General features: G+C 43.9%; 1 pseudogene; it reads left to right on the top strand.

The window, feature by feature from the left end:
• The first annotated feature begins 139,081 nt into the window (after nt 1–139,081).
• LOC144374659 (transcription factor GATA-6 pseudogene) lies at nt 139,082–139,935 on the top strand (annotated as a pseudogene).
• Nucleotides 139,936–144,179: the final 4,244 nt, after the last annotated feature.

Below are 144,179 nucleotides of genomic sequence, written 5' to 3'. Positions count from 1 at the left end.
GACCCTCTGGAGGGTGACGATAACTGTATGGTGGGTGTGGGAGAAGAAGTAGCACAGAGTCGGGAGAACCCTGAGCTCAGACCAATTGGGGGTGGGGGTCTCTTCACCCTGGAGCCTTCCTTGACCAACCGCCTTGGCCCAAGTCCTTCCTGCGTCATGTGTTCCAGCCACACGTCACAAAGGCTAAACTCCAGTTCAGCCTTTGGTCGAAGGAGGAGCTGGCTTCTCAGCCAAGCTGCTTTGTGCTGACCAGCGTTGGACTAGTGTGGACTTCTGCCTAGTGACGAGCCAAAGGTGCCCTCAGCGGGCAGTCTTTTGACCAAGTGCGGTTGCAGGCCACGCTACAGGGCTCTCTTGGGCCGTCAGACTCCCCTCCGCCTTGCCTGTGAGGCTCCCTCTCCTCACAGGGACCACCCCGCTGCACCTGTCTCTCCACTCAGCCTTGCCAGCAGGAGTTTCTTCCAGGATCCCCGACCTCAGGGGCCTCCTGCTGCTGGCAGGGACAGAGGCCCGCTCCTCTCTTGGGGGATCCTGCTGCCCGTGTCCTGGGGGTCCTTCTGCAAAAAAAAAACCAGTGCTATCCTGGAAGAACTTGCGGATGTTCTGACCCTAAATAGCAGTAAGGATGCGCCCTCCTGGGCGCAGACCACTCCTCCTGCCTTCAGTTCCTCAGCTCATCCACCAAGCTGAGGGGCCCATGAGAGCTGCTCGATGCCCTGCTGGTGCATCTAAGGATGCTGAGCTCAGGGCCCAGGAACAGCTCGAAGAAGGCAAGATCCACCAGGAGGAGGAGGAGGAGGAGGAGAAGGAGGAGGAGAAGGAGGAGGAGGGGGAAAAGGAGAAGGAGGGGAAGGAGGAGGAGGAGGAGGAAAAGGAGAAGGAGGGGAAGGAGGAGGAGGAGGAAAAGGAGGAGAAGGAGGAGGAGGAGGAGGAGGAGGAGCAGGAGCAGGAGGAGCAGGAGGAGCAGGAGGAGCACGAGCTCGACACTCAGGGAGACCTCAGTGCCCTGGAGCCCAGTTCTTGGCCCACAGAGAGAAACAGTATTCCAGAGAGGGCCCAGGTGTCTCCCAAGAACTTGACATATGGGAGCCCTGTCACCTGCAGCTCCCACCGCCCTGCTCAAGGAGTGCTTGTCCTGCTTAAAGCTGAGGGCTTCTTAACACTGGACAAGTGGGCCCAGGAGCTTGTAGGTGAACTGGATCTGCCCACCTCTCCAGCCTCCCAAGCATCCATCCAGGGAGAGCAGGGCCTAAAGCCGACCTGTGTTCTATCCCAGACTTGGCCCTCACTAACTGCTGCTTCCAGGAGGCCAAATAAAAGAAAAAAAGCTCATGCCAGTGGCCCTGCCATCACTGATTGCCTGGCATCAGGATGGGCTGCCCCCACCTGCAAAGCGGCCACTTTTATGTTCAAAAGGCACCCTGAGGAGGGTTCAGAGTGCCAGAAGTAACAACGTGGAGCCTGAGGCAGAGGTCTCACAGGGCAGAAGAGAGGATCTGGAGGACTGCACCACCACTGTCCATTCATCCTCCCCACCTGCAGGCCCTGCCTGGAATGCAGGCGCCCTCCCCCTACCCACTGACCCCTTTCCCACAGCAACCATCCTTGCCAGCAGGCAGTTGGAATTCCAGCCTGCTGGGCCCCTGAACCTACCCATCCCTCCACCTTCCCCCTCATGTAATAAAGATGAGGGGGAAATCCCAACTTCCATTCCTCTGCCTCCTCCCACTAAACCTCCTTCTCCCTTCAGCCCCAGTCCCCAAGTTGGAGTTACCCCTAATGTGTTTCACCCAACCACACAACTGTCAAGACCTGTGATACCTCCCAATTTCCACCTCCCCATACCTCATACCCAGGTCCCTTTCCCCTCCAATCCTACCTCTTCCAGAACTGAATCCCCAACCCCCATGTGTATTGATTCTCCTCCTTTCTTCTTTTTATCCTCCTCCTCCTCCTCTCCCTCCTTACCCTCTCCCTATTCCCTCTCCTCCTCCTCCTCCCCCTCCTCCCCCTCCTCCTCTTTCTCCTCCTCCTCCCCCTCCCCCTCCTCCTCCCCCTCCTCCTCCTTTTTTCCTCCTCCTCCTCCCCCTCCTCCTCCTTTTTTCCTCCTCCTCTTTATCCTCCTCCTCCTCCCCCTCCTTCTCCTTTTTTCCTCCTCCTCCTCCCACTCCTTCTCTTCCTCCTCCTCCTCCTCCTCCTCCTCCTCCTCCTTTTTATCCTCCTCCCCCTCCTTGTCCTCCTTTTTATCCTCCTCCTCCTCAATTTCTTCCTCCTCCCTCTCGCCCTCTTCCCCCTTCCCCTTCTCCCCTTCCTCCTCCGCCCCCTCCCCTTCTTCTCCTTTTTCTGCTACTCTTACTACTTCTCCTCCTCCCCCTCTTTCTCCTATTCCTTCTCCTCCCCCTCCCACTCTCCCTTTTCAACATCTTCTTTTTTCTTCTCATCCTCTCCCTCCTTCCCCTCCTCCTCCTCCTCCTCCTCCTCCTTTTCCTCCTCCTCTTTTCTCATCCTGGCCCTCTTCCTCCTCCTCCTCCTCCTCCTCCATCTCCTTTTCCTCCTCCTCTTCCTCTTCCTCCTCCTAATGTTCCCTTTCCTTTGGCTGGTCCTCCTCCTGCCCCTCTTCCTCCTTCTCCTCATTCCTTCCTAAGATACACTCCTGTCCCTTCCACCCACAACCCCAATACCCAGGGCCAACACTCCGCCCCTCCAACCCTCATTGCCATGTCATCTTCTCTCCTTTCCCAGAATCCCGCTGTGCTGCCTGAAGACACGGCCATGGACACTACCCCCCCTTCCATGGTGGTCATTTTCAAATCTTCTGTGTCCAGTGACAACTCTGGCCCACACCGCAGTGTCCATGGCCGTAGGCAGCACAGGCAGCCAGCAAAGGGACCAGTCCTCCCAGGCCCCCCAACCCTTCAGTTCTCCCAACCCAACCTCAATTTTTCCCATTCCTTTGTCCCACCATCCACCCCTCAGCCTACATCTGGTAACCCTCCTGGACAGCAAAGAGCCTCTCTTCCCAATGCACCCATGGTTACCATGCTGCCAGTGAAGGTCCACTTACCGGCCTCCACCCTGACACAGAGGGCCTCTGCACCACCAACCTCCCAGGCTGCCAATGAAGAGCCCATGGATACGACTCCTTTTTCGAAGGCTGTCATGTTCTAGTCACCTCCTGCCTGCCAAGTTCTTAGACTGATTCAATTTGGTAAGCATGGCAGACACGTCGACAGCTATTTCTATTTTTGTAGGCCTGGTGCCACATATTTGGGATTTGATTTCTGCTTGCTATTTCTTCCCAATGTTACTTTTGAGGTAAAATGTGCTTTGCAAATGTTGGCTTTTGACATAATAGCTGAAGGCATAATTACCAATGCAGCAGCACATGTGTGTATACACACACACACACACACACACACACAGAAATGCCACAGTCTTTGCCTCTAAGTTTCAGAAGTAGGCAAACTTGAAAATTTTCTAAAACCATAAAGGAGACTAAAGAGATGTGGTAAGTGTATGAACTGTGGGAGCCTGGACTTCAATCAAGCATGGAGGATGACAACAGGACAACTAAGAAATTGGGCTATAGACTGGAGTAAAGTATTGTGTCAAAGTTAGTTTCCTGAATGTAGGAATTTTCCAGGGTTATGGGAGAGAATGTGCTGTCCTGGAGAATTCACAGCAGAGTAAAGCATTAAGTGTACAGGGGTATGAGACACACATACTCTTCTCAAACTGTTGGGAAAAGTGTAATTAGGGAAAGAGGCAAGATAAAGTACATGTGGAAAAATGTGAAAAGTCTGTGACTCCTCCTAGAAATTCCAAATAACTCTCATGGAGAGACAGGAAATAAAGTTCGTCCAGGAAGTTTCAGGGGTCTTCCCTCCCCCACTAGGAAGAAAAGTTTGGCATTCATTTTCAAATACAGTGACTTCAATAATTCACATGTATAGATGAATCTTCCAACTATTATAATATAGACCTGTCTCCCTCATTAATGATATATTAAAATCTTTAAAAGCTGTTGCTCAACAAGATTGGTTCAATAAGATTGGTTATATCAATTAGGAAAGGCCTTATAAAAATTCTCTTAACAGTCTTCTGGAATTCTTAAGTTTGAAAATCCTGCAGAATGAAAAGAAAACATCTAAAATGACTATAAAGCATAAATCACAGTGGATTGGAACTGATGAAGAATGAGTGCATGTTGTGTTTACATAGAAAGCAGAATTGGGCTTTGCAGGAGGAAACGTGACCAGGCCAGAAACAGGGCAGCAATGAAGTTATGTAAGTTGTCAACAGTTTGATAGCACCATGATTTTGACCATGAAACTCTTCCATGATGTGTGTCCTCATGAGAACCCTGAGGTGCCGGTTTCCATGACTCTGTACACTATGCTTTGCTTTGCTTCACATTCTCTATATTGAAGAACCTGGAGTAGAGCAGCTTTCTATTTCTCAAAAACATTACATTTATCTCTCATCTCATCCCCCTAATATTTCAGGTTGCTTAAAAGATAACAAAATACTATTTGATAACATATGTTAGAGGAGGAGAAAATGCAAAACTAGAGGTAGAAACATAAACAAGGAGTAGAAAGAGGCCACTCTGTAAATGCTTGCCATAATGCCATTGACCTTGTTCTGAATAAACTTGGGGTCAATTGAAGGTATTTTTTGTTTGATTACTTTTCAGGTTTTATTTTATTTTTATTCTAATTTTTATACATGACAGCAGAATGCATTACAGCTCATATCACACATATATAGAGAGCACATTTTTTCATATCTCTGGTTGTATACAAAGTATATCCACACCATTCGTGTCTTCATACATGTACTTAGGGTAATGATATCCATCTCGTTATGCCATCTTTTTTACTCTTAGGCTCCCTCTCTTCCCCTCCCACCCCTCTGCCCAATCTTGAGTTCATCTAATCCTCCCATGCTCCCCCTCCAAATCCCACTATGAATCAGCCTCCTTATATCAGAGAATATATTTTGCATTTGGTTTTGGGGGGATTTTCTAACTTCACTTACCATTATATTCTCCAACTCCACCCATTCACCTGAAAATGCCATGATTTTGTTCTCTTTTGTTGTTGAGTAGTATTCCATTGTGTACAAATACCATATTTTCTTTACCCATTCATCTCCTGACAGGCATGTGAGTTTGTTCCATAGTTTAGCTATTGTGAATTCTGCTGCTAGAAACAGCAGAATTCACAATATCTGATGTGGCTCTGTCCCTATAGTATGATGCTTTTAAGTCCTTTGGGCATAGACCAAGGAGTGGGAGAGCTGGATCAAATGGTGATTTCATTCCCATTTTCCCAAGGATTCTCCATATTGCTTTCCATATTGGCTACACCAATTGGGAGTCCCATGAACAATGTAGGAATGTGCCTTTTTCCCACATCCTTGCCAACACCTATTGTTTGTATTCTTAATAGCTGCCATTCTGACTAGAGTGAGTATAAATCTTACATTTCTCTAATTGGTCAAGATGTAGAACTTTTTAAAATACATGTGTTGATTGATTGTATATCATCTTCTTAGAGGTGTCTCCTCAGTTCCTTAGCCCATTTGTTGATTGGGCTATTTGGTTTTTTGGTGTTTCATTTTTTGGGTTCTCTATATACTGTAGAGTTTAGGAGTCTATCTGATGTGTGACTGGTAAAAATTTGATCCCAAGATGTAGGCTCTCTATTCACCTTGCTGATTTTTTTTTCTTTTGTTGAGAAGATTTTTAGCTCAATAGATCCCTTTTATATGATTTTAATTGTTCCACTATAAGTTTCTTATGAGGGAAGCTGGTGCTTAATCCAACATGATGGAGATTTTTGCCTACTTTTTCTTCTAGTAGATGCAGTCTCTGTTTAATTTTGATCCACTTTGCATTGAGTTTTCTGCATGGTGAGAGATAAGGGTTCAATGTCATTTTGTGGCATATGGATTTCCAATTTTCACAGCACCATTTGTCAAAGAGGCTATCTTGTCTGCAATGTATGTTTTTGGTGCCTTTGTCTCATATAAAATAACTGTAATTATGTAGGTTACTCCCTGTCTCCTCTATTCTGTACCATTGGTCTATGAGGTGATTTTGATGCCAATACCATGCTGTTTGGGTCACTATTGCTCTGTAGTATAGTTCAAGGTCCTCAGCCTGCCTTCTCTCATTCATGCTCCCTGAGGGCAGAATATGTAGGTCACTGTAGTGCAGTCCCAGTAGAGATCAGAGCTGTGAGGGGGTGTCAGTGATGTAGCATGCAGCAGGGACAACAGACACCATGCAATAGGGCCCATGGAGCATGTCCCTGTACTGGTCCATAGTAGAAATAACCCATATGAGTGCCAGGTCAGAACTTTGTCTTTTCCATTTATCTTAGTTGGCAAACACAGGGGTGCTGAACTCTCTTTGCTTTTGGATATAGAGTGACACAAGATTCCAGCAAAAAGCAAAAACTTGTGAAAGGACACATTTTATTCAAAATCTTTCCATTAGTCTGGCCTCCTATAGTTTCACTCAAGGGACCATTCTTATTGCTCTCAGCATGATTTCAATGGACTTTTTGCATCACAGGACAAATCGTATTTGAACAGGACACTATAAAGTGTTACAGTTTTCAATATGAGGTGTCCCACACAAGCTCCTGTGTGAGACAATGCAAGAAATATTTGAGGTGAAAGGATAGAGTTACAGGAGCTTTAATGCATGCATAGGATTAAATGAGAGACCAGTATAAGCTGGTAGGTATTGGCTAGAAGTAGTAGTTCCATGTGAACATGCCTAGGGTTTCCATTTTGTGCCTGGTGAATTGCCACCTCTGTGCTTCCAAGTGGCCATTCCTGAGCTGCTTTCTTAAACAACACTCTTCTGACAGGATGTTTGGCCTCATATTGTGCCCAGAGTTAGGAACACAGCTGACTATGAATTACCTTTGAATCCAAGAAAGATAAATTTTTCCTCCTCTAATTATTCTAGTCATCTCTTTCATACAGATAAAAAAAAGCCACCTAGAATAGAAATAGGTGTCAACAGGTGAGTTGTTTGCAGTGACTTGCCTAAATATTTGGTTCAGAAACTTGTGGGGACTTTGGTAATTGGGATAGATACTTTGAATAGTTTAGAGATGTAAGCTGGAAAAGCTCTGAACATTGTTAGTGAACTTATCATATGATTCTGGTGGAAGCTCTAAACAACAATGCTGATAGGATTGTTGGTAGGAAACACTGTGCTCATGAGTTTGCACAGGAGGAGGATTCTGCTGGAAAAGGGAGTAGAAGACATTTATGTTACATTCTGGCAAAGATGTTGTCTACTTTATGCTTATGTCCTATCACATTCCTGTGGTTAAATTTAGAGGTGATATACTCATTACTCTGATGGAAGAAATGTCAAGGAAGCACAGAATTCAAGCAATGATATGGATGTCTCTAGCAGCTTTTATTCATGGAGAAAGTGGAGCACAAGGAAGAGTGTAAGCTTTCATTTTGGTCAGAAAAGGGGGAGTAATTCTGGGCCTCAGGAATTGTGGTTGTTAATGCATTACAGTCACCAAAGAGATTCTAAAAAATTACACAGACACAGTAGAGAAGTAGCTTAAGGTCATTTCAGGAATTGGCCAGATTCACAAATCATGTTCACAAGTTATGAATATACAAATTCCACTGAGAAGAGAAACTACTAGGAAGTTTGTTCTCCATGCTCACTCAGCCACACAAAACTTGCCCCTTCCATGGTCCTCAGAGGCTTGGCTACTGCTTGAGATGGGGACAGACACTGGCTTCAAGCATGTGGTGCTGGTTCTGAAGGAATGCAGAATCCTGGAGTTAGATGGTCATAAAGGCTTCCATAGGATTGCAAAAGTCGGCCTGGAAGGTCAAAGTGTAACAAAGTGAGAATTCATGTAAGTAGGCCCTGAGAGGATCATGTGTGTAGTTGTAGAAGGAAGTTGAAGCTTCAGTAGTGACGCCGGGGACTAAGAGATGCTGGCAATGTGGACTATATGTCAGGAGATTTCTGGCTAAGGATACAGTTAGCCTATGTGAGAGGACATGGGTCAGGGCTGCCCAAGTCCTTTGGAGCCCACTGTCCACAACATGTGCCCAGATGCTGAGCATGGAGAAAGAGGACTTGTTAGCCCAACCACATTTAGGTTTTGATCATAGCCAGCTTTACTTTCTGTGTGCCTATTTCTCCCTTTGAAATGGAAATACCTACTCTGTGCCACTGTACCTTAGTTATACATGAGTTGATTTTGATTCCTACAAGGTCTGAAAACCAAAAGTCTAATTTGAGTCCCAGAAGAGACTCTGAACTTGCAGTTTGGGGCAATGCTAAAACTATTTAGATTTGGGCATCTACTGGAAATATACTGCACACATTTTCCAGGGTGAGATGTTAATAGCTTTGGGGGATCATGGGTGGCATGTAAAATTTTGGAGTTCAGTGTACCTCAAAAGCTGAAGTGAGTCAATGTGGGAATAATCAGAGGTGAAATTATCACATTATGAGTTTGGTGCCATAATCCATGAATGAATCTATTGGGTGGATTCATAATTTGGAAGAAGTGTTGCATTGGTTGGTAAATGGAGAATGTGCGTGTCTGGAAGAAGGAGGTCACTGCGGGCATGTCCTTGGAGATTATATTTTGTCACTTGGTCCTCCTTTCTTTCTGCTTCATAGAAGCCATGAGTTTAGAGGCTTCTTGCAAACTACCCTTCTTCCATGATAGTTTTTCTCACATCATGACCAGAGCAATGGAGCTGGCTTCCCATAAGCTGAGACCTCTGAAACTCAAACTTTCTTCATCAACATGGGTCAGAGCAGAGCAGACAGCCTAAAATAGACAAGGAGATCTCTGAGAAATGTTGCCCTTGGCAACAGCAAGAATACACCTATCTACAACCATGCAGCAAACTCAATGCAAACTCAATGCAAAGTGGATCACAGCCAGTGCAATATGGCAAGGAAAACAAGTGACAAGGCCCAAAGGAGCTTAAAAAGAGAATACAAAATTTTTGTTTCAGATGATATAATTTATGGGTTTAGAAATCCAAGAGTCCAAATAGTCAGAATTAGTAAATAAATATTGCAAGAATAATATAAAACAAATAATAAAATTCAATATGTCTTGGCGTATCAGAAACAAAAAATGCATGACAAAAATACTAAATTGATGTATTTTCTGATAGCATCAAATAAACAAATACCTAGAAATTAATGTAATGAAAGATGTATATGACCTTTATGATAATGCAACACAAAGCACAGGTGGTAAAATGTTAACTGTTATGGTGAGATAAAATTTTTATAGGCACATAGAAACTTTTATGGAAATTTCAACATTCCCACGTTTTATTTTCTTTCACGAACACATTAAATTAGAAATAGAAAAACCCAAACCAAAGTGGGTCCTTCACAGACAGTTTGAAAATAATTATGATTTTTTTAGAAGAGTCCTACTTACAAAAGGAAACATCCATATTTGTTAATATAAAAATGACAGTCCTCCTTTAATTAATAAATAGATTGAATGTAATTTAAGTTAAAATTCCAAGAGCATATTTGAGTGTGTAGAAATTGAGACCTGAGTCTGAAGGTCATGTGGAAATGCAGATCCCAGGGAAGAGCCTAGGCAGGGGGAAGCCACAGTGGCCTCCCTGCACCACGGAGGCACAGCTCTTTATCAAAGGCTGTACAGGACATGGCTGCCAGTTTGGACAGATGCAGTAGGACCACAACTGAGGTTCTCCAGACAAGCCCACACCTGTGCAACCACCTGACTACAGCAAAAGACACACTGCACATGCAGAGTGGGAGCAAATGGCATGGTCTAGTAGCAGCCCTAAGTGGCTCCTGTGGTGCGTCCCTCCACATGCAAATGGCAGCCAAAGAGGGACGTTACCATTAATATCCCAGGTTAGCAATGCACTGGTACCCAGAACCTAGAAGGACATCTTCATGGGGCTCTGAGTAACTAAAACCTTATACTTGGTGCTAAAATCGTGAAGCATGAAGGATAGAGAAGAGCTGGGTCTGACCACTTCCCGGCTAAGAGCATCCATTCCCAAGAAGACGCATTCATGTGGTGGAAGACACACACACAGTGAGGCAGGAAAGAGTGGAATCCACATGGCACATGTGCCCAGGTCCTAGGTGGAGTGTGTGTGAGTCAGTCAGAGGTGCAGGTGGCTCAGAACGTCCTCGACCTGGGACCCTTCATGAAAGCCAACATCCAAATGGTCGAAAACACACACGGGGGTCTGCTGCACTCCGTTGGTCATCAGAGGGATGAAATGACGCCATCATTCAAAGCCAGTGCACGTCCACCAGGAGGTCCAAATGTGGACGATGGGCAGGAGCAGGCCTTGACCTAGCCGCGGAGTGGATGAGGCTCATGTGCTGCTGGTGAGCATGCACTGGGAACAGCCTGTTTGGGAGAATCTTTGCTGAAGTTCTCCACAGCTCAACAAGCCCATATCTTACACAAGAAATTTCATTCCTCCTTTGGCACCTCAAAGACGTGCACACGTAGATTCTTCAAAAGATACATCAAAAGCTTGTACCGGCATTATTCACTATGTTCGAGCTAGAAGTATCCCAGATGTCCATGAATAATGGAAAGGAAACATCACGCTCCGTGTATTGCACAATGGAGTGCTCGGAGCAGGAGAGCCCTCGCCTACGATGCCCAAAGCACCTCAGCTGCTCGTGCTGGATGAAACCTCAGGGCACAAAGGACAGAGAGGCAGAACTCCCATGGAGTGGGCAGAAGTGGGCTTCCCCAGGAGGCAGGGACCCGCATCGTCCTGACCTCAGTGCTGACTCCTGCAGGAGGGCATCCAGCTGGTGGAGGGTCACGCAGCAGTGCATCTAGGTTCCAATCCCCCTTCTGTGTGGGTGCCAGACTTCAAAAGTTCATGGACAAGTTAACCCCTCTTTATGTCAGAAAGCATTTCCTAAATTCAGAAGATAACTGGGCATCTTTACCAAACAAGAATGTTTATTAAACAACAACAAAAAACTAGAAATACCCAGAAAAAATGAATCTAAGGTGGAGCAGCTTAGAAACAGTCCCTTGAAGTAGGGAAAAAAATGAGATATAAAAGCTGCCAACACTTCTGTTCAGTTTTATATTGAAAATACCAACCAGCACAAAAATGATAGAAGGGTTTAGCAACAAAATTCAAGAAATCTGAGTTGAAAAATTTAATAATCAAGCATTGATATTTGTTTATTAATGGTCATTCACGTGCCCCACTCATATAAGATGTTAGCAATAGGGAAAGCTATGTTAAAATCACAATTTTTCTATAAATTTTAAAACTGCTGGGGCTAGGGATGTGGCTCAAGTGGTAGCGCGCTCGCCTGGAATGCATGCAGCCCGGGTTCAATCCTCAGCACCACATACAAACAAAGATGTTGTGCCTGCCGATACTCTATCTATCTCTCTACCTTTCTCTCTTTAAAAAAACACTGCTTTCAAATAAAGGCTTATTTTTAAAAATGCCATCTGGTGGATAAGAAGATCTACCAGCATAAAGCTGTCAATCATTCCTAGTGTGATATGATCTTTAGATTCAAATCACTTTCCCCAAATACCTAAAAAGGATATTAATAGAACTTTAAGATGATGCTAAGATTCATACAGAAAAGTAAAGGTATAGGAAATCCAGGATGATTCTGAATGAGATGGACGAGGAAAGGAAACAGATTTGTTTTCCTCCACTTTTACAGAAAGTCCTAATATTCTGGTAAGGAGTCACGGGGGTGAGGGGGAGGGAACATAAGATATGGATCCCAGAAGCAAACTCATATAAATGAAGCTTCAGATTATGATAGGAGGAGCACCTTAATAAATAGGAGAAAATGGGGCTGTTGGTAAGCAGAATGGAAAATAAAATGAACCCCTACCTCACTCCATAGACAAAACCAGCTCCCAATGTATTTATTTAATGATGGCAAAAACAAAACTGCCAATCTTCTCATAGAAAAAAATAACTGAGTTTCTTTTGGAATTCAGAATAGGGAAAGATTTATTCAATGCACTAATAAAAACTAGAAATAAATAGATTAGTGTATTTAATTAGTTTTTATTTAAATGTTGTATACAGGCAAACGCATACAGGGCCAGAAGATGTAGAAGAGACCTCAGCCTTGTTAGTAAATGGGTCCCTTTCTACACACATTTGATTGACAAGTTTGCTAAATAACAACTGGAGGATGGGAGTGCCCAGGGTGCTCTCTTTGTTTCAGGTGGGAGATAAAATTGTGGATCCCCCATGAGAGCAGCTAGCATTAGCTTTTGGAGGTGACTATTCAGACGCTCCCTGGCCCTCAGGTCTGTGTGCACATTCCAGGAGGGGCTCACAGGCCTACAGCAGCCGTGGTTTCCAGGGGTGTCATGTGAGTCCCCAGCTTGCCCTGTGAAGCCCAGGACGCTCTTCCTCTACCTCAGTTCTTCAGATTGCCCTGCAGGGTCTCAGCCTTGGAGACCTCTGGGGGTCCAGGCGTGCTCCTGTTCGCGATCCAAATACAGCACTTCTGTTCTGCTGGGCTGACATTCCAGGGTCCTGGTCCAAGTGACAAAATGCAGGTTGAGCTACTTGTACCTGCAGCGCAGGACATAGGGCCCTGAGCAGGCCCTAAGGTCACACACAGGCAAGGTCTTCCTGACTGGGTGGGCTCCTCCTGGCCACCGTGTGGCTAAAGGTTTTCACACAACTCGGGACACAAAGGACACGGGTAAAATGAGAGCAGGCAATGGCAGGGTCCCCATTGACAAGGGACCAAAACAAGGACACAAAAGAACTGGAGATGCCAGGCCCTGGTAGGAGGCCCAGTTCTTGAAAATCACCTCGGAATGTGGAAGGGGTGCAGGATGGTCTGAGAGGGAGGAGCAGTGGAGTAGAATCCAGAAGCACCATGTATCTCCCCACGTTGATCATCCTCCTTCAGGGAGGCTTTTGATCAATGGAAACATTTGCACAGCAATGAACGCGGGAGTTAATCCTGGAACCAATGAAGACTGGTGCTCCTGAGGACTGCATTTTATAGAAGTCGGTGCCTCGTGATGTTAGTCTCACCGTGGGCAGCGTTCTTTGTAAAGTAGGATCCTCATGTCCATTTTCCTCCCAACAATTCGTAAGACGCAGCGTGTACTTGATTTCTATACCTTTAAGCATTTGTGTTTCAGTTGAGGGGCATCTATATTTATCAGTTTCATTAGAAATATATGATTGAGTTGCATGTTTTTTTTTATCAGATTGTTGACCCTTCAAACTGAACGTCTGCCATTGGGCCTTCCTTAAAGTAAGCAGGTTGACCCTCCATGTCGGCAGGGTCTGTCCAGGATGCCTACCATCTAAGCCGGGACCCTTACCACCTGGGCACATGGGACAGGACAGGGGAGGGAGACCAGACCTTTGGGCAGGGAGGGTCTCCTGGAGGCTGAGGCTGCAGCTGGGAAGAGCTCAGCTTAGGTGACTGGGGGAGGTGGGAGGAGGGGCTCGTCCTGCTCCTCAGCCCCTTGGACTTCTCCTAGTGGCATGCCAGCTGCCCCACGGAGCCAGGCGCCTATGACCCAAGGCTCCCCCGGAGCCTGTGCACCAAGCTCCATGAGCGAGGCCCTCTCCACAGCTGTCTTGAGCCAGCTCCTGCCAACAGAGCCACAGGGGGGCTCTGGGGGCCTCGGTGCCCCGTCAGCAGTGGACCTGGCCATCGGCAGAGGCCTGGCTTACAAGGGAGTTGTTTTCCCAACAGCCTCACCAACCTGAACCAGCAGCCAGGAGAGCTCCTGAAGGGCAGTCGGGGCCTTGCACCAGCCTGAGGCAGGGGCGAGGTCTGGGCCTCCTCGGAGGCTGCATCTGAGCTTCAGCAGGGCTGATGGACGGCTGAGGGGACCTGGGAATCCATTTCCCTGCTGTGCTCATAAGGCTTGATAAGACTGTGCCCGGAACAGGGAGCCACCTGCCCCTTGCCCCCAGCTCTGCTGGCACCAAGGGAGGAAGCAGCTGCGGGTGGGCGCTCATGGCTCCCTGGCTGCCTTCTGGGAGAGGGCTCTGACTGGAGGCCAGACTTCCTTCCCTGGACAGCAGTGGCCACCTGTAAAGTCAACGGCCTGAATTTTCAACCAAGCATCTTCCATCTGTCCCAGCACGCTGGCACGTCCAAGTCGGTCAGCTTTCAGAGTAAATGTGTGTCTGCCAGGACGGCTCCTCGTCATGCTGGCAGGAATAAACTGAGGATGCTTGTCCAACATGCTTTGAAGTCTGGGGTCTGCACAAAACCTTCCCTCAGGTCATCCTCCCCCAGGCCACTGGTGGAAGGTGGCTCCTGGCCAGTGTCTGGCGGTGTCCTTGGCAGTCTCCCTTTCAGGCAGGGGTACTCTGGAACTGTCATGGCAGCTGACAGAGCTGCCTGGGAGGGCAGCCTGCTCCAGCTTGGGCCGCCTCTCGCCTCGCTGTGTTCACCTGGAACCCGTGCTGTGTTCAGGAACGGCAAGGGAAGGCCGAGGTTGGACCTTGTTCAAGCCCACTGTAGAGACAGGACTTACCATTTCCCATGCGGGCCCAGGCCTGCCAGAGCCAGCAGCTGCTCCACAGTACGATGGACGGCCTGCTCCCGTGACCCTGCGCCCACTGGCTGCACCCAGGAAAGCCCAGGAGTCGCCGGCTACCTACGTGTACTCTGCCTCCACCCTCCCAGAGGAGACCCTTGGTGGCAAAGCTGTGGCCAGGCCTGGCATCAGGGGAGGGGCCTCACAGCTGCTCCCAGGTCCCCTCACCTCTGCTGAGCTGGCAGTTCTGGGAGCCACCAAGGACAGGGTGGGGACACAGGCGGGGCCTCATGCCTGCCCCAGGAGCCAGCTGCTCTCACACTGGTGTGAGGACCCTCTCTCAGGGTGGCTTCACACCACTGGGGGTGAGCATAGCTTCATCAGGGAAGTCCTGCCTGCAGAGAGGGTGACAGTCTCGGTCACAACGGGGTGTTTCAGGGTCAGGCTCCAGGCCCTCCTGGCCCCTGGGACCCCTCTTGGTCATCTCATCCTCAGGAGCCACTCCTACAGGTGACACCTGAGGATGGGGACCACCCATCTGTTCAGGCACAAAGCCCAGGAGGAGGGAGGCCCTCAGTGTGCAGCAGATGGACAGACAAGCAGCCCCAGTGTTTCAGCCAGTTTGTCACCACTGTCACCACCCAGCCTGGAGCTGGTGGCAGGATGGCCTCAGGCTGCCAGGATGCAGGCACGCCCCTGGCCTCTGCGGAGCTGCCCGACATGCCTGTTCACCTAGCTGCTTTTCCTGAAAGAATGTTCGTCCCACACTCTCCCGTGTCTGCGGAGGCTCATCTGTCACAGCATCAGATTGTGGGACACCGCTGGATACTTTGTAGACAAGGCCCTCTCTGGACACTCGGCCTCCTTTCCCAGGCGCTGGCCCTGGGCACAACTTGGGCTCTATCCATGGGGAGCTTGACACTGTCCTCCCCTGGGCAGCTTGGCATAGCTGGCATCATGCCTCTGTCCCCACTCAGAGCTTGTCAGGTGACCAAGGGTGGACAGACATTGCTCACTTGGACTCCGGCCAGCACAGCGGGCCTGGTTTCCTCTGTGACTTTCCTGATGGTGCAGGATGGTCCTCCTGGGGCTCCCATGGCTGGAGAAGGACAGGCAGCGTGGAGGCTGTGCTTGGCTATGTGCACAGTGGAAGGGCCTGCAAAGCTCTGCCCCTGGAGCCCGCAGGTCTTTGTGACCCAACCACATGGCCCCTGGCTCAGCTCCAGATGCTGGGGATGGGCTGGTGGCAGCAAACCTCACCTAATGGCCCCGCATCTCCTGGGCTTCGTTTAACCTCCAACCTGCTAGGCAGGGCTTTCAGGCCGGCACCGGGGACCTTACCCTGCTCTCAACAAGGCTCTCTTGGGGCAGAGACAGGTGCAGAGAGACCCCTCACCCCAAATCACACTGAGGGTTGTGCTCAGCAAGCTTTCCCAGCCGCCCCCCTGCAGGAGAGGAGTGGGCTGTCCTTAGAAAGCGCTCCGTCCAGGCATGGTGATGCCTGCCTGCAGTCCCAGTGTTTCAGCCAGTTTGTCACCACTGTGAACAAAAGGCCTGACAAGAACGATTTCAAGAAGAAAAGGTTTATTTGGATCTCAGGGATTCAGAGGTCCCAGCCCACCACTGCCTACCCCATTGTCTGGACCCTAGGTGAGGCCCAGCATCATGTGGAAGAGCATGGCTAAGGAAGGCTGCTCAGGACCCGGCAATGGGAAAGCAGAGAGAGACTAAGGTCAGCTCAGAAAATAAGACCCTAAGCCGCTGCCCATGACCAGCTCCTCCAGGCCACCCTGCCACGCCACCACCCAGTTAATCCCCAGCAGCGAGCAAAGCACTGATTGGTGAAGGCTCTCGTAGTAGCCAGTCCCTTCACCTCTGAGCCTGTGTGCCCTGCCCCACACAAGAACTTTGGGTCACCTCACATCTCCACCTTAACACCCACTTACTCAGGAAGCTGAGGCGGGAGGATCCTTCCAGCTAGGAGTTCAAGGCCAGCCTGGGCAACACAGCAAGACCCCATTTAGAAGGTGCTCCAGCCAAGGGTCAGCTTGGGCAGCAAGGCCTTTCCCTGCACACGGAGCCTCCTGAGTGAACACTGCAAGTTCAGAGGAGCAGACGCAGGACCAAAGACCCTGCTCCTTTGGATTTGCCCAGCATCTTCCTGGTTACTTGGTTATGAAAGGCCTTTACTCCCGGGCCCACCCAGACCATCATGCACTTAATCCTCTGAGCCCCTGTTACCCATTTTCCTTTGTTTATAGGCAAAAGAATCTTGGTTTTTTCTTCAGGGGAAATAATGTATCTAACAAAGAATGCACCCTTACAGGTAGGGGTGGTGAGCAACATAATTCTGTCCAACAAGATGTCCATATATTTCTTCTGAGCTCTTGAATGATTTGATTTCCTGATATTAATGCCAATGTTTCTTCTGTCATGCTGTTGGGCAAATGGGTGTGAACCCTGTAGCAACAGCAGCCATTTGTGGGCAAGGAAGGAAAGACCCAGAAAGCTAAAGACCTTGACTTTGGGCCATTGCACCAGTTAGCAAGTTGGATTTCTCCTTAAATAATATTAAATCAACCTCTATATTGTTTAAGACATCATTTTATGAGAGCCTGTTATTGACAACAGAGAGCAATTCCTAACTAGTTTCCACACAACACATCCCTGAGACCATCTAATGTGAGCCTCTCCTGTCTGCATCTGACTAGAGAAGTGAGCATATTCTCCATTTCACAAATGAAGCAGTCATGGTCAGGAGGGTTGTCAGCACGTCCCAGGGTCACACTGTTCATAAGCGGCAAAGCCGGGACTAAGCCGATCTCATCTGGCTGTGCATGCTGTGACTGGGACCTGAAGGGAGGAATTTGGAAATGCAGAAGAAAAACAGATTAGTGTTAATAGGTGGAAAACAAGCTGCTTAGAGCTCTGCTTGTTCTGGCCTGTGTTTGGCTGGCTGGTGGCGGGCACTGTCCATGCTGGAGTCGGGAGGGAGCCCCGTGGCTGCTAACAACACCATCCTGATTCCCTGGGAAGCCGCTCTGGCAGGTGCTCTCGTGGCCTGGCACCATCTGGAGGAAGCGGACATTGATGTGCAGGGCAGGGAAGGGCAGCTGGCTAGGGGAGCAGCCATGGCAGAGGAGGAAGAGCCCAGGCCTGTCAGGGGCGGTGCAGCGAGGGTCCTGGCCCCCAGGGCTCTGAGTGACCTGTTACTTGACACTCTGCATCTGTTCAGCTGCCTCGTCTCTGCCAGGGCTGGTGGACACGGCTTCTGGGAGTGCCCCGTCCCTGACCAGAGGATGAGAACGGGATGGTTCTGCCTGCATGTGGTGCCAGGTGCCTGGCCCACTGTCCCGCTGCTTCAGGGGTCCTGGTGTGTGGCAGATGGATGGGTTGGTGGCCAAGGCAGGATGAGGATGATGGCTTGGTCCCTGCTCTGTGACCATCCTGTGGCCTTGCTGTGAGTTCCACAGGTGATGCCTGTGCTCACTGGCCAGCTCTGGGTGTGGAAGGGAGTGATGGTCCTGTTTCCAACAGAGACAAAAGGGGGGGAGGTGCATGTGACACTGGGCCCAGGGCTCCAGGCCCCCTGCAGTGGTCACAACCCAAGTGGACAGGAGAGAAGGTCAGGGAGGGCCAGGGAGGGCCAGGGAGGGAGGAGACGGGCTGGGGGCTGGGTGAGGGTGAGGGGCAGGGGAGGGACAGAGAGGTGAGGGCAGGGGAGGAGATGGGACAGGAGGAGGCTGGACCAGGAGCTGGGTCAGTGGGGGAGAAGGGTGGGGAGAGGAAAAGGCAGGGACGAGTGGCCCAGTGTGGAGGAACCACAGGCCTGGGAGCCACACACGGCCTCTCTGCTTGCTGGCGTCACAGGCCCCATGGGTAATGAAGAGGCTGTGGACACCATTGAGAGGGACAGGCCTGCTCAGAGCTTGGCACATAGACCAGGTGCTGCAACCCCGGGCACCAGGGCCGTGGTCGGCCATCAGGAAGGCTGAAGCTCTGTGGGGGTGCCTCCTTCAGGCACCTCCACCCCAAACAGCAACTGCCCCACCTGGCCCTGGGGTCTGCAGGGTGGTGGGCTTTCCTCAGAGGGGAGGGGCCCCCTCCAGGCCAAATTCAGCCCCAGCTGACACCCAGCCATGTGGCTTCCCAACTCCTCCCACCCCAGGTCTGACATCAGGGCTGAGCATTTGGTCCAACTTCCTCCCTTCCTCTTCGGACAACAGTAGGGCTTACCTGTACCAGGGCTTACCTGTGCTGGGGCTTACCTCTGCCAGAGCTTACCTGTGCCACAGCTTACCTGTACCAGGACTTACCTGTGCCATGGCTTACCTGTGTCAGGGCTTACCTGAACCAGGGCTTACCTGTGTCAGGGCTTACCTGAACCAGGGCTTACCTGTTTGGCTTGAGCACAATTTGAGTCTGACGGCCTCCCAATGTGGCCTGAGGTACTTTCGGAGGGACGCATGGGTTTGACCCCACCCTTCTCTGTTTCCCTGTGACTTTCCACAGCTGGGTCAGCAGGAGACGCAGCTCCTCCATCTCCCACAGGGGGAAAGTGAAGCCTCTGGTCTCAGCAGAACTGACTTGGGATGTGGTCTGGGGAGGGTGTGGGGACCAAGCTCTTGTCAGGCTGTGGGGACGCAGCCCTGCAGTGCCCAAGGCCCTGTCAGACATGGCCTCTCTTGGGGCCAGGTGTCCATCACAGTCACAGACTGTGCTGTGGAATTCATCCTGAGGGTCCTCAAATCTCTGCCTTCCAGATCCATCTCATGTGGGCCCTCAATGCTGGCCTGCACGCTCTGCCCCCGGGTCTGCAGAGTTGACCCCTCCCAGTCCCTGTTCGGAGCTGGGGACCCTACAACTCCACCCAGCACTCTGCAGTCCCGAGTGCTCATCACTGGGCCCAGTCCACAGCCTGGCCATGCTGGATCCCTCCACCTGTGCAGATGCCCCAGCTGGCCCTGGGGTGGGCTGGGCTGAGTGGACCACCTGCTCGGGGCTCCTCAGTGGACGTCTGCCCGCTGTCACTTGACAGTAGTGCAGGCTGCACGAGCGGCTGATTTGCAGGCAGTTCTAAGGTGAGGCGCGCTTTACCTTATTTGGTTCTTTCTATTTGGGGCTTGCTCGGCTCAGGTGCTGCCAGGCGTGGGCTGCCCTGACGGGGGCTGTGGGGCCTGAACCTCGCAGAACCTTCCTCGCCCCTCCCACGCCCCCAGTCAGCCTGTGTGCCCTCCCTCAGCAGCCTCCTCCTCGCCCCAAGTTCCCCTGGAATCCTGAAGCCCTGGAGGCCCCGGGTCCCCACCTTTAGACACATACAAGTCCCCAGAGGTTTTGGAATCGCTAAGTGGATAAACAAGATGAGGTCTCCCTCTTTGTCATTAGAAAACTGGGCCCAAGCCAGGCAACAGAATGAGATGGTGTCACCCATTCACAGACCCAGGACCCAGCTCAAATGACTCCACAAAATCCACCTCCTGTCCAGGGCAGCCTCAGCCTCAGAGCTACCAGAGGGGGACTAAGTCAGTAGTAACAACTCCCCTGCCAAACTTGGAGCTGTAATTAAAGTGCCCAAAGATAGGCTGGCACCTGTTCAGAAAGTCTCCCGTGGACGTGTCTGTGACCACGTTAGCCTAACGCCCTGTGCCAGCAGGGTTTCCTGTCCATTACTGTGATCACCCCACTGTGGGCCAGGGGCCCCTGACCAGCCCCAACCTCAGGCTCTTTAGAATCCCAATCAATACCCAGGGGAGGACAAACACCCCAGCAAGCAGCCCGAGAGAGGCACACGCCCCCTCCCAGCCAGCCAGGGGCACCCACCCCCTCCCAGCCAGCCAGGGCCACCAGGGGCAGCAGCAGGGTGGCAGCCCTGTAGGGGAGGTGCAGCCAAGTGCCGTGCATCTGTTAGGCCTGGCCTCTACCCTGTGGGCAAGGCTGAGCTGAGCAGGTCACCTAGTGAGGCAGGACCCAGGGAGGTGGGACTAGGCAGTGTGTTCTCTACAGGAAGCGAGTGTTGAGCTATCAGGACCGAACCCTATGCCAGGGCCCCATCTGCCCTGGGCAGAGGCCCAAGGAGCCCCAGGTCTGACCCGCATTGCAGCACTTTTGTGCTGGGAGGGTTAGGGTTAGGGTTAGGGTTGGTCCAAAGCACCCAGCCCTGTGACGACCTCAGAAATGTGACATGAGTGCGGAAAACCCCCTTCCTGCCACACACCTGAGGATGGCACTGGGCAGGGGTGCAGCCTGGAGAGTTGCTGGCCACCGTCAGCAATTGCTCCACTAATCTGGACCCTAGAAGTGCCCTCTCCTGATCACTGCTCAGCCTTAAATCAGAGTCCTGCCTGTGGGAGTCCGGAAGGTTGTGAGCTTGTCCTAATTTTGAATACAGATGCCTTGAACTTGGATGTGGGAAGGACAACATATGCTTCTGGGGCTCCTGAGGGACTAAAGTTACTGTGACCTCCCTGTCCCTTTCAGGTGGCCCCCAGAGCCGCCTCCTGGGCTGTCTCCTGACAATCAGGCTGCTCATGCTCAAGGGATCTTTCCAGAACACCTGCAGAGGGTGTGACCCAGTGCTCCCAGGGTGACTGCTGCCGCTGACTGCACCTTCGCTCCTGAAGGAGGTTTGTGAGCACCTCCTTGGCTGTCCCAGTGACACCACAGCAGAGGTGTCACTTTTCTCTATCAGAGAGGCAAGCTAACCTCGAAAGCACGGGAGACCTGGATCAGAGGGCGTGAAGCTTCTGTTAAGCACATGAGTAAGTTCTGGGCTCCAACGCATGGGTGAGGACTGCAGTTCACCTTCATCCTGCACCCCAAAGGTGCCAAGGGAGTAGGTCCTTGGGTGTTCTCATAAACAAGGGAAAAGACCCAGAGTGAGGTGGATATGCTAATTAGCTTGATGGTGCAGTTCACTCTGCGACATATACATGCACCCCAACACCCCGTGTGCAGCCTAAGTGTATATAATTTTTGTCAATCATAACTCCATAAAGCTGGGGGAGGAGGGTGGGATCAGGTAATGCATGCAAAGTGCTGATCACCCACCTGACACATCCTTGGTGACAATCAAGAAGTTGTCATCATCAAGATCACTGGCTTCGTCATGTCATCTCCATGACTGGGGCTCGGGGGGCCCTGGGTGCCTGAACTTCCAAAGGAAGACCCTCACACACAAGCTGAGCACCTGAGGCCATCAGGTGGGATGGCACAGGGCTTCAGGTCCCCGGCAGGTGCCGGGGTGTCCCTGAGGGTCCGGGACATCCCCTCCAGCTCTGTGGGGCTGTGCTGAGGCTGTGGGTCGCATCTGTGCCTGACGTCTCCATCCTGGGGAACTCACCTCACCTTTGCTGAGAACTAGGTTTATTTTTATCTGTTATTCTCCTGACTCATGAAATTGCACCCTTCAGGATGCCAGAACAAAATGTTTTGTTTTTACAAAAAATTAGCAAAAGTGCTGAAAGTGGGTGAAAGATGTTAAGCTTTTATCTCCTAAAATATGAATTTAAATACTTTCACTTTATGATCCAGAGAAAGAATTAAATAAAAAATAATCACAGAAAAACATCAAACTCTCACTCCTTCAAAGTTCAATTTAAAAAGAATCACTAAGTCACCGAGCACCATCTCGACCTGCAGGGTACTCCTGCCTCTGGCCAGCAGCGGCTAGGCCAACAGTCCCCTGGCTGTGGCTGCTTCTAAGGACTGACAGGCCCTGGGCTTGCGGCAGCAGGAGTGGCTGTGTCCCTAGTTCAGACGCTGACACTGGGCTATGTCCAGTGAGGACCTGTTGGCTGATGGTTGCTCCAGCTGCAGCAGGAAGAGCCACAGGGGGATCATGCCCCTCACCAGCATCTGTGGGGAGACAAGAGCCAGCACACCCAGGGACACAAGGAAGCCGACTCGTGGGAGTCCACTCAGGTAGGGGCTCCTGGCAGCCGGAGCCTCCACCTGGACACAGGCCCTGAGGGCCCAAAGCCACCGCTGGGGCCCAGCACCTGGGTTCCTTTCCAGCCTCATGGCCAGTGCTTCAGAGGGGCCAGGCCACTGCACTGGGTTCTATTCCTAGGGTCACAGGAGTTACAGGGGTACAATAGTACAGAGGGGGAGAGCCTGGGCCCCTTCAGGACAGAGGTGACAGTGAAGGGGTTGGTCAGGGCAGCTGCATCCAGGCTCCCCTCCTTCCCAGGAACCCTGCTCCAGTGGTCAGGAGGAGGGGGGACAGCTGTGGTGGGAGGGGTGGCCTGTCACAGAGAACACAGAGCCACCTGCACATGGTGGCAACAGACCACAGTCCATTTTGCTGAGGAGGAGGCTGAGGTGGGCCCAGCCTCCTGTAGTTCATGTTGGGGAGGTCCAGTGCTCCCCTGAGCACGGACAGCAGAAAGGCCAGTGGGAGGGTCCTGGGAGGTCAGGACTGAAGGAAGCCCTGGGACCTTCTGTCCACACCACCCTCCGCTGGACAGAGAACCTCAGATCCAGGGGCCGAGCTAGCTTGTCCAGGGACAGAGGAGGACAGGTAGCGAGCTGTGTGGCCATCAAGCCCTGGAGAAGGCAGGTCTTTCGTCTTCCTAGTTGGCCAGGACATGAGTCCCCCTGCTCAAGGACTGAGGAAAGAAAAGTGACATGGCAGCTCAGAGTCACAGAAAATGAGTGACCACATAGGTGCCTCTCTGGCCCTCCCATGTCCCCTCTTCTGCAACTGCCAGGAGCGTGCAGGGTGGCTCCCCCCACGGGTCGTCCCCTCTCTTCACAAGGTTTCAAAATGGCCCTCCCCTAAGTCCATCTGCCTGGAGAACCTGCCATCTGCAGTCCTGGGAAGGGAGCCGGGGACCCTTCTTGGGTAAAAGGGAAACCTTCTGTCTCCCATAACTGCCCCTCGCCACCCCGGAGTGACCCCTCGTCTTTGCTACTGTCCTGGGAGCCACTTCTGACTTTACTGCCAAATAGACCAGCCTTGGTCCCTGAATCCTTCAGACACCACCATCTCCAGCCTCGTGCTCCCTGGGAGACCAGCTGTCCTGAGAGTCCCCTGATTCCCACCACAGTGGCAGGAATCCTGGCCCCTCCCAGGCCTGAGAGGCTGGACTCCTCCCCCATTTTATAGGTGCTGCCCCTGGGCAGAGAGGAGGGTGTTTAGAAGGCACAGAGGGAGGGTGCAGGGGAGGGTTGGCTGTGCAGGAGGGCAGTAGGCAGTGGTCGGCAGCCACCCAGGGCCAGGGGGTGGGGGCATTGTAAGCTGAGGGGTTCAGGGGGGATTCAGTAGGTGCCTGACCTGGGCTGCCCTGGCCTGGTGGCAGACACCAGCTGGACCGGCTTCTGAGCTCTGAGTATGAGGGAGGACACTGCACGTTGGGGAAGAGGGCTTGAAGGCCCCGGGCACACCACCTGAGTCTCCCAGACAGACCGGCTCAGCAAGGAGAGGGAAGAGTGGGGCCACTGGACACGTGGCTTAGACCCAGACAGTGATGGAGTGTGACAGGCCGTGGGAACCTTGTACCCTCTCCACCCCACCTGCTTATTGGGATGAGGCCCTGGAATGGGACACTGGGGACTCAGCTCCTTTCTCGATGCCCGTGGTCTCTCCTAACTGGGAACAGACGCGTGCAGGAGGGGCCAGGCTGAGGCCACCACATACCCTTGCTCTATGGGCTCCGAGCCACTCAGGCAGGAGCTGTAAGATGGCAGGCCAGACCAGGGCTCCCTGGACACCTGGGAGGAGCCAGAGTTTCCCTGTGACTTTTACCTCATCAGTACCAGGCAGTGCCAGCCAGGGATGCTGGAATCTGACAGTTCAAGTGGCTACTGGTCACGCAACCAGGGCACAGCAGAGCCAGAATGCAGAATCGGGCCATCTGAGCCCCAGGTGGGACACTGAGCAGTCTACTTGGGAAGGTGCCACATGAATTTATGAATTTCCGAGATTAACAGCATTAATTAGAAGCCCTGCATTATTCAGAGTGGATGTTGCTGCTGGGCTCCGAGTTTCAAAGACACTGAGTCAGATGAACCCTCTGCATTCTTCTTCTCTCGCAGGACACCCAAAGCCCCTATCTCAGACTGAAGGTGGCATGTCCTCCCAGGGAGCATGTCATTCAGAAGCCACCTCCCCACCAAGGTCACAGAAGGACAGGGGTAGAAAGCCAGCCTAAAATGCCTCCCACCCCCAGAAAGGCTGGAGGGGAGGGCGCATGAGCTGGCACCAGAGCAGAGCTTCAGGCAGCATCCATGGGCTCTACCTGAGGCCTAGGTGGCCCTACTGCCATTGCTCCTGGTCACTGGGCTGCAATGAAAGGCTCTCAGGCCGTTGCAAGCTTGAAAAGCCAACCCCCGCCTCCCTACACCACTTCCTAGATTTTATGAATGGAAGTCAATGTAGGAAAGCCCACGTGTCCAGGAGAGAGGGAGCCGCAGGTGCGTTAGGGGTTCTGGTGGGGGGATCAAGTGGGGCTGGAGTGAAGACCTCTTCCATTGCAGACACACAGACGTGTGCTTCAGCCACAGCGAGTCCCCTCGCAGCACGCAGTGCAGTGGCCCTGCTGGACGTGGACAGACCAGGCCCCAGCAGCCACCCCTAGCCCTGGTCTTTGCATCTGTGAACTTGAGTTTCTGTGTCCTGACAGGAGTTGCCATGAGGGACAGTGTGTCCTCCAAGAGGGCACAGGCAAGCAGCTGGACTGTGTCCCCTGGCCAGGCCAGGATGCCCTTCAGTCACAGGAACTTCCCTACTGGGTGTTTAGGTTTCTCCCCAAGGATGCTGGTGTCACTGGGGCTGATGGTGGTGCAGGGCTGGCCTGAGCACCCTGTGCTGTGACCACCACGGGGCATGCTCAGGCACCCTGATGACAGGGGCAAAGGGCTCCTCCCCAGGAGAAGGGCACAGGACTCGGGCTGGAGTCACACAGTCTGCCTACAACTGCCAGCCTGGGTTGTCCTCACTTGGATGTGAGAGTCACCAGGTCCAAGTGGGGACATGAACGGATTATGTGGCCCCTTCCCTGTCACAGCTCAAGATGTTGCTGCTCTCTACAGAACTCAGAATGAGTGGTGGGCCCTCGGATGCCACCATCTGTGGCTAAGGTTACAGTAGACAACAGAGGAAGAAGGGAGGGCTGTGAGCTATGTCAGCAGGACGGGGCTGCAGAGTCAGAACAGGAAAGTCCTGGGAGGGTGGCATCCGTCCCCAGGGGCCACCGGGTGCCCAGGGTGCTGCAGACTTTCATCTGTGTCCTTTCATGTCCTTTGCAGGAGCCCTGGCCCCCCATGTTGAGCTCCTAGGAGATAGGCTTCTGGAGGAGATGGGGGTTAGCCGAGGCCATGGGGGTGGGGCCCATGTGACCAGATCAGCCTTCCTAGGAAGACTCCAGCAGCTCGCTCCCTTCCCTTCCTGTGGGACACAGCAGAAAGGTACCCTCTGAAAGCCAGGACGGGGCCTTGCTGGGGCCACCCTGCTGGCCTGACCCTAGACTTCAGCCTCCAGAGCATGAGACAGGAGGCCCCAAGGCAGTGGCCAGTTTCATGGATGTGAGTATTGACAGCTTTCTGGAAAGGGACCTGCAAGCCAATCAGGAAGGGTGAAGGAAGAGGGCCCTGGAGGCAGAGCTGTGGACCAAGGCCCCTCAGGGGCAGTGTGGGCATCCCGGAGGCCACCCATGCTAAGAGGCCAGCTCTCCTGGGGGCTCCGGGGGCACCAGCTGGGTCTGGATGTTCACTAGCAGGTGCCCAGGTGCAGGGCTGGGGGGCTTGGGGGAGGAGTGGTGGGGTATGCAAGCCATGGCCACGGGGAGGGAGGGGCGTGCTACAGGAGGCAGCAGGGAGAAACCACGGAGGTAACAGGGAGAGGTCATGGAGCCAGCCAGGCTGGCTGCAGTGAAGTTTGTGGCCAGAGAGGACTTCAGTTCCACCATCACCCCTGGACTCCCTGAGGAGACCAGAGGGACCAGGCACATCCCTGAGCACAGAGAGGCCTCTCCAGAGCCCCAGCCTGGAATGTGCACTCGGTGCCTGGTGCCTGCCTCAGGAGCTGGTGTCTCCAGACAGGAGGAGGGCTCCGGATTCTTCACTCTGCAGAAGGAATCTTCCATGAAACACCTGGACGCAGGACACAGCCATGACAATTTCTGGGCCACCATCCATGTACTCTGATGAGGATCCCAGCCCCTGTGTGCAGGAGAAATGATTTGGACCTTACTTTTCCACCCCAGATGGGGGCTTACTTGGAAAAGGGTAGATTGTGATATAGAATGTGACTTGGGGTTCTGGAGGGACTGGCTACCTAGTCCCCTGAGTTACAGGGACAGTCGAATGTCACTCCCTCCCCGTCTCCTTTCCCAACTTGCTTCGCTCTGGGAGCAGGGGACAGTGACTGGAGCCACTGTGGTCTTAATCATCGCTGCCACATTAATCAACTTGCCTGAGTGAAGTGGGCTGGCAGACCATGCCTTAGTCAGGAGCAGGTGCATCTGTCCTAATGGGGCACAGCAGCCACCGCAGAGGCCAGGGCTGGGGAACTTCATTAATGAGAGCAGAACAACCCAACTCTGAACTTGAAAATCACCACAGAACCTGGGCTTCAAATACCTACCAGATACGTCCCCCACCCGCCATTCTACTGTAAGGGAATGGAACATGCTTCCAAAGTTGTTTCTATACATTTAAAATCCTCCTGGAATGCGAGTTCCTTTTCTCTGCAATTTACAAAAAAAGTCAATTTCTCAATTATGTGTGGTCACTGAGAGGACCACCCAGGATGTCTTCATGAGAACTCCTAATGCGGGTGACAGGCCAAATTGGCCAAGGGTACATTTTTTGAAGCCAGAAAAAGGGTTTGACACAGGGACTTGGGAACATAGTTCTTCAGTCCATAGCAACCCAGACAGGCAGAGGGAAAAGGTGGGCAGGGAGGCTTCCCAGAGGACCCAGCTTCATGGGGCAACAGCCTCCTATAAGTTCTGGGTGGCAGGGAGAGGTCGTGACGGAGGACACTGGACCGCAGTAGCACATGTGTGCATGTGGATGTGGAGTGTGCATGTGTGGGCATGCGTGTGCTTGTGTGTGCTCAGGCACAGGTAGGGAGGGGCGCTCAGCTGGGGACAAACCCTACAAGCTGAAGTTGGGGTTGGAAAGAGGAGGCGAGAATAGAAGTGCCACCAACAGGCCAGACAGAGGAGCTGGGGGTTGGCCTTGAAGGTGGCAGTCCTTGCTGCAGGTGATCTTAGGAGACTGTAGTGGGATGTGGAGGTGTGCAGGCAGGAAGCCAGGAGGGCGGTCCCTGGGTGCGCTGGAGAGCAGACTGGGGCTGGGTGAGGGCTGGGGTCATGCGCACAGAGTCTTCGAGGGCTGCACCTCTGCAGCCATCTGTGGTCGGGTCCTCCAGGGAAGGGGCTGGTATCCCTCACCTTCCAAAGCCCTGTGCCTGGGCCACCACCTGCTCTTGACCTGACGCAGCTCCCTGGTGTCCCTTCATTCTTAACACCTGTGTGGTGATTAATTAAGAGCATTGTAGATGTCTGAGCTCTGGAACTAAATATTCCTTGCTATTTTGTGAGGACAGCGCTTTGCTGAGGGTCACTGGCCAGCCCAGGATGTCTCTGTCCTGTGGTTCCCCTCCCTCCTGGAACAGGTACCTATATCTGGGGCGGGGGGTACAGCTTTCTCAGGAGGTAAGTCCTTCCAGGTGTGACCCTCTGATCTGAAGGATGCGCCACAGTTGAAGTCACCGTGTGTGTCTCTTTGAAGACAGAACCACTTTCCTCTGGTTTCCATTCTCGCCATGTTCACACGCTGCTGCTGTGAGACATTTTCTCCTAAGTAATCTGGATGCGTTTACAATCTTCTCTTCCCTTGAATTTTAGGGCTCTTCCCTGAGGCACCTTGATACTTGTTTTTATTTATCTTGATTGGGATTCATGGCCTCGGTGTCTGGTAACTCCTGGGGGTCCTGAGCTCCACCATCCTGCCTGTGTTCTGTCTCCACTCTCCCTCCTCCCCTCCTCCACGCTCTCCTAGAAGTCACCACAGCGACTCTTCATGTCACTCCCCTGCTCCTCTGAATCTTCTCTTCCTATTTCCCATGTCTGAGTCACACTGCGTACTGTGGACCATTAACTGGGACCTCTCGTCCACTCTTGCTGGCCCCAATCCTCATTGACAACTTCCGCTCAAGGCACCTGTTGACAGCGAGGTCTGGTGGGTGAGCGGCTCCACCCTGGGTGCTGAGGGAGGGCCCCCTGTCTTCTGCTGGAGTCACCTCCTTCCTGCACTACACAGGCAGTGGCTTCCGCAGACGGGAACACGGGCCATGTCCCTTCACAGGCAGGGTCTGGGCCTGGGCTGCTTCTATCTGCTGGTTGTTTGCTGGCTCCTCTCCCCCTTGCTGTGTTTTATTTGACTTCACTACTTCCAGGATTCCTTGGGTTTCTTAGAACTTATGGAGGTCACAGGGGGCGGCTGGGGAGGACTGAGTCCCCGGGGGATGTGTGTTTGCCCACAGTGTGCCTGGCGGTGACCCCGACTTGGAGAGGGGCTTCCCATTCTCCATGGCTCCTGCCATTTTATTCCCAGGACCTGGGAGGACAACTTCCTGGTTCCCTGAGGTTGGAGGTGGGTGGGATTTTCTCTCCTAGTTCACTGTTCCCTGAGGTGTAATGACAGGAGAGTTACAGGAGAGTTTGGAATAAACAAAGGACAGGAGAGTTTGAAGTAAACATGTTTTGATGAAGAAAGGTGCCTAAGCTAGAAAAATGTGTGAAATAGATAAGGATATAAGGTAAACATATTTTGATGTATTTTAGCACAAACAAAAGGTGAGAGTTTAGATAAGCAAGATGTAAACAAGAGGTGATGCAATATAGACACGATCTGTTAGGATAAGAAATAGAAATTATGAAATAAACATGTTTTTGGTTTGAAGTGTTGTAAACAACTATAGTATTTAAAGGCCAGGAAGGCTGAGCTCTTTGGCCAGTTCAGACCCCTATGTTGGTGGGTCAACATTGAGCGAACTGCGTCCCGCCAGCCTCTGTTCCTGTGCCTCGTGTGATGTGATGCCCCTGGAGTGAATAAACCGAGCATTCGAAAAGGCATCTCGTGTGCGGCGGCTTCTTTCTTCAAGAAACGGATCGTCGGCCAGGAGAGGTTACCTGGGGCAGGGTCGACCGTGAATTCAGGACCACCCGGGAGCGGTCGAGGGACCTCGCCGCAGTCCCTTACTCGTGTCAGGTACCAATTTCACAAGGGTTCAAGTGACAGGTCACCTAAAGCCCTTATGGTCCAGTCTCTAGAGCTCCTGGAACATAGCACACCTTGGACACCAGAGGGTCCTTCACCTCTGCTCACTGGCTTTGTGCTGTGAGGCTCTCCTGTCCTCTTCTTAAGGCTTCATGGGACTCTGGGAAGGCGGACGTGAAGTCCAGCCCCACCTGTTGGCATGCAGGAGGCTTCCAGTGGAGTTACCCACCACTATCCAAGCCGGAAGTCCCTCTTGGCATCACTCACTCCTTTGCTGGGATCCTCTCACATGCTTCTGAAGTGCAGAGACCACAGCTTTCCCAGCCCAGAGCCTCCTGCGCCCAGCTGGGCCCCCTCGGGGGCCTGATTTCAGAGTATAAGCCTGTCCTCTTCCTTTGCTCGTAGCTGCTCTGCAGGCGGAACATAGCTAAAGAGGTTCTCCTCTGTCGTGCTGAGAGCCTGAGACTCCGGCAATCTAAGTGACTGCTGTGATCACACAGCTCCTAGGCGGCTTGGGGACACCTTGACTTTCTTCCTGAGACCCGGGCTTCCGCACGCTACACTTTGGTGCACAGAGCTTCGTCTGTGTGCAGGCAACAGGGCGTATTTATGTCCCCACCTGAGCTGGTGCATAATAAATTGCAGGGTTTACAGCCCGATCTGCTCATTCCTCACTGCTTTTAACACAGAGAGCCTATGGCATTCTCCTTTGGAGGAAAAGTTCTTGGAAACTTCCTGAAAAGTTTCTGCAAGGATAAAATTTGACAAGCAGGTGCAGGGGTTTAAAATGGACCATCATCTCCAACGACTTTGACCAGAGGGCTGGCAACTGCACTCCTCATCTCCTCAGGTCTCTGCTCAATTTCACCTCCTCAGTCAGACCTTCCCTGATGGTCCTGTTTAAAGCCGCAATCCAGCTTTGACCTTGGAGCGGGCAGCACTGTGCCTCAGCTTTATTTTTATCTGTAATTTTACCAGCCTCTGACATGCTGTATATTTTGCATACCAATGTCAATGTCATACCACTGGAGGATGTGGCTGGGTGCTGGGGACTGTATGCATGAAGCTGAGGCTGATGCCTGGAACAGAGGGACCCTGTTTTAATAAATGAGTGGGGAGGACAAGTGTGGCCTGTTCTTCTCAATATTCCAACTGGGACTCACAGCCACCTTTTGAGGCAAGGAGATGTCAGTGGCGGGCACACTCGGCCGGCCAGCAGCTGACCCAGGGGCTCCACACTGCTGTAGTTTACCTCTCTGACCCTCAGCCTCGGGGGGATGACACTCATGACCTCTGTGGTTCTTGCAGGCTGCTTGTCCAGTCCTCAGTCAGAGGCCATTGAGGACCTGTAATGTCCCCCCCGGCCCCCGTGGGCAGGTGTGGTACCCAGCTGCTGGTGCTTTGGGGGCAGTGGAGGCTTAGGACCTCATTAGGGAAGCAGAGCCTGGGGGTGTGCCCTGGAAGGGGACATTTTTCCCAGCCCCTTTCCCTTCTCTTTGGCTTGCTGGCCACCATTAGGGGAGCAGCTCTGCTCCAACACACCCTCCCTGCCACGGCTGTCTGCCGCGCCACAGCCCAGAAGCAATGGGCACAGCCCACCATGACCAGAACCTCTGAAATCTGAAATCCAAGCCCAGGTAAACCTTTCCCCCTAAGTATTTTCTCTCTGGTCTTTTTCTTACAGCGATGGACAGCTGATCAACACAGATGCCCAGGGGACTCTGGGAGTTACAGCATCAGACTTCGTGGGCAAAATGGTGGCCAGCTGAAAAGGCAGCAGGCACTGCCCCTGGGTGTGCCTGCCGAGGCAGTGTGGGGTCAGGTGGGGTCAAGGGACACTGTCCCATCCAGGAGGGATCCGTGTTTGGTTCTTCCCCTTCGTTGCTGTGGCTGTGGGTGATGAACGGAGCCCTGCCTGACCTAAATTTTCCAACCAGTAATCCGTCAGGCAGTTCTGAGACCTGAGACACTGAGTGATTTGGGGACTTCTTGCCTCATGACACATTTTTATCAACTGGTGGACAGATTTCCTCCATTTTCCTCCTGTGTGTGCACATGATGATTCTCTGTCCCTATCACTCTCTCCCAGCCATGATTTACAGCCACAGTGTCATCCTTTGTCCTTCCTTCTCACTGACACGTGTACAGAAGCACATGCACATGGCAGTTCATGAAGCCCTTCATAAAGATTCCAGACTTTCTCTACCACCCCTTGATAAGGGTGAAAATGACCACAGCACCCGTTAAGGGCTGCCTAGTGCCAGGGTAGCACAACAACCAGGGTCCATTCATCACCTGGGCTTTCACAAAACATTAATTGTTCAATATTATTCTCATACCTGCTCAAATGATGAGAAAATCCAGCTCATCACAACGTTATGGGAGAACAAACCCCTCTTCAGTGTTCAGAGGCTCCATCCCGTACACCCCAAATAACCTCCAGGTACTAAGGACAGCCAGGCACAGAATGGCTCAGGACAGCTCTTGGTGGCCCAAGAGCCTGAGCAGAGGAATACAGAATGTACAAGGCAAAAGCGCTTTTCAGGCTTGTGTTCGTTCCGGCCAGTACAATAGAAGAAACACTTTTGCAAGATTTGGTTCTAAGGGTGCTATGGGAATTTGAAACTGTCAAAATAATAAGCCAAAATATATCAGTATTCATTATTTGTTCTCACCCTACAAAATCCACATGTTCCACTCTACAGGTTTTCTCAAACACAAGTCATTTGAAATTCCCAGCCAGAGAAAGAGCCAAAAAAGGAAAGGTCTAAAAATGAGCTGCAAACCACGGACACACATCTCCATACACAAATGTGCATGCAGGCACACACACGCAGGCACATGTAGGGTTGGGATTGGGTCTGAGGCCATTGGTTTGTGAGCAAGTGACCCATGAAGGGGGAGGACCACTGCCAGGTGAATCCGGCATCTGTTGCAAGGGCATCATGATGGAGATTTTGCAGTACATCCAGCTGGGCCTCCCGTCCTCAATATTCAGATCTCATTCTCAAGTTTGAGGCACTGTCTGGAAATGTTCGTCTCCCTGTTGGTTTCAAGGATTCGTTCCTGCTGGGAGTTTCTGTCATGTAGCTAAGTCCTGGAACCTCCTGTTCTCTCTGGAATATTGAGAATGTCTGTATTGTATTTCTGGGTGGCAGGACCTGCTAAATCAAGTGGGAGGTGTCTATGGAGCTCTCCAGGGTGCTGACGTGCCTGCCACAGTGGGAGACCAGAGAGTTCCAAAAAATGTCACACCAAGTCTAGCCCTTGTCATCTCTTCCTATTAACCCAGTGTTCTAAGACAGAGCAGTTCTGACAGAGGCAAGATTTATCAAGCCCTGTATATTAAGTCCTCGATATTTTCTTGGTCAATGTTATAAGCCTCTGGCCCAGCCTTATCTCTCCAACATTCAGTAAGTTCATCCTTCTCTGGTTTGATTTTGGGAAGTTGCTGACTTCCGTAACTCTCTGTGAGGCATATTTCATTCTGGCATCTTAGATCTCGACTAGCACAGTGCCTGGCTTCTCCGTGTACTCAAAACACCCTGGAACTGGAGTCCCACTCATGAGATTTCCGGGGTGGTGGTCCAGGTGCAGGGACTATCACAGAGCTGTGCAGAGAAGATGCTGTTATTTCCCAGGGAAGATGCCCACTATCAGCCACCAAAGTCCTTCAACACCACTGCTTGCCTCTCTGCTTCCTGGGAGCACCTTGGTGGGCCAGTGGGGACCAGTGTGATGTCCACACCTCAGTGCTGGGGCTTCAGATGGCTCCCTGGCTCCCTGGCAACCTCCTCTGTCAGTCTTCCTGCCCAGCAGTCCTTAGAGAGGGACTTACATGCACTGGTTTAAGTGGGTTGAGGGAAAGCCCTGCTCCCACTATTTTCTGAATATTTGAAAAGAAAATCAAGAGGCTTTTTGAGTCAGCTTTTGCATTGCTGTAACCAAAAGCCCTGAGGAGCAATTTTAGAGGAGAAAAGTTGTCTCACAGTTTCAGAGGTCTCAGTTCGTGGTTGGCCAACTTCATTGCTGCAGGTCCAAGGTGAGGTAGAACACCAGGCAGAAGATTGTGGAGGAGGAAAGCAGCTCAGGACTTGGCACCCAGGAAGCAGAGAGAGAGCTCTGTCACCAATGACAAACTGTAATCCCTAAAGGCAGGCCCTCAGAAACCTACTTCCTCCAGCCACACCCCACTGACACCCAGAGAATCACATCAGGGGACTGATGCAATAATTAGGTTAAGACACTCATAACCAGGGAAGGCTTGTCTCTTCCTCCAGTTTGCACATGTGGGCTTCTGGGGACACCACATATTTAACCATGGCAGAGCATACGTTAGTGTTTTCTCCAGCTGAGTCTGAGGAACCAGTGAGGATTCCCAGCCCAGGAGAGCCAGCTGAGCCAAGGAGCTGGGCTGTGTGTGAATCCAGACCAGCCATCCCCTCCCTAAGTACACGATCGTTGGAATGCCAGGAGGATGCTGTCATTTGTTAGTTTGTCTCAGGGAAAATGTTTCCTGTTCCCCAAAGTCTCTCATTCCTTGTGGCATGGCCTCGGGTATTAAAGTGAGATGCACTGCCCCTTCCCTATCCTTCCTGAGGAGCCATTTTATAGAGAATCCCAGTCATTATGCATCTGGGGGACACAGGACAGCTGGGGGACACAGTGTCTGCCGGGGGCAAAGACCAAGGGTACCTGGAGGTCCCTGGGGCAGAAGCTTCTCCTGAGGCTGACCCTTGACCCTAGTTTGATGGCTCCGCAGTGGCAGCTCTGCAGGCCAGGTTTGTGAATGGGAAGGTAGCCTGAGGGTCACACCAGGGAGAAAGGCACCAAGTGGCAGAAGAGAGTGGCTCTGTGCTCACCGTGCACACACTGCACCCGTTCCCCTGGCTCCGGACACCTGCAGAAACAGCACCGATGCTGCGCTTCATGGTCTGCATCAGGGTGGACTGTAAGGCTGCGTGGCCCGTGTGAGCCCTCACATGCTGGTACACTTGCATACCATGTTGCCCTCAGGCACACACACGCACACACTCGCTGAGCAGAGACTGTGGGTCAGATGATCTGTGCTGTTTAGGATCCATTTTACAATGCTATGGAATTCTGCCTGAGGTCTGTTTGCTGTGCTGCTGAGGGGTCCCTGGGGCTGTTGGAGAATGAGCTCACTGGAGGAAACAGAGACAGAGCAAGAGGCAGGAGGAGAGGGCAGTGGGGGCAGGGAGGGCATGGTTCCATCACCTCTGCACTCAGGCCCTCTGCCAGAGCCCTGAAGCTGTGCCCCTTCTCGTCTCCAGGGGACTGTTTGTTCAAATGACTAAAGACTAAATGGCATCAGGTTGGCTCACGTAGGGCTGAGCAGGGAATGAGCTGGGGTCAGTGGGAGAGAAGTTCCTGAGGGATCGAGTGTCCCCACCCCCTGTTTACCCTGTGCCATGATTTTCTGTCCTCTCCATGATCCTGGAGTATTTGAAAAATGGGATGGACTCAGCAATGCAGCCCACGTGGTTACACAAGGGGCATGTTGTGAGGGACAGGTCAGCTTGGCAGGGGTGTGGGTCACGGTCACGGTTGCATAGCTGCAGGCATTGCATCAGAGGACACAGTGCTTGTTAGGATCACACAGACAAGTAAAGAAAGCCCCCAGGCAAACATCCCTGAAACTGGGTCTCCTGGGAGATGTGTGGGTCTCCAGCCATGGGGTCATGCTGGCGCTGCTGTGGTGGACAGCCAGTTGCTCTGCTCTGCTCTGAAATCCACTCTGGCATAGGATTCATATGCAGTTTGATCTAAGTGAGAGGGGACATTTATTACTAACTTGTAAAATGGAAAGTGAGAACCAACACGCCTTTGAAGCCTCTTCCACACTTAAGATCAGGTGACGCCTCCACAACCCCTCCACTCTGTGCTCTGCTCTTGGGTTTATTCCTTCTCACTGCCACTACTGGAGAGTAACAAGTGTGGCCTTCAGCTCCTCTAGTCTACCCATCTCCAGCCTATCTATCCATCTGTTCATCCATCCATTGGGCCATCCATCAATCCAGCCAGTGTACCTTCCCTGCCTCCAGGTACCACCTATTCTTACCTTTGTCCTTACTCCCACCCACCCATCCATTCATCCATCCATCCAAACATACATACCTCCACCCACCCACCCACTCATCCATCCATCCATCCATTCATCAACCCATCTACTCATCCACTCACCCACACACTCATCCATCCATCCACTCAACCACCCATACCTCCACCCACCCACCCTACACCCATCCATCCAGCCATACTTCCACCCACCAACACACTCATCCATCTACTCATCCATTTGTCCACCCATCTACTCATTCACCTACCCATTCATCTATCCAACCATCCATCCATCCATTCATCTACTCATCCATCAATTGATCCATCCATCCATCTCTTCAGGCAGCTGCTGACCCCTCCCTGCCTCCACCCACTCACCTATTCTTCCCTCCCTCCATACTCCCACCCACACACTCATTCATCCATTAATCAATCTGTCCATCTACCCACCCATTCATCCACCCACAGATCAATCCATCTGTCCTCATCCACTCATCCATCAGGACCCATTCCCTCATCCATCCATTCTCCATCTACCCACTCATCCATCTTCTACCCACCCTCCGTCCACCCTCTGTCCACCCCTCTGTCCACCTCTCAAGTCACCCATGAATGCTTCTCCCACCTGTCCCTACTCTTCCTTCTTTTATTTATCAGAATCCAGGCACACTTCCACCCTGCCTGGGAATGTGCAGGGGTGAAATGGGAAGCATGTGTCCCTGGCTCTCTCCTCTACAAGTAGTTTATTCTGTGGCCAGCGCTTCAAGTTGGGCCTGATGCATGGCTGCTCCTGAGCCAAGTCTCATGAGGTTTGGGCACAGGCCTAGGGCCCTAGTCAAGGCCTACAGCAGTGTCAACACAGGTGATCAGATCAGCTATGTGGCCTGAGGCCGCCACAAACAGCCTCCATATCCTAGAGGAGGTCAGTGTGTGTCCCAGAAGCCCACGGCAGGCCTTTGTGAGGCTGTGGGCAGTGGCAGCGCTGGGCTCTCTGGAGGCACTCACATGTGCTCAGCCCCCTGGAGAGGCCGAGGGCCTGCACTGCCCGCCCCGTGTGCCTGTAGGAACCCCAGCATTCTACTCTGTCCTCTTCATTAGGAGTCCTCCTGTTCAGCGAGGCCTCTTTCCTCACCACAGCAACCTTCAGTTAATCTCACCTTAATTACTGCAGCACTAAATCAATACTCAGTGATTGAGTCAATCATCTAATCTTCCTGGGCTTTAGGGGTCGTTTAGAGTTGATCCCCGGCCTCTACAGTGAAAAGATGGCACTCGGCTTCCCGCTAAGTGGCTATAATAACCGTCTGGTGGTCCCCTAGAGATGGCTCACCCAAGATCAGTCTCCATTAGCTTGTGTGATGTCTTTTTTTTCTCTATTCTCTGTCCCTCAAACCCTAGCCCAGCTTCTGGCCAAGAGTGGGGGCTCAGGGGGTTGGTTCCATTAGTTTGTGCTCTTGGCCTTGATCCCAGTGTCTGCCACAGCCAGCCACGCCGCTGCCTGGACATGTTTCTCCTGCGCCCTTGGGCTTTGCCCTGTGACTTGAGCAAGCCTTACCTGTCTCCACACTGAGTCCCTCAAAGCACAAGCAGGTCTTGGTGCTCTTCAAAACAGAGCTGAGGACAATCTCTGCCTTCACATCTTCTCTCCCCAAGCCCTCAAAAGCCACTGATCCCAACCCACCAGAAATCGCCCCTTGTACATAGATAACATTTCTTCTCCAAATGTTCTCAAAGTTTAATCTCTGTCTGCAGATAGAGTTCCTGTATTAAATGACAAAATCAAAAATACGACCTTTCAGAATGTGGCAGCAGGTCGTAAATCAGTGCACGGGGGAAATGTGGGTGGGGTCAGGGCCAGGATGCCTGTGTGGCCTGGCCAGAGGGTCAGGGAAGGGAGCTACACAGGAAGTGGGGCAGGAGGGTCAGGTCCCTGGGCTGTGAGGGGCAGGCCACTCAGTTGCCCACCTCCAGATCTCAGATCAAGGACTGGAAATGCCTACAATGGCCCTGTTGTACAGCCTTCTCCTCGATGCACATGTGGGTCCTAAAGCCCACGCATGAGTAAACCACCGGGCACAGTCGGCAACACCCCTGGGTGCAACACACAGACATCTACTATGAGCCAGGGGTTGGCCAGGGGCTGGGCCACCTCTTACACTCTGACCAGTGAAATCCCACAAGATGGGCAAAGCCAACCTCTGGACACAGCAGAGGGCCTGGGGGACATTGTGTGGGGCCCAGACAGGCCTGGACTTGCAGAGCCCAGGGTGCTGGCCTCAGCGGTGGACATTGGACCCTGGAGTCTCGCGTGATGCAGCACGAGCCCTCTACTCCCCTGTGTGACCAAGCAGGTGTGTGCTGAGGCTGCCTTGTCTGTAGGTTCCCGGCTTCTCTCAGTGAGTCTGTTTATTGTTTCCTTCGGAAGCAATGCTGTCATTTTAAATTAAATTGCTGCCGCTGTGGTTTCGTCACCGTGTGCCTTAATTCACGGGAATCCAATTGCGCTCTCCCGGGAGGCTGTTTAATGTCGTGTCAGAGCGCTCTCCCAGGAGGCTGTTTAATGTCGTGTCAGAGCTGAATAAATAATCAGAGACACATCAGGTTCCCACGTCCACCGCTTCAGGGAGGCCACTGTCCAGCCTGCCTGCTCCCTGACTCCTCGGCCTGCTGTGCCCAGGGGAGCCAGGCCCTGAGGCTGGTCTTCTCCCTTGTGCTTCGATGGCTGTGGAAGCCCCTTGCTGCTGTTGGCCTGCGCTGTCCCTGATTTAGACTTGGAGAGTCTCCACAGTTACAGCAGGTGGGGTTTGGTGGTCCTAAAGGATGCTGAACCTAAAGCCAGAAGAGCCAGGCTGCCTGCCTGCCCGGAGAACACTGGGGCAAGGGTCCCCAGAGCCTGGGCTGAGGTGGCCAAAACAGGGAGAGCTCCTGGCTCTTTTGGGGGGGTGGGGTGCAACCATGGGCCATAGGAGGCTATGGGGGACAGGGACCCCGCCTCCTAACTCTAGGTATGCAGCAAAACAAGGATAAGGGACAGCCAGGAAACACCTCCGTGGGGATATCCCTGTAGCAAATGTGGGCTGGGGTGACAGGAAGGTCCTGACTCAGGAAACAGGAGCAAAAGTTCCAAGTCTGCTCCACTGAGGCCAAGGTTAGCAAACTATTTCTGATTTTTAATAATGGGGATTAAAAGTAACCCAGAGATAGAATCACTCTCGCAGCTGTGCACAGTTGCCCAGCATATCGGCCTCAGGTTCCTGCTGCATACTCCACGATTTCCCCAGATGTTAATCCTTTGCTGGGTCGGGTGTGATCGCTGCCCCAAGCAGGAGCAATGACCCTGAGAAAACACCCAGATGTGTGTACTGCTTTAGCTCCCAGGGACAAGTTCCTAACCCAGGACCCTGCATGAGCGTCAGCAGCAGGGGGCAGTGTGAGAGCTCAGAATGGCAAGCAAAACATTGGGAAAAGAAGAAGCCAGTAGTGACCACTGAGGCCTCCTCTGGATGTGCCTGCAGGACACACGCTTAAAGTCTACACAGCTTCTGGGTTTCATGCCCCTCTTTTCCCATCCCAAGATAAGCAATTACACAACATCAAAACATAGTTTTTTCAATTACTTTAAAAAAGAAAAACAACTTTAGGCAGCATCAGGGTTTGGGCCTTGAATGACCTGAAGACCCTCATTTTGAAGGCTTGGTCCCCACCTGAGGTGCTATCAGGATGTGCTGGAGCCTTTGGGATGTGGGGTCTTGTAGGAGGAAGTGGGTCCTGCAGGAGTGTCACTGAGGGGGTGCGGTGACACCAGCCCCTTCTCCTCTTTGCTTCCTGGTGGCACGCCCCCTCCCACCCTGAAGTCCTGTCCCACCACAGGCTGAAAGCAATGGGTGGTGACACAGGACTGAGACAACTGAGGCCAAGAGCCAAAATAAAGCCTTCCTCCTGTAAGTGGATTATCTGGGTGGGCAGCAGAATGCATGCGACTGTCAACAGGAGGCCTTTGACAAGCCTGGTCCTGAGAGCCATGCAGAGCTGCCCTCCCAGCTCTGTGGCTATTTATAACTTTGTGCTCCATTGCCCAGAAGCAGGAGAAACACAAGGAGCCATGTGGTGCGCGATGGGTGAGGCGCAGTGCAGAGACACCTCCCGGGACAAACAGGGTGCCAGGTCCAATCCCCAACAGAAAGACAGCAGGTGCCTGGCTGGAGCCCCAGCACAGGCACCCCGGGAGCCACAAGTGCGGAGGTGAGGCTGGGCCCAAACAGGTCAGCACTTCAGTTGCTCAGCAGCATCCTGTGAAAACCCGAAAAATGCTGACACCCGGTCCCACCTGGGAGGCTCTGGGCTGAGGGACCTTGGAGGTGGCCTGAGCAGCAGGATGTTTAAATTTCCCTAAATAACTCCAAGCAGCAGGAGAACCTGCAAACCACTGGGCCAAAACCCAGGAGCAGATTAGGTGATGGAAGGCTTAGTCCCTCTTTGGGGTCTCAGTTCCCTCCTGGAGAACAAGTGACCGGGAGTGAGGAGTAGCCACATTTCTTTCCAGCCTGAGTCTCTGTGGTCCTCAACTGCTATAGCTTATGTAACTTGTGATTTTTGCTCGGTGTTATTTCTTAAACTGGGGAAGAAAATAACTACAGAGCAAAATAGGCAGAGCTGAGCTCTCTGGTTTCCAGGCCGTGCCGTCCGGGGGCATGCCAGAGGCCAGCCGACTGCCAGCAGCAGGCCGAGCCGCTGGAGTAGCAGCGCCCGCCCGCAGGCTGCGGAGACGCGTTGAGGTATTAAGTGGGCCTGGAGCATCTCCCATGGTAATGTCCTCTGGCGTGTTTCTGTATGAATTGCCGGTGCTTCTGATTGTGACATCCACTTCTTCACTGCTCGGCGTCCGCGGCAGCTTTCCCAGCCCATTATCCATCATCATTCCATCCAGAGAGAGCACGAGCAGCCTTTAGAGAAGATGGGAGCCGCCCAGGAAGATAGGAGTGCTCTCTCCTGTGAAGAGCTTCAGAGACGAAAGTCCAACAAAACACACAGGCCTGGGAGGGGGCAGCTCCTCCTGCTTTCCCCCTGCATGGCCACTGAGGACCGGGGTCCATCTGCCTCCTCCACCTCCCGAAGCTCACAGCCCGGCCTCTGCTGGTTGTTCATAAGTCCCCGGGGTCGCTGCAGTGGCCTCCTGAGGGGTGTGCCTGACCCAGCCTCTTCCCTGGGGCTCTTTGATTGGAGGTCAGCAAGGAAATCAATCTAATCCTGACCTCTCCTCCGCAGTGGATCCCCCAGAACCTCAGCACCACCTCTGAAATACAGACCTACTCTGAGGTCCTGGGGCCTCCCGGGGGCCCATGAGCACTGTGAGCAGGCCACAGAACAGCCCACTGCTTCTCCTGGGATGGAAGTGGCCCGACCCAACCCCTGCCACCAGGTGAGTGGCCAGTCCCAAAGTCAATGCTCCAGGGTTCTTATGAGGGGAAGAGGAGACAGGAATCAGAGAAGATGGGAATGTGGCCATGGACAAAAGTCTTGGAGGGAGGAGGACCATGGGCCATGGAGCATAGGTGACCCCAGAGTGAGATCGGCCAGGACACCTCCCAGCACCTTCAGGAAGAGCTGCCTGCCCACATCTTGCCCCGGTGAGGCCTGGTTTGCCCATTTCACCTCAAGAACTCTGAAGACAATGAACTTGGGTGGTTTCAAGCCATGAAATCTGTAGTCACTTGCTACAGCAGCCACAGGCCACTGACTGACTTGGTGCTTCAACCTGTACCTGGGCCCAGGAGGACCTGGGAGTGGCCCTCAAAGAAGAGAGGCCCAGGCTCTGCTCTGCAATGCTGGGGTTCTGAGCTGTGGCACTCCTAGGTTTACGCAGCTGCCCTCTGGCCTGCTGTGGCCACTCTGACCTGCAGCTTCTCACGTCCAAGTGGCAGAGCAGTGGGCATGGTCCTGCCACTTGCCAAAGTGCCTTGTCCTATCCTGACTCCACTCAAAATCGACCCCTCCACAGAGGTCTGAGCCCAGTGCCCAAAGGTGCACGATCTGCCCACAAAACCTCCTCCCCATCAGAGCCTCTTAGTGTCTGGAGTGACCAGAGGCAGTGGCATGGCCGTTTCCTTGGAGGGAATGTTTAATACATCATGAGCCACGACTCTCCGGGAAGTGCTACACTGTGGTTTCCTGCAACTCCAGGAAGTGCCATTCTTAGCTGTACCCTACTCAGTCCTAGGAGACAGGGGAGGGATGATTCTCAGCTTACTGCACAGTTTAGTCCAGTCCTGTCCTGGCCCAGAGGGCACGGGGCATCGTCCAGCGAAGGGGACAGATATAGTTAGGAAAAGAGGGAGCAGAAGGCCCTCCAGGTGAGGACCAGCCAGACAAAGCTCAAAACCCTCTGACCTGGGTCTGGCCCAGGTGACACAGCCCTGGGCTGGGGGCAGGGAGAAGAGGCCTCTGTGCTTTAAACTTTCAAAGGAGGTGAGGATGCGATTGAAGGTGGGTTTAGCTACCCCGGTGTTTGTCCCAGTTTCTGGCTCAGCAAATGCTCCCCCCACCTCGTTTTTCATTTTACACAAGTAAACATCTTTTAATTGAAGCTCCTGGGCATTTAACATTATTTATAACTCCACGCAGATTAAGAGCCTCATGGAACTCTGGTCACATCTCATAACCAGTGATTCCCGGACTGCTCCCTAATTATTTGGGAGATGTTGTGTAGCATCAGTAATTATAGAGTTGATTTGATTTGAAAACGAGCAATCGGAGTTGCCATTTCAAAGGGAGCCGCACAGACAACGTGCATTTGGACATCAAAGTCTCTTGGGAGCAGAGTCACCAGCTTCTACCTTCTCCTTCATCTCCAAGAGGCTCTGTGCCGAGCTCCACCAGCCCTTGCCTCATTCCCGGGTCTAGAGTAGTCATTGTTTAGTGGGGTGGAGTGTCCTTTATGAAAAATGCTCAGGGCCAGGAGTGTGGTGGGTCTGAGGTGTTTTCAGATTTTGGAACCTGTGTATATGCACAGCAAGGTGCTGGAGGACGAGGCCCCCGAGACTGACCACACGCAGGTGCACCTGGTGCACGCAGCCTGGTGGCCATTTTACACACATTGATAATTTGGGGTAGGATACGAGATTTCATGGTCTGGAATTCTTCACGAGTGACATCACATTCATGTTCAGAAAGCTCCAGATCTGGCCGTCTGGATCAGGATGCCCACAGCTGTGGCCCTGCCCAGCTCTCCTGTGTCTCCTGCGAGGCCCTGTCTTCCACCAGCCATGGCCCCCTCTTTTGGAACTTTGATGGAATGGAAGCCCCCAGCTTTTATGACAAGAACCTCACACAGGTGCCCAAATCCCTGTCCTTTTGGGCTCCTCCAGAGCCATCCACTCAGTGGCCACAGGTGGGCTCCAGGGAGGCAGACAGACAAGTGTGGAATGCTCCAACCAGCCCTGGACTTCTGGAGACATCGACCTACTTATCCCAATGTGTCTCTGCCTCTCGTTTGCAGAGTCCATGGGCCACCAGGACCACTGCTGGGCAGTGGCTCTAGTGGGCATGGCGAATGGCCGCCTTGGGTATGTGGAGTCAGGAAGGCCTGGCCTTCCCCACAGGCCTCTGGTTTCTGCCTCATGTTCTCTGTCCTGCCTGCAGATGCCCATCTACACTGTAAATTCACCCACCAGGGGGAAATGCCGCCAAGCTCCTGCCCTGGCCCAGGGGACCCCACTGTGGCCCTCTGCCAGCTCTCTGCCTGCCTTGCCCTGGAGTCGCTCTTCACCTGCACCTTCACACTTCAGCACCTTGGAGAGCTGCCCAGCCAGAAGCCTGTGGGCTCAGCCTTGGACCCTTTCACACAGGCCGCTGGTGTTGGCCTCAACCTTGGCCCATGACAAGCCTGGGGACACATCCGGAGAAACAGGCCTTCTGCAGGATGCAGAGGGTCACAGCCATACTCCTGATGTGGCTGACCAGCGCAGGGTGCTCAGGTCGTGCACTGGTGCAGAGCCTCAGAAGACACGTGCCAGGAAGCCCATGGAATCTGGGGGAAGCCACCTTCCCAGACTCAACACAGAGAGCAGGTGCCCTGAAGGAAGAGTGCTTCCCCTCCGCCCATCAATCAGAGACTCTCTTCTGTGACCACAGCTGCTGTGAGGGTGGAGAGTCCAGCCAAGGCCTGGGAGGTCACCTGCCAGCCATACCCAGGAGAGCAGCCAGTGCCCAGAATGGCTGGGAGGGTATGCCCTGTACAGCTCCTGTTGGGCCCTGCCCAGCTCTAAGCCAGGGCGGGGCACCCACTGTGCTGCTACTGTGCAGGGTAGCGCTCTCTGCCCTCCACCCACCTGTCTCCCCCAGGTCTACCTGCCCCCTCTGCTGTGCCCGGATGGACCCCTGGACACCATGCAGGGAGGAGCAGAGGGCCCACTCACAGCCTCCTGTGGGAGCCAGTAGGGCAGAAGCCGACTGTCCACTGAGCCTTGCTGACAGCAGGGTGTGTGCAGTGCCGCCAGCTCCAACTGCCATCACTGACTCATCCCTGGGGACACCTGGTGGGACGCAGTTTCTCTCTCACCATCTCTGCAGGGGAGTCAGCACACTTGGCTCCCATGCAGGGGCAGGTTGTGGTGGGGGACCCCCTGTGTGCGTCCCATAGAAGCTGCAATGGGTACATGTGTGTCTGTGTGTCTTTATGTATGTGTGTCTTCATGTGTTTCTGTGCATAGTGTGTCTGTGTGTGCATCTATGTGTGCATGTCTGTGTGTCTTTATGTCTATGTGTATCTGTGTGTGTCTGTGTGTGTGCATGTTTATGTGGAGAGAGCCGTGGCTCTGGGCTGCCCCTGAGGCATCCTCGCTGTGGCCACTGGCGTCCATGGGTCCCAGCTTCTCTTCTGAGTGGGGGCTGGGAGCAGCTCAGGGGCAGAGGACTTGCCTGGGAAGTGCAAGGCCCCGGGTGCCACCCTCAGTACCACAAATAAGTAAATGAATGGAAGGGAGAGAACTGCAGCCTCCCGTGGAGTAGGGGACACCTCCTCACCCCCAGGAGGAGGCCTGCATCTCCGACCCCAGCCCAGACGAGGACAGGGGAGCAAAGCAAAACACTAAATGCCCAGGAGGAGACCCTCAATGGGCAGGAAGTCACGGTGCAGCCCACACACCCAGCACCCATGGGAGTGTGTGCACCCCAATACAGCAGGCTGACGAGGGGGCCAAAGGCTTGGGGGGCTGAAACATCAGTCAGCTGATTGCATGAGGTCACCAGTTTAATGAGGAAAATCAGTTGATTACATCTCCTGAAGGAGAAGAGCACCCAAAATGACTGTGTGAAACTCCCAGTGAGAGAACCACACACAGTGTCACACTCACTTTCATAATCTCACTCACACTTTCACACTCACACTCACATTCACACACACTCACACTCTCTCACAACACACTCTCACACTCACACACACATACACAAACACACTCACACACACTCACACTCACTTTCACACTCATACTCTCACACACGCACACACACACACACACACACACACAGGTCAGAGAATCTGTCCCTAAAGCTGTTCCACCAGGACACTGGCCTCCTAAAGCAGTGGATGGGAAGGAAATGGCCTCATCCACCACAGCATGGTTTGTGGTCTTCTGCCCCTGTTGATTGTCTGTGCTGGGGGGCTTGTGACTTCCCAGGAAGTGGTGTATTCACCTGATTGTCACCGCTGTGTGAGGGCATTTGCAGGTCTGCCCATGGGTTGTTTTCACGTTGGTGAGGTCTGTAGCATTGGCCCCTGTTTCAGTCCTGATCATCCCTTCTTTCTTTTTTTTTGTTTTGTATACATTTTTCCTATTTTTGTGTTTTCAACTTTATTAATTTCTGCCCATCTATTATTTCTCTCCTTTTCCTCAGTCTGGATTTGAAGGCGGAAGTTAGAGATTGGCTTATATCTTTATTCTCTTCGAGGTAAGATGTTAATGCTGTTAATTTTACTCTAAGAACGGCTTTAGCTGCTTCCCACAAATTGTCATAGGCTACATTCTAATTTCTCAGTAATCTCTCTTGAGTCTTGCTTTGTGACCCTTGATCCATCCAATGGTATATGGTTTACTTGTCAATCCTTTGGTGAATTTCTTCTTGATTTACTGTTATTTTTTTTCTGATCTAACTCCATTATGCACATACGTGGTGAGATTTCGGCCCTTTGACCTCTGACGGAGGATATGGCTTCTTTGGCACCATGTGCCCTTGGAAAGTGTGTGCATCCCAGTTCTGGTAGTGGTGTTGCTCTCAAGACAAGGGACCCCATGGCTGATGAGTTTTCCATCCCCGAGAAACCTGCTCTCTGTCTACCTCTTCTGTCCACTCCTGGGAGGGGTATTAAAGCCTTTGTCCAAAGTGCACAGGGGCTTGTTTCTCATTCCGACTGTGTGGTCTTTGCCTCAGCTTCTCTAAGTGCTGTTGCTGGGTGCATTCACGTCTAGGATGCTGGGTCTTCCTGGTGAGTCGGAATTCCGTTGTCATGTTCTTTGTCTCTAGTGATTCTCTCTGTTGTGGTCTGATTTATCTGATGTTAGATTAACACACAGTGCAGAGATGAAGCCTCCCTTCTCACTACTCCAAGTCATAGGCGTCTTATCATTGCATCTACATCCATTGAAAGCCCATCAGGCAATGGGATAATTTTGCTTTCAATTGTCAAGAATAATTTAGAGAATTCAATGGAACAGTAGTCTATTGCATTTTTTCGATTATTTACCATTCCCAGTGATCCTTCCTCCTTCCTGATTTTCTCCATGATTCCTGCAGGCATTATTTCCCTTCTGTCAGAATTACTTCCTTTGTGAACAGTTTCAGAGCAGACCTGAGAGTGGATTCTCAGCTTTCCTTCATTTGAGCAGAGCAAAACTTCACCTTTTTCTTGAAGGGATTTTCTCTGTATTTAAATTTTGTGTGATCGTTTCTTCTTTCATCAGTTTTAAAATGTCATTTCACTTCTCGCTGGCATCTGCAGGGTACAATGAGAAGTCTGCACTTAATAAAATTGTGTCGCTACAAGTAACACAGGCAATTTTTCTTGATACCATGAAGACTCTTTCTTGTCTCTACACCTTAGCAGTTTCATTTTGATGTGTTAGGTTGCATATTTCATTTTTTAAAATCTTCTTCCTCTATGTTGTTCATGTTGGATAATTTGTATTATTTTTCTGTCAATCCCAGTCTGCCATTAAGCCTATTTAGTCACTATTTAACTTTGATTGTTATATTTTTAACAAAGTTAGTACCTGGTTCTGCTTTATAGCTTCCAGTTCTTTCCGGAGGTTCCCCCCTCCCCGTTTGTTTTAGAATGTTTGCCTTTCCTTGTTGGAGCATATTTACAGGAGCTGCTCCTCCATCTTTGTTAGAGGTTCATCTGCTTCATGCAGTGTTGCCCTTGGTGGTCATTCCTCTGCAGATTGGGATTCCTTGGGTCTTTGCATATTTGGATTCTATCCTGGGTGTTTTCCATATTTCTTTATGATATGGGGGAGTCTTGCTGAAATCCTACAAAGTGTTGATGTGTTTGTTTCACTAAGCCAGTGGACTTCAGGCCTGCATTTCCAACAAGACTTGGTTGTGGCTGGAGAATTAGGACATGTGTTAAACCTCGTAGAGCCATTTGATTCATCATGCTTTCTGTACCTAGGGGCAAGTCTGTGTCTGGAAGGCAGGCAGGCTACTGTGTAGATAAGTTCTCAATGTCGCAGAGACTGTCTGGGATGAGGTGCACTTGCATACATCCCAGGCATGAGTCCGGGGCTCCAGTGCAGCCTCCCTCTCCACAAGCACCTTGGAGCTTTTCCGTTCCCTCTGGCTCCTTGGCCAGCTGCCCTTCTACAAACACTTTGCAACTGCAGCTGTGTATGGAGCCAAGCTGGAGGAGGGCGTGGGCAGAAGCAGAGTGAAGGGGCTTCCCCACACTGGTGAGATCCCAGACCCTCGTGTGAGGGTCTCCCTCCTGTGGCTGTGGCTGCTATGGGCTCCCTCTGAGGCTGCTGAACTATTGTCAGGGATTGTTCAGGGGATGGAATATGGAAGATCAGAGAAAAAGGAAAAGTAAAGTGGGCTATTCTGCACTCCCTCTGAGCTGTCATAAGTATCTTGTCTGTTAGCCAAAGCTGGAGAGTTCTGGAGCCTTCTGTGCCTGTCTCAGGTGGCCACTCTTGGGTTTCACACTGCACCAAATTCTGGCTGAGGAGTCCAGAGGACACCTCAGTGTCAATAGGTGTTTCTCTGGATTCTGACCATCCCTCCCTGATTGTCCACTTCTACAGGTGTCCTACTCAGGACATTTAATTCCTTCCATGGGACACAGAGTGTGCTCACTCTGATCCATCTGAAACTAGGACTGCCACGCTTGGCTTCTACTTGTCTTGTTGCTCTGTGGAGCTGTGGAATGGTACACACACACACACACACACACACACACACACACACACGTGCACTACCATCAAAGCTGCAGCTTCAGTCAAGCCTGGCAGAGAGACTAACATCTGTGAGCAGCATTGAGAGGAATCAAGAACCCACTCCTCCCTGGGGTGGCTCATGGGACTTCCACAAACTGCATCCTCATACTGCCAGAGTTAGACTGCAGCTCCGTGTGCCTGACCTCACGTCTCCAGCTGAATCCAGATGGGAACACACCCAGTGGAGGGGGGTGCCCTAGCGAGCTCTCCTGCTGCACCCTAGATCAGAGCTAGCCAGGACTCACCTCCTCTCACTGACTCACCTCGCCAAATCCTGAGAGCAAGAGGGGAGTGTCAGACTCCTGCATGCCTGCTTTTGAAGTGCCACCTTTCTGAGGATCAGGGGACCCGGGGCCAGGAGGTGCCCCCACACTTGGGGCTTAAAGGAGCAGGATGGTCAGTGCTGCTCATGTCCAACCCCCAGGGGCTCAGAGCCCGCATTCCTGCCCAAGCTCGGCTCCAACCTCAGTGCAGCATCATTCAGGACCCGCTGGGTGAAGCTGGGCATTTAAGAATCAGTTCCCAGCATGCTGAGGTTCTGATGCCAGCGTCTCCTCCCAGGTCAGTGCCCACCACACCCCACAGGTGTTTTCCCACACAGGTGTGATTGGCTCAACACCTGCACCCGGCCCAGGAGGGTGGAGTTCACAAAGGGAGGGACCCACGCTCTATATTGTTGTGGTTTCTAGAAAAGCAGAGGGAAGGTGAATGGGGCCTGAGGATTGGCTTCATTGGCTCATTAGTCAAGTGTTCCCTGGACACCTGGTGTCCCCAGCACACAGGACTTTCACTGGTCCTGACATCCACGTTGACCCTCTCTCCTCCACACTGAGCACAACCTTCATCTCTCCATCTCACGCTTTGCCTGGGAGCCCTCTGCCTGGACGTGTGTGGCCACAGCTCACCCCTGGAGCCGTCTGCATCTCCCACGAATGCTCTCCTTGGTGAGATGCGGCTCCTGCAGGGCTTCACTATGGCGCCAAGAAATGTCCTCTCCGCCTGGAATTTCCACAGGGGGCCTCGGACTCTCCTCACCTCACCTCAGGAACCCATGATGGTGCCTGCCCTGTGGATGGGTGTCACCACCTAGGGACGGGCTCATCCACAGACCCTGGTCAGCTCCAGTTTATAGGACACACTTGTGTTGGAGATTTAGATGCTTATTCTTTGGACTCTGCATGCCTTTCCTTAACTGTAACATTAATCTCCTGCTCATTTGTGGATGGCGTTCCAGATTGACATATCTGTTGTATATTTCAAGAATTTACTGGGGGAGGAAAAAGTCAAATAGATTCTCCATTTCTTTTATGACCAACGTCCAAAGCCATAGTCATCACGGTAGAAGGGTCAATGAAATAAAAAATAGAAAAACTAAGCCTGAAAACCTGTTGACAACAGTTGTAAGATGAGATGGAGACAAATCCTCCAGGACTATCAGCCCCCTGGGAAGACCTGGTGATCAGAGTAGGCTGCTCTGGTAACAGCAGAGCTCTGGGTACCAGTGGCTTGGGGAGATAAAGAGATCTGCTAAATCACAGTCTTGAACTCACGTAGCTTCCACAGGGAGCTCCTCAGGGCTCCTGGGTGATGGCCACTCCACCATGTTTAGTACAAGAATCACCTGTAGCCAGGTAGGGAAAGTGGTGGTGTGTTGACTTGGAAGGGCTCTCTGGGCCAGAACTGTCCCTCTGACCACAACTCAGTCAGGTGGCCACTCTAATTTCACAGGCATCTGGACATGCAGTGCCACTGTGTGCCCAGGAGGAGGAACAAATGGAGTTTGGTGGACATCACTGCCCTAGTTTGACTTTGTGGTCACCAGAGATCCACTTATCCCTCTTATTATGTACAAACTCCCACCCTCCTACTGGGTACGACAAACCAGGTCCTCTGAAGTGACTGCACCATCTCACACCCCAGGTGTCCTAGCAAAGGCTCAGCCCTCTCCTCCAGGTCAAAATATGGCTCCTCTTGGTCCAGGATCTGGAAAGCAAGAAGACATGTACCAGCCTCTCCCTTTCTGTGCACTACATGTGCCCAGCATAACACAAAGGCTGGGTGAGGGAATCTGCACACAGCGGGCCCCATCCATGGCAATGACCGAGGAGGGTGCCAGCTCCTCCCACGCTGGGAAGTGGCTCCAGGGTGCTCCCTGGGAAAAGAGGCCCCGTGTGCACTGAGCTCCATGGCTCTGCTCACCTTCTGGGGGGTTCCCATTGCCCACCCGGACCCATGACCACATCTACCCTGGGCACAGGAAGCACTGCCCCCTAGGGGTCACTTAGTTTTCCTGTCCATTTCCCACAGGTACAGGACCAGGTGTTCCATTGATTCTTTGCTGATATATCAAGAAATGCCCTTTGTTTCCATGTGCGAGGCTTGTCTAGAAATAGAACTTGCTAGACTTAGCGGGAGCAAAGCAGATCATTTCCATGAGCCAGTGACCATATTGAATGTGTTTTCCTTAGACGTCACTTATAAATCTCCATTAGCCCTTACTTTCTCTGCCCCCATTCCTCTCTCTCTGTCATTTAATGGCCGCTTCTTGAGGTTAAGGGAGCAGGGGTAAGAGAGTTTGGTAAATAGACAGCATCCTTAATCTCTTCTTTGCTGCCTGGTTAAATTCCGTCATTTAATTGAGAAGTCTTAATGGGATTTGAAGCTCAATGCCTTTTCAATCTTGTTTCCTGCTGCTTGGCCTCCATGAACACTTCCCCAACCCAAATTTTTGGATTCTCTCTATTCTGTTTAATTTTATTTGCTGACTATTTAATTATTGCCTGTGCTCATCTCTTTCCTATAAATCCTTGCAATAAGTGACAGGAGCGGTCGCTACCTCCCAGCCTTGGCCCATCCCCACCAGGCAGAGCTCTCTTGGGCTTTGCCCAACCTGACTGCTCCTCCTGGGTCTTTGCTCTTTAGCATGAGCCCGTTTCCTGCACTCACAACTGAATGCCATGCCCTGGGCACAGACTTGAGATTTCTGATGCTTGCCCCCCGTCTCAATACATGTAACAATCGGGGCATTCTAGGAAGAGAGAAGAAGTGGACCCACAATTTTTAATTACTTGCAAAAGCAAGACAGCGATTTCCTTCTCAGCTAGCACGTATCTACTTGTGGCCACAGTATCAAGTCACCTCTAACCCAGTTCTGGCCCAGAGTGTCCTCCCAATGCAGGCAGGAGGCCATGGCACTCTTCTTTCATCCTCTGGCTTCCCAGGGTGCTCTGTGCTTGATAAGGGAGGAGAAGACCAAGAAGGGGCATGTCGGGTTTTTCATGGGTCAGGGCAAGCACCATGTGTTCAGTGGGATGTGGTCAGGTGTCACACTGGGACATGGGGTCAGGCTGAGTGCTCAGGAAAAAGCAGACTGGACTTTCTTGAACAACTGTCAGCTGTGCCACAGCAGGTCCTTTCAAACATTATACCAAAGCTATTCCTCGTGGGTGTGTGTGCAGTGGGATGGGAGCCCCAGGTACAGGGCTGGGGTGTTCAGGAGCTCTAGAAAACTCCAGACAGAAGGTGAAACTGGTGCTTCTACAGGAGGAGTGAGGAGGAGGCTGTGGGCACAGAAAGGATTCCAAGCAGACAGAAGCATGAGTGTAGAGGTAGAGGTCACAAGAACATGGAAAGGAGCAGATGTCTAAGTGAGTTGGAACTTCTGGGGCCACAGTTATGTAGATGGAGAGAATGAACAGAGAGGGATGGCCCTGGGGAGAGGGCAGGTGGTCCGTGGGAGCATGGGGATGAAAAGATGATGATGAGGTTGATGCTGGGGAAGAAGGTGATTGGTTGGTGCTGGGGAAGACAGTAGGGAATAGATGCAGGAGGAGGGCAAGGGATGGTTCCTGGGGAAGATGGTAAAGAGAGCTCTGGGGAAGATCTGGGATGGGTCTTGGGGAAGATGGTGCTGGGTGGTCCTGGGGAAGATGGTGGCTGGGTGGTCCTGGGGAAGATGGTGGCTGGGTGGTCCTGGGGAAGATGGTGGCTGGGTGGTCCTGGGGAAGATGATAGGGAACGGATGAAAGAGGAGGGCAAGGGATGATTCCTGGGGAATATGGTAAAGAGAGATCTGGGGAATATCTGGGATGGGTCTTGGGGAAGATGATGGCTGGGTGATTCTGGGGAAGATGGTGGCTGGGTGATCCTGGGGAAGATGGTGCTGGGTGGTTCTGGGAAGATGATGGCTGGGTGGTCCTGGAGAAGACAGTGGTTGGGTGGTCCTGGGGAAGATGGTGGCTGGGTGGTCCTGGGGAAGATGGTGGCTGGGTGGTCCTAGGAAGATGGTGGCTGGGTGGTCCTGGGGAAGACAGTGGTTGGGTGGTCCTGGTGAAGATGGTGGTTGGGTGGTCCTGGGGAAGACAGTGCTTGGGTGGTCCTGGGGAAGATGGTGGCTGAGTGGTCCTGGGGAAGATGATAGGGAATGGATACAGGAGGAGGGCAAGGGATGGTTCTTGGGGAAGATGGTAAAGAGAGATATGGGGAAGCTGGGAGGGGTCTTGGAAAGGTAGTGAGGTAAACCCTTGAGGAAGATGGTGGTACAATAGTCCCAGGGAACAGGGGGTGGGATAGTCTTGGGGTAGAAGGTTTGGGGGTTGTCCTCGGGAATATGATAGGAAAAATGGACTTGTGAAAGATTGTTGGGTGGTTCTGGGGAAGATGATGATAGAGACAAGCCTGGAGAAGATGGCTGAGTGGTCCTGGGGAAGATGGCTGGGTGGTCCTGGGGAAGATGGTGGCTGGGTGGTCCTGGAGAAGATGGCTGGGTGGTCGTGGGGAAGATGGTGGCTGGGTGGTCCTGGGGAAGATAGTGTCTGGGTGGTCCTGGGGAAGATGGTGGCTAGGTGGTCCTGGGGAAGACGGTGACTGGGTGGTCCTGGGGAAAATGGTGGTTGGGTGGTCCTGGGGAAGATGGTGGTGAGGTGGTGCTGGGAGGATGGTAATGGGGTTGATACTGGGGAAGATGGTGGTTGGGTTGGTTTGGGGGACAATGTGGGGATGGGCCTGGGAAACTATTCAGGGGCTCCTAAATAGCTAAATAGATTCTCTTTGGGACAGTGCTCAGTCGTGTCCTCCACCTGAGAAACACATGGACACAGTTCCAGTGCACTCCTCTCCAAGACCTAGTCACTACCTGAGGCAGGGCAGCTAGACCAGGGGGGTGGGGGTAAGGACCTGTGAGAGTCTGGGCTGAGCCTCTTCCTCGGCCAAGCTGTTCCCTGACGAAGACGGTGCACGGCCCTGCTGAAGGCTCATTCTTGTGTAGGTGGATGTTCTCTGGTCTCTGCTCTCTCTGAATGATTGGATCCTGCCCGTGAAGGCAGACATAGGTACTCCTGGCTTAGGGTGGGGTCACATCCCCAAAATGCATTGTACATGGGAGACATTGTGAGTTGGAAACCCACTGAATACCCCTGACGTGCTGAGCACCCTTGCAGGTCAACACAGTTCACTATGGAACATTGCACTTCCCTGTGGTCACCTGGCTGCCTGGGAGCTGTGGTCACTGCTACAGCACAGTCTCATGTGCATTTCACTAATCGAGACTCAGAGTAACGCCCCCTAAATGTGTGCCGCTTTCAAACACAGTGAAGTGAATCACTGGTAAGTCAGGGACCATTTGAGCTGTCAGCAAAGACATCCTCAGTGAACAGGGATGAATAAAAATGGACTTCTAAATGCACGACTTTGAAAAACAAAAGCAGGATTTACTAAACTGAGCCTCTAGCTGTCAGTGGAACACAGATGGTAGAAGGGGCACTTGATACACATAAGGTGCCCCGTGCTTCCTGCCCGAGCCCACAGCTCCCTTTGAGCCACCTGCCTTTCTGGGCTGGGGCTGACCTTAGGTGCCCACCCAGACTGGCTGTTGGCCCCTCCTGGGCCACCTCAGGGTCCAGGGTCGGGGCATTAAACCATTAGCACTCACCAGAGTGGGTCCAGAGTGCTCTTCAAGTGTCCTGTTCTGTCACCAACTGTGAGATCCTGGGAGGAAAAGAAGCCAGCCCATGCCAAGGTCTCCCATCCCACTGTTGTCCCCAGACCTGCCTCCCAGGGTGCCCTGAAGAGGTGGCATGACCCCCAAACCCAACAGAAACCCCTGTCTCAGAGGCACCCAGGGGAGCCTCATCTACCTAAACATATGGGAGGAAACTATTTAAAAGAAACATTAGGAGACACAAAGGAAAACAAGACCTTCTAGAAATAAGAGCTGTGTCACAGGCAGCTGGCTCTGCAGGTGCTGGCTGGTCTCAGGGGGTCAAGCACCGTGGACAAAGAAAGGAAATGCCACATGGGGTGGACGTTTTCAAGAACTAAACAGAAACACACAGCTGCACCTGTGTAAAAAAAGTAGCAAAAGAATCTGCAAACCAAGACAGGAGGGAGGGATGGGGACAGCCTCAGGGCTCCTGGGAGGACAGGAAGAGGCCGTGTCCAGGGAGGGGCAAGCCCAGAAATCTCCCAGCCACAGTCAGGAAAACAGCTGAGACAGCAGCACAACACTGACAGCAGTGTTCGGGTAAGAGGCCTGTTCCCACAGGAAGGCCCGAGACAGAAGTTCCCACCAGCGCTTCTGGGAAAGAGAAAATTCTCTCTCCCAGAGAAATGAATCTAAATAAATACAAATGGAGACTCCAGCGCCAGAAAACAGGGAATGAGCACTAAGACTATTAAATACCAAGCTAAATTTAAGTAACCAGGGAGGCTGTGGGCTGGTGGGACTCCAGGCAGAGGAAGAGCCATCGGTACAAAGGACACAGTGACAGCAGCAGGAAAGCGTGGCAGACCAAGGTGGCACTGCTGTCCCCTGGTCGCAGCACAGTGGTTAGTCCTGGAGTGACGTTGATCTCTGTCAGGATGCAGGAAGGTTGCTCCCAACCAGGAGCATCATGGCTACGCAAGGAGGGGACATGCTCTCAACCAAGGGACCCGAAACAACTGGGGACCCCCAAGAACAAAATTGAACCCCAAATCCACCCCACAAACACTAGCTGCAAATGGATCAAGATCTAAGTGGAGAACCCGGAACACTAACATTCTTGGAAGAGAACAGAATCGTCTTTGTGACCTTGACTCAGGCAGTGCCTTCTCATGTATCCCTGACACGTGCAGAACAGCAAAAAAAGGAAAATCAGATAAAGTGGCCTCAATAAGAATTAAAAACTTGTGTTTCAACGATGTCATCTATAAAGTGAAAGGACCCAGAGAATGGGGGCAAATGACCTGCAAGTTGTCTCTGTAGTGAGAGGCTTGTGTTCCGTATGTGGCAAGAACCCTTACGGCTTCCTTATAAAAAGACGAATCCCACTATTTAAACCTTAAAGGATGGAGCAGACGCTCTCTGAGGAAGAGGTGCAGGCAGCCAGTGAACCAGGAGAGAGTCCTGGACGTCGGAGGGCTCCAGAGAAACCCACTCAGGGCACAGCTGGAGAGCCGATGCCTCAGGATGGCTCAGGGTGGCCCGCGCTGAAGAGCATGGAGAGAAGAAGCTGCAGGTCTTGCAGGAGGGACATCCTCAGTTACCGCGAGGATGGTCTGAGTGCTCCACAGTGTGAAGCAGAACCACCATGCCGACCTGCACTGTCCTCCAAGAAGGAGGAGCCTGTCTGCAGGAGCACGCTCAGGGCCCTGAGGACACAGTGGAAAAGACCCACAAGGGCCCCAGCGGTGAGCGGATGGGTGAAGTGTGACCTCTGCAGGGTGAAAGGCTATTGGCCGTAAAGGGAGGACATTGGCTCAAGTTCTGTGCACAAGCCACCTGCGGACTCAAGCCATAGCCAAACACATTACGCATGAAAATTGTTGTCAGGAAGGCCCACGTGTTGGGAAGATCCCACCCCACGAGGTGTCCAGATGGAGGAGACCAGGCTGGGTGGGGAGGGCAGAGCTCCCAGCTCAGGTCACTTCAGAACTGACGTTCTCAAGGACGGTAACCCTGCTCTGGGTTGTGTGTTTCAGAGGAGTGGTTTGCGCTGTGGCCGTTCTACCTCTTGGAGTCATCACAGAGCGCAGAGTAGGTCAGCAAGAGCAAGGTTGTTTCTGCGCAGTCTTAAACAAAGTCCTCCCAGGAGAAAACTCACCTGAAACTCCTGGGTTTTGCCAGCACAGCTGCCCTCCACCCATGGTGTCTGACACATGGTGCCCGTCACCTCCGGCCTGGCCTTGCCGACGTCTGCTGCTCACATGGGTTACTTTCTTCCCACGAGTGTGAAGCACACGTTACTGACCAACCACAGGGAGGAACTGAGACAATGGGTCAAGCTGCTGGCCCAGGGCCACATGGCTGCTGGGTGAGCCCTCAGTGCCATAGTGCCCCCCACTGTGCCCTTCCTGCCGGTTCCTGCACCTCTTGCCCCATCAGGTCATGTGTAGCTCTCATACTGAAACCAGATGGCCATGGCCCTCTCTGTCCCACAAGCCTGGGGACCTGGTTCACATATGTTCCTATCAGTCGGCCAAGGTGCCTCCAATCTGTGCAGCCAAGAGTCAGGGGAACGTCCAAATGGTGATTGTGTTTCCTCCTGGGGTCTGAGAACTGCAGAGCCCTTACCTTTCCATCAGCTCTGAGTCTCGTGACCCTCGTAATAGTCCTGTGTCATTTTGACAAGTAAGAATATTATTGTTCTTTTAAAATGGAGTGACGAATGGAAAGATAGCCACATAAATAGATAAGTGGATGATGGATGTTTCATAATGGTCAACAGAGATGAGAGACATAGAGATAGACATGCATAGGTATCGACACAGGTGCGGTAGAGGCTGAGATAAGTGGAGATGATACAGGAAATGAGACAGAGATGGTGCAGGTGAGAGAGATGCATGGCAGGTAGAGAGACGGCAGAACTGATAGGCTGGTGGATGGAAGTGACTGATGATGGCCAATAAAGACAGATGGAAGAAAGAAGTGACCGGGATGATAGAGAGACAGCTACGATTGTAGAAATAGGTGATAGAGGAATGATAGATGCACAAGACAGAATGAGAGAGGTGATAGAGGGATAGGTAATAAAAGTACAGAGGGATAATGGAAGTGGCAGGTAGTCGATGACAGATTGATAAATGATACACAGGTAGAGGACAGAGGTGACAAATGTTATAGACAGATAAAGACTCATGATAGAGAGGAATGATAGATATGGATAGATCATAGACTGACAGATAAGGGTTAGACATGATGGATCCATTGATAGATTGATTGATCCATCGGACAGGAGTGTAGCCAGCCAGGTTGGAGACTGGGCTCCATTGCAATCCCAGACCTCCTGCCCAGGGCCTGGCCTGAGAGCCAGATGCTGACAGAGGTGTCTGGGGTGCTCCCGTCCAGCAGGCCTCCTGGAGGTCCCTTGGCAGCCACTGGTGCAGTGGACCAAGCTGGGGACAGGAATCCAGGGCCTGGGAGTCAGTTTGAAGCCCTCTGCTGCCTGCTCTGACCAGGACTCTTCCCATGGTGTGGCTTCCTAGCCATAGGGAGCCCAGTGCATGAGGAGCGGGTGGCTGTCCACACAGTGTCTCTCCTGCCTCAGCCAGGAGGGAGTGTGGGAGCGGCAGGACTGCAGGCCGCACAGTGTCCACCTGCCAGTACAGGGTTGGGTTCCTCATGCTTGGGTTCCACTGCCCTTGGAGCCCTGCCCCATGGCTCCTCATCCTGCATGACTTCATGGGTTTCCTCTGTCCCGTTGTCTCTCCCGAAATGGGTCCGGAGGCCCCTCTTGCAGTTGTGCAGATTCAGTTCCATTTGCTCCCTTCCTCGCACCCTCCCTGCAGCCTCCCCGCGGGTCCTTCCACTTGTCCTTTCATCCATCCCTTATCCATTTTTCTGTCCCTCCGAGGTGCCTTGTGGCCCTGCTGTGACTGACGCTGGCACAGAAAGCACCCACTCCCACCACTGTGGGAGCCCAGGACGCTGGAGCTGGGAGGCCTTAGAGCAGCTGCAGGACCGGCCACAGGCCCTTGGTGCACACAGCCACCAGGGATGCAGTGATGTCCCAGGAGTCTCACGAGAGGGAGGGCTGGAGTCGCAAGACCCTGGGGATTCTGCACAGTGCAATAACCCACCAGCAGGTAAGGGCAGGTGAAACTGGAGGCTGGCGAGGGAGGCCAGGGCACGTCTCAGGGCCCTGGTATTGCACCAAAGAGCTTCAACATGCCTAGGGTGAGATCCTGCCCAGAGGACCCAGGAAATCAGACCTCCAACCTTCTAGGGGGGACACCAGGGCAGAGAGAGCAGGCAGGGGCAGAACTCCTAGTGACAAAGACCCTGGGACTGGAGAGCAGAGAGACCAGAGCAGGCAAACAGGAGGCAGAGCGTGCAGGAGGGTGGGACTGGGCAGCGGGAGGAGAGCGTCCTTCAGAGTTGTCGGCACTTCTCCTTCAGGGACCCCATGGACAGGGACACTGCCAAGTGGGAACAGGATGACGGGGCGCGGACAGTCTCAGAGGCAGGGTGGGGATGGAGCAGCACAAGCGAGGACCCATCCATGTCAACACAGGACAAATGCCAACAGGAGGGGTCCCCCCCAACAGGAGTGCAGAGGGGGAGTCCTGGCGTCAGCCAGAGGAGGGGCATCCACAAAAGGGGCTGTGGAGGCTCAGGGCCTCTGGCGAAGGCTGCCATGGATGGGAGACAGGGAAGGCAGCTGGAGCCGAGGGCGATCCCCGTTGGAAGTGCAGGGTGGTGGCCGTCACCAGGCCCAGGGGTGCACCCCGAGATCCCAGAGCCTTGGGAGGCCCAGGCAGGAGCATCCAAGCTCAGAACCAGACTGGCAACTTAGAGAGACCTGTCTCAATAAGTACAAAAGGGCTGCGTGTAGCTCAGGGGTAGAACACCATGGGTTCAATCCCCAGCACCCCCACAATAAAAAAGAAAGAAAGAAAAGAAAAAGAGGAAAGAAAGAAAGAAGGCCCGGGGATGGTTTGTCCAAGTCAGGTTTAAGAGAAACATTGTTGGACTTTAACTCTTCTCACAAACACCAAGCAAGCAGAGTCCAGCAACAAACCTGAGGACCGCCATCCCCACCTCCTAAATCTGTCGTTTAAAATAAAAAGAATCCTCGCTGTGTGCCTGCGCAGCAGCCTCACATCCTGCATCCTACGGGTCTGCAGGATGACCTACCAGAAAGTGCATTTCCCTGGTAACTGGCGCCTGCGGACACCCCGGGGGCGGTGGCAGGCCAGTGCGCAAGGCAGTGGTGCTCCATCACCGCTGCCTGCCGTTCTGACTCCTTGCCACATTTCACCCCTCTGCTGACATGTTATGGCAGAAATAGCCATATTCCTGAGAAAGCACCATGTTCCGCCATAAAGGCAGATAAATAGGAGATTAAATTAAAAGTGGAGCACCCGGTTTGTCTTTGTGGCTAATTTATGAGCCCAGTCCCCTGGACCTTCTAAACATGCAGGCGGTAAAGGATGCCTCTGTCCCCAGAAGTGCCCATTAGAGTCAGACTCCCCCGCTCAGTCCTGGCGCTGCCCCTGCTGTGGACACTGTGACTTATCACCCGACTGCAGCACAGCCTGGCAGGCACTGCACCATGTAACTCATGTAACTTCAGTGAGGACTTCCTCCCAGGTCCAAGTTCAGCCTCTTCTCAGATTAAGTGGCTGTAAAAAGGAGACACTTAGTGACTTGGGAACTCCACTGCTATGGCTTTCCAGGGCCCCTCAATCACCAGCCATCTCAGGACTCCGCACGCTCCCTGAGGATGCTTGTGCTCCTGGGCCCTGCCTCCAAGGTCAAGGGCTCTGACTCCCCCTGAAAGAAGCATTCAGCTCACAGTGGCCAGTCCTGACTCATCCTTCTATCCCAGACAGCAGGCCTCTGGGAGTGTTCTGGGAGCTGCTCCACTTGCTTGGAGGCACAGGTCAGCTTCCTGCCTGAGGCTCCTGCAAATAACGAGGATGGAGGATCTAACTGCTCCTCCCTGACCAGCAGTGTACCTGCCCCTCTCTCCCTCCTCATGTGAGAGCGCCCCTCTGGGTCTTAGGATGCAGAGACCCCCTGCTCACACTTGCCATGAGAGAAGGGCTAGCAGGAGAGGGGTGCCTCTTGTTTTAACTCCAGTCCACATGTGACATATACACAGGAGCATGCGGGAGCTACCCCTCCTGGCTCTTGCTCACAGTCCACTTGGGGACTCATCGTTGGCAGGGCCTTTCCAGGCACCCAGGCAGTGCTCGCTGCCCTGACTCTGGCCCTGTGTCTCCTGACTCAGGCTTCGGAGAGCATGTCATCTGATGTGCCCTGGGCCAGCCTGGCTTTGCCTGGTCATTTGTGGAGACGCGGGTTGGTTTCTTTGCTTGGCCACGGGCTGCTGCCTCTCATGTCCTGTGGGGTTCACATCATGGTGTTCTGATTCCACTGTCAGTGGGAGAGGTCGAAATTTGAGAGGTTCACAGGCCCTTATGTCCATGCCAAGTGCTGCCTGGAAGCATGTGTGACTCATGGTGGCATGGCCATGCGTCTCTGGACGGGGATGCACCATCCTTGGGAGCCGCCACTCAGCTCAAGTGGACACTGCTAAAAAGTATTCAACGCTATCCTGAGCTTGGCAAAGGCTCTGGGCTCCAGACTGTTCTGTGGCTGCCTCCCCCAGCCACCGCCTCCCCATGGGCAAAAGACTTGGGGTGCAGATTCCCAAGATCCGGAGCTGGGTAGTGAGCATCCCTCCCCACTGTCCCTGTCTGTGGGCATTAAGCAGTTAAGAGAGGTCATGTGCTCTAGAGGAGGGGTCATGTGCCCTAGTGGAGGCAAGAGAAGCCCAAGGTCAGGACGCGGAGGCCACACAAAGCTACTCGGGTTCCCACACCACCACGAGGGTGATCATGAAAGTCCTGGAGCCCAGTCCCCCAAGCCCCGTGATCACAGTGGATCCAGCACAGGTGACAATCTGTCCCCAGTCTGTGGGCTGCTGGCCTTGGCGTGTCCTGCTCCACACTCTCATGTCTACCTACCCCGGGACCTGGCCCTTGGTGGCTGCCTGTCAGGAAGAGGCAGGGGAGCTGCGGGCAGTTCCCACAGATGCGTCCTCATGACCAGGATCACAGCTACAAGGACCAAGGCCAAAGCCATTCATCTGAGTGAGCCCAGAATGTGGGGGTCAGTCCCACCCACTGCAGGAAGAAGTGGCAAACCCATGAGGAGGACATACATACAGGGTGAGGACAGAATGGGGGTCCATTTGCCCACCTGCCAGGAGTCTCTAGCTATTTAGGGGTTGCTATAGCATCTAGTCTTGTCACCTGTGTCAAGGGGACTGCTCACTCTGGGGTATGCCCAGCTTGGGTGGAGGTCTGAGCCCAGGGGTCTGCTCCTTCAAGGCCAGGGTCCTCCCCCAGTACAACAAAGCACAAAGTAGTAACAGTCCCCCTGGGGAAAGAGATTAGCACTGGGCTGAACAGAGGAGGGGGCAGGAGGAACAGTTGTCTGCAGAGGCCCCTCTGCCAGGGCAAAGGCAGCCTGAAATCAATTCCCTTCCCTCATTTGCATTTCTAAGGTGTATTTCATCCCCACACTTCAAAGTTCCAGGCTCACCATCTCTCCTGTGAGGTTCAAATGGAAAATGTCATATCACAGTTCTCCATCACGTCTAATTAGGGGAGCTGAATGTGAGGCTTGCCTGGCCTGAAAGCAAACAGGCCCCTCTCCTCCTGCCTGCTCCTGGGGGCACGGAGCGGGCTGCCTTCCTGCAGATTCAAAGGAGCAGAAGGCTCAGTGAGCTGGTGATTGGCATCGAGTCCACACACACTGCCAGCTGTCAGGGCTTCCGGACAGCAGCGTGGGGCTGTTCACGCTGTGCCACTTGTTGAGACAGAAGAAGGGGCCACGTGCGCCTGGACATCCATCCTGGAGCCTCGTGGACATGTATGTGGCCTTCCATCGACTCTAGGGCAGATCCCAGTTGAACACCCCGGGAAAGGAGAGAAAGGGGAGGTGGCATTTATTGAGCCCTGCCCCTGCTTCAATTGGTGATTGTGGCCTTTGCTTAAAAACGAGTGTCCCGCAGGCCTGGCTTCATCAATCCCCTCACGTAGAGGACTCCAGCAAGACCTGAGAATTGAGTCAAATGGCCAGGAGTGCTGAGCCTGCTCCCAGCCTGGGCTCCCACAGGTGTCTCCTTCTTATCTGGGGACAGTGGTGGCCCAATGGTAGAACTGTTCTGAGGACAACAACATCATCATCTTAGTCCATTGGACTTGCTTTACCATCCAGGACTGTCCTGTGAACAGCAGAGTGTGTTTCTCACAGTGATGAAGCTCTGGGGCGGGAAGTCTTACTGGGGTGCCAGGATGGCTGGACACTGGGAGAGCCCTCTTCCAGAACACAGAGTCTCCTTCTCGTTGACTCTCTGAAGACCGTTTGATAAGGACATTACTCCCATTAGAAGGAATCCACACTGTGATCCCCTTCCAGCGGCCCCCTCCCCTAGCAGTCACTTGGGTCCGGGCCCACATCTGACTTTTGGTGGAAGCAGCTCTCCACTCCTCTTACCATCTACCCAGAGAGAGCACTTGGGCCTTGAAGGAACCCACCTTGGGGATGAGGTCCTCAGTATATGCTCTGCCCACCACATCCCCACAAAAGGCCCTGGAAGGTCTCTGGCCACTGACACTGAGTGAATCCTGGACATGTGGCTTTCACAGTGTGTGCCCTAAGGATGAGAGAGTCTGAGGGCTGGAGTCCAGACCTGGAGATCTGGGGGCCAGGAGAGCACCCTGTGAAAATGGCATTCTCGCCTCTCCTGAGCCAAATCATCCTGCACCAGCATTTGGTGACTCCTCTTCCACCCACTGAAATGTGTGTGAGGGCATCAGAGAAGGGAAGGTCAGGGACTCAGACACACTGAGGATAAGCAAGTGGCCACACTCTTGCTAGATCTGGGAGGAATCCCATCAACCACAGCAACTGGAGACAAGATTATGCTTAGGCAAATGACTCATGGCTTTTGCATGCCTTACCCTGGAAAAAGAGTGACATCAACTGTATGGCCAGGAAGGACCAATGTCCTCCCTCTCCTAGATTCCTTTCTTAGATCTGACTTGTGTTCTGATATAGGGAAGACACCTTGGGACTGGCCCTTTCACTTAGGCTGTGCTTTCTGAGGTGGGCAGGAGGGCAGATCCTGTTCCCATTTCCCTCAATCCTGACATTTCCTGAGAACACCATGGAGGGATAGGGATCTCAGCAAATCATTCTGCAAGAGGCCTCCACAATGAGGCAGAAGTCTAAAAATAGACTATGGAAAGCAGAGCTGGACTGGAGGCTACAGGTTTTCATGTATCATAAGAGTTTGATCTAACAGAGAAAAAGACACTGGATAGTGAAAAACTCCATATTCACACATCCATCTATCCACTTATTCATCATTCATCCATTCACCCACCCATCCTCCATCTATTCATCCATCCTCCATCCACCCATCATCCACCCATCATATACCCACCCATTCATCTCTCCATCTGTCATCCACCCATAATCCATTCATCATACATTCACCATCCATCCATCATCCACCCATCATCAACCCATCATCTTTTCATCATCCATCCATCATCCACCCATCATCCACCATCATCCACCCATCATCCACCTATCATCCACCCATCTTTCCTTCTCTTCATCCATTCATTTTTGGCAGTTGGGTGACAACAGAGCAAACAACTGAATTTCCAATGTGGAGATAGAGGAAATAAAGAAACAAGTACAACATAAAGGATGTTAAATGAAACACACAGACACAGACATACACACACACACACACACACACACACACACACACACACACACACACACCCTGCTAGAGAGTAAAATAAATGAAATGGAGTTAGAGAGTGCCAGGGATAGGGTCATGGTGGTTTTTAATAGAGGCAATAATGGCGTAGGTCCATGGAGGGGCTGAGGGACTGCACAAGATTTGAGGAGATAGCCAGTGGCCAATACCGGAAAGGAAAGAAAGCAAAGCTTAGGAAAGCAAGGAGGGCAGTGACCGCTCCTGAGCTTTGAGCAGGGTGGGGTCCTGTTCCTCAGTTAAAGAGATAGTGTCAGAGCAGGCTGGAAGAGGAAGGATGACTAGGATTTTGGACTTAAGTGTCCAGTACTATCTAGAGGTCACACTCCTGCTACAGTGGTCACTATGTGCTTTCCTAGTCATGGAACACACAACAAGCCCTTAACACACTTGTTTTTAAGCATCCATCATCCATCCATCCATTCATCTATCCATCTATCCTTCTATCCACCCATGCATCCAACCATGAACCCATTCACCCATCCATACATACATCCAACCATCCTTCTATCCATCCATGCATCCATACATACATACATCTGTCCAACAACCTATCCATCCATACATCTTTCCATCCATCCATCCATCCATCCATCCATCCATCCATCCATCCATCCATCCATTCATTTATCCATCCATCCATCCATTCATTTATCCATCCATCCATCCATCTATCCACCTATCCTTTTATCCACTCATGCATCCAACCACAAACCCATCCACCCATCCATACATACATCCACCTATCCTTCTATCCATCCATCCATCCATCCATCCATCCATACATACATACTAATACATATATCTATCCAACAACCTATACATACATACATATATACATACATCTATCCAACCAACCTATCCATCCATCCATCCATCCATTTTTTTATCCATTCATCCACACATCTATCCTTCTATCCATCCATCCATCCATCCATCCATTCTTTTATCCATTCATCCATCCATCTATCCTTCTATCCATCCATCCATCCATTTATCCTTCTATCCATCCATCCATATATCCTTCCATCCATACATCTATCCATCCATCCATCCATCTATCCATCCAATCCATCCATTTATCATTCTATCCATCTATCCATCCATCCATCCTTCCATCCATCCATCCATCCATCCATCCATCCATCCATCCATCCATCCATCCTATCCTTTATTGTTCCACCGGGGAACAATGATGGATACCTAAAAACAAAAGAGGTGGGGATTTCTGCAAGGAGAATGGCTAAGAATTTACTTTTGAAAGTGATTCAGTGAAAGAAAATAATGAAAAAAATAGGCAATATTTTCATGGAAAAAATACTCATGAGAAAAGAACACAGAAAGAGGGGAAGGGAGTGGCAGGGGCCTGGGTTCTTCCAGGGGTTCCCATCTGCTCTGTGCCTTTTGCCCTCTGAGGTCCAGTGACAAGTATGAGAAGGGGCAGTGCTGGCTTTGGCATTTTGAACCAAGAGTAGCAAGAGCCATTCACCACGAGTTTGCTCCCCACAGGAGTGCTGCAGACCTGGAGGAGAGTGGGAAGGAGCCAGGGTTGGTGCACAGCCCTGTCCCTGGGAACCCTGAAAAGAAGTGAGAGCAGAAGATCCTGCCAGGTGTGAGGGAGACATGGACGCCAATGCCCAGGAGTCCGGGGATCCAAGCTGTGGCTCTCACACCGTGCTCTGAGCAGGAGGAGGTGGTTTCCAACCTGGGGTTTGCCAAGTTAAAATATGAGAAAAAAACTGAGGAAAACTAAAAGGATTAAGATCATTACAAACAACATCCAAAATGGTAAGCAAAAAGGAGGAAAATAAAGACAAGTTGGTTAAACCAACGTGAGGAAAAAGAAAACAAACAACAACATGGCCCACAAGAATGGAAAGGGGGACGTGAACCCTGGATTCCACACCCTAGACACCTGCAAAGGGATGGGGCCTTCTGGTGGACACAGTTGGTCTCCACCTCGAGTAAAACACAAGGGAGTCCCCCCCCCAAAGCAGGTGTGCCCTTTGTGCTGTCCAGGAGTACTGGGGGACCTGGGATGTGGCCACTCAGGCAGCAGGGGGAGAGTGCATCTCCACCAGGACAAAACCAAACTGAAAGTTCAGGTTCTGCAGCACGAACCACCCACACCGCACAGAGCAGCCTCTGGCACAGACACCACTGTGAGCCAAGAGGGTGGTTTAGCACAATGGCACTGCTGGCCCTGGAGGACAGAGCAGCAGCACTGAGCAATACCCCCTAGTGCTGGGCCCCCTAATGCTAGGTACCCTTGAGGTAGACACAGCAGATCCAAATGGCACCTCAAGACGCCATGAACCTATCATGGCCAACTGCCCCATGCCACCAGGTGACTCACAGAGCTGACGGAAGGCCCAGTACACACACTCCGCCGCTTTAAACAGCTCTGCTGGACTCAGCCACACCGGCTAGTTCACCATGGCTATGGAAGCCCTCAAGGGGCACTGGAGAGCAGAATCTTCCTAACAGGTCACACAGCCTGCAAAGTAAATCACCAGGGATGTCATTGACTCCTTGCAGAAGAAGCTCACAGCCTCTGATGCAGAAGACCCCGAGCATTGTGAGCCTGCTGTACCAGGAGGCATGGGCAGGACCTCCCTTGTGGCTTGGGAGAGTGCCCTGAGCACAAGCGACACCTGCAAACTTGACCACCTTAAAAGTCCCCCAAAAGTCTCAGGAGTACTAAAAAAATCAATAAAGTACAGATCATGTTCTCTGACTGCAACTCGATAAAAATTCATTTCCAAATCATTTGTGGGCAAATGGAGATATGCGAATGGGAAAGAGAAAACATTTGAAACTAAAAATGTAGGGCTGGGGATGTGGCTCAAGCGGTAGCGCACTTGCCTGGCATGCATGCAGCCCGGGTTCGATCCTCAGCATCACATACCAACAAAGATGTTGTGTCTGCCGAGAACTAAAAAATAAATATTAAAAAATTCTCTCTCTCTCTCTCTCTCTCTCTCTCTCTCTCTCTCTCTCTCTCTCTCTCTCTCTCTCTCTCCTCTCTAAAAAAATGTAATGAAAATGCTACTTATCAAAGTGCATGTGATGCTGTTAAAGTAGCACTTGAGAGAAAATTGATACCTTCAGAGTGACAGTTTCTGAGAAGGGGAAAAATGGTAAAATTAATGACTGAGATGTCCTCCTCGAAAAATTAGGAAAAGAACAAGATAAAGCCAAGGAAAGGAGAGGGAGAAACCATTTTCATAAATAAGTGGACGTGAGTAGAAAATGAGTGGCGGAGTGACGGAAGGCCTGGGCAGGTCTGCCAGTCCAGCGCCTCTTCATCTGGGCCTTCTTCCTCCCAGGCTGTGGGACGGGACCTTCCTGTCTCCTGACCAGGACCGGGTCTCACTGAACTCCAGCTGGGTCTGTGTGCTCTACACATCCTGCTGTTACGGGTCGAATTTGTCTCCCAGAAAGGACCATGGAGTCCTAACTTGGAGCCCTGTGAAGGTGGCCTCATCTGAGCCTCTAGCAGGGGAGGTCAAGCTGAAAGGAGGCCATTGCCTGGCTCCTGCTTTCATGGATGCTGTCCCCACAGAAGTGAAACTGGATACAGGCATGCACAGAGTGCAGTGGTCATGCAAAGACCAGGCTCAGGATCTGACCCCACAGGATATATGATAGCTTCAGCCTCAAGAAGCTGGAGCAGGTCTGGCAATATCCTTCCCATGGTTTCAGGGAGTGGGCCTTCTTCCCCCAGCCCCACTCCCAGCCCCAGAGCAATGAGATGGTGCCATTGTTACCGCTGTTGACCGGTGACGAGTCCTTGCTTCCCCAATGTTGAAGAATAACACAAGAGTGCACGCCGAGGCAAGGTCAGAGTAGAAATTAGAAGTTTATTAAAGGACAGCAGAAAAGACTTCTCCCAGAGAAAGAAGGGGACCCAAGAGATGGAATCCATGGAAGTGCGGTTGTTTCCCCTTTTTATAGTTTTGGTGATGGAATGTAAGGGGGAAAAGTTGGGACACAGGTGGGCCAAACAAGTAATCTGGGCAGGAAAGACTTCATTATCACTTCTTTGGGATGGGCTATCTTCAAATCTGTTGGGGCTCTTATGGGGTGGACTTTGGCCTAGGGCCTTTCCGGGACTTCATTAACATTCCATGAGTTGTCCTGTGTTTCCCCGGAATCATTCTCGGCATGGCCTCCATTTTAGATTTCACTCGATATTAGACCCGATTTACCTAACTACACTGACTACCTAATTTTAAATCTGGCTTCATTCCCCCCTCTAATTTTGGGAACTCCTTACTACTGTAAGGAAGAGGGGCGAAAATCTTTATGGCTTCTTCAGGCTGAAAAGGGACAATGTGGGGCAAGCAATTTGGAGTCCCCCTTTAAAAATAGGGTCTATCGAGTGGTCCATGATAGAAGTCTGATTGAGAAGTAATAGACTGGAAGGCCATTTGAGTGATGGGTGGTCTATAGGAGAAACAAGAATTCATTAGTACTGGAACCAGATTGATGCAGCAATAAATGTCACAGCACAGGAATATGCAAATGAGTATGATGACAAAGACAGAGACTAACAATGTTTTCCACCAGGAAGTACCAGAGAACCAGGAGCTAAGATATTGTTTCCATGACAAAATTGCTGAGGACATGGCTTCTATCTGAGCATGTAAATGTTTAAGGATATTTGTCACATTACCAGAATTGTCAGGAATGTAAACACAACATTTAACTTTTAGGGTTACATATGTCCTTTTCCTTAAGATAGAGTTTAATAATTTAATGTCATCTGATTTTGCAAAATTCTTTTATTAGTATGACCTCTGTGTCTAATAGAGAGATCTTTAATTCCGTTACTTAGGGCTTGATAACCATACTAGCAAACACGAAGCCTACCTGTGTAGGTTAGGAATATCTGTAGGCCTCAAACTAAAAACTCCTCTGGCAGTTCCTTTTAATAGTTATCAGGCATTTCTGTCTGAGAATCTCTTTTGCAGCCTCCAGTTTACTTATTCTTGGAAGTTACATTTAACTATTATTATCATTTAAAATGCCCAGGAACAGCTGTGTTTTGGCTTTAACTGTCTTTGCTAGGTGTTTAAGATGAAGTAGTCAAACTGACTTGTTTCTATCTATTGTTAACAGTCAGCTGAGTTTCCCTGGGAGTCCTGGGGGAACTTTACAGCAGTAGTGCTGTTTGCCCTAAGATGGGTCCAGGCCTTGCTTGACCATGTGGCTTCCCTTGGAAGCATCAGGGATGTCTCCCTTTTCTGATGACCCTCCTCTTCACAGCAAATGCACTGATTGGCTTTCTGTCCTCCAGTGGTCTCATTAATCTCCCTGAGTAGGAGGTTATGTGGCCCAGAGTTGCAAAGCTCTTTGGAGACGTCCCCTGTTTCCTGGATTCAGACTGACTCAGAAGGCAAGAGCCAAATATTGGTTTTCTTGGCCCTTTTAATTTAACTTTAATTTTAAAACTTAATCTTAAACATCCAGCAAATAAGTTTCAACAGCCTTATATTAAGAGTACTGGGCTTTAATATCTATCTCTCTATCCCGTAGGTGATAACTCCTTATCTTAAATTAACCCAGGTTGTGTGTTCTTAAATCAGTACCTCTGCAAAACACTAACAGGAAATCTTTAGACCATTTATAAGAAAACTACAAAATAAAATTAACAAGAGTAAAAACATTTAGTTCAAGCAATAGCTACCTCGATTTTTGGCAGAATTATACATTATAATCCCCTGTTTGAGATCCTAGTAATCTTGACAAAAATCAATTTTTGGACAGAACTTTAAATGTACTGAAATCTGGCCTACTTCTTTCATAATTGTAAGATGGGACACAGAGTCTTATCTCAGGTAAGGCAGGGCTCTTCATAAATCTTAAGTACTATAGTTCTGAAACTGATCTTTGCTTTTTAAACATCATTTTACAAAGCCTACATAAATTGTTTAAGTTTACATGAATATTAGCTAACACAATATAATATCACAACTAAAACATGAATTAAAGAAAAGCTGAAAGCTTTTAACCTTTTATAAAAAAGTAGCAAAGTACTTTTGTGTTTTACAATAAAATCTTTACACAGATTAGGCTCTCATTAACTTAAAAATAATTTAAATTGTATCTTAGTATAAAAAGTAACATAGAAATTTACATATTTTATTGATAATAAGTCCAGTTATAGAACACAAATGATATAAATAAATCTCCAACATGTTTTTCTTTTAAGCCTAAAATTACCATACAACTTTAGGACACCAGCTTGATAAAACGCTCTTTCTAAAGCTTCTACCTTACAGACTTGTATACCTGGAAGATATGAACACATTAATAGCACCACAACTACATTGATGCTTTTACATTAACCAAGTTTAGCTTTTAAAGAAATAACATAGCACAATTTTCTAAAACAACAGTATGTGTTTAACCAGCTGTTTAATTTCTTTAAGATTTCTTGCTCAAAAACTTACACTTATAACCAACTTACACAAACCTTCTTTATATCACTTACTTAAACCCTCTTATTTACTTAATTATATAGACTTTTATCCAGAAACATATTTTCCCTCTATTAAATCCATACCTAGAACCTTCTAGTTTCTCTTTTCACCTGTTAACCGCATTCTGTTCACATTTTGAAACAATACTTGTAAATTTTTGAATTTAGGCAGATTATTTCATAGACATTAACATTTTATTAGGGCCTTTTTTGAATACCTAGAAAAACTTATAAGCTTAACTTTAAAGATGTCTTTACTTTTATCTGTTTACCTCATTTAAATTTGAATCATGTGAATCAAAGATATTTGGATCAATTTTTTAAATTTTTCATGAGTACTCCTCATATATCTATCAATTGTCATATCACTGCATGATATATGGACATACACACACACAAACATATCGGCACACAACACGTAACACAAGTGTAACACATAACACAATAGTAAAGGCCTTGTAGCTTTTTATCAGGTGAAATCTCATTGCAATGTTTAAAAAAAACTCCAGTTGATCAAAAATAGAACTTATCAGAAAAACATTAACTTGTCTGTAGGATCAAAATCATGAGCTCAAAAAAAAAATACAGAATCTAAGAAAAGGCAAAAGTCCTAGAAAAAAATGACCGGCCAGTAATTAATAAATGCCATACCATTTACTTTTTGGTTTGGACTAGTTTGAGTTCCCATAAAAAGACACTTTTACTCTTTTTTTTTTCCCTTGGGCCTCAGATCTGTCTCCTACTGAGCTCCAGGCTTCTTCTATTTGCATTTAAACTTAAATCCTGCCTGAGGTCTAGGAGGAGCAAGAAAAACTGGAATTCTGAAGAGAAACCTTATGCCTAAGGCATTTTAACCTTAAGTCACAATTTTCAGGTTTGGATGTTGAAAATTATGATACAAGTTTAAGATACAATTCTCAAAATTTTATAACTTCACATTTTCCTACACTAGAAAAACCTGCTCACACAAAACTGAAAATAGGATCTCTACCATCAAAAGAAATTTCTTTAGGATAATTGAGCCATATCTTTTGTTCTGAAGTTTCTAAAGTAGTATTAAGTTACATTAAATCTCCTGAAAAAAATTTCAAAAGAGAACCACACACTACCATGTATATCCAAAATTAAGCTTTAAAAATTTCCAAGACTGTTGCTATTTAATGTCATTTTAATAAGCCAGACCAACGTTCCAATTCCACACTTTTTTTTTCTAAATCCTACACACTGAGGAGAACAGATCATAATTCACTATCCTTGCCCAAGTTAATGCACTGGTACACCTAGTGAAATTTTCTCAGGCTACCCTGTTCAAAAACTGATGAAAAAAAAATAAAACTAAATGATTGGGAGTTACTTGCCAACTTGAAAGTGGAGTTCTTTAATTTTCCATCCTAAGTATTTAGCATGAACTATCTGAAATCACAAACTAAACAATTACCTAAACCCAACTTTTAACTGCAAGATTATGCAATGCTTCAAACTCATTTAGATATTAGATTGTTACAATGAAAAATCATCTTTTAGATACACATTTAGCCAAGATCATCCCCAAGAAACAATCTATAATAACCTTTAAAACAGACAGAGAAGATAAGAGAAAAATCTCTCCAGGTTTTTAACTCCCATTTAATTATAACTTCTACATCAGTGGCACCATTGATTTCCGCATGAGTGGACCAGATGTATTCACATAGGGGCAACTACAGGTGTAAAATCAAGGGTCTCAGTGTGACGACTTTATTGCATTCAGTGTCCCCCTTTTTTTTAAAAATTTTTAAGTAGACAGAGATGAAATAATCCTTACAGTGCAGGGAAGGAATGAGGAGGTTCCCCAAAGCAAAATGGCTTTGGCAGCTGCTGGGAGTCCCTCAGTCTCTCCTTTTACTTATAGGATTAGCTCCTTTGGTTAGGTCCAAACCCAGGCAATCTGGCATATCTCCTAACTTTCCAGTAGTCATTTTTTTTTTGCCTTAGGTTTTGAAGGGGGAAGGGTTATGTACTTTGATTGGCCCAAATTCTCCTACTGGCATCTCCTGGAGAGGTAATACATTTGGTTTGACGGTTGGGGCAGACACAGAGAGGCCAGCAGATGGAGATTTTGTGGGTCCTCCTGATTCTTTTTCCTCAGTGAATCCCCAAGATTTTCTCTCTTCATGGCAGACATCATAGGTAAGTCTACTTTACACTGTTGGCATAATTTAGGATTTTCCCTTAGAGCAAAGAAAATCTGAACATACAGCACCTCACACCATTTCCTTTTTTGTAAATTTCATCAAACTGTAAAATTATATTAAAATTGATATTTCCCTCTGGTGGCCAGGTTTCACCATCAGAGAGTTTGTATTGAGGCCAGGCCAAGAAAATGAGGTGGTTTTTCTTGAGCATCTGAGGGTCAAATCTATCCCAATTTTTAATACACTTCTAGTGGTGCACCTGGTGTATTGGAGAGAGAGAAGCTCCTATCTGACTGAGAAGAAAACAGGACTCAGACGCCCATGCTGTGCCAGAGAAAACTATTCTCATTAGGGATGTCTCCCTAAGCTTGAGCTTCCTAAATGACCCAGAAAACCCGTCTCTCACCTTGCTTTGCCAAGGGGTTTCTGGTCCCCTTTAGCAAAGTGCTAGGGTCTCAGTTTGCCCTGTTCCAGAGACCCTGGGAGGATTCAGACTTAAGGGCATTACTGCTTATCCTCCCGGCCACTAAAAACACATTGCAAAAGAGAATCATGCACTCTTTTATTGCCTTTGCTCTGTAGACTAAAGGAACTGCCTAAGGGTTAAGGGATATCTACTGGTTGTAAGGTAGTGCTTTCTATCAGAGTGATTTCTGAAGGAGTTGATTCTAAAAATGCCTCTCTAGCAGCTTAAAGAGAACACATAGGGGCGGTAAAACAGACTAGTGAAAGTTACCTATGAACCTTAGTGAACCTGGGCAGATTTTACTAATTATCTCATGCCTTTCTCTCAGTCCTACAACCTGAATTGCTAACATTTCAGACCTTTGAAGGAAGGGGAGCATCCAGGAGGGAATGGATGCAGATTTGGGAGTGTTGCATAGCCCATATGGAAGCAAATGTAATCAGGGCTTTCCCTAAGTGCCATTCATCTACTGATCACCTTAGATACCCCTGAGGGCTGTCGGGGGGGGGCTCAAAAGAAAGGAACCTTAGGAATACATCTGAGTGTAGCCCAGATCAGAATTCCTCAGTTGTTCCAAACTCGTTCCTCCACCTCCACCCATCGAGGCAGATCGGGTTTTGGGACACTGTGTACTGACGCCAATTGCTTTGCGGGCCCAGACAGAAAAGTTGGAAGTGGCTTTGGCAGAACCCAACATGCTTGGTCTGTATTCAACAGGTGATTGAGAGCTGCCTAGGCCAGAAAACCTCTTACCTGAGTCTTGAAGAGTGGCGGCTGCACTAATTGCATTTAAGTAGTCATCGGGTGCCCACCTCACCCTCCAGAAAGAAAGAGAAAGATACACATCAGATAGACATGGGGTGCGTGGAGAGGGCTTACCTCGATGTAGAAGAATCTCCAAGATTGGACCTCAAATATATTACCGCTGTTGACTGGTGACGAGTCCTTGCTTCCCCAATGTTGAAGAATAACAACAAAGTAGCATGCTGAGGCAAGGTCAGAGTAGAAATTAGAAGTTTATTAAAGGACAGCAGAAAAGATTTCTCCCAGAGGAAGAAGGGGACCCAAGAGGTGGATCCATGGAAGTGCAGTTGTCTCCCCTTAATATAATTTTGGTGATAAAATGTAGGGGGAAGGGTTGGGACACAGGTGGGACAAACAAGTAATCTGGGCAGGAAGGACTTCATTATCACTTCTTTGGGATGGGCTATCTCCAAATCTGTTGGGGGCTGTTTCCTCTGTTCCATTAACATTTCTTTGGGGTGGACTTTGATCCACTTTGCATTGAGTTTGCTGTATGGTTGTAGATAGTATATACTTGCTGTTGCTGAGGACAACATTTCTCAGAGATCTCTTTGTCTATGTTAGGCTGTCTGCTCTGCTCTGACCCATGTTGATGCAGAAAGTTTGAGTTTCAGAGGTCTCAGCCTATGGGAAGCCAGCTCCAATGCTCTGGTCATGAGGTGAGAAAAACTATCATGGAAGAAGGGTAGTTTGCAAGAAGCCTCTAAACTCATGGCTTCTATGAAGCAGAAAGAAAGGAGGACCAAGTGACAAAATATAATCTCCAAGGACATGCCCACAGTGACCTCCTTCTTCCAGACACGCACATTCTCCATTTACCAACCAATGCAGCACTTCTTCAAAATTATGAATCCACCCAATGGATTTATTCATGGATTATGGCACAAATCTCATAATGTAATAATTTCACCTCTGATTATTCTCACATTGACTCACTTCAGCTTTTGAGGTACACTGAACTCCAAAATTTTACATGCCACCCATGATCCCCCAAAGCTATTAACATCTCACCCTGGAAAATGTGTGCAGTATATTTCCAGTAGATGCCCAAATCTAAATAGTTTTAGCATTGCCCCAAACTGCAAGTTCAGAGTCTCTTCTGGGACTCAAATTAGACTTTTGGTTTTCAGACTTTGTAGGAATCAAAATCAACTCATGTATAACTAAGGTACAGTGGCACAGAGTAGGTATTTCCATTCCAAAGAGAGAAATAGACACACAGAAAGTAAAGCTGGCTATGATCAAAACCTAAATGTAGTTGGGCTAACAAGTCCTCTTTCCCCATGCTCAGCATCTGGGCACATGTTGTGGACAGTGGGCTCCAAAGGACTTGGGCAGCCCTGACCCATGTCCTCTCACATAGGCTAACTGTATCCTTAGCCAGAAATCTCCTGACATATAGTCTACATTGCCAGCATCTCTTAGTCCCAGGGGTCACTACTGAAGCTTCAACTTCCTTCTACAACTACACACACGACCCTCTCAGGGCCTACTTACATGAATTCTCACTTTGTTACACTTTACCTTCCAGGCCGACCTTTGCAATCTTGTGGAAGCCTTTATGACCATCTAACTCCAGGATCCTGCATTTCTGCAGAACCAGCACCACATGCTGGAAGCCACTGTCTGCCCCCATCTCAAGCAGTAGCCAAGCCTCTGAGGACCATGGAAGGGGCAAGTTTTGTGTGGCTGAGTGAGCATGGAGAACAAACTTCCTAGTAGTTTCTCTTCTCAGTAGAATTTGTATATTCATATCTTGTTAACATGATTTGTGAATCTGGCCAATTCCTGAAATGACCTTAAGCTACTTCTCTACTGTGTCTGTGTAATTTTTTAGAATCTCTTTGGTGACTGTAATGCATTAACAACCACAATTCCTGAGGCTCAGAATCACTCCCACTTTTCTGACCAAAATGCAAGCTTACACTCTTCCTTGTGCTCCACCTTCTCCCAGTAAACATGAATAAAAGCTGCTAGAAAAATCCATATCACTGCTTGAATGCTGTGCTTCCTTGACATTTACTCCATCAGAGTAATGAGTATATCACCTCTAAATTTAGCCACAGGAATGTAATAGGAAATATGCATAAAGTAGACAATATTTTTGCAAGAATGTAACATAAATATCTTCTACTAACTTTTCCAGCAGAATCCTCCTCCTGTGCAAACTCATGAGCACAGTGTTTCCTAGCAACAATCCTATCAGCATTTTGTTCTTTAGAGCTTCTACCAGAATCACATGATAAGTTCACTAACAATGTTCAGAGCTTTTCCAGCTTACATCTCCAAACTATTCAAAGTATTATCCCAATTATCAAAGTCCCCACAACTTTCTGAACCAAATATTCAGGCAAGTCACTGCAAACAACTCACCTGTTGACACCTATTTCTATTCTAGGTGGCTTTTTTTTGTCTGTATGAAAGAGATGACTAGAATAATTAGAGGAGGAAAAATTTATCTTTCTTCGATTCAAAGGTAATTCCCAGTCAGCTGTGTTCCTAACTCTGGGCACAATATGAGGCCAAACATCCTGTCAGAAGAATGTTGTTTAAGAAAGCAGCTCAGGCATGGCCACTTGGAAGCACAGAGCCGGCAACTCACCAGGCACAAAATTGAAACCCCTCGGCACATTCACATAGAACTACTTCTTCTAGCCAATACCTACCAGCCTACACTTGTCTCTTGTTTAATCCTATGCATGCATTAAAGCTCCTATAACTATCTTTTCACCTCAAAACTTTCTTGCAATAAAAAGTAGAGTCTTGACAATGCATAAAACAATGCAGCAGTGTGACCATTCTTCCTGGTATAGTCTGTCAGAAATTATTCACTTCTTTCGGTTTCAAATGCTTCATTAATTATCCAGTCATTTTTTTTTTGTAGAGAAATGTTTTACTAAATCCTATTTAAATTTTCCAATTTGTCTGTGGATACTTTTTTCTAAAACTCATATGAGGTCTTGGCTCAGTGTGTAAACTATTAGTAATTGTCTCTACTCCTGAGTAGAACATGATGAGGTCAGTTAAATTCAATGAAGAAAGTCCATATGAATTATTCAATTATTTCTTTAGTGGATAATGAAGGCTTGACCTGTGTGCAAGTCCACAGAACTCTAAGTACATTTGATCACCACCTTCTGGGAGAAGCATATGTTACTGGAAGAAAATAGAGTAGCAATAAAAAGTCGTGAATATTGGGTGGTGTGATGTTTGCACTGTGGGAATGTGCCTGAGGAACTTTGATACCAGACAGTTGAGCTAAATAGAGTCGTAAACCTATAACAGAGGTTCATGCCAATAAAAAGCAGGTAGGGTACAACTTTATCTGAACATCATCCCTAACACATTGAGAAGCTGTCCGAAAGTGAAAAATGTAATTGCAGATGTGGACTAGTAGTAATGCAAAATAAAACCATTCCATGAGCACCTTCAACTCTTGTCATTGTCCAAAGATCCCTGTGATTGTCTTCTCTGTTTGTTAGTTCCTAACATATGACACAGTAAAAGTGAAAGATGGTCGACCACTTCTGTGCAGAAAAATGCGGCCCATGAAATTGTGCTGCTCAGTCTGATGATCTGTGCTGTTCTCCCTGTAACATACAATAGCACCCAACTCTGGCTGTCTTGTACAGAGTTTGCCCAGGATCATGGGTGCTAGAAACCTTGACTCCTCCATTGCGGAGTTGGCAGGGTGTGTAGCATGAATCTGCAGTGCATGACAGCTCTTAATCTCAAATGAGCAGTGACTGCCAGTTGACCTCTGAGGACATTTGGGTTTATTCAGTACCTGCAGTTTTCATGTCCTCAGTCTACTTTGTGCATCTGCAACTTGAAGGTGTAGCCCATTCATCTACAGGGTGATCTGGTTTAAAAGCAATGATGGCACTGTCACTGAGTTGACAGAAGCACTTGTTGTAGAAATTTAAAATAATTATGAGGGAGAAACCAGAAGAATTCCTATGACTAGTTAACAATTGAAATATTTTTGTCTGCTTAAAAAAGTTAAGAAGAAATGTTTTCTTATGAGGGTACTCAATTTTAGGAATTGGGAGAGAGATTCTAAGCGGTGGGTGTATTCCATCAGGTAAGAGAACATCTGGCCTACCAATGGCATTGTAGGAAAGCCTTGCCCAACTGACATGTTTTGTCTTTCAAAATTAATGCTTAATGGTACATGTCATCCAACTTTGTGACATGGAACTAACTCGTGCATCAGTGTGTGATAGTACAAAAGTCAGAACAAGGTTGTGTGGAAATCCAGTCTGGCTGTAGAATGTTCAGTCACCTTCTTGGCTGTGGAAATGGAGACTGTGCCAAGGGTTGGATCAGAGTGAAAACTCCAAACCCACCCTCCATTCTCTGAGCAGGGATAGCCTTTATTTATTGGACAAAAAGGAAGCAGCTGAGATTGAGAGATTGCCTGGCCTTTCTAACAGTAGTCTAGTGCCGCAGTATGGCTGGGCACAAAATAACCGAGCTGCCACACAGACTTGTAGGTTCAAACAGCAACCTTTATTCCCAAACTCTCACCAGCACTCTACCCACACTTCCCAGGAACACACTGCCTCCACTGAGCTCCATGTGCCAATTCTCCCAGAACCCTGGGAGAACTCAACAGGGACTCCAAAGTAGCAGGCTTGAAAGGCAGAAGGATCCACCCTAATCCCAGCAGGATTTGTCCTAATCACAGAGCCACCCTAATCCTGGAGCAGGGTCACCATTTAACCATTCCCTCTGGCAAAAATGCCAGGCATCATTCTGACTAAACTGTGGCTCTCAACAGTCTAGTAGGTGACTAGCACCACCATAAGAGGAAAATGCAGCCATGTTGTGTCCTCTTGTTCCCATGCACAGAAGCCACACAGGGTGGCACATATATCTGGCTTGTTTAGTTCTTGATCTCAGATGCAGAGAGATTCTCTTTCACAGCTGTCAGCCACTGCAGAACTTGGGTGGTCTCCATATAGAACATGTCTCCACCTTGAAACCTTTGTTACTTTGGGGAAGTTTGAGTTCCCTGATGGGCCAGTCCAGGTGGTGAGTTCATTTTTGTGGCAAAGGAGGTGGAGCCTGCAAATGAGAAGGAGTAGAAAAATCAGAGTAAGAAAGACACTTCCAGGGAAAAGAATATTTTGTTCATAATATTCTCTACTGGGTGCTTACATCTTGCCCTCTGTCAGAGATAGCTGCTCAGGTATATTTATTCTTAGTTCAAAGCTAGTTGAGAGCAAGTATCAACAAATATTCAACAAGCCTTAGCTTAATTCAACAATCTTTAGCTGAGCAAGAACCTCATTCCCTTGGTGCTGCAGTGCTCTGCTTTCAACCTGTAATGGGCTGAGTTCTCTGCTGCTTGGTACTGATCCTCGCCAAGGATAACTGCTGTATTTGATGACAAACACCCCACCTGAGGATCACTAGGCCAGACCCAATGTGACTACTCATGTCCCACATGTTAGAAAGGTCTTCCTCCTATTGAGATGAAATGGAATGTTTTTTGAGAAATAGAAAGCTGCTCTACTCCAGGTTCTTCAATATAGAGAATGTGAAGCAAAGCAAAGCATAGAGTACAAAATCATGGAAACAGGAACCTCAGCATTCTCATGAGGGCACACATCATGGAACAGTTTCATGGTCAAAGTCATGGTGCTATCAAACTGTTGACAACTTACATAACTTCATTGCTGCCCTGTTTCTGGTCTGGTCACATTTCCTCCTGTAAAGCCCAATTCTGCTTTCTATGTAAACACAACATGCACTCTTTCTTACATCAGTTCCAATCCACTGTGATTTATGCTTTATAGTCATTTTAGATGTTTTCTTTTCATTCTGCAAGATTTTCAAACTTTAGAACTTCATCAGACTGTTAAGAGAATTTTTATAAGGCCTTTCCTAATTGATCTAACCAATCTTATTGAACCAATCTTGTTGAGCAACAGCTTTTAAAGATTTTAATATATCATTAATGAGGGAGACAAGTCTATATTATAATAGTTGGAAGATTCATCTATACATGTGAATTATTGAAGTCAGTGTATTTGAAAATGAATGCCAAACTTTTCTTCCTAGTAGGGGAGGGAAGACCACTGAAACTTCCTGGATGAACTTTATTTCCTGTCTCTCCATGAGAGTTATTTGGAATTTCTAGGAGGAGTCACAGACTTCTCACATTTTGCCACATGTACTTTATCTTGCCTTTTCCCTATTTACACTTTTCCCAACAGAAGAAAATACTCCACTCTTAATACTGTCAGGACAACATATTATTGGCCAGCCTCCAAGTGTGCTTCCCAAATTTTGGAGGTTTATATACATTGGTTTGAAAAATATTTCAAAATCCTTTCATATAGGAGGTAGTCAATAAACCATGTTAAACTAATATGTCACGGAATCTGAGGATGGAAAAGAGGCTTCATTCCATGTCTAATCCCTGAAAGTTGCTATGGAAGCTACTGGAAAGACCCTGTTAGAGGCCAAATTGCATGTAAGTGAAAATGTCTTTGAGAGGAAAGGTTTTATTTTCAAACTCTAGAATTCATGATAGAGATCAAAGAATCAAGCCTCTGGTACCTAAGTTGTCACATAGAATTAGTGACAACCTAAATCCTTGTGATTGTTTTGTTTCAACTCTTGGGTTAAATTCCCAGATTATATTAGGATGGCATATTGAGTCCCACAGCTTTATTTCTCACCACTTTTTGATATGAATGAAGAATTTTAAACATTTTAAACTTCTTGCATAGGAAAACAGTGCTTTTCAGTAATTTTTTAAAGAAATTAAATATTCTGTGCTTAGGAAACATCATTCTTCCCTCATGGTGAGTATCCTAGGGAAAGCCTCCAGCACATCTTTCCCCACTGGGCTACCTGCTTCCAGGCAACATCCCCATTGTATTAGGAATGAGCCCCTTTGAATAAGACTCTCCTACTGACCACCTCCCAATAGCTTAGTGCACTCTTGTAACGCAGGGTGATAACCTATCGTGGTCTTCTCATGATACTTTATGAGCTGTCCTGGAACTATTAGCACCCCATGTTTCTTAATCTCCACCATTTATTTGGCTCCAGCAAACTTTGTCTTGCTGTTTCCTCAACTGCAAATAAGTCAAGTTACTTCTGTCCTCAGAGAATTAACATTTTCTATGGCTTGCATTCAGACTGATCTTACTTCAGAAATGGACTTCTCCCTCAATCTTTTTAGGTCTTGTGACAAATGTCACCTGAGTTCTCAGTAATGGCACTGACCACCTTATCAAATGCCCTGTCTCTCTCTTTGTTCATACCTTGGTTAACTATTTTTATAGGACTTATTACTGTCTAACATTAGATTATATCTTTGTTCATTTTCAGTCTTCTTCAGCACAAGCAGCTGATTAATAAAAGAAAGACTGTTTCTCTGTCCCCACATGAATGATTTTGCTCCTGCAGGAAGAATTCAGACTCTGTGCAAAGATAATCAAGCAAAGGAGTCTTGCCAACAGTGCAAGGTGTTTCTGGGAAACTGAGACAGCACATAGCTCTAACCCTTAGGTCCAGGTTTTATAGAATCCTCTTTGAGGAAACAAGTGAATATCGGTTGTTACAGATTGCTTAATGTGAGAAATACACAAATGGGGAAAAGCCAGTTCCTGAAGGAGACCCTTGCTCTTTCACAATAAAAAATCCAGGGATTTCACTACGAACCTCAAAATGCTTTGATAATACTTTCAATTTGTCATTACTTATTTCTATGCTTTTTACCTTCATAAAAAGCTTTTAAATAGAAAATTAATTTGTGAATATGTGAAAGTTATTGATTATCTCTTGACTAGAAATGGACTTAATGCACTTAAATCCCTTAGAAATTTTGAAGCATTCTATAAAGCTGTGTTTGGCAAGGGGACAGGGTTGGACAACTGAAAATAGAACAACCCAGGGTTTATGTAATAATCTAATGGAAACCCTCAGGTCTGTCCTTCTCCTAGCCCATCATTCTAACATATTATTTCTGAAAAGGGTAATCTAGGATCACTGAGCATACTGAAACTTTTCAGGGAGTCCATAAGATTGCCATGGTAATTTCATGATATCACCAAAGTCTTGTTTACTTCTTTCATTATTTTTGACACAAGCTTATACTGGCATTCACCAGAGGCTAACTTGTTTGTGGTAGTGCAACAGGTTAAATGTAGAAACAGATATGAAAATGGAGTTATCTTCTATTCAGCCAAATGTTAGAGATATTTGCAAATATGAAAAACAATATCACTCTTCTCACTGAATAGTTTTGTCTTGGAAATGTAGTTTGGGTGGAGTTTGTGTAGCATGCACTCTAGTAATTGAACCCAGAGCCTCACCCATGTACAGTATGTGCTCCAACACTGAGTTTTACCTTTAGCCCCATAAAATGTACTTGTATTTAAAAAGTATTAGTTGATAGACATATAATGAATATATTATTATATATTTTAAATGAACTAACAATTAACAAATTATTTTTATATTTAATGACTTCTGAATTTTAATTTCTAATAACATAAATATATATAGATAGTCTTCACATAAGCAAACATTTGAGTGCAGAATAACTTTTAAAAGCAGAAGGAAGCTCACAAAGTTTAAAAACTACTGTTCTAAGACATTAAGCTGTCAATGGATACACTCCAAGTGAATATTTTACAAATTAAACTTTAAGACAATGAAGAAATAGTCAGACTTTGATAATTTTAATTAGCTGATTAATTTTAATTAGCTATATTTCTCTGGTCTCCAAGATAATTGTGATTCATTTTTTTGTATTCATTATGTATTCATTTTTCCTCAAAGGTTTTTACTATGAGACATTTGTTTCAGCTTGTCTGTACATACAGTTAAATAAAGTCTTGCAGATATGGAACCATGGAAATCAGTGCAAATTTTTCTGTCCTAGAATTGTGGCAATGAGCACAGGGTCCTGAACTGAACTGCCTAGATTTATTCAAACCTTGGGCTTCCTTAAAATATGGGTTACATTACTAGTTCATTCAAAGTTCTAGTAATATGATTACATAGCTTCATACTTACAAAGAATCCAGAATAGCACTAGACACACTTAACAAGCGTTAGTTACCCTTATAGCTAATTTAGTAACTTTAGCTATCATTATATTCGTTACTGAGAATAATATGAAAATAAGACTTGGAATTCTGGAGGGAAAGGGCTATTGACACTTAGGAAGTATTGATGAATCAAAGGAATTAGGAATTGGATGGTAAATTAAATCTTCAAATGAGTCAGTTTCCTTTTCTGAGAAATCCTTTATGTTTTTATCCGTGAGTGAAGTTCCCCTTCTGGTACATGAACTAGTAAAAATATAATAAGGCTTCATTATGCAGTTTTAATATAAAAGCAAAGAAAACAAAGACTGCATGTTATGAAGACTAGTAAGTATTGTAAAGGCAATCTGTTAGCTCCCAAGTATATCATCTCCTAATGACATTGTTTCCCAAGATGGGACACCATATTTAAAATGATATTGCAGGAGGATAAAAGTCCTGACATAGCATCCTGAGAATCAATGAAAACCAGCCTTATAAAAGACAGTCTGTTGAGACCTGTTCTCATTGTTTGCACTAGGACAACAATAGGAATAATTTTTTAAAAAATATCCTAGATCTTATAAAATATTCTTACATTTGCATTGTACCTATGATGACCTGTAAAATGGTAGTTTTGCAATTTCTTTTTTTCATCATGGAAAACTGAACCCAAGGACTCATGTATGCTAGGCCAGCACTCTACCACTGAGCTATATCCTCAACCCAGGTGATTTTTAATCCTAATCAGTATATGCAGATGTTTATATTGAATATCTGTTCATATTAAAATTAGAGTCACTAAATATATTTTTCAGAGTATCAGTATTAGGTCCAATGGAAGAATACACTTTCAAATATCTGGTGTGGCCAATCATGTTTGAGGTGGTAAGTGCCCCACCATTGGCTGCATAGAACAAAAGTCTACATATCTTCATTAGAAAGAAATTTAAAATCTCATAGATTCATTTAATTCTGCTCTTTACTCTTTCCATTAATGTTCAGCAAACAATTTCACCGCCTTTCTTTTGCCCATGTGAGAAATAAACCTTTCATATGCTGGACAACTCTCATTCAATTATTCAACAAGTTGGCTCTCTGAAATTACTCTCCCTAGATACCATTTTCATTCTATGATATTCTCCTACTCAAAAAAAAAAAAAGAAAAAGAAAAAGAAAAAGAAAAGAAAGAAAAGAAAAAGAAAGAGGTCACTGAACCATTAATCTTGTTAATATTTTTTACAAGGTCTACCCTGTTTGTTTAGGCCATTATGATCCTGCAAATGTCCAGGGTCTAAGTTGAAGTGACTTGTTTATTTTGTATTATGAGTTCACCCTCTTTGAAAGCAGAAACCACAGATTGTGCCTCCCTCTTCTTTTATCCTCCTATGCCTCTTTTCTGCCCCATATATTGTTTTTTACTTGTAAGAACATGCTTAAAGCATCACAGTGAACTGTAATATGTTGACTATTTCCTTATTTGAGTCATTTAATACAACCTCCATTTCTGCTTGCTGGATATGACCTCTTACATTCAAAACTCTCTCAACTAGATATTTGGACTTGATCCTAAATTGCTGGTTTTGCCTTGATATAGTCATTGTACAGCAATATATCTGTCACTATTTAGCACATTATGAATGTGGGATGGATGATGAGACAGAGAAGAAGAGAAGAATGATCAAAAAAGTTACTTATCTTATGTTGAAAACACAGCAAATTACAAGTGCTTATTATTTAAATAAACTTTGACTTCCAAAAGCTGATATAACCATTAAATTTTAAATTATATTTATTAGACATACTGTTACATAAACTATGATACATCTAGCACTATCCCTTACAAAACATTTATATAATAACCTCAAAATCCATTTTTAAATCTCAATAGTTTAAGTAATGATTTATTTTTTGTCATTTCTACAAATGTTACTACAGGGGGAAATGAAACCCAAAAAGATAAATGGTAGAAATTAAACTAGAATCATCTCTCTTATGCTAGACGATGGATTCATAGAGCCACATAAAAATATAAATCATCTTTATGGCAATCATTACAAGAATTACTAGTATTAGTCTTGCTTTAAGTAAGAAAATAAATTGCTTTGCTCAAAATTTAATCCAATTATTTCTTTACATATTCATTAAAGTTAACAATATTTTAATTGCTAGAGGGCAGCCAAGGACCTTAAACTCTTTGCAGGGAACAATTGACATGTTTATCATTACAAAATCTCTAAATTTTTACAGTAAAATTAGACTAAGTTGCTATAGAAACTTGTTTGTTTTGATTAACCTGATCTATTAAATTAATTCAAAACCATCAAATAATTTTTGACAGGGACTAATAATCCCATGCCTAAGAATACCCAGTTTCATAACACATTCGAGTAGGGATATTTAGGTAGCAGTAAATAATAAAGACACTGTATATATCAGTAATAATAGTCATCATAACAAGAGTTTCTATTTTCCAAGGCTCATGACATTTTATGATTTGATTTTCAATTTCATAACAATTAAATTATCTTCTGTTGTTTTCTTGTTTACATACCTTTTTTTTCTTCATTCAGAGTACTGCCTTTGGATATTGTTCTAGTAATTTACAGTTTGTGTGCTTTTGAGGAAGATTCAGTAAAAGGAAACAAAACACACACAAAAATTGCCTTTGCTTTTTGATATCTGTAAAATGTTGTTAGAGGGGACACATTTATATTTAAATTTAAATTTTGGGATTATAAGAGTTCATTTGCCAATGTTGCAGAATTATCTCAGTAACATATACAATAGTAACTTGGAGTCAAAAAACCACAAGGCTTAAAAATGTATGAAGATGCACTAAAATCATTAGAGGTTGATAATTTTTTTAACTGTTAAATTTTAAAATTTAGGGGATCCAATATGGCGGCTGGTGAGGAGAGATCAAGTCTCTGACCTCTTCAGCTACGCAGGCATAGAGAGTTGTAAACCATCTAAATGCTGTTTGCTCAGGATCACTAAGCAATGCTGAGCTGACGTGGATCTGGGGCGAACAGTCTGGACCTCTTAGAACACACACTGAGCCCGGACCAGCTGAATTCAAGCTCCCTTTCTTCTGAGTCTCGCAGACAAACCGCTGTGACTCAGCACTAAACTATCCCACTGAAACCACTGGTCAGCCCTTCTGAACCTACGGAGGTTAATACCATCTGAGCCTTTATAGACAGTGGCCACAAGTTTGAGACGGGGCTTGGGGGAGCCAGTCAGGACTTACACATTGCATTGGTCACCTGTAAAAGGGAACGAACTGTCACCATTTGCATGGGATACCACCATGGCAGAGAACTGACGTCACCAGAATGCAGCAGAGGAGATAACTACATTGAAACTGGAAGCGACAGGTTTCAATGTAGCTCTCCCTCTCCACACAGCGGGGAAACCTTAAGGGCCCCTCCCAGCTCTCCCGTGAGCATGATAGTGAGACTGAGGGAATCAGGAGTGACTCAGGACTCGTGGTGAGGAACCCCCAGCTACCTCTCCCACCATTGCTGACAACTGAGGTCTCTTGCACAAGTACCAGGGGCATGGCTACCAGAGGGCAAGCAAAATTCGCTGAGGGTTCTCAGCCCCAAGCTCCACAAACTTAGGGTCTGAGGGAATGGCAAACAGGGAGAGTGTGCCCACTTGTTCAAGAAAATAGGGCTCCTGGGAGCAGCAGACCTGGTGTGTAGCCAGTATTGTGGTGAGCGTCACCTGTGAGTGGGGCCTGGCTTGAGGAAAAGTGGGGAAGTGACTAGACACAAGAGAATGCCCTAGGCACTCAGGATTGGAGACTTGCACAGTCTGGTTGGAGGAGCTGCTGCACAGTGATGTGCTCCCGAGAACTGAGAGGAGAAGCTTGGCCCGGTGGGCACAGCTCCACCTACTGGAAATGAAGTTAATCAAACTCTAAGACTACATTAATTAATTTTTTTAATTTGTTTTTTTTTTCATTTTTTTAGTTTTTAATTTTTAAAATATTTTTCATTATTTTTTAAATTTTAATTTTTTGATCATTTTTGCTAGTTTTTTTCTTTTTTCTTTTCTATTTTTTTCTTTTGTCTTCATTTCTTTTCAATTTTCATATTCCCCCTTCCTTGAATTCTACCTGCTTACTCTCATTGTCTTTAGTGACTTCTTCCCTTACCTTCTAATACCTTTCCTCCCAAGCATCAAATAAATATATAGGAGTAAACAGTAACTCAGCAGTCAAACAGAACAAAAAGTGACATGAGCAGCATGAAAAAGCAAGGAAGAAAAGGAGTTCAAACAATGCAGGACAGTCAAAATATTCAGGAGGACCTAGAGGAATCAGAAAAATGGTCAAATAAAGAACTCAAGGAATACCTTAGACAGATGGAATGGAACCTTAAAGAGGATATGAGACAGCAAATTCAAACAGTGAAAGAACACATTGAGAATGAATTACATAAACAGATAAAAGAAGCAAATAAGCATCTTTATCAGGAGATAGAGATTGTAAAAAAAAATCAAACAATAATTCTAGAGATGAAGGAAACTATAAACCAAATTAAAAACTCAAATGAGAGTATCACTAACAGAGTGGAACAAGTAGAAGCCAGAACATCAGATAATGAAGATAAAATACATCATCTTGAAAAGAGTCTAGCCAACTCAGAAAGGCTGGTAAAAAATCATGAGAAAAACATCCAAGAGATATGGGATAACATAAAAAAACAAACTTAAGAGTCATCATGATAGAGGAAGGTATAGAGGTTCAAACCAAGGGAATGAGCAACCTGCTGAATGAAATAATTATAGAAAACTTTCCAGAATTAAAAAAAGGAAATGGATATACAAATTGTTGATTCATACAGGACACAGAGCATACAAAATCACAGTAGACCAACGCCAAGACACATTGTTATGAAGATATCCAATATAATGAACAAAGGGAAAATATTAAAAGCTACAAGAGAAAGGAGACAGATTATATTCAGGGGTAAAACAATAAGGTTAACAACAAATTTTTCATCACAGACGCTGAAAGCGAGGAGATCCTGGAACAACGTATTTCAAACACTGAAAGACAATGGATGCCAACCAAGAATTTTGTATCCAGCAAAATTAAGCTTCAGGTACGACAACAAAATAAAAATCTTTCATGATAAACAAAAGCTAAAAGAATTTGCAGCCAGAAAACCATCATCGAAAAGCATCTTGAGCAAAACACTACACGAGGAAGAAATGAAAAACAATAACCAAAACGAACAGTGGGAAGTTCCTCAGTAAAGACAAAGGGTGAGGGAAAAGCTAATCATGGAGAAACAAACTAAATTTAAAAAAAAGATAAATAATCAAACATGGCTGGAAGTACAAAGCATATATCAATAGTAACTCTAAACGTTAATGGCTTAAACTCTCCAATAAAGGCTGGTAACATGGATTAAAAAGACAAATCCAACAATATGCTTCCTCTAGGAGACACATCTGATTGGAAAAGACATACATAGGCTGAAGGTGAAAGGATGGGAAAAAATATACCATGCAGACGGTCTTTGTAAGCAAGCAGGGGTGGCCATCCTCATATCAAATAAAATCAACTTCAAGACTAAGTTAATCAAAAGGGATAAGGAAGGACATTATATACTGTTAAAAGGAACCATTCACCAACAAGACATAACAATTATCAATATTTATGCACCAAAGAAGGGTGCTGCGACGTTCATAAAACAAACTCTCCTCAAGTTCAAGAATCAAATAGACCACAACACAATAATTATGGGTGACTTCAACACACCTCTCTCACCATTGAACAGATCCTCCAAACAAAAGTTGAATAAAGAAACCATAGAACTCAATATCACAATCAATAACCTAGAATTAACTGACATATATAGAATATATCAACCATCATCAAGTGGATATACTTTTTTCTCAGTAGCACATGGATCCTTCTCAAAAATAGATCATATATTATGCCATAGGGCAACCCTCAGTAAATATAAAGGGGTGGAGATAATACCATGCATTTTATCTGATCATAATGGAATGAAACTGGAAATCAATGATAAAAGAAGGAAGGAAAAATCCTACATCACATGGAAAATGAACACTATGTTACTGAATGATCAATGGGTTACAGAAGACATAAAGGAGGAAATCAAAAAATTCTTAGAGATAAATGAAAATACAGACACAACATATGGGAATCTATGGGACACAATGAAAGCAGTTTTAAGAGGGAAATTCATCACCTGGAGGTCATTCTTCAAAAAAAGAAAAAAAAACAAATAAATAAGCTCACACTTCATCTCAAAGCCCTAGAAAAGGAAGAGCAAAACAACAGCAAATGTAGCAGAAGGCAAGAAATAATTAAAATTAGAGCAGAAATCAATGAAATTGAAACAAAAGAAACTATTGAAAAAATTGACAAAAATAATGTTGATTCTTTGAAAAAATGAATAAGATCAACAGAACATTAGCCATGCTAATGAAGAGACGAAGAGAGAGAACTCAAATTACTAACATATGGGATGAAAAAGGCAATATCACAACAGATGCTACAGAAATACAGAAGACAATTAGAAATTATTTTGAAAACCTATATTCCAATAAAATAGAAGACATCTATAAATAAGTCATATGATTTGCCCAGACTGAGTCAGGAGGATACACACAATTTGAATAGACCAATATCAATGGATAAAATAGAAGAAGCAATCAAAAGACTACCAAGCAAGAAAAGCCCAGGACCAGATGGGTATACAGCGGAGTTTTACAAAACCTTTAAAGAAGAATTAATACCAATACTTTTCAAGTTATTTCAGGAAATAGAAAAAGAGGGAGCTCTTCCAAATTCATTCTATGAGTCCAATATCACCCTGATTCTGAAACCAGACAAAAGACACCTTGAAGAAAGAAAACTACAGACCAATATCTCTAATGAACATAGATGCAAAAATCCTCAATAAAATTCTGGTGAATCTGATACAAAACACATAAAAAAAATTGTGCACCATGATCAAGTAGGATTCATCCCTGGGATGCAAGGATGGTTCAATATACAGAAATCAATAAATGTTATTCACCACATCAATAGACTTAAAGATAAAAACCATATGATCTTCTCGATAGGCGCAGAAATAGCATTTGACAAAGTACAGCATCCCTTTATGTTCAAAACATTAGAAAAACTAGGTATAACAGGAACTTACCTCAACATTGTAAAAGCTATCTGTGCTAAGCCTCAGGCTAGCATCATTCTGAATGGAGAAAAATTGAAGTCATTCCCTCTAGAATCTGGAACAAAACAGGGATGCCCTCTATCACCACTTCTATTCAATATAGTTCTCGAAACACTGGCTAGAGCAATTAAACAGACAAAAGAAATTAAAGGCATAAACATAGGAAAAGAAGAACTTAAATTATTACTATTTGTGGACCACATGATTCTATAACTAGAAGACCCAAAAGGTTCTACAAAGAAACTATTAGAACTAATAAATGAATTCAGCAAAGTGGCAGGATATAAATCAACATGCATAAATCAAAGGCATTTCTGTATATCAGTGACAAAACTTTTGAAACAGAAATGAGGAAAAACTCCCCATTCACAATATCCTCAAAAAGAATAAAATACTTCAGAATCAACCTAAAAAAAGAGGTGAAAGATTTATACAATGGAAATTACAGAACCCTAAAGAGAGAAATAGAAGATCTTAGAAGATGGAAAAATATACCCCAGTTCATGGATAGGCAGAACTAACATCATTATAATGGCGATATTACCAAAAGTTCTCTATAGGTTTAATGCAATGCCAATCAAAATCCCAACGGCATTTCTTGTAGAAATAGATAAAGCAATAATGAAATCCATATGGAAAAACAAAACACCCAGAATAGCAAAAGCAACTCTAAGCAGTATGTGTGAATAAGGCAGCACAGCTATACCAGATTTCAAAGTATACTACAGAGCAATAGTAACAAAAATAGGATGGTACTGGTACCAAAACAGGAGGGTGGACAATGGTACAGAATAGAGGACACAGAGACTAATCCACAAAGTTACAATTAACTTATATTTGATAAAAGGGCTAAAAGCATGGAATTTAGGAAGAATAGCATCTTCAACAAATGGTGCTGGGAAAACTGGAAATCCATATGCAACAAAATGAAACTGAATCCCCTTCTCTCGCCATGCACAAAAGTTAACTCAAAATGGATCAAGGAGCTTGATATCAAATCAGAGACTATGCGTCTGATAGAAGACAAAGTTGGCTCCCATCTACATATTGTGGGGTAGGGCTCCAAATTCCTTAATAGGACACCCATAGCACAAGAGTTAATAACAATAATCAACAAATGGGACTTACTTAAACTAAAATATTTTTTCTCAGCAACAGAATCAATAAGAAAGGTAAATAGAGAGCCTACATCATGGGAACAAATTTTTACTCCTCACACTTCAGATAGAGCCCTAATATCCAGAGTATACAAAGAACTCAAAAAATTAAACAATAAGATAAAAAATAACCCAATGAACAAATGGGTCAAGGACGTGAACAGACAGTTCTCAGAGGAGGACATACAATCAATCAACAAGTACATGAAAAAATGCTCACTATCTCTAGCAGTCAGAAAAATGCAAATCAAAACCACCCTAAGATACCATCTCACTCCAGTAAGATTGGCAGCCATTATGAAGTCAAAAAACAAGTGCTTGCGAGGATGTGGGGAAACCGGTACTCTTCTACATTGCTGGTGGGACTGCAAATTGGTGTGGCCAATTTGGAAAGCAGTATGGAGAATTCTGGGAAAGCTGAGAATAGAACTACCATTTGACCCAGCTATTGCCCTTCTCAGACTATTCCCTGAAGAACTTAAAAGAGTGTACTACAGGGATACTGCCACATTGATGTTCATAGCAGCACAATTCACAATAGTTAGACTGTGGAACCAACCCAGAGGCCCTTCTGTAGATAAATGAATAAAAAAATGTGGCATTTATACACAATGGAGTATTACACAGCACTAAAAAATGACAAAATCATGGAATTTGCATGGAAATGGATGGCATTAGAGCAGATTATGCTATTCCTAAAAAACAAATGCCAAATGTCTTCTTTGATATAATGAGAGCAACTAAGAACAGAGCAGGGAGGAAGAGCAGGAGGAAAAGATTAACATTTAACAGAGACATGAGGTGGGAGGGAAAGGGAGAGAAAGGGGAAATTGAATGGAAATGGAAGGAGACCCTCATTGTTATACAAAATTACATATAAGAGGTTGTAAGGGGAATGGGAAAAAAACAAGGAGAGAAATGAATTACAGCAGATGGGATAGAGAGAGAAGTTGGGAGAGGAGGCAAGGGGGGATAGTAGAGGATAGGAAAGGTAGCAGAATACAACAGTTACTAATATGGCATTATGTAAAAATGTGGATGTGTAACCGAGGTGATTCTGCAATCTGTATTTGGGGTAAAAACGGGAGTTCATAACCCACTTGAATCTAATATATGAGATATGACATGTCAAGAGCTTTGTAATGTTTTGAACAACCAATAATATATATAAAAATATATAATAAAGAAAAAAAGACTGGATAGTGGTGTCAGTTCTGAGTTGTTTTAAAAACATAAAACACATATGAACATAAAAAAATTAAAATTTAGATATATGCAGCATTTTTAAGTCTTTAAATATCATCTAAAATTAAAACTAATGCTAGTAGGTGACATATGTATGAGAGGTCTTCCAAGTCTTTCAAGAAAAACCTATGGTTTCATTTTCTACTGAAAAAAAAAAAACTTAGACCATACCATTTGTGCTTAATTGGCTCTGCTATCAGTATTTTGTGTTTGACACAAACTCCATAGTAACACTTTATAATCTGTTATTAAAACCCATCAATTTGTGTCAATCCTTTGCTTTAAAATAAGCCAGCTCTTTATCTACAGAATACATTTTTATAATAGCAATAATCCCCTTCTTATCCTGACCTTAACTAGCTTTAAGTGCCTTGTTTACTTTCCCAATCCTATGGAGTTCAACTTCTAGGCCTTTTCTCAATTGACAATACTCTTCAATATTATTCTTTCTGTTGGAATGCTCTTAATTTCTAATATGTGTGATATATTCCTAAGCATTTGAGAAAACATTTAAAATGTCTCTCTGTCTCTCTCTCTGTCTCTCTCTCTCTCTCTCTCTCTCTCTCTCTCTCTCTCTCTCTCTCTCTCACCCATAGACATACACACACATAACACCCACACACAACTAAATTGAGGTCACAAAATTCTTGAGCCTGGGGAAATGTGAAGTGTGAGACTGCAGTCCCATTGGTCACTGTGACCTGGAATATAGCAATTTTCTGTGATCCCATGATTCCATAAGAATAATAAATAACTTTGGTAAAAGCCTTTACCTTATTATTGTTACTCTTACCTGGAATGAATAAGTGACCGGTTGACACTCTATGTCTTGTGTTTTCTTGACACCCAAGGCATATTATAGCAAGGGAGTTGCTGTAACCTCCTTTGTTTTTATTTTGTTAGCTATAAAGCTTCAGACCACTCAGATGTCATTTCAGAAGCACAAATTCTAGGATGATTAGATGGTTGTCTCCTTGGATGATCATCCTTATGTAGGCCTGAATAAATTCTTTATTCTCATACTCAGCATGCCTTACCTTGCATTTCAGTTTGACACATCCATGAAAGCCTGGAAGATGGTTAATCTTGGTTGTCAACTTGACTCAATTGAGAGATGCCTAAAGATTGGTAGAGCACAGTTTTGGGTGCGTATCTGAGGATGTATCCAGAGAAGATTGTCAAGGGGATCAGCAAGCTCAGTGCAAAGGCCCACCCACAGTGTATGGCACTATTCACTGGGCTGGGAGCCTGGATGGAACAAAAAGCAGAAGAGGAGGAAACAGACTAGGGAGCATTTGTTGTGTGTTGCTGCTGCTGTGGTCCATGGATGGACATCAGATTCCAGATTCTTCAGCCTTTGAATGCAGACTTGCCCTAGTGACTTTCCAAGGAGGTTCCAAGTCTTCAGTCTCAAAATGAGGCTGCATCATTCGTTCCTCTTGTTCTGAGACTCCAGCTTCTTGGCCTGGAAGCTACTGGGTCCTCTGGCTCTGCACTCCACAGATGGCCACTGGGGACTATCCACAATCATATAAGGTGTCTAATAAATCCCATCTTCTAATATTACAGATCAATATAAATACAATTTCCTCTGTGAAATCATTACCTACTTCAAGGAGGAGTAGATTATTTCCTCCCTATTTTCTAAACAGATATTTATTCATAATTACTATATCAGGCATCTAATTTGTTCACAAAAATTACAGAAAAAATAATGTGGTATATTAATGATGAATTACCACCTAGATTTGAACCCTGTGACCTCACAGGTTTTTACATCAGATGATGGATAAGTAAGTCCCCAGCCTATTATATCTGTATATGAATGTGTTAAAGCCTTCTATGTCTCAATATGAAATGATAACCCAAAGATACACTTAAAATATAAAAAGCATATTAATTATAAATGAAAGAAAGGATGCACAAGATGGGTTATATATATGACTTGGTGTATTTATATGCTCAAAGTCAATCTCTATAAAGATTCCATATTCCATGGGCTGGGGTTTTAGCTCAGTGGTAGAGTGCTTGCCTAGCACATGTGCGGCACTGGGTTTGATCCTCAGCATCACATAAAAATAAACAAATGAAATAAAGGTGTTATGTCAATGTACACCTTTAGAAATGTATATTTAAAGACTCCATATATTTTCAATATGGCTGCAGAAAATTAAAACTATATCCCCTAATGACTTTTAAATGGATTTTTTATAAGTGGTAAGAATGATTCTTTTGTTTACACTTCTAAATCTTTGTTAAAAATATTTTTGTTCATTTTTACATTTTACCTTTTTTATTTTGGATCCAGTCTTTTTCAAAACCTCTGATTTTGAGTAATAGTAAAGGATAAGTTATAAATCTGATAAAATATGTTTCTAGCTAGAGGAGTTCTGGTAATTTCCAAGAGAAACCCCCACAGGTGGCATGTTAAAATGAACCATAAAAGAAGTACAAAAGCGAGAATCAACAGAGAAGATAAAACCCAACCCCTACATTCCCTACCACTAGTAATGAATAAGTCAACAAATCCAAAATAAGCAGGGGAAAAGAAAAACTAAAATAAGCCATGTCATCAAACTAAGCAGATTGATGGGTTACATGCAGAAATTACTGTTAGTTCAGATATTCAAGATGATTTCTTCCACAGATCCAGACTATAATACACTCTTTGTGCAAATTATTTGAGTGTGTCTTTCCTAAACAGTTTAGGAAACTGTTACTCTGATTTGGATTGCTAACTTGCGTAGGCAGCAAAAATAAATTTTCTTTCCAAATCACCTATGAATTATAGGCATATTATTAAAGCAGTTTTACTCAAAATAAATATCAGAAATCAGATTTTGGTTTCTGCAATAATTTTATGCTAAGTGAAAAGCTACAGAATTTGTCTCATAATCACTGAGTAGTCCTGGTTAGAGCAGCTGGATTCATTATCTAAACACACAGATCTATACCAGCATATCTCAAATATATTTCTGGCTGTGGTGATTTAGAGGCTGTGTTAAGTAGGTAAATTTTCTGTATCATTTATGATAAAATGTCCTCACAAACAGCATTGCAAATAGGGCCAAAATGAATGTGCACTTACATGTGTATCCTCTCCATGTATGCAGCATTTAAAATTGATGACTTGTAAACCATTTAGGGAACACTTCCAATCCCAGATGGCTTCTTAATTTTTATCATGAATTTACTTGAAATTCTCAAACATTAACCAATGATAAGGTATATTGACAAAGATATATGTGATTGATTAAAATTGATGTTTTTAGCAGGTGGCCAAATTATATTAACCTGCTCTGCTGTGAAGCTGTATTAAAAACACCAATCATAAACATAACCTGCCATTTTAAGGAAACAGTTGGATCCAATCTACTAGCTGTTTATTTTTTAAAAACTTTACCATTTATGTGACTATGCCCTACCAATACACTAATATCCATCTGGGACATAATCCATAAAAATAATCCAAAGCTGCCAAATGGAATGATTATCAAACTCTCACTCACTCCCCCAAAATAGTAGGCGAAAACACTCCTAAAGTCGTATTTTCTCCTTTTTGTGTGTTTAATTTTATGCTATTTAAGGAACTTGTGAGAAAAATGTCACAATGGCCATAAGAAACATCCAAGTTGTCTTTATGCTCTACTTGGATCTATTATACACTCAGTAAGATGGTGAATAATTAGCTTGAAGGAGATAAAGCTCATATAGGTCTGGTAACAGGTCCCTATCTCATTAGACAGGTAGAATATAGGACTTTGGGGAGAATTTGAACTGACTCCAAAATTCAAAGGTATTATAAGAAACAGTGCTAGCTAAGCTGACTTTGGACCTCAGGAGGTGTCCATGATCAAGTGACAGAGGTAAAAGAAGTCAATGCTGATTTACAGATATATCTACCAATAAACTTGTACTACCTTCTGAAATTTCAGTTCCACAATGTAATGACCCTTAAATAGGGCAAGAAAGGAAATCTTCCTAGTAGTCAGAAACATGTTCATTTTCTTTTCTTTTCCTTAAAAGACCTACACAATGGACAGTGGATAATGATTTTCCCATTTCTCAGAATTTTGAAAGTAACAAAAACTGAGGCATGGATAATAAGTTCTGAATAAGAAGCAATAAACTTCTGGAAATGGCAAAAGTCTGAAAGTATTTGTGTTCTAAGTTAGTACCCAACTGCAAAGCCTTTTTTCAGTAGCAAAGTGGAGATGAAAACCCTTTCTGTGACCATCAGTCAACCTTTCTCCAGTCACTTCAGCTTGAACAATGGGCTCATACACAAGACAATCAAGGCATCAGGTATAGAAGATAAACATGTGGTCATAAAGGATAGTTTTCCCTTCAACAAGACTATTCCAGCTGTCACTGTTGTTAAACATATAACATGCCATCAGTGGTGCTTGATAGTGACTCTTTGTGGCTCCATTCCCACTGGGATCTGCTCGCCATGTTGACTATTTCCATGATGGAAGAAGGAACATCCTTCACCAGAACAAACAGAGTAGATATAAATTGCCTTCCCTGAGTGCTCTGCTTTTTCAATAACTATGAACCATAGGCTAACAGTTACTATGGTTCTCTATAATGATACCTACACAACTCAGCTTCTGGCCAAAGAACATATTTACCAGCAAGAAATGAGGGAGAGGTTAACACCCATGGAACCTCTTATCCCATACCACATCACCTCAGGTTGGCTTGCTTGAGATGGCAGTGAAATATCCTATTAAAAAGTTATAGTGCTGGCTAAGTATTAATAATACCTCATTAGGGATGTACTGTCCTACAAGATTTGGTGTATTTTCTGAACCAGCAACAAGCATGATACTACCTTTTCCCATAGCCAGAATATATGCATCAGGGAACCAGGAGGTTGGAATGGACATGGTTCTTCTCTCCTGCTATCCTTAAGGGCCAGTCACAAAGCTTTGCATCCTGTTTTCCCCCTTTTGGCTCTGCAGGTTGAGAGGACTGAATTTCTGAGAAATAAATGCATCCATTAGAAGACCTAACAATGAGTCCATGAAACTTACCTAGTCACTTTGACTTCTTTATATCATCAAGGAAATGGGCAAAGGATTTGCATACTAACTGATGCATAATAGTAATATTGGCCTTATAATTCAGCCTTGAATTATTATATCTTTGGCATAATGATTCATAATAGTAACATCAGACTTATAACTCAGCCTAAAGGTTTCACAATATTAATGGAGATTGGAACCAAGTCCAGAAGAAGAATGAATATCACTCAGAAACAGATGCAGTGGTTGACAGAATTTTGTATCCACCCCTCTGTGGAGAGGGTAAACTGGATGGCTATATAAGGCAGAGTTATCATATCCTGTGGAAGATGAAGTCTGGTGGTGGTTTTTGAAGCTCAAATATGCACGGAAGAATATAGGTGGATTCTGAGTTGACAAAATTAGGACCAGTTGAGATTTCAGTTCAAACTGATATCATTACTTTCCCTCTCATATTTTTGTGTGCTTCAAAGGTGAGAAACCTGAAAGTCCACTTTCCAGAGCTCTTTTAACTGGATGATTACAGAATTAGTCTGCAAATGACCAATAGGCATTATGATGCAGAAGGAAGCAAAAAAAAAAAAAAAAACAAAAAAAAACTAAGAACATAGTATTGCAGCCTTCTTCCTAAAGAAGGCAAAGAGTACATAAAATTGTAAAGTCTAGAAATCAAGAAAGAAAATTGTAAATTTCTTTTACAGGAAAAAGTATCAGTATTTAGTAAATTTTGATATCTCAAAGGAAACTTAAAAATTTTTTGATATTATTTGACACATAATAAGTAGCCTTTGGGGGTATTGCAGAGGAGACATGGAAAAGCACATAGAAACTATTCAAATGATTCATGAACTGAAGTTTGAGTTCCCAGATAAAGAGCTGAAATACATATACATGTTTCCTATAAAGAAACTTCCAGAGATTGGTAAATACTGTTATTGTGTTTACTTGCAATTTGAAACTAAGAATGGAGGCTTCTACAATGCATTCAAGATGATAATTAAGTTATAAACTACCTCTTTATTTGCCCACTTTAGTCAGCTCTCCTTTTTAAAATGTCTTCCATGCTCAACTTTAGTTCATGAAATCTAGGATAACTTTCCCTGGTAATGTAAAGGGAAAAAAAACATGTAAATAAAGGGTTTCTGTGTCTGTAGGTGACATGAGAGCAAGCCAGAATCTTTTCAGTACCTGCACAAGTTTCAGCAACTCCATAGCCTTATTTGTATCTCATTGTTCTCTAAACCAAGGTAATCGGATTAGAGGATATCTACAAAATTTCCAGGCTGTCTTTTATGATTTTTTGCGTTGAGCTGTTAACCAAGGCTGACTCCAGTGATTAGTTTTCCATGGGAATGTCACCGACCATGTCATGTACCTTAATTTCAACTCTGGTTTATTTTGTTTTGGTATGAACTGCATCACTTTTGTAACAGAAACATCAATACCTATTTGTTTAAACTGATATTGTGATAACTGACATGATGGAATTTTGTTTCTTTGAAACCTCTCATGGAAACTACCCCCTAGGTGTGTTCTAGAAATAATGCCCTGTCTACACATTTTAAATACCTGGCAATGTCCTCTTTTCCTTTTTTAACAAAGGGGATCAGTTTCATTGGTCCTTTTCAATGAGGTAAATAAATACCTCATTCTTTCCAATCTCTCCTTTTCTTTCCCAACTTCATTTTATATATTTTAACAAGTGACTTTGCTGGGCCTCACACACTATGTGACCAAACTCAGTGTGACTTTAATGTCTGAAAAGAAAGCCCTTGCATTTCTCTTTTGATCATTTGAAGAGTATGTCAATCTTTTTCTTATTCTTGCAAGAATAAATCTGGTCACCACTGCCAGGTGATTATCAAATTTCTCTTGCTTTTGCAATAAGCGTTTGAGATTTCAGCTAACTGAGGGAGGGCTCCTTGAGACTCTTGCTGCAGCTGGATTCCCTGAATTATCTTCATCTGGCCCACATCTCAGTACCTCACTTGAGCTAAGGCCTGACAGCTAGATTATAATGTTGCCTTTGTGTAACATGAAAAAGTTTCATATTTGTCTGTCAAATGTAAATTTACCAAGTCTGGCATCTACCAGAGAATTTTGAGAAAAGAATGCTTTTGGAGGTGGTCTCTTTTGAGTTTTGAAGCAGCAGAGGTTTTTTGTTGTTGTTGTTTTATTTCCAAACCAGTAATATAATCCATTCCTTTAAAAAGAACTGTTGTTCAGGTCTAGCAAACTTAGTCTAGAAACTTCCTTTGTAATGGTCTCCATGATAAATCCTGTTTACCAAAACCCATATGATTTTGAAGAGTAATGCAGAATTTGGAGAAATAACGCCACAGACTATGGCCCAGGTTCCCACCTAGGACAGTAACCAGAAAACCATCTCATCTGGGTGGTTCAGTGGAATATGTTGACTGAAAGAGAGACAGGCACCTAGAGAGGATCCCCTCCCCTCACTTGCTCCCCCATCACTCTCCTTCTCTGTGGCCTTATGATAGCAAGTGCTCTTACCTCTGTTCTGCTGACCTACCACCTCTGCAGACCTGCTCTTCAATACTGATTTTACCTCTCATCAAATTACAAACACACTGTTTAGAAGTACTTCATCATAGCCAATCACACTGAGGATGTTCTCCAATGTAAGGGTTATTTTAATCACTGTATTCATTTGTCAGGGCTGCCCTAAAACAAACTACCACAAACTTCTTTGCTTAAAATCACTGAAAGTTATTTCCTTACAGTTCTGAAATCCAGATGTCATAAATCAACATGTCACAGACTATAGTCCCCAAGTCCCTGGTGTCCTGCTTTGCTTCTTCCACCTCTGGTGACTCCCAGCACATCTTGGCTTGGGAGCTCATCATTCCAATCTTTGCCTCTATCATCAGACCACTGCCTCCTCTTCTGTTTGGCTTCTTGTTGGTAGGTCTGCATGGAATCTCCCTCTGCCTCTATTTGATAAGGACTCTTGCGACAGTATTAGAGTCCACCCAGGTAATCCAAGGTAATCTTTTCATCTCAAAATTTAGTCCATCTGCAAATGACCCTTTTTTTCCAAATAAGGTTAAAATATAAAAATTCCAGAGCTTAGGACTTGATATTTGGTGCAGGAATTATTCAACCTACTATAGTTCAACAGAAGTTCAGGGCCATAAAAATTTTAGCTCTTAGGATCCTTAGGCAAAAAAACAGAAACAAACAAACAAACAAAAAACCCGATTTACCTCCATGTTCACATATATCACACTATAAATATGTTCACATATATCACACTATTAATATTCTTTATTAACTCTGAATATTTGTCCCAAGATAGGACATTTATCCTATGAAATCCTCTACATCAAAGTAATCTCTGTATTTTATGTCATACCCACATCCTACTTATTCTCTGAAACACTCTTTAATATTTTGCTTAAGAAAAATATTGCTATATTTTAAAACTATATATTTATTTTCAGGCAGGCAGGTTATCTGCCTGGCAATACTAGAGGTAACATTCTTTTCTTCATCAACTATTTCTTGAGTTCCTTACACTGTACCAAGGTCTCTGAGAGAAACTGCCTTTAATGCCCAAACCCCTTACTTTGAATTTACCAAGGTGCCCTAAGGATTCTTAGGAGAACATTCTGGTAGCCTGTATTATCAGAAAAGTCCTCAGTGGAGACAGGCATATTTGTAGTAAGGTGGAGCCAAGTTTTTGAGAAATGAGGCCCACTTGATGTACCCCTTTGACATTCCCAAATTTTAAATGACATTTGGGGCATTCAATATATTACTGGAAAGTCCTAACAGAATTCCTTCAGGAAAGCAGAAAGTCAGCCAGGGTGCCAGTGAGCAAATGAAGGTAGAATGGAATGATTTACATCTCCATCCCAGAATGTATTCAGATTGCCGCAGTCTGGCTGGGCACAAGATCACGAGCCACTCACAGCTTCAAACAGCAATTCTTTATTCCCGAACTCACACCGGCCCTATACAAACACGTTCTGGGGGGAAATCCAAGTTCTGCCGCAAAATACACGTACTCCACCAAAGTTTCCATAATAAAGTGTATGTCTAAAAAGTGTTACGAGGTGAAGTCTGCTTGCTGCCTTTTTCTGACAGAGTGCTTTCTGATGGTTAGAGCCAAAAACGCCACTAAAAACCTGAGAATTCTTTGTTTGTTTGATATTAGGGAATGAACCCAGGGGCACTCTGCCTCTGAGCTACATTCCCTGACCTTTACTTTTCAAATTTTTATTTTGAGAAGGGTTCTCACCAATTTGCTCAGGCTGACCTTGAACTTGCAATCCTCCTGCTTCAGCCTCCATAACAGCTAGGATTACAGGTATGTGCCATGACCTACCAAGACCTGAGACGTTTTTACTGGGGTGAATTGAACAATTAAGATAGAAGGTGGGTCTACAGCATCTCCATAGGGTCCTGCACTGCCCACTCCAGAAAGAAGGAAAAATTCTCTTTATTTTTTCTAAGTCACTTTAGAAGGTTTTTTTAAATCACATACAGTTGAATTAATTCTAACTAAAACAGTGGCTTTGAAAGTTTGCACATTTTTAAGGCTTCCTGTGTAAATTGCCAAATTTGAGTCCAAAAAGGGTGTGCTGATGAATATTCCTACCAATAATGTGTCAGTTGGGGTCCCATTCTCCATTTATCCAGGTAACACAAGGTCTTATAATTCTTTTTAAATTGTTGCCAATTTGGTAGTTGATAAATGATCTCTCTTTGTTTTAATTTGCATTTCCAGTATCATCCTTCTGAACCTTTTCCCCATTCTCTTTTATTCTCCCCTGATACAACCCTCCTTTTGATTAGAGATGCTGAGACATCATCCAGGTTAAAAACATGGCTCTGATGATGAACTACTTGGCTTTGTTGTCATTAATATCTTTCTGTCTCCCATTCAAGAAAGCAGGACAAATGCCCCCAAGGCTCTTGCCTTGCTTTTCACTGATGAATTTCCTTCTCTGACCTCCTGTTCTGCCTGGGTGCAGCAAGTTCAGCTGTTTGTTTAAAGTGATCAGGCTGTTTTATAGCTTTAAGAGCAATATTAGGGTACAAGTAGCAGGTAAATTGAGCAAATCCCAAATACACAGAATTTCAGCATTCATGGTTGCATTTATTTCTCCTTGCCTCTTTTTGCCTTTGTCATCTCTTCCTCTCACTTATCTACCTGGCCAGCCTATGGTATCCTCTTATATATACCCTCTCTCTCTCTCTCTCTATATATATATATATATATATATATATTTGCAAAAAGTGTGATGTGTGATTTGAGAATTTCAAATGTGAGAATAATTGATTGGAACCTGTGATTGTCTAACTTTTGATTAACGGGTTGACCTAGAAGTATTCAGGGAACTGCCACTGAGGAAAATGTTCTAGCCTTTGAATTATTGTTATTCAACAAATTTTGACATCATGGAAAGACATAAACATGTTTGGTCTACCTTAATGACACAACTCACTAATGACACTGGAATAAGTTTTCTTCAGTGATCCATCAAAATTGTTTTCTTTGCATTCAAAGAAAGAACCCCCATTGTATAGCCACTCTAGACTTTTCCTTTAAAACCCCCTTTCTTTTCCTATAATGATCATGACCATAGGGAAAAAACTGATTAAAAGACAACAAAACAAAAATAGCAACTTCAAGAATAAATAATGCTTAAAAAGTAATAGAGAAAAAGTCCTAATACAAAATTTCCGACATTCATAATATATGTCACTCATCCTCTTCTGTCTCTCTCTCTCTCTCTCTCTCTCTCTCTCTCTCTCTCTCTCTCTCTCTCTCTCTCTCTCCCTCTCTCTGTCTGTCTCTCACCCTGGTTCTGTTTGTTTGTTTTCCCCAATAGCTATTCTTATCAGCTCTGCTTCCCTCCACAGCATCTTGTTGCAGATACATTGCCCTGGACAGGGTCATTTCTAAATGCACATCTGCACACTGATAGTCACTTCTTATTACCTGCATTGCCATAACATTAGCATCCAGAAAATTCAATTGAGTTTTGAGTAGCATGACCCTGACCCACATGGGCTTCTTTCAGATCCAGTTATGAGTTTTAGTAAAGGTAAATAAAAATAGTGACATACTATTTTTTCCATTATCTCTCTCTTTACAATCATACCACTTAGGATTCCCTATTCCGTTATCTTCCCTAAAGATTTAAGAAACTGCTATGAGTTCATCCTGGAACTTAGGTTCCATCTTCCCTGTTTTACCTGACAGTCTTCATTTTTCTCCTTCTTTTTGGTACTGGGAATTAAATCAAGGATACTTTACCACTGAGTTATATCCCCACATCTTTCTATTCTTTCTATTTCTTTCTTTCTTTCTTTCTTTCTTTCTTTCTTTCTTTCTTTCTTTCTTTCTTTCTTTCTTTTTCTTTCTATCTCTTTCTTTCTTTCTTTCTTTCTTTTTCTTTCTTTCTTTCTTTTTTTGGAGACAGGTTCTTGTTAAGCTATTGAGGATCTTGCTAAGTTGCCCAAGCTGGCCACAATTTGTAATCCTCCTGCCTCAGTCTCCTGAGTAGGTGGGTTATAGGCAGGTGACAAGAGCCCTGCTGATAGTCTTCATTGATTTGCATTACTTCCTCTTAATGTAAGAAGTTATTTGGTATCCACTACCATACTCAATCACTTTGCATGGTCTAATTCTCAAGATAAATTTATGAGGCAAATGGTATTAGTAGCTCCATCTCTTGTCCCTGGTATTAGGGATTGAACTCAGGGGCACTAGACCACTGAGCCACATCCCCAGTCCTATTTTGTCCTTTATTTAAAGACAGGGTCTCACTGAGTTGTTGAGTACCTCATTTTTGCTGAGACTGGCTTTGAACTTGCAATCCTCCTGCCACAGCTTCTGGAGCTGTTGGGATTACAGGCATGCGCCATTGCTCCCACCAGTAGCCCATCTTAAAGGAGAGTACACTGAGTCTCAAACATCTGCCAGTAGGTGGTGGAAACAGGATTTAAATCCTGAAAACCTAAAATGGTTTGCATATCATCAATGAGACTCTTCTACCTCTTCCTAATTTCCTTCAGCTTTTCCTCTATAAGCCCATTATTCTTCATGTTCATATTGCTCTTTGCCAATCTGACACCTTTGTTAGAAAGACTTTCTGCTATCTACATATCAACTTGCATTAGACTGAACTCTTGACCAGTAAAATCCTGTAAGTTTAACATCAACAAAGCAACAATTTGGTCTTCTCATCCCTTAGGGCAGGTGAGAATCAATGGAGGCCTAAGTGGTATCAATTGCAATAAAAATCAAACTGCAGAAGCAGGTTCTCCAAGAGTCTGCTTTTCTGATGATAATAGCTAACAATAAGTTGTTGTTAATAATGTTATCAGACTGTGCTGAGCTCTGGCCCTGCACCAAGAAGGCACCTTTACTGTTCTCATTTTACAATAAGAAAACTGAGATTAGAAGACTTTCAGTAAATTGCTCACCTAATACAATGAACACCTGGAATATCCATCATTTGAGACCCTGTCTGCTCAAATTCAGAACTTACTTTAACTACTGTACTACAATGTCTTCTCTTTTTAATAAACTTTATGATATCATTTGAAAATATCAGAATCCCATGGGAAAAAATACTCAACAATGTGTCCTAAATCAATTTTTTTCATTTATATCATCCAATACATGACTATGCTTATTTACACTACATAACATTATAAATTAAGTTATATTTTTTCTATATTTTTCATTAACATTCCATCAATCATGCAACTCTGGCAATAAATTTGAAATCCTGAACAAACTGATGATTTCCTAGCAACATCAGTTGCCAAAATTGAACCAATAAGTATAAAATTTGAATGTCTAGTTATCAATGAAAAGAAAACAAAGGTACTAGGATTAGGTGGGTTTCCAACTGAGTTAAACTAATCTTTAAATAATTGGTATTTCTGTGTTATTCAAAAAATTCAGAGATAAAAAGATGGACATTTATCCATCCATTTATGTGTACATTTTAATACTAAAATATAACAAATATGGTATAGCAAAGAAAAGCATTGTATGTTCTTAGTACAATTGCAATATTAGAAAATTGATTCTGCAAAGTTATTAAAATAATAATACATTATAATCACAGAATTTTTATCCCAGGAAAATCAAGGTAGTGAATATCAAGAAATGTATTTGTACAATACACGATGTCAAGAAAATAAAGAATAAAGCATTTGCAAAATGCTGAACTTTTTGGAAATCTTAAGTAGAATTAAAGGTGAAAATAAACTACTAAACAAAGGAGAAAATATTTATTAAGTGGGTGATATTTAATATTTAAAGTAAAAAATGAGGCAGAAATTTTCTTGATTACTATTATAATTTAACATTAGCTTAGAGGTACTAACAAATAAAAAGACTCTAATACATAATTCTAAAAAAAAGAAAAAAATTGTTTTTGTTTTCATTTTTGATTTTTGGTACCAGGGATTGAACCCAGGGGCACTTAATGACCATTCAATGACCACATCCTCAGACTTTTTTATTTTATTTTATTTTATTTTGAGATTGGGTCTTTCTGAGTTGCATAGGGCCTCACTAAGTTGCTGAAGATAACTTTGAATTTGTGATTCTCCTGCCTCAGCTTTCCTATCTGCTGTGTTTTCACTGAGGTATGCCACCATGCCTGGATGCAAATATTGATTTTTAAAGATTGTATATTCTTGCTTAAAAAAATTAAATTTACAATAGGACTTATAAGTTAGGAATAGCCAACTATTCATAGAAATAGGAAGAAAATATCCCACACTAATAGAAAAAATAAATTGTAAAAAACTTTAGAAATAAATTGTTAAAATAACATTATATGAGCATGATAAATTACATAAATCTTATTACAATATGTAAACAAATGGAAGACATGCCATCTCTTTGGGTAGAAGACATAAGGTCACAAAATATAAAATCTCCCTAAATTAATAAATAGAATAACATTTCAGTTAAATGTCAAGAGTCTTTCTTATGATCATAAAAACTGATTCTTAAAGTTTATATGGAAAAAATAAGCTTGAGATACTAGTCAAACATTAAAAAGAAGAAAAGAAATAGAAAGGAGAGCTGTTACTGGCCATGGGCATGACTCAGATGATTATAAAACTACAGTAAATAAATCAACATAACATTGGCCAGAAGAAATAATGACATTAAAAGAAGACAATAGAAAATCTAGGAATACATCAAAGTTCATATCAAAATCTTAGCTCAGTTGGAACAGAACATATTTTTAATAAATGGTGTTAGAGCATTGGTTACCCATTTGGAATAAAATAAATTGGACCTTGACTTATATAATATATGAAAAGCTTTCCAAGTAGATTTAAGACTTAAATGTGGAAAATGAAGTAATAGAGCACTTAGAGGTTATCTTGAGGACAATTTTTACAATCCAGGGGCAGGAAAAGCCTTCTGACACAGGCTAGAAACTTCAAAGCTATAAAAGAAAAGATAGTTGCATTTGACTACTGTCTTATACTACTGTCAGGTAAGCATGATTTTAATCTCCACTTGCTGAACAGACACAGACAAGTTATGTCACCCTGCCTTGGGTTCCTATATTGTAGGGCTGAGCTTCCAATTCAGCCTTCCAACTTCAGTATCTGAGCACTTAACCACTAACCCATGAAGCTGCATGATCCAAGGAAAGAATAAGCAAACAAAATATTATAAAAAAATACGTGAGACTGGGTGATTTATGTTCATGGTTCTGGAGGCTGAGAAATCCAAGTTCAAGGTCCCAGCACATGCAGTGTCTGGTGTTGTCTCATTCCCATGGATGGCACCTTCTTGCTGTGTCCTCATGTGGCTGAAAAGGCAAACAAGCTTCCTCATGCAACTTTTATTAGGGCACTAATCCCATGTATGAAGGCTATGGCTTTGTGGGTTAGCCCCTTCTCAAAGTTCTCAGCTCTTAATACCAACATATGGGAGATAAGAATTAAAAATATGAATTTTGGAGGAGCATTAACATTCAAACCATAGCAACTTTGTTAAAAATTGAGCTGGGCCTGGTGGCACACTCCTTTAATCTCAGTAGTTTGGGAGGCTGATGCAGGAAGATTGCAAGTTCAAATCAAGCCTCAGCAAAAGCAAGGTGCTAAGCAACTCAGTGAGACCCTGTCTTTAAATAAAATAGAAAATAGGGCTGGGGATGTGGCTCAGTGGTTGAGTGCTATTGAGTTTAATCCCTAGTAACTCCTCCAAAAAATTGATAGTTTTGAATGACAAATCATATCATTAAGTAAATAGACAAATATTAGATTTAGAGCCCCAAAGCTAAGATCCTCCTATAAATGACACCAGGGTTAAGCAACATGGGAATTCATAAGAATTTTAGCAGACAGTAAACCCCAAACCCAAAAAATTAGAAAAGATGTACAAACTGATTAATAGCCAAGAAATAAAAATTTAAGCAGCAAGCTGTCACTACATTATGGCAAAAAATGGGTTCGATCCTCAGCACCACATAAAAATAAACAAATAAAATAAAACAGATACAAACATTTTTTGGGGGGTAATCTAGGAAAAGAATAAAAATAGCCAAATCCTATAAATGAATATCTTTCTGAAGGAGAATAGTTGATTATGGTGCATCCACGTTGTACAATTTTTATAGCATTTTTTAAAAAAGATGAATTAGAGTTAGTCCAATTGACTTGGCTTTATTGATACATTCTTTGAAAATGCAAAAACTGAGCACAAAATAACCTATTTTTTAAAGTGAGAAAAGACAAAAACTCTGTATCTGTGATTATGACATAATCATGCAGAAAACTATGGAAGTGTACACATTATATTTTTAACAAGCGATAGGAGAGTATACAGGTGGAGGATTTTATTGACTAAACTGCAGGAAGAGAACAAGTGAGTAAGAGAATAAAAGATTCCACTAAGTTTATTATGTATACTAAGTTTATTTTATTTGTTTTTGTAAAAACTATGCCTATGGGTATATTTATAAAGAAAATATGTAAAGAAAGAATCAAAAATGTATAACACTGATATTTTACTAACTTGATTTTACTACCATTTCTCTGTTGTGTTTGTATATATGTCTTAGTTCATTTTCTTTCTCCTTCCCAAATAGGTTAAAAACACTGATGGCCCTGAGTGTCAGTCATAATCATTCATCAACTACATTGTTATTTATCATAGTAAAAGTAGAAGAATTAAGACTATAGTCATATAAATTATTGACATTTGCATTATGAAATTGTTAATTTCCTTGAGTCGTATCAATTTCAGGTATCTCTCTTTTAAGTGCTAAAAGTTTTTCTTATTAAAGTCACAGATCCTATTCCTGGTTTTCAAAAGATGTACCATAATATTTGTGAATGAGTAACTCTGAAAGAACCAAATATCAGAATCAAAGTTCAGTATTTGCCAAGCTTTAGAGTCAAGGGCTTTAGTCCCAGCCCTTGTCACTTTTTTTTTAATCTTATAAGTATTCATTTATATGTGCTCAACTGGTGGGAAAATAAATTCTATGTGTACAGGTCTTCCACTGTAACTGATACTTTTCTTCAAAGCCCAAATTTTTGAAAAGTAGAATTATCTTAAGAACAGGCCTGATGAGATCTAGCCCCAATTATTATGCAAAGACTGTATCTTAAAGAAACAAATCATGTTTGGCTTCACCAAACTAATCATAATCCAGGCTTTTATTTCCCTGTTTCCTGGGAACATTGACCTGGTTTCAAAGAAAAGTTTCAAATATATTTTAAGTAATAACTACATCATTGCAATAAGTGTAGATCCTCGGGTAAAGTCTTGATATGCACAACACAAATTTGGATGTATAGATTTCTTTGTGCTTTTTAAAAACACCATCAGTCCTTTTAACTATGGTCACCCCTCAGAGGTTGCACATTCCCTATGGGCAGTGAAATTAAAGAAGAGGTATAATACATCATCATTTGCTGTTTGGATTTAGAAGGGAACAGAGTAAAGAGTATAAAAGCATGTAAGTATTACCAGGAACAGAAAAAAAATCATAAAAAAATTCACAACCAATTAGGTGTCTGCATGCACACTAATTGCTATCTGCTAGAGGTGTGCCATTAAGAATGGCAGGCTTGTCTATGTGAATGGGGAAAGTGTGAATGAGTGAGCATGCTTGTTCGTAGGTAGAACAAATTCTTATCTCACAGGTTCAAATTCTCCAGGCTCATGAATATGACACATTAATATTCATTAAGTGGAACACATTATCATTTTAGAAGGAGATTACTAAGGACTCACTATTTTCATTCCATCACATTTTTCAATTAGGAATCCCACTTTTGCAAATAATCAGCTTTCTGTTGCCAAGGGCTTTTCAGCTGCTTTCTGGCAAGGGGGTTTGGAGCTAAGTTCAGCATCCATTTAAGAATGAGGAAAAAAACTGAAGTACAATTATGTGTTTTAATGACAGGTTAATCTTGCTGCCGGGAACCTCATCAGAGAAGAACCAAACTCAGAAAGGAGAAGGCATGAACTCCTTTTGAGGAAAAGGAGCACAGATAATGAAGCTTGAGGAGTTCACAGTTTTACTGGTCGCCTGCAGTTACAGAGAAAAAAAACTCACCCTGTAAAGATCTTGGAACTGTCATTGAGCCAGGAGAAGCCATGTAAAAGGAGACCTGGGGCTATGGAAATGAACCAAGTTCAGGGTTGACAACCATCCCTGAAGGCTGATAACAGCAGGGAAGGAAACAATGAATGAATCTGTGCATTTCCTCCAGATTTGGAGAAAAATTAGACAATTTTGTTAGGCTTTATGGTTTTGTTAATGAATTAACCAGAAGAAACAGTATTCAAAGACCAATTTGATTTTGAAAAAGGCCAAATAAATTTGGGATAAACTGTTTTGATATATCAATGTTTATTAAGCTTTATCTGTAATTGAAACAAACTTTCTAGATAAAGTTACTTGATTTCTATTTAAACTACATGCTCAAGAATTCACTATGAGAAAATCTCTAAAATTCTTTTTCTGATGAAAAATAATTTTAGTTGTTCTACATTTGAATATTTACAAAGAATTATATATATATATATATATATATATATATATATATATATATGGCAAGAGGAAAATATATGTAAAAAATTAAAAAAAAACGCGAGTTTCCCCAAATAGCACCCTAGTTCCCAAGCCTTCTTCCCAGAAGCAACCACTTAACTAGTTTCTTGGGTCTTTTTTTCAGAAAGAGAATATGCACACATGAGCAGAAATATATTTGCTTCCTCCTACAAAATTGAGAGCAAGCTCTATGCACTCTGCTTCCATAATTCCACTAAGCATCTATTCTGGAATAACTCTATATCAACATTTATAATGACTCATTGCTGGGGAAATAGACTGCAGGAAGATAATCTAAAAAACATTCTAGTAAATAATAATAACAAGCCCAAAGAGGGATCAGAACTCAGAATCCAGAGTTTTCAAAAAATACTAGCTAAAATATTCAGTTTCCAACAAAAAGAATTTGAAACATGCAAAAAAAAAAAAAAAAACACAGAAGTTTGACTTGTCCATAGGAAAAAAAAACTACACAGTAGGTAACATGAACTGAGTGAGTAGCTGTCAGATTTAACAGAAAATGGCCTAAAGAGAACTAGGAAAAACTGTGATTAAAGAAGTAAAAGAAAGTATGAGAGCAAAGTTTCATCAAGCAAGAAATAACAAAAGGAAATATAAGTCATATCTTAAATAATGAAATGGAAATTCCAGTTTTTAAAAAGTACTATATCTAAAATGAAAAGGCACAAAAATGTATCTGAATAGTTGGAAAAGTTAATGAACTTGATTAAAGAAGCAGAAAAAAAATTCCTTCAGAGAAATGCAGGACACCACTCTACAGAGCAACATGCATAAACTGGGAATATTTATTTCATAAATACAGTAAAAATAAAGATATACTCAGGTAAAGAAAAATCTGAGATAATTTGCTGCTAGTGGACCAGCTTCACAACACATATTAAAGGAAGTTTTTCAAGCTGAAGTAACAAAGAAATTGAGGAAATTCACAAGTATATTAAACAACATACTCTGAAATAACCAATTGGTAAAAGATTAAATCGTGAAGGAAATTAGAAAATACTGTAGATGAGTGAAACAAAAACATAATATACACAGATTTATTGGATATAGCATTGAGAAGAAAATTTACAACTGTAAACAACTACATATTAAATAAGGATACAATTCAATAACCTAGTCTTCCACCTTGAGGATACTAGGAAAATAAAAGCAAATGAATATTATAGCAAGAAGAAAGAAAACAATAAAGGTAAGAGCAGAAATAGAGAATAGAAAAGCAATGGATAAAGTCTGTGAAAGTTTACCCTCTGAAAACATCAAATCAATTTTAGGAACAAGTACAACGGATATTGAGACAGAGAGGAAAGACTCAAATTACTAATATTTGAAATAAAAAGGGGACATTATTGCCAAATTTATAGAAATGAAGTGTTATAAGAGAATACTGTGAACAATTGTATGCCAACAAATTAAACAACTGAGATAAAATGAATTGAATCCTAAAAAGACACAAACTACTGAAACTATGTCAAGAAGAAGTAGAAAATCTGAGTAGACCTACAAAAAGTGACAAACTTAAAAGAGTAATCAAAAACTACTTACAAAGACAAACCCAGGCCTAGATTGTTGCTCTAATAAATTCTGGCAAATATTTTTAAAAGAATTAATATCAATTCCTTACAAACTTTTCTTAAAACACATGAGAGTGTCCTTCTCAATTGTTTCTAACATCAGTATTGCACTGATACCAAAATCAGACAAACATACTGAAAAAAAAATGTAGACTAATATCTCTTATGGTTGTAGATGCACAGAAAAACACGGTCAAGAAAACACTAGAAAACAAAACCCAATCACCTATGACAAGGGTCATTACACTGTGTTTATGTGCATGAAATACAAAGTTAGTTTAACACCCAAAGTCAATAAAATATAACATAGTAATAGAATAAAATATTAATAATGTATCATTATCTCCATAGATTTAGAAAGAAAAATTTAAAAACTTTAACAGACTTTCATAATAAAAGTATGAAATGCCCTTGAATTCCATAACTAACACCTTGCTCAATAGCAAAAGCCAAAAACTTTTCTTTAAGATTAGTAACAAGGATAAGATGCTCATTCTTACCATTTTTTTTCCAATACTGTATTTGGAGTTCCAACCAGACAAATGAAATAAGAAGAAATATTAGACATCCAAATTAAAAAGAGAGATCTTATTCTCTCTATTCACAGATAATGTGTGTGTGTGTGTGTATATATGTGGAAAAAAATATAATATACATACATATATACACATAAAGAAGTATAATAAATATATGTGAAAAAAGGCATATATATGTATACACACCAACATATATATAAAGAAATGTAATAAATATATTTAAAGAATTCTTTGTCATTAAAAAATGAAAGGAATCTATACTTCCACATTTTGTGTGTGTATATGTGTGTGTGTGTATATATATATATATATATATATATATATATATATATATTCCATATATATACATGGTTGTGTAGTTGTGTATGTATATCTGTATATATACACATACATATATACATGATATATTGTGTGAGTGTATATATATATATATATATATATATATATATATATATATATATTTATATTCTGAGGAATTCACGAAAGTCATAAAGGCATTCAATAACATAGAAGGATACAATATCAATAAACCCAAATTCATATTCTATATACTCTCAATAAAAAAAATCTAAAAATTAAATTAAGAAAACAATTACATTTAAAATAGCATCCAAAAGAATTAAATTTCAAAGGATAAATGTCACAAAATATATACTCTGAGAAATGCAAAAAAATTTGGAAGATATTTAAAATAGCTCAATAAATATAGTGGCATTATTGTTCATGAATCAAAAGACATAATATTGGTAAGATAGCGATATTTCTAGAATTGATCTCTACTTTGAACATAATATCTAAAAGAACCCCAGTTGACTTCTCTGTAGAATTCAGAAGCTGACCCCCAAATTTATGTGGAAACTCAAGCCCTCAGTTTAACAACAACAACAACAAAAACTCTTTTTTAAGAAGATAATATGAAGAACTCAGAGTTTTTGATTCCAAAAGCTACTGAAAGGTAACAATAAACAAAAAAATGTATTTCTGGCAATAATATTGACATATAGTTCAATAGATTAGAACTATAATTCTAAAGTAAATCCAGATTATCTGTGCTCAATTGATTTTCAACATTTTATTATGTTAAGTGTGTTTAATGTGAAATGAATAGTAACTTCAATAGTAACTTCAACTGCATATGCACATGGAAAAGAAGGATCTTACACCCCTACCTCACATTGTATAAAAGAGTTAACTCAAAATAGATCAAAGTTCTAAGTAAAAGAGCTAAAGCTATATAACTTTAGGATAAAGCACAGGGGTAAGTCCTCATGACATTTAATTTAGCAATAGATTCTTAGAAACATAACCAAATCACAACAAAAAATTTAAACAATAAACAAATTGGACTGCTTCAAACTCAATCTTTTTCTTTTACTTCAAAGGAAACCATCAAGAAAGTGAATACAATTCAAAGAATGAGAGAAAATATAAACCAAATCATATATTCAAATCAAAATCACCATAAGATATAACTTCATGTCCAGAGATGGTTATTATCAAAAAGACATTTGGCTTATATGTAGATAAATTAAAACTCTCACCAGTTGCTGGTGGAAATGTGAAATGGTGCAGACACTTAGGAAAAGTGATTAACAATTCCTCGAAAATTTAGATATAAAGCTTCCATTTAACCAAGAAATTCCACTTTCATATGTAAGAGAAGTCAAAACATACCTCTATACCAAAACTTGTACATGAATATTCCTAACAACATGATTTTTTTTGGAGGGGAACCAGGGATTGAAGTCAGGGGCACTTGACCACTGAGCCATATCCCCAACCCTATTTTTTAAATTTTATCCTGCCTCAGCCTCCCAGCTCCTGTGATCACAGGACTGCGACATTGCACCTGCCTCAATGTGATTCTTAGTAGCCAAAAGATGGAAACAACCCACACATCCATCAATTGAACAATTAATAAAACATTGCTGAGTTGCTGAATTAATGAATCCATACCATTAAACATTATTCACCAATAAAAAACAAAGTCCTAATAAAATCTACAACATAGAAAAATCTTAAAAACATTATAGTAAGTGAAAAAAATCAATCACAAAAGACCACATGTTGTTTAATTTTATTTATACAAAAGATCCAGAACAGGGATCTACAGTTACAAATCATTAGTGGTTGCCCAGGACAGGGACAGATGGGGTAGAATGAAGAAGTGGGTGAATGTGGAGTTTCCTTTTGGAGTGATTAAAATGTTCTAAAACTGAATGTGATGTTTGTTGTAAAACTGTGAAATACACCAAAAACCATGATTATGTACTTAAATGATCAAATTTTATAGTATATGAATTATACTCCAATAAATGTTATACTAAGCATTTTTGTGTATATATGTATAAATTTATGTTCATATGTTTATATAACACAAATAAATTTATGTTTATTGTATATACATGTATGTACTATAATATATATACACATACATACTATAATATATATACACACTATATATATATGCCTGCTCTATATGCAATTATATATTCTACATAATTCTAAATTGTGCAACTGATTATATAAAAGAGAGACTAAATGAATAAAGCACAAGGAAATAATATGTAGTATATAAAATATACATAAATATTTTATATTAAATATACAAATTATTATTATTATTATTAATAAATAGTAGTAGTAGTAGTAGTAGTAGTAGTAGTAGTAGTAGTAGTAGTGCCAGGAATTGAACTCAGGGGCACTCACCATTGAGCCACATCCCCAGCCTTATTTTGTATTTTATTTGGAGACAGGGTCTCACTGAGTGACTTAGCACCTCACCATTGCTGTAGTTTGCTTTGAACTTGAAATCCTCCTGCCTCAGTCTTGCAAGCAACTGGATACAAATGATTTTTATTTCCAGGTAGATTTTCCCCTTGTTAGAATAGTCTATAATTTTTTAGCAAAAGCCTTCTTTTTAACTAGTGTAAGTTTTTATTGTGTGTGTGTATGTGTGTGTGTGTGTGTGTGTATGTGTGTATGTATGTGTATATATATATGTATATATATATATATTTTTTTTTTTAACTCTTCTCCACCCCAAATTTTCCATCTTTGATCTGCATTTGAATTTTGAGGAGAGAGATGAAATTATCAATTTCATAGGAGGGAAAAATGTCATTATGTGTACCTAGAAAATAATCACTCTTGCTTTCCACCAAATAATACCCTGAAGACATTTTCCCATTGTTTACCAAGTCCAGCACTGTGAATGAAGCGCATTTTAGAATGAAGCGCATTTTAGTGAATGAAATCCTCTTTTTTTTTTTTACTCTTTTAGACCTACATGTAAACACTAAGTAGGCTGAGGACACAACTCTAAATTACACAGCTGATTATTTAAGATTGTGTCTAAGTGAATAAAACACAAAGAAAGAATTACAACTATTTATACAGAATCCATCAAAGTTCCATTGGATAATTAAGAGTTTGCCTACTCCACTGTGGGGAAAGTTGATTAATAGAATCACAGAAAATTAGAGCTGGGAGAAACTCTAGAGATCATCCATTCCAAATGATTAATTTTAGAAAATGAAGATACCCAAAACAAGAAAGGGGCAATGTTCTGCTCAAGGTCATCTGAGCAAAGGTAGGCCACATTTTCAGACCTTTTTTTTTCCCTGAGATATATTATACAGCTATTAGGTAAGATAAGTTCAAAATTATGTTGATTTAAAAAGGCTTTGGGGAAAGGATTAAAGACTATTCTAACATGGGGAAAAATCTACCTTCAAATAAAAAATCATCTCAATATTTAAAATACTGGCCCATTATTAACAGAAGCCAACTAATTAAATTGTCATTATGTTCTATACAGAATGTTTCAATTCATGTCCATGAAGAGTAGAATGGAAGGAAAAGAAACTTGGTATTAATGACTTTGGCAGGGGACACAGCTGAAACAGAGCCTGGAATATCTAGGGAAAAAAATCCCGATTTATCAAGGAGGTGGGAAGTAGCTCAGGGAAGTTGCCCAGTACCCAATTCTAATGATTAGGAAGGTTGTCCTTACACTGATGAAGAAAACTTATTTGTTGAAACTCTAGGCCATTAATTCTAGTTCTTCCTTCCGGATCAACGTAGAGTAAATTTGTTTCTTTTTCCACAGATTAGCCTTTAATATTTAAATAAAATTTCCTATATTCTTTCAATTGCATCTACTGATTTAATCAGCTCCAAGTCTGTGTATAAATCCTCATGTAGAAAGACTTTCAGAATATTCACAATTTCAGCCAACCTTCTGTGTTGAAAGAAATTTTTAGCCCATATCTTCCATCCCCTAATTTAAACTCTAAACACACAGACATAGAATCAATGATGTTTCTGATGGGCTTTTTGTTGTTGTTGTTGTTGTTGTTTGGTAAATATAATAAGAAACATAATAAAACTAAAAGTGCTGTTTATTGCAATCCAAGGTCAATTTTCATATGACCAGTGTATGTTCTTTACTTCAGAAAGTCCCTGGAGAGAGAACTCTGGGATTATTCTATATCCTGCAATTATTTTAGCTTATTAGAATGGATTAGAATGAGTGTCTCATGTTTATGAACTGGATGTTCAGAAATGATAATGATCCTGTACATTTGAGGTATCTTGAGAATAACATGGCCATGGCTACTATGTTTCCAATATTAGATATAGAAACTATCAAGACAGAAGTGACAGAAATTGAGAAAAGAGGGAGTCTAAGAAGGTCATAGGGTACAAATTAGGGCTTACAAGGACAGGATCTTGTATGTATGATATTCACAATGGTGTCCTAACGCCAGATGGTTGTTCATGGGCTCTAATCTATGCTCACTTTACATCTGGTCTAACAATTATTTATGGCATAGATATTCTTTTGTCAGAGAATATTTAATTGCTGATAGATTCATAACTAACAGGGGCCAGACTAGGAGTCAAAGCAGCTCTATCTAACCCTAAAACATTACTCTTTCTCCAAGAACATAAGAGTGTCCAGGTACAGCCTCTACCTATATGTGTTAAGAGCATGAAACCATTCTAGGTGCTCTTCAACAGATGAAGGGATAAATAAAATGTGTTATATATACACAATGGAATATTACTTATCCTTAAAGAAGAATAAAATCACAGCATTTGCAGGTATGGATGGAGCTGGAGAATATCATGCTAAGCGAAATAAGCCAATCCCAAATAATCACAGGCCAAATGTTTTCTCTGGTATATGAATGATAATTCACAATAAGGGGAGGTAGCTAGGGAAGAATAGAGTTACTTTAGATTAGGTAGAGGGGAGTGAAAGGAAAGAAGTGGGGACAGGGGTATCAAGGATAGTAGAATGAGTCAGACATTATTAGTCTATGTACATATATGACTACATGATTTGTGTAATTCTACATCATGTATAATCAGAAGAATGAGAAATTATACTCCATTTATGTGTAATGTATCAAAGTGCATTCTATGTCATTTAGAACTAATTAGAACAATAAGAATATAATACATTGATCCTGTATCTTTAGGACAATGGAGAGTTATGAATTACTCCCACCAGTGTGGGCTAGAGACTCATTGAATCTAGGCATGAACCAGTTCTCCCACCACTTCTGTGGCATAAGACAACTATGGCTCTACCTAAAGCCATGGTGATTCCTTGAAGTTACTTTAAACTCACGTTTTGACTAGAAATGGAATGACTTAGTAATGGATCAATTTCATGCCCCTTCAATGAACTTTAAAAATAAACAAATCCCCAAGTCACATTAATAATTTAAGTTTATAATAGACATAGCACAGATAAACTCCTTATTTTTAGTTATGCAATGTTTGTTTGAAAAAAATCAATGTATAATAGTGGGAATGGAAAAAAGAAAGAAAAGAAGGAGGAGAAAATAAAGGAGAGAGGAAGGGAGGGAAGCTAAAAGAAACTAGAGAAAAGACATTTCTGAGGGACCACACAGCAACCAGGACCTCAATATCATCCTCCTGTAAGTTCTGCACACCCATGGCCCATGGAAACACAGCCTTTCTATCCCTGAGTTTACAGAGATGTTATGGTGTGTGATAATTGATATTTGTATAGTATTTTACGATTTTGATTTTTAAAGGCATTTTCATATTATATGCTCCTCATGGAAATCCTGTAATAGGCAGAGTAAAGATTTTGATCCCTGCTTAAAATGTGAATCAGAGTCTCAGAAAGACCTTCTGTCTCTTTATCCTTCTCCCTCCCTCCCTCCCTCTCCTCCCCCCCACCACACACATGCACACACATACATTAAACTGGCATGTACAGAAGGACAAAGACTCAAATCATTAGACTCTGACTCTAGATTGATTCCCCTTACTATTCTATCCAGACAAGTTTTTTGTTTGTTTGTTTTGAAGCATTATTTTTCTATCAGTCATTTATTCATACTTGGACAAATATGTATAAGGAGGTACAAGGTTCCAAGATTACTGTAGTGAAATGGATAAAGTCATTGCTCCATATGCAATAAGTCAGAAGTTAATAAATGTTCTGATGAAGGGGGAAAAAAGCCAGATAATGGGGACAACGAGAGCAGAGGTCTATAGGAAGATATCATTTTATATATCTAGAAATAGAATCTAGTGTACACGTGGGTAGAATACAATCCCTTTAGTTGGGGAGAGGGTAGAGAAATTTCATTTTCAAGAACAACTTGTGTAATGAAAGAAACTCACATAGGCAGGGTGGGGTATGGTCCTACCATCCCTGCAAAAGGGGTGTGTATTCAGAATGGACCATAGAATTCCAAAGAGATCCTAATTCGGAAAGACCTGTTGCCTCTCTTTGCCTCATTTCTCAAACTTGAAAGAGTACATCAAAGATAAGGAATATCCCTGGAAACTAAGGTTATGTCTAGACAGAGCTTTACACAGAGAAATAAATTGTACATAGAAGAAGTGCTTGTCATAAGAACAGCAGGCATGGGATTCTAGAACACACCCAGGTTGACATTACTACCATGGCTCCATGTATCATCTGTCACTTTGCAGAGGAAGACAGGCATCAGGGGGTGACAGATTATGGGCCTGGTGAAAGCCTTCCAGATGACCAACATCATCACCCTCAGCCAGCTCTCAGCCATCCCTCAGTGTTCAGAAGCAGGCACCTTGGAGCCTGTGTGGCGGCTTGTTCAGAATGCCTCCCCGGCTTCATCCTGAGCAAGGCATGCTGAAGTCTTCATATGCCCAACAGAGAAGTAGAGAGGCTACTGACAACCATAGCCTATGAACACAGATGTAAGAGATTATATAATCTGGAAGTAAAAAAAAGGAAAGGAGGGCTGGGATGTAGATCAGTGGCAAAGCGTTTGCCTTGCATTCGGAAAGCCCTGGGTTCAACCCCCAGTTCCAAAAAAAAAAAAAAAAAAAAAAAGAAAGAAAAAAGAACCCCACAAAAAAAGATTTTTAAAAAAGGAAAGGAAAAGCTATCTCTTTAAAAAGTACTCAACACATATTTATAAACAGTCCACTAAGCCCAAAAGCACCTACTATGCATTGCATCATCATCTAGATATTTATCACAGGCCTTCTCTACCTTATGACCCTTTAAGGTTGCATATGGCTTCTAAGTTTGTATTCACCAAAGAATTTTATCTTTTAAAACAGAAAAGGAAAATATGTTGTGTGCTCCTGTTGATAGTGATCGATCAATCATGCCTACCTGGAGTACCAGCTGGAAGAGCATCCAGGTGCATTGGGCTCTTTGGAAACTACCACCATGATTGATTAGCAATGTCTGCCATAGCCTCAGGAAAGAAAGGCTTCAGAACCAGCATTGTGATTTAGAAGCATGTTAGAGGAACAGCAACAAAACTGTGGATTCTCACATAGTTTCTAAAGGACTCAGAAACATAGTGGTAATCGTTCCATTTTGAATATGAAATCTAGTTTAGGATTCACAAATAAAGTCAAGATAAAACATCATACATTTGAGACATGAAAATAGTAACTCATCGGGTCATTTTTGTCAAACAGTCTTGGGTTCACATTCTCTTCCTGTACCTTCCTCTGGGTAACGTATTTACTGTCCACACTATTCAATTTACTCTTGTGCTGATAATAATGAAAATACGTACCCTTACTGTTGTGAAGATGAAACGAGGCCATGACTACAACTGAAATGTACAGACAGCACCTGGCAGAAGGTAGGAGGCCTAATAAATGGTAGCTATTACTACACTTAATCATAATTTAAGGCAAAACAAATCATTTTCTTTCTGGTGCTTTTAAAACACTGTTGAAAACTCTGCTGTGGAATTATTGCACTACATCGCGGTTGGGGTTTTTTTGTTTTGTTTTGTTTTGTTTTTTGCTACTTGTCTTTCTTTTACTGTGAGCTTTATGGGATCAGGAATCATGGCTTGTTCATCATCGATCCTTGGGATATAATTCAGTGTCCAGCAGAGAGTAAGCAGCAAAAAGTGTTGGCCTATGAAAGGAAACAGCAACTGAAATGGGTAAACTATTATTTGCAAATGCATGTTCCTCATTTGCTAGAAAGTTTAACTGAAAAGTATAGCTCGGATACCGAAAGAATTCTTTATTAAGTTTCTTGTTTTTATTTGAAGATATTCTAGCTGTGGCTGGGTAATGGAATAATCCTGCCACAGAGGAAAAAGTTAAAGCAAAGAGACAGATGTTTCAGGGATCCTGTTCCTATATTCCACTTATTGTCACACTGACCTACAAGTTATACTCTAGTTATGATGACCATATGCCCCTTACTTCCTTTGTCAAGCCTAACTTCCAATACTTTGTTGCAACATTGTATAAGTAAATATATACTTGTCACATCCTAAGTTTCAGTCTTAAATTCTGAGTACCTGGTCATTGTAGCCATTTGCAAAGACCAGAGTCTAGGCCATTTGAATATTCTCTCCCATCTGAAGCAGACCATATTCTGCCTGAAAGTGTTGAGTCATAGATCTTAGATATATGTATAATTTCTATATTTCATGCTGAGAAAGACATTTCTTTCTTCTTCTGTAAAATCCCTATTTGCTTCATTTGTTTTTAAATTTTCATTATTTGTCTGAGTAATCTCCTGCATCTTCTTGTTATTATAATCTCTTTATTTTTTAGTTATCTTGGGTTATTTATTTATTTTTTTATAATTTCATTTTTTCAATGTTAGTGTGCAAAAATACAACGGATTTTTTTTATTTAGATTTTTTTCTTTTTTTATTGGTTGTTCAAAACATTACAAAGCTCATGACATATCATCTTTCATACATTTGATTCAAGTGAGTTATGAACTTCCGTTTTTACCCCAAATACAAATTGCAGAATCACATCAGTTACACATTCACAATTTTTACATAATGCTATATTAGTGACTGTTGGATTCTGCTACCTTTCCTATCCCCTACTATCCCCCCTCCCCTCCCCTCCCATCTTTACTCTCTACCTCATCTGCTGTTGTTCAATTCTCTCCCTTGTCCCCCACCCCTTTCTCCTCACAACCTCTTATATGTAATTTTGTGTTACATTGAGGGTCTCCTACCATTTCCATATGCTTTCCCTTCTCTCTCCCTTTCTCTCCCCCACTGGTCTTCCCTGAGGATCTTAAAAGGGCGTACTATAGGGATACTGCCACATCAATGATCATAGCAGCACAATTCACAATAGCTAGACTGTGGAACCAACCTAGATGCCCTTCAATAGATGAATAGATAAAAAATGTGGCATCTATACACAATGGAGTATTACACAGCACTAAAAAATGACAAAATCATAGAATTTGCAGGGAAATGGATGCCATTAGAACAGATTATGCTAAGCCAAGCTAGCCAATCCTTAAAAAACAAATGCCAAATGTCTTCTTTGATATAAAGAGAGCAACTAAGAACAGAACAGGGAGGAAGAGCATGAGGAAAAGATTAACATCTTGGGTTATTTAAATGGTCATTTAGTTGACTCTTCCAGTTCCCTGATGTCTCCATTCCTTATCTCCTTGTCTCCTGTGTCTCCCTTTCCTCTTCTCTGCTAGTCTTCAGTTCTCATGCATTATCTCTTAGACCTTGCTCATTCCCCTCCATTTCTTGATAATGAAATTCAGATAACCACATTTGTCCTATCTTCTTTCATTCAGATATAGTTTGGTTTGTATATGATTTGTCCCCTCCAAAAACTCAGGTGGAAGTTTAATTTTTATCATAAGGAATTAAGGGTATGGAAATTTAATTTAGCTCTAGTGCTTGGAGGTACAGTCTTTGGGAGATGATTAAACTAAAATGAAGTCTTTGGGATGGAACGGCCCAGATAGAATCCCAGTGGTCACATGAGAACAAGAGAGACCAGGGCTACACACACGGGTACACTCGGTATCTCTTGGCATGTGACACCCTATGCTACCTTGGAACTCTGCCAGCAAGAGGGCCATCACCTACTGCAAGCCCTCAACACTGGACTAGAACAGAGGGCCACAAAAAACCTTTGTTCTATTAGCAACAGGAAGCAAATGAAGACAAAGTTCTTCCAATTATTCCCACAAGTAATTTTCTTTTTATCTCTCTCTCTTTTTTTAAATTTATGAGAATGTTCTTTGACCTCTCCTCATTGTGCAAGTCTCTTTTCTTCCCTGTGCTTCCTATTTTGCTAAGAGTCCAAAGCACAGCAATTCCCATGCTTTTGCCAATTTCCTAAGCTCCCTGTTCCCAGTGACTTTGGATCATGGAAGTCCGGCCATGGTTCTTCTGGATGCCATCAGCTGCCTTGCAGGTTCACCTCTGAACACAGGCAAATGCATGCCGCTGGAGAAAATTCCATGACTGAACACATAAGCATTTGTAGATGTATGGTCACCAATAACTGCTGACACATGACGACCTGCTCTTCCCTTCCCCCATAGCCTTATTTCTAAGCCTCCCACTCTCCCCAAGACAACCGTTTCCTCCTTCCTCTCATCCAGCAGACATCTTCAGCTGCTGTTGCACAGAGAAAAGACATAATTCCAGAAGAGACATTTAACTTCTCACCTCAACTCCTGTGCCAACACCTACTTTTCCTCCTTTATTCCTATGATAAAGGGAAGAGTTAGAGGCAATAAATTCAGCTGCATTTCTAGATCCTGTCAATTCTGATAACCCAGGGGATTTTACTCCTTTAGTTTTCCTTTCTCTTCTGTGATCCATGCCTCAAGCATTACTAGATCCTTCTACAACCACAGAACCTGCACTAACTCACAACCACAGAACCTGCACTAACTCCTCCCACACTCCTCTTAAGGTCCATCTACTGCTTCTTATGTTGCTAATTGGCTCTTCTCTTTTATGTAAATCTTACCATAAGGTAGGAGGTAGAAGGCTTAATAAATGGTAGCTATTACTACACTTAATCATAATTTAAAGCAAAATAAAAGGAATTGTCAGCAATTGTGGTTGTTTTGTTCCACCTCCCACTCACCTGTTGAGCAACTATATTTTACTGAGATCATCCACGACCAACATGTGGGGGAAGCCTGATGCTCACAGTCCTACGCTGGTTGCTCCACAATGCCAGTTCTCTGTATTTCCATACAGAAATACTCCTTTCCCTTCTCTTCAGCGCTGCAAGATTTTGCTGGGTTTCCTTTCATGGTTCTGAGTATTCCTAAGGCTGTCTCTTTTGTGAGATCTCTTTCCCTAACCAGTATTCATATATCCTTGTTCTTTAATGTTTTAATCCTGGTCCTCCAAGAAGCAGATGGATGAGAATAAACATTTTAAAAATACATTTATTTTCAAAATTTTAAAAATAGGGTAGCAGGCTACAAAAAAAAATTAAGGAGGGAGCCAAGGGACAGAAATCCAAGTCTGACTTTGAGTGATTGGAAGAGGAAAGATAAAAAGAAAGGCAGTGGGGGAAGAAGAAAGACTGAGCAGAAGGGTTTAGGACTGTAGTATGCTTATAAGGAAGCTTGATAAAGGCATTGAAGGGTCTGCAGGTCAAAATCTTCTCTTAGAAGATTCCCACATCACCCAGAAATGGACATGCTTACGTGACCCTGCTGTCACTCATTGCCTGGATGCAGCCTAAGGGATCTGTGGCTTTGTACACCAAGCTATGGATTTCAGAGCACATCAGCAGAAGCCCTCAGCTTCCTGCAATCAGTGATCTGAGTGGTAGATTCACACGGTTTCCACACTCCAGAGTCATACTAAGTCCTCGTTCATTTTTTATTTTAGAGCGATATGCAGAAAATTCAAGTAGTATGGCAACTTGTTGAATGTGACTAGGTGAGTAATAATTAAGTTATCATTTAAATTAAAATCTCAAGTCTTCACATAAGAGTTGAGGATAACAACAAGCTAAGAAACAAATATCAGGTACAAAACCTATATGATAAGAAGGAGTTTGATTGAACAAAATAATAATAATAATAATAATAATAATAATAATAATAATAATAATTTTCTTAAATAATACTAAGCAAAAAAGTAAATGGTGTAGTCAGAGAAGAAAGCAGGTGCACAATACTAATGGCTTTAAATTCAGAATCAGAAGTTTGGACTGGATTTTACCAAAAATTTAACATATTAAAAGATGCTTAATACTTTTAGTGAGGAAAATGGGATATTGGAGGCTCATATTTTTAAAATACCATTGAAAAATAGAAACAACATAAATATCCACAACTTTGTGACTTACAGATATATGCATTAGAATATTACACAACTGTTGAACAGATAAGGAGACTATTTACAATGATACTTATCATCAAAATGATAATTTTGGTAGTAAGTAAAAAGTGTAAGATGCAAAATAGTTTGAATAAAGTCATATCACTTTTAAAAACATGAAACATGTATATGCTAACCTCAGAAAGTGGTAGAGACAGGTAATATATTCTTATATTGGTAATATTCAGTATCTGGCCTGAAAGTGTTGAAAAGTGACTCGGTTTTTGTGTACACTTTGTACTATTTGGATTTTGAAACCTTCTTCATTTGTTAGTAGATCAATTAAAATTAAATACAATAGAGGAATACACTACTATTCAAGCAAAACACTGAGTCAATATCTCCAACTCAGAGTGATCTCCTAAGCTCAGGCATGTGGATCTGGCTGACTATGGAATATCTCCACTTGGATAATTTCATCAAGTCAACGTGACCGAAGCTGAACTCAGCCTCTCCTTTCCAGCCACCAGGCTTTGGCTTACACATTATTTATCCAAAGGCTTTCTCCCTGGCCTGATGTGTGCTCCTATCTCCTGGGAGGGCATGGCTCCAGTCTTCTGCCACGGGCCCACACATCCAACATGGTATCAAGCACAGCCCACCTGTTAACCACTGTATCCTCACTGGATAATGGAATCCATCTCCAGGATTATGCGTGATTTAATAAAGACGGTTCTTCACAACAATTACCTCCTAAGATGCCAAACACATCATTAACTGAACTAAAATACCACTTAGAGAAGCACATTTGTAGGTTTGCTACCTGTTGTGGAAAGTAATATAATATTTCCTTTCATTCATTCTTAAATAGCTTCTTTTGATTTTACGATCTGCTTCCTAATTCTGCTCTTCTGAGATCTTATGAACAAGCCATAATTAATGTTTCCATAATGCCAATTATTTTATGGATTTCAAAGTGAAAGATTAATATGGAGAAGTGATATGATTTAAGACACAAGGGATAGATATATATTTAATGTGGCTTAAAAGGAATTCCCCTTACTAGTTTAAATCATAAAACAATCAGCTAACTAAATTTTTGGATGAATAAATAGATACATGCATCTAAGCTATATATTTATATATAGAAATAATCAAGCAATAAACAGACAGCTGAACCAACACTAAGAAAGGAAAATTCTCATGTTCCTAGTAAAAAGATATAGTGAAAACAGAGTTGGGACACTGAGCAACTGCTGAATCTGGTGGTCACCTAACATCAGTGAATTTCCTTCTAATCTTGGGGATAGAACTATAGACTCTTGTGTACATGGAGCTGGAACTACTGAGGTACAAGAAACTGGCATTTACAATGTGTCAATGTCACACCTGAAACATGGCTAAGAAAACACACATGCACACACACTGATTTACATGACTTAAATAGGAGGTAGGGATATTTGAAATCTTATAGGAATTGTGCTTAAAAATAATTATCTGTAAAAAAATGGAGTTAAAGATTACGTATGTAACTTTGAGATTCAAATTTATGTTTTCCCCATGAGACGTAAACCTGAAGCAGATAAAGTAACTTAAAAAATAGCTTAGGACTTAGAAATTCATAATCTCCTTTCAGTCTTCCACAGTTCACTACCCAAGACATGTAAGACTGACACAGAAAATAACTAAGGCCAGAACTGAGTGTACATTTACAAGCTTTGGTCATCCATAATTAAAATAAAATAGAATTTTGCCCAAGTAGAATTTTTAGATAAGAAAAATATAATTGCATAATAAAATGAAACAAGGTTTCTGTGATCAATCTGAACAACAGACTAGAGGGAGTTGATGAAAGAAAAAGTGAAAAAACATCAAATTGCTAGACTAATCTGAGAAAATTACCCCGAATGTAAAACATTATCTTCATAAAATTTAAAAAAAGTCAAATATATTTTCAATTCTAATTCTCAAACTTAATAGATTTGTGATTCTGAAGATATGATCTCTTGTGTCTCTACTTCTCTCATCTCTAAAATTAGAATTCACAATACATGACTTCAAACTCACTGAGTCAAATTAAATGAGATTATGTTTGTGAATGTCATACTAAAGTGCACATAGAAAGCATTCCATTACTATTATCATAATCAATATGTGTATTAACACATACTTTTATGATACCCTTAATTCAGTTCCTTACTCTACTATAGACCGCCACTAAAAGTAAGATTTTTTAGTTCTTTATTTTTGTAGTTAATGTCTAGAACTTCTGGTTTTAGATTTTAAGGAATACACTAGACTTAGTTTTTAGAAAGATTATTTGTCTAATTTTAATACATGTTTTTGACCCCTTTTGTGCATACTTAGAAAACATTCTAAAATGACCTTCAGGATTTACATTCCCAAAATAGCTCTTTTTTTTTAATGTTTGAATAGTGCATTATAGTTATACCTAATCGTGGAGCTCATTTTGATATAATTCTAAGGTCCAGAATATAATTTGCTCGATTTCAGTCCCCAGTACTTCCCTTTTCTTTTCACCCCTTGTTTCTCTTCCTCTACCCTACTGGTCTTCCTATATTTATTTATTTTTTTAAGATTGGTGATTTGTAGATATCCATAAAGGTGGAATTCACTGTGGCACGTTTACAGATGTACACAGTGCAATTTTGTCAACTGATTTTGAATGACACAAATTTATGAGGAGGAGGATAGGGTGCAATATCATGTTGACTTTGTAGAGACATAGGAACATGTTTAGAAGGAGGCAGAAATAACAGAAGGAGTTCTCATTTTTAACAAAATGGAAAAAATTTAAAAATTTTTTTAAAAAAATTAGTGCATTAGTGCACAAAATGTTTAATCAAGAAGTTTTCTAAATTCAATCTTCTGTGTACATTAGCATATTAAATTATCTGAAAATCTTTGCAGTAAAGACATTTTTTAAAGAAATTTTACCTCACTATTGTGCAAACTCATTGACCATTGGCCATTCTATAAAATGCTCACTTAACCTCTTTATAGGTTATCTTAGAAATCCCTAACTTGCAGTTTCTCTGTGCACATCGACCCCTCTCCATGGCTTGCTCTGTCTCAGTTCCACTTTTTTGTGTCCACCCTTTGACTTTGAGTGCAGTTAGTTATTCATCATTGTGGCTTGAAGTGCAAAGTCCTGGGAAACGTGCCACTCCCTGAGCTGTCCTATTGGTTTTGGACATTGTTCTGAGGAGACCTAAGCCAAAAGGCTGCCCAGGGGTTGACTGAAAGCCACCTGTCATGTACAGCAAACGTCTTTCTTTGGTCATTAAATGCTAAAAAGCTGAAAAGTTTGTAGCAGTGTGTCAGTGGGCCAAGGGCAATCCACTCTTTTGTTTTATGTTTGGATTGTTAAGTGGGCGGATGGAAACTACCATCATGCATGCACAAAGCGAAGGAACTTTTGTGTTAGACATCTAACGTTCAAACCTCCACTCTGGCCAAACACCAGTTTCCTGACACCTAGAAAGATAACTTCTAAGTGTCAGGTTCCTTTCCTGCAACACGAGAATGATACGTATTTCTTACACATTTCTGTGAAGCTTCAAGATAATGTAGAGTGGATTTTTTTTTTTGGAAATTTTTTTTATTTAAAATAAATAGAAAGATATTAAGACATGTATTTGTATATCTTAGTTTCTGTGGGTCAGGAGTTCAGGCACTAGCATGCTATATAAGTCCCCTACAAGTCTGCAGTCAAGGTACTAGGAAGACTGTGGTCTCATTTGAAGGCTCGACTGAGAAAAGCTTCACTTCCGAGCTGCTGTGGTTGCTGGTTTACTTCCTGGCTATCACTTAATGGCTGCCCTCAGTTCCTTGCCATATAGACCATTTCATGTGGTAGCTTATCTCATTAAAGCCAGCAAGGGCAAGTCAACAGACAGAAGTCATAAATCATAAATGACATAATCATGGAAGTGAAATCTCATTACCTTTGTGATGTCTAATTGAGAGAAACAAGTCACAGTTCCACTTCTCAGGATAGAAGATTATACAAGATTAGAATCCCTTCAAAAAAGACCATAACTTGAGGGCCATAATAGAGTCAAATGAAATCAAATCACAAATATTGGGTTTTATTTGTATTTTTGCTTTTTATGCTGTGCTCCCTCCTCTTCCCACATTCCTCTAATTCCATCATCTCCCATTGCTACTCTCAGGTGATCAATTTAAACAAGCTGGTTCATATAATCTGATATTTTTTCTTCAATCAAATACAGAAAGGTAGAATAATTCACAGATGTATATATGAACATATATATGTGTGCATGTACATATTTGTCCATGTTATATATTTAGGGAAATATATAATTTTTCATTTAACAATGAGATTATATTATACCTACCTTTTTGCATCCTGCTTTTTTCACATCATGGGAATTGTTTCATGTCAAGTAATGTAGTACTAAGTTGCATAATGTTCTGTAATATTCTCTGTAGTCAACCATTCCTCTTCTAATCAAAATTCACTTAGCTACCAGGTTTTCAAAACAAACAGTGATGCAATAAATATCCTTGAACATGCATCCTTACCTGCCAATACATTTGTTTCTGTGGGACAGTTTCCCACAATGAAATGTGTGGGTCAATGGATAGTTTTAACTTAATAGATATTGCCAGATTTCTTTCCAAAAAAAAAGCTATAATAATGCACATTTTCACCAGCAATATATTAAAATAGCTCTTTCCTCTGTATCACCACCAGCAGTAGGTGTTATTGCTCTGCTCAGTGCTTGCCAGTCTGATGCGCATAAAGGGATATCTCATTACTTTAATTTGCACTCACTGATGATTGGTAAGGTTGAGTATTTTAATGTTTGTTGGCCATTTGGAATTGCCTTTTTGTACACTGCTTCTATACAGTCTTTGCTAATTTTTCTATTGGGATGCTTGAAAGAGCTCTTTATATAAAATGGATGTTAATCCGTATCAGTTATATTAATATTTTCCTTCAGATTCATCATTGTTCTCTATTCACATATCTGTAGAATATTTTCACATGCAGAGTTTTTAAAAGTTTGTATGGTCCATAAACACATTTTTTTACACAAATGTTAAATAATACATGAGTGTCCTAAATATTCCTTTTCTAATGTACTATGGTTCTATTACTTTTTAAAATTAAATCAATACTCCTTTCAGTATTAGTTTGGGTTTTAGGTAAGATAGAGATTAACTGTGTTTTCTTCTTCAGAGAGAGCTAATTATTTTACCACAATTTTTAAATAATTTATGCCTTTATACTGGTCCAAATATTACTTTTATCATGTATTAGAAACTTATTTCTCCTCAGTTCCAGTTCCAAGGTTTCCAGGATGTTTCACTAATGTGTCTAATTTTATGCCAATACTCTAATGAACTGATCTGGATAGAAAAGTCAGATGATCTTTTATGTGAGTCATTTTCCATTTCTGTTCTTTCTTTGCATGACTTTCTGGCATTATTTTTATCCATATAAATTCAGAATAATTTTATTCAATTTCAAAAGGAAAGGTATAGTGGAACTATAATTGGCATTATGTTAAGTAATATGCTGGTTTTAGAAGAATCAAAACTTTTAGAAAATTTATCGACCATTTAATGCCTTTCTCTTTGTTCAGAATTTGATTTATATCTTTTAATTTTGTAGAAATTTTACTTATAAAGCTTTTTATTACGTTATTATGTTTATTCCTAAGATTTTATTGTTCTCTTTTCTGTCATTATGAGTATAATTTCGGTTCTATTTTAATTTCTAGGCCCTTATTGTCATATCAGCCATTTTTTTCAAGATGTTATCATGTACAATTGTCTTTATCAATCAAAGGAGAACTTTGCTTTTATTTTAATTACAGGCTCATGGGTTTTCTAGGTATAAATAATTTTATCTAACAGATAAACATTTACCATTATTTTGATCATGCTTATATTATTCTAATTTCCTTATGCAAGAATTTTAAGAAAATATTGACTGACAATTGTGTTCTTACTCTTGGTTGAAATTGAAATGGTTTTAGTAATTTGTGATTGAAAATATTGGTAAAATTAGCAAATATTTTTATCCCTATTTTGCTTTCTAAGGAATAGCTAATGACTTTTATAATTTTATTTCCTAGAATAAATGCTACTTCATGGAATATGTTGATACCTTCATGAAATCTATCAGTCTACTTTATTTAAGCCTTTTGCATGTACATTTATAAGAAATGGCATTGATTTTTCTTTTCTGATATCCATTTACTTTAATCAAAAGCACTTCAATGAGATACAATTTATATACTATAAAATTCACCTATTTGCAGCATACAATTCAATGATTTTTAGTAAATTTGCAGTCATACAACTGTGACCACAAAATATCCCTTGTTGGGTGAGATGTGGCTCTTGTGATGGAGTACTGGACTGTGACATGTGAGGCCCTGGGTTCCATCCCCAGCACAGTAGTGGTGGTAACAACAACAATATCCATTGTACCCACAAGTGGCAAATTCCTGCTTTCACCCAAACCTTAGGTTACCATTAATCTGTTTTCTCTGTTTATAGATTTGCTTTCTAGGAACATTTTATATAAATGAATCATATAATATGTGGTTTTTATGTCCTGATTCTTTCATTTGAGATACTATTTTGGGTATGTCATACATTTTGAGGTCATGCATTTTGTAACATATATCATTATTTCACTTTTTTTTTTGTACCAGGGATTGAATCCAGGGGTGCCACACTCCAAGCCCTTTTTATTTTGAGGCAGGGCACAGATAAGCTGCTGAGGCTGTCTTTGAACCTGTGATCCTCATGCCCCAGCCTCCTGAGCCACTGGGATTACACCATGTCCAGCTATTTCACTCCTTCCTTCTAAAAGACATATATTTTAATTTAGAAATTAAAGTTAAAAAGACTTCTTAAAATGACTTGGAATTTTTTTTAATCTTTTTGATGCTCTATAAGTAATTTTATAATATTAAAATTAACTTTTCCTTAAAGAAAAGCTAGGATTTAACTGTGAACCCTTTGGTGAATTCCCCTATCAGATGTGTAATTGTTTTTCTATTGTTTTTCTATTCATCAATCAATTTAGGTTTCTATTTCTTCCTGGATAAACTTTAATAAATTTATGGTTTTCTGAGAAATAATTTATTGTTTTCTAGGATTTCAAATGTTTGCTGTGTATTCTTTTATCTTTCTTACTTGTCCTTAACCAGTGTGTTTGTAACAATACTTCTTTTCTTGTCCTTAACCTTATATTTCACTTCTTCTTCTTTCTCTTTTTTTCCTCTCCCTCTTTCTCTGCTTTCCTTTCCATTTTCTCATAAGGCTCATAATGTAGTTTATGGTCTTTTCACGTAATAGTTTATTTAATTTACGTAATCTTTTTACTAGTTTTAAATGAAGCTTAGCTTTTTTTTCTTTCTTCTAACACATTACAGTGTATATATTGATGGGATACCATGGGATGCCTTGACAAATGCATACATTGCATAATATTGAAATCAGGTACATATACACTCATCTCTTCTTGTGAACAGCTATCATTTCTTTGTGGTGCGAACACTCAATATCTTTTTCTCTAGGATGTGTGTGTGTGTGTGTGTGTGTGTGTGTGTGTGTGTGTGTGTGTGTCAGTATTTACAGCCTGGGGTGCTTAACCCCTAAGCCACTTCCCCAGTCCTTTTGTCAATTTTTATTTACTCTCAGTTACTTAAAGCCTTTCTAAGTTGCTGAATCTGGCTTTGAACTTGAAATCCTCTTGCCTCAGCCTCCTGAACTGCTGGGATTACATGCAAGTGCCACCATGCCTGGCTCTTCTAGCCTTTTTTGAAATATGCATTATTGTTATCAATAGTCACCCTCTCATGCAAAAACCCCCAGAAATTCTCTTATATAACTATGACTTAGTGCCTGTTGAAATACCTTTTCTGTTCCTCCCTCCCATCAGTTCTCCCTAGCTGCTGGTGACCACCCTGTTATTTTCAACTTCTCAGTGATCAACATTTGAGGTTCTTCATATGAATGGGATCAGGCAGTATTTGGCATTTCTTTTTTGTTTTTGATTTTTTCTGGCTAGTGTTTTTGTTTTTGTTGTTGTTGTTGTTTCGTTTGGGTAGTTGTTATTTTGCTGTTCTTTTGATATTCTAATATCATAATCTAAGTAATATCTACTACTTCCATTTTTAATATCTTCATAAATCCACCCTAATGTAAATTGTGCATTATGCTAAGTTTTCTGGTTTTGGTAAATAGCCTTTTCATTTATTTCTGCATAGTTTTTATTATCAGGTTTGAATTACTCCACACCCTTAGCCCTACTAGCAATACTAGGAGTTGAACCCAAGGAGAATTTATTGCTGAGCTATAGCCTCAGTTCTTTTCATTTTTAATTCTTAATTAAATGCTTAATCACTAAACTTAAATGCTTAATCACTAAACTTCTGAGGCTAGCCTTGAAGGAGCAATCCTCCTGCCTCAGTCTCCAGAATCCCTGGGATTAAAGGCATGTGCTACTACACCTTCATTTTGATTTACTTTTTGATTCAAGGAATACCTATTATTTTTTTTTCACAATTCTAAGCAAAGAGATTATTGTATTAATTTTTTAGGGTTACATTTAATTTCATAGATTTTTAATCACAGAATGTGGTCCATCAAATCTTAAATTTGGCAAGGATTTACTTATTAAATATTATATGGATTCACAAAAATATATGTTATTTCTTTTAAAAATATTAAAGTCTGTTATTAAATAAAATAATTAATTGTATAACTAAATTCCTTCATGTCTTTAGTTATTCCTGCTTGCTGGATTAATTCAAAATAAATATAAGAAATCTTTTGCTATATTGGATACTTAATCAAATTCTCCTTGATTATCTAGTGGATTCATGTAAGATGTATATATTTAGCTGTTGTGTTATTTAGTATGTATGGGTTTATGATAATAGTAACTTCTACATTAGTTGAATCTATTATCATTATATTATGTACATTTCAATTTTTTGTTTTTATTCTTAAACTGCACTTTGATTACATTTATGTTGTAGTTTCTTCTCTCATTTTTGCTCTTACTTGTTTAATATCTCTTTTTATCCTTTATTCCTTAAATTTTAAACACATTTTAAATGCACCTTAAAAAAATAAATGGTGTGCATTAAACCAATATTTCATCCTTTCAGTCACTTCCAATGGAAAAATTTAATCCATTCCCAAATATGTATATTAATTTTATTTCTCCCATCTTTATATCTATTACTTAATGCTTCTGGTGACTTCCTAATATTTGGGGGGAGGAGGGTACTGGGGACTGAACTTAGGCCAACTTGACCACTGAGCCACATCCCCAGCCCTATTTTGTATTTTATTTAGAGACAGGGTCTCACTGTGTGTTAGCCTCTCACTTTTCTGAGGCTGGTTTTGAAATCACAATCCCCCTGCTTCAGCCTCATGAGCTACTGGGATTACAGAAATGCTCCACATTGCCTGGCTTTTCCACCAGTTTGCTAAAGTTGGGATTGATTCCATTTCTCAACTTCTTAATTTGGATATTCCAGTACATTTTCCATATTCTGACTGAAAACCTTTCACTTCCAAAGACTCATAATCAGACTTCCCTAATTTACTAATAAGATTTCAAGTCTTTCCTAAGCCATATATCAATGAAGCTCCACCTCCTTGCCCTTTTTTGAGATGAGTCCTTAGAATACTTCCATCTTCCCTTTCTCCTTTTATTCTTTTCATTGTTCAACCCTCACTCAGATTGTGCCTTTCAAAAATTCCTTTTTCATTCCCTCTCCCACCTCTGATTTCACAGAGCTAATTAACTCAGTTCAGATGCAAGTTATTATAATTTTCATTGCAGATGCTCCTTCTGTTTTAATAAACCACATTAGTACTCTATTTCGTATTACCAGAGAATCTTTCATTGTTCATTTAGATATATGTGTGTACACCACGGTCCATTGCTCACCACATGTTCCTCTCTTCTCCCATTTCTCCTACTTTGAGGTCTCTATTCTAATGGATCTGTTCATTGGAATTGGTCATTGAGTATTTTCTTCTGATGGAATAAGTGATCTACTCTGAATCTTAATGTCTTTGCAACTGTATTTCTTTTGTCCTGACAAACAAATAATAATTTGACTAAGCATTGAGTATTTCCATTCTAGCTCTTTTAAAAATTTTCAAATGTTTTTGTCCCATCACCTAACCTCTGTTCTTACAGATAATAAGAGCGATGACAGTCTGATTATTTTTCATGATAATAGAGTGCATTTTGGCATATTGTACATACAAGAAATATTATTTATTCTAATTGGGATTTGGTTCCTTTTCCATTTTAGGTAATGTTATGGACTACATTGTGCCCCACCCAAAATTTACATATTTAAGTCCTAATCCCAAAGTGATTGCACTTGAAGATAGTGTCATTAAAGGGGTACTTACTTGGAAGTGAGGTCATGAGGCTTAGCCATAATCCAAAAGGACTAGTGTTCCTATAAGAAAAGGAAGAGACACAAGAGATCTTCCTCTCAGCTCATCACCCAGAGGAAAAGAGAGGAGACAACTCAGCAGAGAAGTAGCTGTTACAAAACATGGGAGTCTCACCAGAAATCAACCCTGCTTGTACCTCGTCTGGACTTCAGTCACCAGAACTATGAAAAAATAAATTTCCACCACTTCAGCCATCCAGTCTCAGGTATTCTGCTGTGATGGTCTCTTTTTCTTTTTATTTGAATGTTTATAAGATTGTCCCTTTAGCATTAGAGCTCTAGAATTTTGTCAGGATGAATCTAAGTGTGCATCTTTTTTCATCAACTCTGTCTGGAACTTGTATCATTTTAATTTCTGGATATATCCCTTACCTCCAACCCTCAGGGAATTTTTCTTTTTGATCACTTATTTCTGCTTTTCTTTCTTTTTTTCCCCTTTGTAAAATCCTATTATTTGCATGTTTGGTGAAGGAGATTTATTCTCCAACCCTTTTATCTTTCATCTCAAGGTGTTTGTTTATTTTTAATCTATGATGATTTGAGATATTTCTTCTCACTAATATTCCAGTGAATGGATTTGGGTCTTAGTAATGGCTGACTATTCTCTCAATCATTTAATTTATTGCACTTTATTATTTAAAAAATTATGATTTAAGGTATCTAGACAAGTTTATGAGTATTGTGTTAGAATTCTTTTTACCATTTGTTTTATTCAAGAAATTCTAACTTACCTGACAATTTTCTGCTCTCATTAAATAATTTACCTCTACATGATTGACATCATAATACTCGTACAGTCTTCACTGGAAAATGTCTGATGTCACTCCTATGGCCCAGGAAATCTGTGAATAGGCGTAAAGAACATAATTAAGAAAAAATCATTTTTCTTGGCGTGAAACCAAGAAAGCAGCACAGACACTGCCACGGCCAGGCCAAAAGCATATTTAAGTCCCTCCGTGAGCATAGTGGAGGGATAAGGGAATTAAAGGAACATGCATTTGGGGGGAAGCTGAAGGCTTGTCTGGGTACAGAGCATTTAGAGACCAAGGACATTGCCCAACAAACCTGAAAGATGTGCTGCATGATCTCCCTGTGCAGGGAAAGAAGCTGACATCTCTCAAGGCATCGAGCAGAGGGCAAAGGAAGGAACCATTTTGCAGCCTTGGCAAGGGGGCTGGCAGCCGAGGAAGCCAGTTCTTGGCAAATTCAAGTTTGGCCCAAAACACAGGCCCAATAAACACATACTACACAACATAAAGTGTGCTTAAATGATCAGAAGAAAAGTAAACATGGAGGGAGGTTTACAGAGGGCACAAATGGTCATAGAAACCCACCTGGCTCTATTGCCCCCCCTCAAATTTGATCTCTTGCAGGACCTGCTCAGATAGACACATCTGGCCAAGTTCTCAGTGGGGCTGGAGTGGGAGAGATTGGACTGAACCCAAGACCAGGAAACAAGGGTGTGCAGGTAATGTAGGGGACTGAGAACTGGCTCACCACCACATGAGTGGAACCCAGGGGACATCACTAGGATAAAGTTTTCTAGTATGAAACAGCAAGTACTGGGCACTGGAGGTGTGCTGACGTAAACTCTTCAGACCAACTAGCATTCAGGGAAGAGACTGGAACCTGAATGAATACATTACTGGAAAAAAAGAGAAAATCTCCAAGTAGAGTTTTCTCATAATAGCACAGAATAATACTTATAGAGAGACAAAGTCACCATGAGACCTGTACAAAAATTCCATAAAATTCAACAAAACTAGAAAACCAATGGATGAGCAAAGCTGAGCACATACTGGTATAAATGTGGGAGATGTGAGCAAAAAGTAAGCAGGCAGAGAACAACACAGGCTGTACTGTACATCCTGAATGAAGAAATACATTACACAAGATCTGGAATGTTACTACCTGTTCTTTGGTTTTGCATTATATTCCAAAATAAAAGTACTGTGCTAGCACAGGAGCTTTCTAAATTTCTTATATATGGATAGGATTTAAGCATGAAAATAGATTTTAAAACATAAGTAAATATTGTAGAATTTCAAGCAAAATCAATTTGTAGAGATGGTAAGCATCATTTAGGGAATTTGCATACTCCTTCAGGAGCCCTGGGTCTCTCTCAACGCCCAAAAGCAACCCTCACTGCTGTCCTTCTCCCTGCTCAGTGCATGCCCAAGGAGATAGAAATTATTCTGGAGCAGCTCCAGAGCATGGATGGCCATGGCTTAAAGTGGCTGATTGCAAAATTATTGTAGAGCCAAGGCTGCAGGCGCAGTTGACTTCAGGGTTTTTCCATGGTGAGATCTCTCCACATTGTTTCCCCCCATCCCTTCCTCCTCCTGTTCCTCTTGTTTCCAGAGTGGACCAGGACACCGTAGCTCCTCACAAAAGCAGCAACAGGATTCCTGGCCTATTCCTTGCTTCTCAACCCATAAGCCTTGCATTTCTTCTGGGCTCCCCATGGACCTTTGGTGCTAGCGTCTTTTTCCCTGGGAGTGCCTTGTCCAGCTGAGAAAACCTATTGCTCTTCACTGAGCTCAACCAGAACAAGACCACCAGCAAGCTGTGACAGTCTAGTTGGGATGCCAAGCTGAGCTAGTTTGTACCCTAACAGCCTGAGGACATTTTCCTGATCCTTGTTGCCCTCTCCAGTTAGGGACATGCCGCTTTCAATGGTGCACCTGGCTTCTTCCTACATTTACAGCTACAGTAGCTGCAGCTGCAGAGACGGCCAGTAACTGGTCTATGTACCTAGCACCCACTGCTGTCTTTCTGGCCTATCTTCAATGGGGACCCTGATTGGCCCCAAGTCTCATCCCACAGTCCCCCATAAGGCAGAAGAATCAATGTAGCCAGTGGTTGGGCCAAAGAGCCTGACTTCCCTGGCTAGGCTGAGGTGCACACCTTGGTTCTTCCCCTACTGGCCAAGCCCTTCCATGGCCAATGGCACAATCCTGGAGGCTAAACTGTGGTGGTAAACAGGGGCTCTGGCAGCACGAGAGGCAGTGGCAGGTGCACCCTGGCGCCCATGAGCAGCCAGGAGCACAAGTACAGCTCAGTGTCTATGGCATAGCTCCTGAACCAGACATACCACTATTACCACCACCTATTACCACCACCAATACTGAGTCCATACTCACTCTACATGAGTGCACCACTGATACCTGCCTAGCTCCTGGAGCCCTATTCCAGTTCCTGAGTAACCCAGTGCAGACCTGCTGGAGAACCTGGCAGAGAGCCCCTAGTGTGTGAATTGTAGCTTCTGTGGACATCTGGAGGACACTGGCCATTGCCCGCGCAAAGTTTGTGGTAGCTAATCCATACTAAAAGTCTTTTCAACAAGATTAATGGCCTCAGCTGACCCCTCATCAGCCAGAAGCATGTGCCTTCACCATGAAGGCTTAGACTGTCTGTGCCAACTGGCACACCACAACCACCTTATGGTGCAGAAACCTTCAGGGTGAAACTGTATGCAATGCTTTTGGACTCTACTTGAAACTCATGGGGTGCTTTGATGACTTGATATGAAAAAAAGAAGTTTAAACCAGGAAACAAAGTAAATAAGTAAATAAGTCAAAGACTTGCTCTGCTAATAACAATAAATGCATTTCTGTGACTCCAACTGCCACCTCTTCTAAGAGGATTGCAGCAAAAATATTTCTTCTCCAACGCATCCAACAGCCTCAAGTGCAGGTGCCCCAGTAATGGCTGGTGCAGGAGGGGCACCAACCCAGAACAGCAAGCTCAGGGATTCCAGTCAATATGGGCGGGCTCTACATAGACATCAATCTGGCCTTGCTTGCTGGTGTCGCATCCTCAGAGCAACAGGATTTCAGGTATGCTCTGGCCCTGGCCTGAGTCCCTGCTGCCAGGAGGCAGGGAGAACACCACTGAAGAAGGCCTTGCACCTCTTATGTCTGATTTTGTCTAGTAGCCCCGACAGTGGTCAATGCCAACAGAACATTGCTCCAACGTGTGATTTCTGTGCCTTTGAGTCTGAAAGAGATGTATTTCCCCAGGAGGCTTGCTGAAGAGTAAAAGAAGATGAGGCTCCTCTGGAGAAGGGTCAGTGCAGCAGGAACGTGGCAAGCTCCATCCACCCAGGGCCACCTCCAGTCAGTCTGCCTCTGGGTTGACTCCTGCACTCCTTGCAGAAAATGGGATTGGGACCAGGGACTTGCCTGCTAAGAAAGATGGAGAGAGATCCTATATCCTCAAGTCTTGTGTTTCTTCTGATTGATTCTGGTTATTCCAGAATTTCTGCATATCTGTTCCATAAGCAGATTAACAAGCATTCAGGGAGAAGATCATTGAAGGCCACTTGGGACACATCTTAGAAAATGAGTGAGTTCCTGGAGCTTTTGTAAAAATATTTCTCAGTTTCCAAAACTTCATAGATACTCTAACATACACTGTGATTGGTGTTTCTCAAAGTTCATCTTGCCTGACTGATCAGTTGGAATTTGAACACAGGTAGCAAACAAGATATTTTTCTTCCATGTATACAACATATTTTTTAAAGGGTAATTTTCATTGCAGAAATATTTTTCATATGTTATATTATTTGCATAAGATTTAAGAGTGGTTTTATAATGAATATAAACCTTTTACCTTAATGGTTCTTACAATAATGTAAAAGAAAAATGCTAACTTACACATTGTTATAATTCTTTTATATCTACAACCTTTTCTATATTCCCAATTGTTTAAGAAAACTATTTCAAGAACAAATCTTCTCTCTGGAAAATTGCCATTTTCCATTTGTTAGGAATTTTTATAGAAGAACACCAATATATGCCCTTTCTTTTACTATGGAATATGTTCTGGAAAAATTGCAGCAAACCGTTACTACCTAATGAATAATACTTGTAAATCTTCTAGAATCTGTAAACATATTGTGCAATTCTGTATATCTTGAGTAACCCACAGGTTGGTTTACATTAAATTTTTAAATGGGATGTCATATGGAAAACAATTTCACGAGAGTTTTTAAAATAAAATGAGTATTATTTTTTTCTGTCTGGAAAAAAATGAAGAGTAAGTTTCTTGGCAGTCACTTTTTTATTACTGTGACTCAAATACCTGACAAAAACAATTTAGAGCAGAAAAAGTCATTTTCGTAGTTACAGAAGATTCAGTCCATGGTCAGTTGGTGCCATTGCTCTGGGCCTGAGCAGAGGCACAAGATCATGGCAGAAGGATACATCAAAGGAAAGCTCTCTAGTACATGACAGCAGGAAAGCAGAGAGAGAGAGAGAGAGAGAGAGAGAGAGAGAGAGAGAGAGAGAGAACACAAACTCATAGGGAGTAAATATAGCCACTAAGGACATGCCCCCAGTGACCTCTGACTTCCTGAGTCACATCACCTGCTAGCAGTTACCACATAGTACCTTAGTCATCTCAAATGATTAAGCCATCCGGATTAGTGCCCTGTTAGGACACAGCTCTCATAATCTAATTACTTCACTGTGAGCATTACTGCATTGTCTCCCATGAGCTATGGGAAAACTTATACCCAAGGCATAACACATTTAATTGCCAAACAGTAAGAATTATTTGCCCTATATCTAAGTAGGTTGATCATCACCAATACATACAGGGAGAAATTCTGTCCATCTTTAGCCTGGTGAAACTGCTTTCCAATACTCCTTTGCAAACTCCGTCAGATAGGTACATCCAGGACAGCAACACTTTGGATAATATTTTAAAACAGTTAGGTCCCATCCCAAGTTACACTCCCAAAGCACCATGACTTACTGAATGCAGCAGTCGTTCCTATGCTCACTGGAGCCCTTGAAGCATGGCTGTATTTTTAGTTCATGCTTCTCCAAATATGAGAGTTGTTTGCTATTCAGAGTCCCACACTGCCTTTGTCTTAGGGATGGTGCTGCATCTTCATACTTCACTCCACCATCAATTAATGCTAAAGCACCCAGCACTGGAGCTCTCCCAAGGTTCAAATGCAACAAGCAGTAATGAAACAGCCATGTGGTTCATGGAAGTTAATTGTTCAAACTTAATGGGTCAACAGTGATCTGGCTGGAGGATGGTACAACATCCTCAACAGTGCAATCAAGCATATTGGTGCCTCTTTTCTCCACAAGAAGAGTGTCCTCAGTGCTTACTCTTAGGGTAACTCCACACTTCTTAACTTCCTCTGCAAATTGGTTCAAGCTCACATTGGATGCATTGTGTGTAGTAAGGCAATTTCCTTCTTTCATACAACACTTGAACAAGGCAGTTTTTTAGATCCATTGGAAATAAAGTAAAAAGCACTCAAAGGGGCTAAGAATGAAATTGTAATATCTGAATGAAGAAATGATATCCACTGGAGATCCTCAGTGATTACTTATGAAGGTGGGCATGAAGGGACGTGAAATGCAGTTCCTCTCAAGAAGCAGAAATTCTGCAGTCCAGGAACACTGAGGCAATAGTAAGGAGGAGCAGGCACTGAGGTTCACCCTGTCCAGGCTAGAACTCCTGTGACATGCTCTCTGGGTTCAGTTTGACCCTTCCACATCGAGGTGAAATACTTTTATGGGTCATCCTGTTAGAGTAGAGATGAATTTCTACAGTTCATTTATCTGCATCGATGTCATTATTTTCCTGGCAATAATGTCCACTGACTTTGAGGCACTCATAAACCTGTGAGGAACTGAGGAATAGGTTTGCCCCTTGAAGACTGTGACATCCTCATGCAGCATGCAGTGGTTTCCTAGGGGAGACCACACAGGTGGTGTTGATGTTGGTGGCTGCAAGGCAGGGATTGCTGTATTGTTACTGGGCAGTGGCAGCAGTGATGCTATGAAGCAAATAACACCGACTTGGAAGATGGAGAACCTTGATTCTGGTCCTGGTTTGGCCACCAGATCACTGTGTGGCAATTTCAAAGCCTCTTACTTCTCTGGGCCTTACTTGCCACATCTGGAAATTAATGATTAGATTTGATGGGACCTCCCCAAGCAATAGACAGGATCTGCTCATCACAATGGCAGCAAGACTGAGGGGTTTCCATGCCCGGGAGTGGGAAAAGCACAGGTTGGCTGTATTCCCTTCTTACTCACCCAGGGGGGCTTTGATTTTCAGTAACTTCAATAGGCCGAGAGCAAGGGCAAGGTTTTGGAGAAAACCTCTTTGGGAGAGGGCATAGATCCCTAGACTGTGCAGCCCCAGCCTCCTCATGTCCCTTTAACTCCTCCTCCAGCTAAAACCTTTAGCTTATCCACTTCCTAAAGATCATCACAGAGGCTCCACAACCTTCCCTTTTTAAAAACTCTTGCTGATGGAAAATTCTTCCTCATACCTGCTGCAATTTCAGTCTATTTTCTCTCGTTCAATCCTTACTGGAGATGGAGAACAGCTGGTCGCCATCCTCCATTTAACATCCCCTCCTAAACCAAAATCAGTTATGACATCACCCCTCAGCCTGTTTTTCTTCTGGCATAACATACACCATTCCTTCCGACCTGTCTTCATGGATTCTAACTCTGAAAGCATCGCCGGTCACTGTGGCCCTCACTGAAGGTAGCTCTGCAAGCTCCACATCTTTCTAAAGCTGTGGCATCCAGAGAGCTATAGGGCTCTGTAGCAAGATTGAGAGAGATGGTCAGAGTACAATGAGAACATAGTCCAAGCCCCTGGCTTTATCCATAGAGGGAAACTGAAGGTCAAAAAGGGTAAGTAAATTCAGTGTCCAAGGTCAAGTCTCAGGGATCAGGCTCCAGGCACGAGACATCAAATACTGCCACAAAGCCCTGAGTGGCCACAGTGTGTCCTCAATGTGGGTAACTACCTTTAATTGAAAAGCAAAGAGCCACGGTCTCCCAGTGTGCTGTCTACTCAAACCATCTTCCCAGTCCCACTAGCAGATGTCTGAATTTCTACTACGCACATCTTTGATTTCCATGAAAAATACAAATACTGGACTGGGGGTGTAGCTCAGTGGTAGAACACTTGCTCAGCATGAGTGGGCCCTTGTTTTAATCTCCAGCATCCCAAAATTGTAAAAAATTTAAAAATTTAAAAGATTTCAAATACTTCTCTAATTGGCAATACTGTTCACTGTTCACACCTTAGTATG

This window comes from Ictidomys tridecemlineatus, unplaced genomic scaffold, assembly GCF_052094955.1.
Source record: "Ictidomys tridecemlineatus isolate mIctTri1 unplaced genomic scaffold, mIctTri1.hap1 Scaffold_808, whole genome shotgun sequence".
In the NCBI taxonomy this organism is placed as follows: Eukaryota; Metazoa; Chordata; class Mammalia; order Rodentia; family Sciuridae; genus Ictidomys; species Ictidomys tridecemlineatus.
This window is presented reverse-complemented; position numbering and strand designations above follow the sequence as displayed.